The sequence below is a fragment of the Heptranchias perlo genome, chromosome 14 (assembly GCF_035084215.1).
Source record: "Heptranchias perlo isolate sHepPer1 chromosome 14, sHepPer1.hap1, whole genome shotgun sequence".
Lineage (NCBI taxonomy): Eukaryota > Metazoa > Chordata > Chondrichthyes > Hexanchiformes > Hexanchidae > Heptranchias > Heptranchias perlo.
In genome coordinates, this window is record NC_090338.1 from 64,370,635 (window position 1) to 64,500,126 (window position 129,492).

At 49.1% G+C, this 129,492-nt stretch overlaps 1 protein-coding gene and 1 long non-coding RNA gene across 2 annotated transcripts; one reads left to right on the plus strand and one right to left on the minus strand.

Annotated features, from left to right (window-relative positions):
• The first annotated feature begins 20,097 nt into the window (after positions 1-20,097).
• On the plus strand, positions 20,098-111,220 carry LOC137332184 (uncharacterized). The gene is made up of 2 exons (XR_010965614.1): positions 20,098-20,228; positions 110,787-111,220. It is a non-coding gene; the product is annotated as an uncharacterized lncRNA (long non-coding RNA).
• On the minus strand, positions 40,696-117,270 carry LOC137332183 (uncharacterized WD repeat-containing protein alr3466-like). The gene is made up of 17 exons (XM_067995883.1): positions 116,919-117,270; positions 111,811-111,989; positions 110,795-111,000; positions 106,900-107,037; positions 106,058-106,241; positions 97,362-97,452; positions 95,399-95,500; positions 93,918-94,008; positions 90,713-90,907; positions 88,652-88,793; positions 82,102-82,189; positions 66,865-66,959; positions 65,322-65,476; positions 53,847-54,030; positions 53,020-53,132; positions 50,431-50,524; positions 40,696-43,569 (listed from the first exon to the last, which is right to left on the minus strand). The coding sequence occupies exons 1-17, from the start codon at positions 117,019-117,021 to the stop codon at positions 43,498-43,500; spliced, it is 2,232 nt and encodes a 743-aa protein (XP_067851984.1). The 5' UTR covers positions 117,022-117,270; the 3' UTR covers positions 40,696-43,497.
• Between the last annotated feature and the right edge of the window lie 12,222 nt (positions 117,271-129,492).

Sequence of the window (129,492 nt, forward strand, 5' to 3'; positions counted from 1 at the left end):
TACCCAGCCTCTGACCTGCTCTTGTAGCCACAGTATTTATATGGCTGGTCCAGTTAAGTTTCTGGTCAATGGTGACCCCCAGGATGTTGATGGTGGGGGATTCAGCGATGGTAATGCCATTGAATGTCAAGGGGAGGTGGTTAGACTCTCTCTTGTTGGAGATGGTCATTACCTGGCACTTGTCTGGCGCGAATGTTACTTGCCACTTATGAGCCCAAGCCTGGATGTTGTCCAGGTCTTGCTACATGCAGGCTCGGACTGCTTCATTTTTTGAGGGGTTGTGTATGGAACTGAACACTGTGCAATCATCAGCGAACATCCCCATTTCTGACCTTATGATGGAAGGAAGGTCATTGATGAAGCAGCTGAAGATGGTTGGGCCTAGGACACTGCCCTGAGGAACTCCTGCAGCAATGCCAGATATGCGCCACCTTCTCCTGCAAGAAAGCGGGACGTGTGTCTGGGTGATGTGCCTGCCATGGTTAAATAGCTGCCAGTGTGTGTGGCCTGTGAGTTGTGGGTGGGCGGCTTGCAACCGTGGTAATGTGTAAGGGTGAGATGAAGCATCTGACTGGAAGAGTTGAATACTGATGGATAGAGTTTGTTGGTATGTGGGTGATAGGGAGTGTAGTGAGCGGAGAAGTGGATGCAGCTAATGGTGTAGTTGGTAGGAGATGCCACTTGACAGTTGACCTCACTCACCTTGACCACTCATGTCAAAGTATTGAATTTCTTCCTGCACTGCATCCATGTTCCTTTGCTGTGCGCCTGGCGTTGACTTTGTCCCCTGCTGCCTCCCACTGCCTTTCGGGTATATGTCTGGAGAGCCTCTTGCCCCCACCCCCTGCGGATATAAGATGTCCCTCCTTCTGTCTAATGCATCAGCAGAGAACCTTGGTGCATGCACTCTCGCAGGCCCGGTACAAATTCAGATCTGCAGATTGGTGAGGTCTCGCATGCAAATCGGAGGATGTGGGATTTAGTAGTGTGAAACCTTTATTCAATATTTTAACATAACTCATCAATTTGTAAACATGGGGACGGAGATGCATCTGTATTTTGCATATGGCATGACTGATCTCCGTTCAGACTCCGTGCAGACAGCAGACTGTTATTTTCAGCAAATAACAGGTACCAGCTATCTTTAAGAGATTTTTAAGAGACAGCCTGCCTTTAAGACATTGGAGCTCCCCCAGCTGGTGGAAAGTGCAAATTGCATTGAATCCTCGTGTCAACGCTGATTCGGAACGGTGCTTGAAGTTAAGTCCTCAGGCCTCACGAAAGTCTCATCCTGCCTGTGGAGAGGTCACTGGGCGTGGGGTAATAGCGGATCTTGCTACCCCCACCCAATAATAGGCCCTTTCCAATTTTTTTCTTCCTCCCACATGTCTCCAAGCTGAACCACATCAGTTAACCACAACTTTTTGGCTGCAGGATTGGAGTTAATTCCTAATCCAGCATTTCAAATTCTTACTGATACTGCAATTTTCTATCTTGTGAAGTAACTTAGTGTGAGGTACCTTATCAAAGGCTTTCTGAAAGTCCAGGTAGACATGTCTACCAGATTTCCCTCATCCACTACCCTATCAAAAAACTATCAAATTTGTACGGCATGACCTATTTTTTCAGAAGCTGTGTTGTGAATTTCTAATGGCTCCTTCCCTTTCCCAGTGATGATAAAGGGCATCTGTTATGATCCTTTTGAGTATATTCCCAATAATGGATGTAAGGCAGATCGGCCTGTAGATCCCCGCCTCTGATTTGTCCCCTTTTTTGAAAATAGGAAATACATGAACCAGCTTCTAGCCCAAGGGAACTAACGCTGACTCTATTGATTTATTGAGAAGGTATGAGCAAAAGGCTCACAGAGCAGGTGTCCCATCTCTTTAACCAGCCTTGGATGGATATTATCTGGCCCTAGTTGTGTTTGTTGTAACAGGCCAAAATCGTGATCAGAGAGGGGAGGGGAGGAGTCAACTAAGACAACAGCACCACCAGTGGTGGGAGGACTGAACCGCAGGTGCTAGTGTTACCTATTAAAAATAATAGAAGCAAGAATTAGCGTTCCACTTTAGCCATTACCTCTACACATTATCAATGTCACAAAAGCATCATAACAGGAAATAGACATGACAAGTAGAGATTCTGAAGAATTTTATATATAAATAAATGGGCAATACTTTATGGTTTTACCAATATGAAAATTTCATTTTATAGGGGAGTCCAAAGGTAGGGGCCATAAATATAAGATAGTCACTAATAAATTCAGGAGACACTTCTTTAGTCAGAGAGTAGTTACAATGTGGAACTTGCTACCACAAGGAGTAGTTGAGGTGAATAGCATTGATGCATTTAAGGGGAAGCTAGATAAATACATAAGGGAGAAAGGAATAGAAGGATATGCTGATAGGGTGAGATGAAGTAAGGTGGGAGGAGGTTCTTGTGGAAGCATAGACCTGTTGGGCAGAATGGCCTGTTTCTGTGCTGCAAATTCTATGTAATTTTAAATATTTCTATGTGATCTCCAATGGTCTGCCATTTACATATTTTATCCAACTCACACAATAGATCGTTAATGCGCCCTTAACAATCTCTTCAGATTTAACCACCACTCCAAGCTCGGTGTCATCTGTGAATTTGACCAGTTAGAATTGAGCTTCTGAATCCAACACTAATAAAAATAAGAAGCAGGCTATGGGTTCAAGCCCCACGGCACATGATACAGTCTAATACTTCAGAGCAGTATAGAGGGAGTACTGCACTGTCGGAGGTGCCGTCTTTTGAATGAGAAATTAGACCGAGGCCCCGTCTGCCTTCTCAGGTGGACGTGAAAGATCCCAGGGCACTGTTCGAAGAAGAGCAGGGGAGTTCTCCCAGTGTCTTAGCCAATACTTATCCCTCAACCAATATCTAAAACAGATGATCTGGTCATTTATTTCATTGTTGTTTGTGGGATCTTGCTGTGCATAAATTGGCTGCCGTGTTTCCCACATTCCAACAGTGACTACACTTCAAAAGTATTTCATTGGCTGTAAAGAACTTTGGGACATCCTATGGTCATTAAAGGTGCTATATAAATACAAGTCCTGTCTTTCTTTATGCTCGTCCTCAGTTTGAACCTCATTACCTTCCTTTAGGACCTCGTGGTCGATTTGACATCAATGGAAAGGAAAACTGGATGGGGTGTATATCAGGGGGGCCGATCCACTGCCGCCAATTTTCCACCCCCATTGAAAGTGAAAAAACTCACCACCCACCCACCCCCTCCCATCTTCCCTCCGCCTGCCACTTACCGTGGGAATATCTGACTGTAATATTCACCATCTCCTTTTTGTTCCCCCCTAATGGCCCTGTCAAAGTGGTTTCTTAGATTCGTCCCAGTGTTTCCCCTCACCTTTCACCTTTCCCCCTACAGGATCTGATAAGCTTTGTTTTTACTTCCTTGTTAATTTTTTTCTTCAGTTATCTCTTGGGAGACACTTAAAGGCAGCGTCACAGACCTAAGGAGTGTGGGATGTGAAGACACAATTGGCAATTGGTTGCCACGTGTACTTATTGCTTTGCTGTGAATACCAAATGCGCTGGTCCGTGGCATCTTAATTTACCACTGGCAACAAATTCATTCATCTAATTGGGACCTTCGCTGAAACAATTCAAATTTATTGCCTTACCGAATAGAAATGAGGCAGCTGACCTATGCAAATGAGGGTGATTGATAGTGTTTTGGCAGTTAGGACAGTACATGGGTGATCTAAGAGAAAGCTCTGTGCAGATCATTTTTCAATGAATGGAATTGCTTGTTTTCATGAAACAATGCATCAAGTTTAACTCTTAGTTGACCAGAATCTCACAATGCTGCACCAATTTTATCCAGAGAGTAAGCTGGATAGCCCGTTGGTTAGCCCCATGAGGCCCGAGCCATTTTGAGGCCCGAGCGTTGTTTTGGCGAGCTGCCGGTGCCCAACTGGGGCTCTGAGGCAGCATGCTGGTTAGGGAGGGTGGGAAATCGGCCAGCTCCTATACAGAGCTGGCTGACAGGGAGGGGTAGGGGGGGGAGACGATCCCGGTAGAAGGGGGGGAGGGGGGGAGGGGGGGCCATGCACAGGCTGGCAGCGAGCCAGAGGATTTTGTTTTGTGGGCCCGAGAGGAGTATGTCCCACAAAAATGTTAGGGCTTTTTAGAAGCCGCTCAACACCGTACAAATGGACGGAGTGTGTGTGGCACAAGCTCTGCACGCTTGTACCTCACTATTGCGATCGGAGGCCTTTGTACGTAATCAAATGCCAATTTGCATACTAAAAGTGCCCTCCTGCTTGAAACAGGCTGGCACTTCGGCCACCCTTCTCAGGCCCCTAGCCAAGATGATGGCGGCCAGAGTGCCAACAGAAGCCAGATGGTAGGTGACCCAAAGCCATTCTGAGGCTGCTACTGCCCATTTACGTCAGGGGGAGGAACTCAAAATTGGATCCAGTTAATCACAGTCTCCTTCCCCCCCAATGGACTACTCTCTCACACTTCCAACACAAATCGCTGTTTGCTTCCAGTGAATGCCAGCCCAGCTTAGCAAGTGTGGTCAGCATCCAACCCAGATGATCCTCCGAGAAAGGGTACAGTACAGAGTAAGTGATCACACTGGCTCCACTGCTTTTCAGCGTTCCCTTTTCCATCTGCAGCTTGCCATGGCTGTGTTCGGCCTATTAGCTCAGGCTTCTAATCCCAGAGCTGTCCCATGCTGCCTTTGTGCAATGGATTAACTGCTGTGCAGAGACAAGGATTGGAAGGTACCATTTGTAGGTCCTCTTAATGCCTTAGGAGGAATGGAGCTTGTCAATATGGCAACCCAATATGGGGAGTGGGGGGGGGGATTAGGGGTGTTAAAGGAACTACTGTTCCAAGCAACAAAGAGCTACTATTCATATATTGGGATACCGGATATTTTGTTCCCTTAATTCTGCTTTGAGTGATTTTTTCAAATTGCTCTCAACATTTCTAAATTCTGGAAAACAATGCAGGGCGGCAGGACTAATTGGATAGTTCTTTCCATGAGCTGGCACAGGCACGATGGGCTGAACGGCCTCCTTCTGTGCTGTATAATTCTATGATTCTATGATCCTCTCTCTATCCTGTCAGACTGTTATTCAGTCTGAGAATCCTTCCACTACTTCACACTGTTGTCCAAGGGAAGAGTATGAAGATACAAGAACAACACAATTGCCTCTATAGCTGCTTATATCAATGTGAGCCAATGGTCAGTGAGTATCAATGATCCCTTTGCGACAGGGATCCTCCTGTGATGGTGCAAATGAGCCATCCACACTGTTCCATTGCACTGACATACCCGGGATCGCTCTTGATAAAGAAAATCTATTTTTGCTGAACATCGTAAATAAGTGAATCTTGTCAGCCTTGACTCAGTTGTTAGCACCCTTGTATCTAAGTCTGAAAGTCATGGGTTCAAGTCCCACTTCAGAGCCTTGAGCACAGAATCTAAGCTGACACTTCAGTGCAGTACTGAGGGAGTGTTGCACTGTCGGAGGTCCTGGGCTCAATTTTGAATTGGTGGTGGGTTGGCAGCGGGGGGGTGAAGGTACACGTGGCAAACCCGAATAAACAAACTTTACCGTTTCCGACACGATCGCATCGTGATTGATGGTGATTAACGTGCTCTCTGGGTTTCACGCCCGACAGCGAGCCTGATTGACAGGCTGGCTGCCGTCAGGAGCTGCAACGCAAGGGGTTGGGGGAGAGAAAGAGGGGGAGTGAGACGAGAGCGGCACTAGAATGGAAGATCGGGCGGGGGGAGAGTGGAAGTTCAGGGGGGGGGAGGGGAAGATCAGGGGGGGGAAGGGAAGGTCGGGGGGGGGGAGGGGGAGATCGGGGGGGAGAGGAGAAGATCGGGGGAGAGGGAAAGACCAGGGTGAAGAGGTAGAGATCGGGGTGAAGAGGGAAAGACCGTGGAGGGGAGAAGGGAAGATTGGAGTGAAGAGGGGGACAGTGGGGTGAAGAGGGGGAGATCGGGGGGACATCAGGGGGGGTGAAGAGGGGGAGATCGGGGGGACATCAGGGGGGGTGAAGAGGGGGAGATCGGGGGGACATTGGGGGGTGAAGAGGGAGAGATCGGGGGGACATCGGGGGGTGAAGAGGGGGAGATCGGGGGGCATCGGGGGGTGAAGAGGGGGAGATCGGGGGGACATCGGGAAGGTTAAGAGGGGGAGACCGGGTGGACATTGGGAGGGTGAAGAGGGGGAGATCGGGGGGGGGGGGGACATTGGGAGGGTGAAGAGGGGGAGATTGGGGGGACATCAGGAGGGTGAAGAGAGGGAGATTGGGGGGACATCGGGAGGGTGAACAGGGGGAGATCGGGAGGACATCGGGTGGGTGAACAGGGGGAGATCGGGGTGACATCAGGAGAGTGAAGAGGGGGAGATTGGGGGGACATCGGGAGGGTGAAGAGGGGGAGATCGGGGGACATCAGGAGGGTAAAGAGGGAGAGATCGTGGGGACATCGGGAAGGTGAAGAGGGGGAGATCGGGGAGACATCGGGAGGGGGGTGAAGAGGGGGTGATCGGGAGGGTGAAGAGGGGGAGATCGGGGGGACATCGGGAGTGGGGTGAAGAGGGAGAGATCGGGGGGACATCGGGAGGGTGAAGAGGGGGAGATCGGGGGACATCGGGAGGGGGGTGAAGATGGAGAGATCTGGGCGACATCGGGAGGGTGAAGAGGGGGAGATCGGGGGGACATCGGGAGGGGGGTGAAGGGGGAGATCAGAGGGGACATCAGGAGGGTGAAGAGGGGGAGATTGGGGGGACATCGGGAGGGGGGTGAAGAGGGGGAGATCGGGGGGACATCAGGGGGGGTGAAGAGGGGGAGATCGGGGGGACATCGGGGGGGATGAAGAGGGGGAGATCGGGGGGACATCGGGGGGGATGAAGAGGGGGAGATCGGGGGGACATTGGGGGGTGAAGAGGGAGAGATCGGGGGGACATCGGGGGGTGAAGAGGGGGAGATCGGGGGGCATAGGGGGGTGAAGAGGGGGAGATCGGGGGGACATCGGGAAGGTTAAGAGGGGGAGACCGGGGGGACATTGGGAGGGTGAAGAGGGGGAGATCGGGGTGGGGGGACATTGGGAGGGTGAAGAGGGGGAGATTGGGGGGACATCAGGAGGGTGAAGAGAGGGAGATTGGGGGGACATCGGGAGGGTGAACAGGGGGAGATCGGGAGGACATCGGGTGGGTGAACAGGGGGAGATCGGGGTGACATCAGGAGAGTGAAGAGGGGGAGATTGGGGGGACATCGGGAGGGTGAAGAGGGGGAGATCGGGGGACATCAGGAGGGTAAAGAGGGAGAGATCGTGGGGATATCGGGAAGGTGAAGAGGGGGAGATCGGGGAGACATCGGGAGGGGGGTGAAGAGGGGGTGATCGGGAGGGTGAAGAGGGGGAGATCGGGGGGACATCGGGAGTGGGGTGAAGAGGGAGAGATCGGGGGGACATCGGGAGGGTGAAGAGGGGGAGATCGGGGGACATCGGGAGGGGGGTGAAGATGGAGAGATCTGGGCGACATCGGGAGGGTGAAGAGGGGGAGATCGGGGGGACATCGGGAGGGGGGTGAAGGGGGAGATCAGAGGGGACATCAGGAGGGTGAAGAGGGGGAGATTGGAGGGACATCGGGAGGGGGGTGAAGGAGGAGATCAGAGGGGACATCAGGAGGGTGAAGAGGGGGAGATTGGGGGGACATCGAGAGGAGGGTGAAGGGGGAGATCAGAGGGGACATCAGGAGGGTGAAGAGGGGGAGATTGGGGGGACATCGAGAGGAGGGTGAAGGGGGAGATCAGAGGGGACATCAGGAGGGTGAAGAGGGGGAGATCGGGGGGACATCGGGAGGGGGGTGAAGGGGGAGATCAGAGGGGACATCAGGAGGGTGAAGAGGGGGAGATTGGAGGGACATCGGGAGGGGGGTGAAGGAGGAGATCAGAGGGGACATCAGGAGGGTGAAGAGGGGGAGATTGGGGGGACATCGAGAGGAGGGTGAAGGGGGAGATCAGAGGGGACATCAGGAGGGTGAAGAGGGGGAGATCGGGGGGACATCGAGAGGAGGGTGAAGGGGGAGATCAGAGGGGACATCAGGAGGGTGAAGAGGGGGAGATCGGGGGGACATCGGGAGGGGGCTGAAGGGGGAGATCAGAGGGGACATCAGGAGGGTGAAGAGGGGGAGATTGGGGGGACATCGGGAAGAGGGTGAAGAGGGGGAGATCGGAGAGGGAGACATCGGACATCGGAGCAGCGTGGAAAGGTAGGTTGATTTGGTGTTTTAACGTCATGCAATGGTTTTTGATGTACTTTATTTTGTTTCTTTTTCCCTGATCCGGCGAATCAGAAGCTGTGGCCTAGCCACCCAGGTAAGTTAAAAATCGTTCTAAGTTTGTAATCTGTCACAGGTAAAGTTCCTTAAGTACCTCAGGTACATTTGACTCTTTAACTATCATCCCGCCGGTTTTAATTGCCGGTGAGACTTCCGGTTTTGGGCCGCCCGCACAGGGGGGTCCCTGGGAAACTCGGAAGTCGGCCGGTTGGAGCCAGCTTCGAACCCGAACGGGATTTCCCCGATTTTCGGAGCCCCCCCACCCCTGCCCCGCCACCAACTCACCTGCAATTTCCCCGTAAAATTGAGCCCCCTGCCTTTTGGATTAGATGTTAAAATGAGGCCTCATCTCACCTTGAGGCCAAAGATTCCACTATTTGAAGAAGAGCAGCAATTCTTTCTGTGTCCTTTCCAACATTCATCCACCAACTAACACCACTAAAACAGATTCATCATTATGGTTCCTGCGATCTTGTTGTGCACAAATTGGCTGCCATTTTGCCTGCAAAACACCAGTAACTACACTCTGGGATGTCCTGAAGACATGAAAGGTTCTATATAAATGTAAGTTCTTTCTTGTTCCATTAAACTGGAATTACAAACCATTTTTTAACCTGCCTGTTGTCTGACCTTGAAAGAGGAACAAGAAGCTTAAGTCTCGGTTTAACTGTGGCTGGTTAAGAGAGGCAGTTTATTTCCATCCTGTTTGTGGTTATGTATTAGTGGGGATGTTTGCTTGCTGTTATACACGTAGGATTGTCTAAGGGAAGTTTGTCTAGTGTTACTCATTGGAGCATACTTTATTTTGAAGTGATTACAAAACGGTGGGCAATTCCCTCACTCTGCATTTAATAATCTGGAGCAAGATCTGAAAGTTTCATTTTTATTTGCTAAAGAACTTTCACAGTTTGTTTTAACGATCAATCCCACACAAGTAGTTTTGAGACTATTTCTGGTCTCCGTCCATTTGAAATCCCTGTCAGAGTGAAAGGGATATCCTTACATCGGGCAGAATCAGCCCACTATCTAATGTGTGACTTTGCCCCAAACTATTTGTTACAGAGTGTGACCACTGGCTCAGTGGTCGAATTCCTGCCTCTGAGTTAAGAAGGATTAGGTTCAGGTCCCACTCCAGACAGCACCAGCTCTCAATACCTGGTTGATGCCCAGCGTGAGTACTTGTGTCTAGTGGGTGTAGGTGGCCCTCCCCCCATAATGTGCAGGGTAGGTGGGGTTCTTTAGCCTTGGATGCAGCCCACCTAGAAGAAGGCAGTCCAAAGATAAAAAAAACTGTGAGGAAAGCAACAGGAAACCATTTCAGCTCTCTTCACTAGTAAGTGGCTCAAGAATCTCATGTGTGAGTAGTGAGTTAGGAATCTGCCCTAAGGGCAGAGCACAATGGATGGACAGATGGATTTATTACCGAGTTTGCTCTTCACTTAACAACACACTTTTCTCCTCACATTTCCCGAAGGCTGCGCATTAGAGTTGCCAACCCTCGAGGATTGCCCTGGAGTCTCCCGGAATTAAAGACGAGTCTCCAGGACACTGCTGCGTGCAACCCAGGAGAAAAATCAAAGGGGCATTAAAAAAATTGTGTATTTTTCTCATTTTCTGTGAGTACTTTTGTTTATTAATTATAAAAATATCGGAAATGGGAAAAAGGCTGTTTGACTGACAGTCAAGAATCATCCAATCGGGTAACGTAGACTCTGTTTACTTTCCAATTGGACATGTCGGGCAGCCAATGGCGGGAGTGTGGGGGTGGGGCTATTGGAGGATTTGATCGGGTAGAAACGGAGAAAATATTTTGTCTGTCGTGGTTTTGAACAAGGGGACATAACCTTCAAATTAGAGCTAGGCCATTCAGGGGTGAAATCAGGAAGCACTTCTTTTACACAAAGGATAGTAGAAATCTGAAACTTTCTCCCCCAAAAGGCTGTGGATGGCAGGACAATTGCAGCTTTCAAGACTGAGATCAATAGATTTCTATTCGGTAATGGTGTTGTGGGATATGGGGCAGAGGCGAGTAAATGGAGTTGAGGTACAGATCAGCCATGATATTATTGAATGGTGGAACAGGCTCGAGGGGCTGAATGGCCTATTCCTGTTTCTAATGTTCCTACGTCCGTGGATAACTCCAGCAGAAAATCCTGCCCTCAGGCTCTTGCTGGTATTATTCTTGCCCACTTACATCCTCCTAAAAGCTCGGTCAAGTGGCCATTGTTACTGCATGAACCCATGCACCATTATGAGATAGTGGCAACCCTGACTGATGTTCCCTCTCGTTGGTCTGGGAGCAGTGATGTCGATTGTAGCACTCTTACCCTGGGTGGATAGGAGAATTAGCAAAGAATTCTTAGCAAGTCCAGTTATTGGGTGAAACCAGCAACTTCACATCTGCCAATCAATAAACTGGGACAATAACCATCTTTTCTTTGTTATTCATTCTTGGGATGTGGGCGTCGCTGGCAAGGCTGGTATTTATTGTCCATCCCCAGTTGCCCTTGCGAAGGTGGGCCTTCTTCTTCAACCGCTGTAGTCCATGTAGTGAAGGTTCTTCCACAATACTGTTAGGTAGGGTGTTCCAGGATTGGTTCTAGGTTCTAGGGTGACCCAGCGACAATGAAGGAACGTTGATATATGTCCAAGTCGGGATGGGAACTTGGCGGTGATGGTGTTCCCATGCACCTGCTGCCCTTTGTCCTTCTAGGTGTTGGAGGTCGTGGGTTTGAGAGGTGCTGCCGAAGAAACCTCAGTGAGTTGCTGCAGTGCATCTTGTAGATAGTACAGACTGCAGCCATGGTACGTTGAGGCTATCTGTTCATTTATTGATGTGGGGATCGATTGGCCTTTAGTTGAACTTGGCCTTTTGCCAAAACAAACATGTAAAGAGAGAAATCTCCTGCTTCCTTGCCAAGCGTACCATCTTGAAATGATGCCAGGCATGCGGTACGCTGCAGCTGCACATTCCGACCTCCCTGAAACATGACCAAGTCACCCTGGCAGTGCCTGGTACTGGAGGAGGGGGGCGGGGGGGAAATCCAATCGGATAACTGCAATTCCTACTGAACTCAGGGATTTATGAGAGTAAAGATTTGAAGATACGCTCAACAATGACCAGCCACTTAACAAAAAAATTCAGCTATTAAGCAGACCTGTGCAATCCATAAATCGGATGGTACGGTGCCGTCATGGTTACGCTACTGGACTAGTAATCCAGAGGAGGTGAGTTCAAATCCCCATCGTGGCAGTTTGAGAATTTGAATTCAGTTTAAAAAATCTGGAAATAAAAAGCTGGTAACAGTAAAAGTGACCATGAAGCTGTTAGATTGTTATAAAAATCCAACTGCCTCACGAATGTCCCTTTAGGGAAGGAAACCTGCCGTCCTCACCCGGTCTGGACTATATGTGATTCCAGTCCCACACCGACGTGGTTGACTTTTAACTTGCCCTCTGAAGTGGGCTAGCAAGCCAGTCAGTTGTATCAAACCGCTACACCACAGTTCAAGAAGAAAATCCACCACCGCCATCTTCTCAGGGCACCTCGGGATGGGTAATAAATGCCGGCCTTGCCAGCGACGCCCACATCTCAAGAATGAATAAAGAAAAAAAATTTACTATTCCTTTAACTGAAAAGGAACTCAAGCTATTCCAGTGCTGTTTGACATTTATCCCACTTGTAGTTTTCAACAGCGATAACCTGCTTCCCACATGCTTATTATGGGATGTCCTGGGCTAAGTTTCTTGGTTGTACGCTACGTGTGTGAGTATATGCTGAAACATCACTTTAATGGCATTGGCGTTCTGTGAAAGGAGACATCAAGGTCATTTTCCAATGGTAACTACCGTAAAACACCCAAGGGATGCTACAGATTGAAGGACCTGTATGTCCATGGGCTGGGTGACTCCATCGTGAGAATTTTAACTCCTGGGAGGAAAGCTGCGTTGGGGAGCTTGGTCCAGTTTAACGGCCGGACCTCATTAACATTCCACCAGACAACTGCCTGCCTGAAACGGAGGTCCAGAGGCAGCTCGCTGGCTTGAGGCCTAAGAAGATTGGGTGGGCCTGAGGGCGCCAGGTTGGCTATCAGGTAAGTTGGAGGGGGTGGGGGGAGTAAGGGAATTGTGGAAAGTTTTGCGAGCAAGAGTGGGGCGGCCCAAACTTTCTTTATGGAGCCCGGTGGAGCACTCCTGTACACTTGTGTCAATGTGTCAACGTTTGTCACCTCCAGACTTGACTATTCCAGTGCTCTCCTGGCCGACCTCGCACCTTCCACCCTCCATTAACTTCAGCTCATTCAAAACTCTGCTGCCCGTATCCTAACTCACACCAAGTCCTGTTCACCCATTACCCTAGTGCTCACTGACCTACATTGGCTCCCGGTCCAACAACACCTTGAATTTAAAATTCTCACCCTTGTGTTCAAATCCATCCATGGCCTGGCCCCTCCCTATCTCAGTAACCTACCCAGCCAAGGATATTAAAGTGGACAAATTGAAAGGGCTCATGAGACAATTGGATATGTGTTTGGAAAGAGACAGAATTGAGGGATAAAGTGAGAGGTTGGGTAGGTGGGGTTTAATTATGTGGTGAAAAGGTAAGTGGGATTGAGGGATCTGGTGAGATGGTGGGAAGATGGGGTTGATATGATGAGACAGTGGGTGGATGGGGCTGAGGAATACGGTGAGAAGGTAAGTGGGATTGAGGGATATGGTGAGAAGGGCCATAGGTCAAGTTGAGGGATATGGTGAGAAGGTGCATATGTGGGGTTGATATGGTGAGAAGGTGGGAAGGTGCTTTGAAGGATATGGTGAGAAGATAAATAGGTGGGGTTGAGGGGTATGGTGAAAAGGTGGGTAGATAGGGTGGAGGGGTATAGTAAGAAGGTGGGTAGGTGGGGTTGAGGGGTATAGTGAGAATGTGGGTCGGTGGGGTTGAGGGGTATAGTGAGAATGTGGGTCGGTGGGGTTGAGGGGTATAGTGAGAATGTGGGTCGGTGGGGTTGAGGGGTATAGTGAGAATGTGGGTAGGTGGGTTGAGGGGTATAGTGAGAATGAGGGTAGGTGGGTTGAGGGGTATAGTGAGAATGTGGGTAGGTAGGTTGAGGGGTATAGTGAGAATGAGGGTAGGTGGGTTGAGGGGTATAGTGAGAATGTGGGTAGGTGGGGTTGAGGGGTATAGTGAGAATGTGGGTAGGTGGGGTTGAGGGGTATAGTGAGAATGAGGGAAAAGTACGGACTTGGTTAGGAAGTTGGCTGAGCGAAAGGCGACAGAGAGTAGGGATAATGGTAGGTACTCACATTACTCACATTGGCAGGACGTGACTAGTGGAGTCCCGCAGGGATCTGTCTTGGGGCCTCAATTATTCACAATATTTATTAACGACTTAGATGAAGGCATAGAAAGTCTCATATCTAAGTTTGCCGATGACACAAAGATTGGTGGCATTGTAAGCAGTGTAGATGAAAACATAAAATTACAAAGTGATATTTATAGATTAGGTGAATGGGCAAAACTGTGCAAATGGAATTCAATGTAGGCAAATGTGGGGTCATCCACTTTGGATCAAAAAAGGATAGAACAGGGTACTTTCTAAATGGTAAAAAGTTAAAAACAGTGGATGTCCAAAGGGACTTAGGGGTACATGTACATAGATCATTGAAGTGTCATGAACAGGTGCTGAAAATAATCAATAAGGCTAACAGAATGCTGGCCTTTATATCTAGAGGACTAGAGTACAAGTGGGCAGAGGTTATTCTGCAGCTATACAAAACCCTGGTTAGACTGCACCTGGAGTAGTGTGAGTAGTTCTGGGCACCGCACCTTCGGAAGGACATATTGGCCTTGGAGGAAGTGCAGCGTAGGTTTACTAGAATGATACCAGGACTTCAAGGGTTAAGTTGTGGGGAGAGATTACACAAATTGGGGTTGTATTCTCCAGAGTTTCGAATGTTAAGGGGTGAACTGATCGAAGTTTATAAGATATTAAGGGGAACGGATAGGGTGGATAGAGAGAAACTATTTCCGCTGGTTGGGGATCCTAGGAGTAGGGGGCACAGTCTAAAGGAGTGAGATTAGAAAACATTTCTACACACAAAGGGTGGTAGAAGTTTGGAACTCTCTGCCACAAATGGCAATTGATACTAGCTCAATTGCTAAATTTAAATCTGAGATAGATAGCTTTTTGGCAACCAAAGGTATTAAGGGTTATGGGCCAAAGGCAGGTGATGGAGTTAGATCACAGATCAGCCATGATCTTATCAAATGGCAGAGCAGGCATGAGGGGCTGAATGGCCTACTCCTGTTGCTATGTTCCTAGAATGTGGGTGGGTGGAGTTGAGGAATATGGTGAGAATGTGGGTGGGGGGTTGAGGAATATGGTGAGAATGTGGGTGGGGGGAGTTGAGGAATATGGTGAGAATGTGGGTGGGGGGTTGAGGAATATGGTGAGAATGTGGGTGGGGGGTTGAGGAATATGGTGAGAATGTGGGTGGGGGGAGTTGAGGAATATGGTGAGAATGTGGGTGGGGGGTTGAGGAATATGGTGAGAATGTGGGTGGGGGGAGTTGAGGAATATGGTGAGAATGTGGGTGGGGGGTTGAGGAATATGGTGAGAATGTGGGTGGGGGGTTGAGGAATATGGTGAGAATGTGGGTGGGGGGTTGAGGAATATGGTGAGAATGTGGGTGGGGGGAGTTGAGGAATATGGTGAGAATGTGGGTGGGGGGTTGAGGAATATGGTGAGAACATGGGTGGGTGGGGGGGGTGAGGAATATGGTGAGAATGTGGGTGGGTGGGGGGGTTGAGGAATATGGTGAGAATGTGGGTGGGGGGAGTTGAGGAATATGGTGAGAATGTGGGTGGGGGGGTTGAGGAATATGGTGAGAATGTGGGTGGGGGGTTGAGGAATATGGTGAGAACATGGGTTGGGGGTTGAGGAATATGGTGAGAATGTGGGTTGGGGGTTGAGGAATATGGTGAGAATGTGGGTTGGGGGTTGAGGAATATGGTGAGAACATGGGTGGGTAGGGGGGGTGAGGAATATGGTGAGAATGTGGGTTGGGGGTTGAGGAATATGGTGAGAATGTGGGTTGGGGGTTGAGGAATATGGTGAGAACATGGGTGGGTGGGGGGGGTGAGGAATATGGTGAGAATGTGGGTTGGGGGTTGAGGAATATGGTGAGAACATGGGTGGGTGGGGGGGGGTGAGGAATATGGTGAGAATGTGGGTTGGGGGTTGAGGAATATGGTGAGAATGTGGGTTGGGGGTTGAGGAATATGGTGAGAACATGGGTGGGTGGGGGGGGGTGAGGAATATGGTGAGAATGTGGGTTGGGGGTTGAGGAATATGGTGAGAACATGGGTGGGTGGGGGGGGTGAGGAATATGTTGAGAACGTGGGTGGGTTTCTCTGTTCTGTTTCTCTCTCTACAGATTGCTGCCTGATCTGCTGAGTGTTTTCCAACATTTTCTGTTTTTATTATCAGATTTCCAGCATCCACAGCATTTTGCTTTAGTTAGACTGATGTCCGCCTGTTCAGGTGGGCGTTTAAAAGATTTATTTTTCCAGCTGTCCGCTTTGGCGAATCTGGTAGGTCGACTCTGGCGCTGCCTCTGACTTACCGAGATTAACATGGCTTGGCAGACGCCAGCACCAGAGCAATATCTTTCATTCACAGAGGCTGAATCTGAAGCCGGTCAGACCCTGGTAAGGGTTGAGCTCCCTGTGTATCTCCGTGACTCAACCACTGACAGCTCAAAGAAGCCTTTGATAACAAGCAATCAGTTGTTGCAGCGAGAAACACCCAATACTCCCGGGTCCCTGACTCTCGAAGCATTATGTGAATGCTCATTATTATTTGATCAGTCAGGGCCATCATTGTAATCTCTCCTGAAAAGCAGTGGGCTTTTACTAACAGTTTGAAATTGCAGAGTCCCACACGACTTTGTTTTACTAAGATCGGTATCAGGCGTTGGATGCAAAAAATATTAAGCTGATAATGAGGGCAATGTTGTCCTCGAATATTGCACACACACACACACAAGAGAAAGAGGCTGAAAAACATTTTCAAAAGCTTGTTTGCAGCCTCACTAACGCAAACCCCTTCGAGAAACACTTCAACCCACCTGCGGAGAGCGTGGAAGAAATCTGAAGTATGTGACCTCGGCTCAACTTGAAAAATAAATGATGGATGTTAGCTCCTATCTCCGGCGATCAAACCAGCTTTTCTTTGAAAAGCTTTAGAAACCTATGTGTAGAGCACCACCAAAATTTAAAAGGAGCAGGAGAGAAGGCAAACTTATCACCAAGCACTTGGTTACATGACGCCAAGCTTAGCTTTGGTTTTACAAGAGAGACTGAGGGAGATATCTGCATCCACAGCTTTAAGGTCCTGGGGAAGAATGGGTCAGGCAATCTGTCTCACTATGGTCAAGTTACTGGCAACGCTGCTCTGACACAATGATGGTGGCTCTTCTCCTTGAGTCACTGGTCGGGAATTTCCTCAGAGCTGCTCCCGCTCCGCCCCCATAACTTTGTCAGAAGTGCGAGGAAATTTCCAGTCACTATTTTTGAACTTTGTGGCACTTGTTTTTCAACTGAATGGCTCGCTGGATCACTTCAGACGTTATTAAGAGTCAAAGACATGGGGCTCGATTTTGCAATGGTGGCGGGTTGGCAGTGAGGGGGGGGGCGGGATGGAGGTGCGCGTGGCAAGCCCGCATGAGTAAAACTTACCGTTTCCGATGAGATCGCATGTTGATTGATGATAATTAACATCCTGTCCGGGTTTCGCGCCCAGCGGCCAGCCTGATTGACAGGCTGGCTGCCGTCAGGAGCTGCAACGCGAGATGGGGGTGGGGGGAAGAGAAAGAGAGAGAGCCAGATGTCATCTGGTGCTGGAACGGAAGACTGGCGGGGCGGGGGGGAGAATGGAAGATCTGGCGCTGGACTGGAATACTGGGGTGGGGGGTAGAGGGGAAGATCGGGGGGGGGGGAGAGGGGAAGATCAGGAGGGAAGAGGGGAAGATCGGGAGGGGGAGAGGGGAAGATCGGGAGGGGAGAGGGGAAGATCGGGAGGGAGGGGGAAGTTCGGGAGGGGAGAGGGGAAGATCGGGAGGGAGGGGGAAGATCGGGAGGGGAGAGGGGAAGATCGGGAGGGAGGGGGAAGATCGGGAGGGGAGAGGGGAAGATCGGGAGGGAGGGGGAAGATCGGGAGGGGAGAGGGGAAGATCGAGAGGGAGGGGGAAGATCGGGAGGGGAGAGGGGAAGATCGGGAGGGAGGGGGAAGATCGGGAGGGGAGAGAGGAAGATCGGGAGGGAGGGGGAAGATCGGGAGGGGAGAGGGGAAGATCGGGAGGGAGGGGGAAGATCAGGAGGGGAGAGAGGAAGATCGGGAGGGAGGGGGAAGATTGGGAGGGGAGAGGGGAAGATCGGGAGGGAGGGGGAAGATCGGGAGGGGAGAGGGGAAGATCGGGAGGGAGGGGGAAGTTCAAGAGGGGAGAGGGGAAGATCGGGAGGGAGGGGGAAGATCGGGAGGGGAGAGGGGAAGATCGGGAGGGGAGAGGGGAAGATCGGGAGGGAGGGGGAAGATCGGGAGGGGAGAGGGGAAGATCGGGAGGGGAGAGGGGAAGATCGGGAGGGAGGGGAGAGGGGAAGATCAGGAGGGGAGAGGGGAAGATCGGGAGGGAGGGGGAAGATCGGGAGGGAGGGGGAAGATCGGGAGGGGAGAGAGGAAGATCGGGAGGGAGGGGGAAGATCGGGAAGGAGGGGGAAGATCGGGAGGGGAGAGGGGAAGATCGGGAGGGAGGGGAGAGGGGAAGATCAGGAGGGGAGAGGGGAAGATCGGGAGGGAGGGGGAAGATCGGGAGGGAGGGGGAAGATCGGGAGGGGAGAGAGGAAGATCGAGAGGGAGGGGGAAGATCGGGAGGGAGGGGGAAGATCGGGAGGGGAGAGAGGAAGATCGTGAGGGAGGGGGAAGATCGGGAGGGGAGAGGGGAAGATCGGGAGGGGAGAGGGGAAGATCGGGAGGGAGGGGGAAGATCGGGGGGGGAGAGGGGAAGATCGGGATGGAGGGGGAAGATCGGGAGGGGAGAGGGGAAGATTGGGAGGGAGGGGGAAGATCGGGAGGGGAGAGGGGAAGATCGGGAGGGGAGAGGGGAAGATCGGGAGGGAGGGGGAAGATCGGGAGGGGAGAGGGGAAGATCAGGAGGGAGGGGGAAGATCGGGAGGGAGGGGGAAGATCGGGAGGGGAGAGGGGAAGATCGGGAGGGGAGAGGGGAAGATCGGGAGGGGAGAGAGGAAGATCGGGAGGGAGGGGAGAGGGGAAGATCAGGAGGGGAGAGGGGAAGATCGGGAGGGAGGGGGAAGATCGGGAGGGAGGGGGAAGATCGGGAGGGGAGAGAGGAAGATCGGGAGGGAGGGGGAAGATCGGGAGGGGAGAGGGGAAGATCGGGAGGGGAGAGGGGAAGATCGGGGTGGGGGGAAGAGGGGAAGATCGGGGGGGGGGGAGAGGAAGTTCGGGGGGGGGGAGAGGGGAAGAGGGGAAGATCGGGAGGGAGGGGGAAGATCGGGAGGGGAGAGGGGAAGATCGGGGGGGGAAGAGGGGTAGATCGGGGGAAGATCGGGAGGACATCTCGGGGGTGAAAAGGGGGAGATCGGAGAGGGAGACATTGGACATCGGAGCAGGGTGCAAAGGTAGGTTGATTTGGTGTTATCACTTCCGTCTATGGTTTTTTATTTAATTTATTTAGTTTCTTGTTCCCTGATCCGGACCTCCAGGTGTGATTCAGAGGTGGTAGGCAAGTCGCCCAGGTAAGTTAAAAATCGTTCTAATGACTTACTCTGTCACAGGTAAAGTGCCTTAAGTACCTCAATGAGGTGCATTTGGCTCTTTAAGTGTCATCCCACCGGCTTTAATTGCTGGCGAGACTTCTGTTTTCGTGTCACCTGCACGTGTACAGGCGGATCCCTGGGAAACTCGGAAGTCGGTGGGTTGGAGCCGGCATCCGGACCCAAACGGGAGTTCTGCGATTTTCGGAGCCCCCCTGCCCCCAACGCACCCGCAATTGCCTTCTAAAATCACCCCCATAGTGTGGGATTAGAGTCACCTGTAGGCCAGACTAGGTTAGGGTGGCAGGCTCCTTTCCCTGAAGGACATTAGTGAACCAGTTGGATTTTTATGTCAATCTGGATGTTTTCATGGTTATTTTTCTGGTGTCAGCCTTAAATTACTGTATTCATCAAATTTAATTTCACAACTTGTTGTGGTGGGATTTGAACTCATGACCTCTGGGTTGCTGGTCCATTACCACACTCAAGACATTACCCCCACCATCACCTCCTACAACAAAGCATACACTTCATACTGCATTGAAATCCATGGTGGGGCCTTTACCCACAAATTCCATGAATCAGGAGTTGCAAATGCCACTGACTGAATCAACCTGATATAAGTGTGTGGGATGACGTATTTGGAGCTTAGAAAGAACAAGAGAGGAAAGTTCAGAGAAACAGTGACCACTAGCTGTTTTCATTTCCAATGTTGTTCCTGCCCAATTGCAGTTGCAACACCCTTCCCTTCCTATTGACCAATGTCCATTTCTAAAACCTTTCCTCCTCCCCTTTCAACTAAAGTTAATGTCGAGCCTCCTTCCACATTCCAACCTATACATTACTCATGTTAAATTTCTTCATCACTCACTCCTACATTTCTCTGTCAGAATACCCCTCCTGTCTCGTTAAGAGTGAGCTCTCAAAGAATGAGCAGAAGAATTATGGAAACTTCCCAAACAGAACCATGGGTGATCACGTAGAAGGAAAATTAGTAGACCCTTGGGAGACTGAGGACTTCCACACTGATTTAAGTGAGTGGTGCTTTTTCTAGGTTCATATGTGAAAATACAAAAAACGATAGACAGGAAAAGACCAACTGGTCCATCGAGCCTGCCTCATGTGATGCCAAATGCATGTTATGCTTTGTTTTACAGTGAATTGACTGTGAATACAACCAACAACCCTGTTTGCTTTAGTTATAGCTTCAGGGCATTGGTCAGGAACCTTTAGAGAGTGATGTATTAAAACATCCAGATCTGTTTACTTCTCCACTGGCTTTAACTTCTGTTCCCTGTAGGGTGTAAGTATAATCGGCATTTGAACTTTTATTTTTATTCATTCATGGGATGTGGGCGTCATTGGCAAGGCCAGCATTTAATACCCATGCCTAATTGCCCTTGAGAAGGTGGTGGTGAGCTGCCTCCTTGAACCGTGCAGTCCGTGTGGTGAAGGTTCTCCCACAGTGCTGTTAGGAAGGGAGTTCCAGGATTTTGACCCAGCGATGATGAAGGAACGGCGATATATTTCCAAGTCAGGATGGTGTGTCACTTGGAGGGGAACGAGCAAGTGGTGTTGTTCCCACGTACCTGCTGCCCTTGTCCTTTTAGGTGGTAGAGGTTGCGGGTTTGGGAGGTGCTGTTGAAGAAGCCTTGGCAAGTTGCTGCAGTGCATCCTGTATATTGGACACACTGCAGCCACAGTGCGCCAGTAGTGAAGGGAGTGAATGTTTAGGGTGGTGGATGGGGTGCCAATCAAGCGGGCTGCTTTGTCCTGGATGGTGTTGAGCTTCTTGAGTGTTGTTGGAGCTGCACTCATCCAAGCAAGTGGAGAGTATACCATCACTCTCCTGACTTGTGCCTTGTAGATGGTGGAAAGGCTTTGGGGAGTCAGGAGGTGAGTCACTCGCCGCAGAATACCCAGCCTCTGACCTGCTCTTGTAGCTACAGTATTTGTGTGGCTGGTCCAGTTAAGTTTCTGGTCAATGGTGACCCCCAGGATGTTGATAGTGGGGGATTCAGCGATGGTAATGCTGTTGAATGTCAAGGGGAGGTGGTTGGACTCCCTCTTGTTGGAGATGGTCATTGCCTGGCACTTCTCTGGCGTGAATGTTACTTGCCACTTATCAGCCCAAGCCTGGATGTTGTCCAAGTCTTGCTGCAGGCGGGCATGGACTGCTTCATTATTTGAGGGGCTGCGAATGGAACTGAACACTGTGCAATCGTCAGCGAACATCCCCATTTCTGACCTTATGATGAAGGGAAGGTCATTGATGAAGCAGCTGAAGATGGTTGGGCCTAGGACATTGCCCTGAGAAACTCCTGCAGCAATGTCCTGGGGCTGAGATGATTGGCCTCCAACAACCATTACCATCTTCCTTTGTGTTAGGTATGACTCCAACCACTGGAGAGGTTCCCCCCTGATTCCCATTGACTTCAATTTTACTGAGGCTCTTTGGTGCCACACTCGGTCAAATGCTGCCTTGATGTCAAGGGCAGTCACTCTCACCTCACCTCTGGAATTCAGCACTTTTGTCCATGTTTGGACCAAGGCTGTAATGAGGTCTGGAGCCGAGTGGTCCTGGCGGAACCCAAACTGAGCATCGGTGAGCAGGATATTGGTGAGTAAGTGCCGCTTGATAGCACTGTCGACGACACCTTCCATCACTTTGCTGATGATTGAGAGTAGACTGATGGGGCGGTAACTGGCCGGATTGGATTTGTCCTGCTTTTTGTGGACAGGATATACCTGGGCAATTTTCCACATTGTCGGGTAGATGCCAGGGTTCTAGCTAGATGCGCGGCTAGTTCTGGAGCACAAGTCTTCAGCACTACGGCTGGGATGTTGTCAGGGCCCGTAGCCTTTGTTGTATCCTCTGCACTCAGCCATTTCTTGATAACGTGTGGAGTGAATCGAATTGGCTGAAGACTGGCTTCTGTGATGGTGGGGATATCAGGAGGAGGCTGAGATGGATCATATACCCGGCACTTCTGGCTGAAGATGGTTGCAAACGCTTCAGCCTTGTCTTTTGCACTCGTGCTGGACTCTGCCATCATTGAGCATGGGGATGTTCACAGAGCCTCCTCCTCCCGTTAGTTATTTAATTGTCCACCACCATTCACGACTAGATGTGGCAGGACTGCAGAGCTTTGATCTGATCCGTTGGTTGTGGAATCGCTTAGCTCTGTCTATAGCATGTTGCTTCCGCTGTTTAGCATGCATGTGGTCCTGTGTTATAGCTTCACCTGGTTGGCACCTCATTTTTAGGTACGCCTGGCACTGCTCCTGGAATGCTCCTCTACACTTCTCATTGAACCAGGGTTGATCCCCTGGCTTGTTGGTAATGGTAGAGTGAGGAATATGCCGGGCCATGAGGTTACAGATTGTGCTGGATTCCAATTCTGCTGCTGCTGATGGCCCACAGCGCCTCATGGATGCCCAGTTTTGAGCTGCCAGATCTGTTCTGAATCTATCCCATTTAGCACGGTGGTAATGCCACACAATACGTTGGATGGTGTCCTCAGTGTGAAGACAGGACTTCGTCTCCACAAGGACTGTGCGGTGGTCACTCCTACCAATACTGTCATGGAGAGATGCATCTGCGACAGGTAGATTGGTTTGGACGAGGTCAAGTAGGTTTTTCCCTCATGTTGGTATGCTCAGGGAAAAACTCTGATCCTGCCAGTCCTACTTGAAGCACAACAAGCCCATTGAAAAATATGCATCTGAGAGCTTTCTAGGTCAGGTGTTGTATCCTATAAAGAGCTTGAGGAGAAGCTACCCATTTTATTGTGTTACGTGCAAGGCCGTGTTGAGTGCCATCCATTGTATCATGCTATAAGTGATTATCCATACAGTGCCATCTCTAGGAACATAAGAACATTTGGAACAAGAGTAGGCCATTGAACCCCTCTAGCCTTCTTCGCCATTCAATGAGATCATGGCTGATATGCAACTCAACTCCATTTACCCTCATTAGCTCCATATACCTTGATAAAAGAAAGAAAGAACGGGCATTTCTATAGCGCCTTTCACAACCTCAGAACATCCCAAAGTGATTTACAGCCAATGAAGTACTTTTGAAATGTAGTCACTGTTGTATTATAGGAAATGCAAAAGCCAATTTGCACACAGCAAGTTCCCACAAACAGTTATGTGATAATGACCAGATAATATGTTATTTTTAGTGATGTTGATTGAGGGATAAACATTGGCCAGAACACTGGGGAGAACGCCCCTGCTCTTCTTCGAATAGTACCATGGGATCTTTTATATCCACCTGAGAGGGCAGGCTCAGTTTAACGACTCATCCAAAATATGACACCTCTGACAATGCAGCACTCCCTCAGTACTGCACTGGAGTATCAACCTAGATTTTGTGCCTTTACCTAACAAAAATTTATCAATCTCAGTCTTGAAAGCTCCAATTGTCCCCCAGCATCCTCAGCCTTTTGGGGTAGAGAATTTGAGATTTCTACTACCCTTTGTGTGAAAAATTGCTTCCTGATTTCCCACCTGAGTGGCCTGGCTCTAATTTTAAGATTATGTCCCCCTCGTTCTTGATTCCCCCATCAGAGGAAATTATTTCTCTATATCTACCATATCGAATCCTTTTAACATTTTAAACACCTCAATCAGATCATCCCTCAATCTTCTATAGTCAAGGGAATACAAGCCAAGTTTATGCAACCTGTTCTCATAATTTAACCCTCTAAGCCCTAATATCATCCTGGTGAATCTGTGCTGCATCCCTTCCAAGGCCAATATACCCTTCCTGAGGTGAGTGCGCAGTATATGCCGTACTCCAGGTGGGGTCTGACCAAGGCTCTATACAACTGAAGCATCACTTCCTCCCCTTTATATTGCAGCCTACTTGAGATAAAGGCCAACAGTCCATTAGCCTTTTTGATTGTTTTTGTACCTATCCACTAGCTTTAAATGATTTGCGTACTTGGACTCCCAAATCTCTTTGCTCCTCTACAGCTCCTAATTTCTCACCATTTAGAAAATATTCCGATTTATCTTTCTTAGGCCCAAAGTGGATGACCTCACACTTGCCCACATTGAACTCCATCTGCCATAGTTTTGCCCACACACTTAATCTGTCTATTTCCTTTGCAACGTCTTGCTCCCATCTGCACTCCTTACTGCCCTTCCTACGTTAGCGTCATCTGCAAACTTGGATATTAACTCTCTATTCCTTCATCCAAGTCATTAATAAATATGGTGCGAAGTTGAGGCCCCAGAACAGATCCCTGGGGAACACAGTTTGTCACATCCCGCCGATCAGAATACATACCTTTTATGACCACTCTCTGTCTCCTACCTCCCAACCAATTTCCAACCCAGGTCAAAAGGCTACCTCCAATTCGTGCTATATAATAAGTAGAGGTGTGTGGAGCTGTGAGGACAGAGTTGGTAACACAGAAGTAATGAGAAGAGCGGAATGATAGAGCATGTTACATTGGGATGGGCAGAGCATGCAGGCTGTATGGCCGACGATCAGTACCCTTGGAAGGTGTTGGTGAGGGACGCAGCTGGCCAAAGACACCTTCAAAGACAAGACAAAGATGGTGAGACTGTGCAAGAACACTCGAATAGAAAGGGTCCAACAACTGACTGACTGCATACATATGGGCTAGGCTGCCAAAAATTGATTAGGGGTCATTTTCAACTCTCGCCAAAAATGGGCGTGAAGTGGGCGGGGCATCTGTTGCACTCGCTCAAAGTCGTTGACGTGAGGCAGTCACCATTTTTAGGTGCATGCCTCAGTACCATAATAAGGACGTGTTGTCAGTGCTACTCATGCTTGTAATTGACAGCCTGCCCGTGGCGAGGGGGGGGGGCAGGAAATCTGCGGTGCTCCTGCATTTAAAGGCAGCTTGCACCACTTAAAGGGCAGGTGCATTTGATGAACCCTGCCTTAGGTATTGCTGGATTTATGAAGAAGGAGTGTTGCCAGGGCTCCCCTGCTTGTCAAATGGTGCTGTGGAGGTCCTGGTGGAGGAGGTAACCAGTAGGAAGGAGGTCCTCTTCCCCTCAGAGTGCCCATCAAATAGCCCAGCAACAGTGGGCAGGGGTTTCAGAACAAGTCAATGCCAGAAGCAGGACATAGCAGTAATGCCAGAAGAAATTCAATGACTTGACCAGAGCTGCTTAGGTAAGACTCTCTGCACAGTCTTGCACCACTCTATTGTAGCCCCAACATTAACAAGCCTTCCCTCCCCATTTCCCATCCCTTTTGTCCATCTATTGCAGCACTATTCAATGTTCCTCCTTCTGTTTCCACTTGCACACTCTGCACCTCCTATTGCCCACACATTTACTGGTGCCTCTGCCCCACACCTGCCTGCTTCTTCCTCTCACCATGTACACTATGCTAATCTGCCACGGACATCTTTACATTCTTCCAACTGGTCACACTCTTGTTGTAGCACAAGCTGGCGCACAACAAGAGGGAGACTCCCAGAACCAGAGGAGGGTCACCAGCTATGCAAGTCCGCTCATCAAAGGACCATTGATTGTGCTGGCAGAGGGAGGGCAGGGAATGTGGCCAATGGTGAGGCTGCAGGAAGCACCCCGCTAGGTGTTTGCCCATCGACCCCTCTTTCTCCCTTGAGACTGAACTCTCTCCCTCACATGCTGTGCATGACAACCTGGCAGTGCACAGAGCTGCCACTTGACTGTTACTGATTTCCCTTGCCACTAAGTGCTAACTTCTGTCTATCTCTCTTCTTTCAAGGTCCATCAATAATCCCTGGCCCAGCTGTAGCAAAAATGACGCTAGCCCTCCAGAAGATTCAGCATCACTCTCCGTAACCCTTGCTGCTCATATCCTAACTCGCACCAAGCCCCGTTCACCCATCACCCCTGTGCTCGCTGACTTACATTGGCTCCCATTCCGGCAACGCCTCGATTTAAAAATTCTCATCCTTGTTTTCAAATCCTTCCATGGCCTCGCTCCTCCCTTTCTCTGTAACCTCCTCCAGCCCTACAACCCTCCGAGATCTCTGTGCTCCTCCAATTCTGTCCCATTGCGCATCCCCGATTTTCTTTGCTCCACCATTGGCGGCCGTGCCTTCAGTTGCCTAGGCCCTAAGCTCTGGAATTCCCTCCCCAAACCTCTCCACCTCTCTCTCCTCCTTTAAGACGCTCCTTGAAACCGATCTCTTTGACCAGACTTTTGGTCACCTGTCCTGATATCTCCTCATGTGGCTCAGTGTCAAATTTTATTTGATAATCGCTCCTGTGAAGCGCCTTGGGACATTTTACTATGTTAAAGACGTTATGTACATGCAAGTTGTCAGCTCAGAAATAAGCACCTTGAGTACACTAAGGGCCTGAGTTATAGTGGTCTGCATTGGGCCAATCACCAGGTCACCACTTTCCGGCGGGCGAGCTCGTGTCCTAACTCTGCCATAGCGGGCACAGACGAGGACTTCCAGAGCCCAGCCTTTAAAAGACGATTGGCAGTTGGACACTGGCAGTCGCCCTGTGTATTGGACTGCCTGTTGCCGTACCGTGTCACACAATGCAGTGGAGTCCACTTCTAACTTGGAGTCTTCACACATGCAATCGAAGCATGAGTTAGATGCAGATTACAGTTCCCTCCATACTACCCCAACAATGTCCCTCAGCCACAACCCCAACTACACTACAATCATAGAATCATACAGCACAGAAGGAGGCCATTCGGCCCATCGTACCTGTGGTGGCTGTTTGGAAGAACTATCCAATTAGTCCCACTGCCCTGTTCTTTCTCCTTAGCCTTGCAAATTTTTCCTTTTCACGTATTTATCCCTTTCAAATTCCCTTTCAAAAGATATTATTGAATCTGCTTCCACCACCCTTTCAGGCAGTGAATTCCAGATCATAACAACTCGCTGCGTAAAAAAATTCTCCTCATCTCCCCTTTGGTTCTTTTGCTATTTATCTTAAATCTGTGTCCTTTGGTTCCCGAGCCTCCTGCCAGTGGAAACACTTTCTCCCCATTTTCTCTATCAAAACCCTCTCATAATTTTGAACACCTATATTAAATCTCCCCTTAACCTTCTCTGCTCTACGGAGAACATTCCCAGCTTCTCTAATCTCCCCATTCCCAGCTTCTCTAATCTCCCCACATACCTTAAGTCCCTCATCCCTGGTACCATTTTGGTGGATCTCCTCTCCACCCTCTCCAGGGGTTCATCTAGTGTGACCATTTCTTCATTTCCCATACCAGGGCCTCATGCCAATCAGGAGGGGGTTAGCAACTGGGTTGGGACTGCCCAAACTCATTTCACGTAGGCATCTTACAGTCAAGTGAGAGAGGAAGCTCTTGTTCCTTCAGTCGGGGCTGGATTTGCACCTAGGCCCTGGAAGTGAAAAGACAAAATTGTAAATGGCACAGCTCCCCCAGTACAAATCCTCGGTTCTGAGTTGGACGCAAAGTGATGTTTGAGAAGCTGCACCTTCATTGTTGTGGTTTGTATTGCAAACACAAAATGGTCGTAGTTGAATCATTTCTTGTCCTTTCTTAAAGGCTTGATTGTCGGAAGACATTTAAATTCTCTGTAAGCCCTTTGTACGATGAAAAAGACTCATCGCAGCTGTAAGAAACACTATTGTACAGAGGCTCTCAGCTGCTATGACTTGTGTTTTTGCACTGCTGCTGTACAGTTCATGGCCAATTACCTTCCAACGAACTGGCAATGGTTCAATAGCTTATTGCTACACATAACAGGAGATGGCATGTGTCACCCAAGCTCTGCTGTAGAGCTGCTCTTTGAGAATGGTATTGGAACAGATAGACTCTCAGATTTGTCATGCTGTCATTGTTAAGGAGATGATTCTCCACGAGAGAAACAGGAGTGACAAATCCCCCCATGACAATCTGTGTTGAATCTCCATGGCAACTGAGAATATTACGTTAAGTCCCTGACAGAAGTGAGGACATCATAAGAACGCAAATAGGTATGGAATGAGGGGAGACTATTTGCACTGTTGTGGATTCTCTCCAAGCGTAAGGGTGGAATCCGTCTTGGGTGGCATCACTAAATGGGCGGTATGGCATCAGCCGCCTGTTATATGTCCTGCCTGATTCTCATTTCTATTGAAGTCAACGGCTTCGAATTTCCTCAGAGCTGCTCCCCTGCCCTACATAAATGGGGTTTTCCACCATCCCTCCGACGAAGTTATGGCAGCGGGGCTCCAAGGATGTTCACGGCCTTTGTCCCAACAGACTAAAGCAATCATTCCCCTCAGGAATCATTTCCTTGACTCTCGTCAAGGTTTGGGGCCTTTCAAAAGGCTTCAACGGGACTCATGCTAACTTTCAGCTGGAATGAGTTGCACCGAGGCCTACCAAGTGTCTAATGGGTGGAATTTCCGAGGAAGCCAGGGAACTTGCCGTTGCTCAGCCCCTGGACATGAGTGGAGGGGGGGGGGGGCAGGTGGAAGATAGGAACATAGAAATAGGAACATAGGAATACAGGAAGAGAAGTAGGCCATTCAGCCCCTCTCCATTCAATTAGACCATGGCTGATCTGTATCTTAACTCCACCTACCCACCTTGGTTTCATAATCCTTAATACCTTTGCCTAACAAAAATCTATCATTCTCAGAAATGAAATTTTCAATTGACCCCCAGCCTCAACAGCATTTTGGGGGAGAGAGTTCCAGATTTCCACTCCCTTTGTGTGAAGATGTGGTTCCTGATATCATCATTGAACAGCCTGGTTCTATTTTTAAGGTTATGCGCTCTTGTGCTGGACTCCCCCACCAGAGGAAATAGTCTCTCTCTATCTACCTTATCAAATCAGACTGGCAAAAGGAGGGAAGTGGTATTCCACAGTGATCGGTGATGGGACCACTGTTGTTCACCATTTACATTAACGATTTGGACTCAGGAATCGGAAGTACAATTCCAAAAATTTGCGAACGACACCAAGTTGGGGGTATAGTTAATACAGAGGAGGACTGTGACAAAATACAGTAAGATATGAATAAACTTGCAGAATGGGCATGTAATTAGAAAATTAATTTCAATATAGGTGTGAGGTGGTACATTTTGGGAAGAAGAATAAAGGGGCCACATACTCCTCGGAAAATAAGAGTCTAAATGGGGGTAGAGGAGCAGAGGGATCTGGGGGTACAGATACAAAAGTCACTAAAAGTAGCGATGCAGATTAATAAGGCCATAAAAAAGCAAACCAAGCACTGGGGTTCATTTCTAGAGGGATAGAATTGAAAAACAGAGAAGTTGTTAAACTTGTGTAGAACCTTGGTTAGACCACACTTGGAGTACTGTGAACAGTTCCGGTCTCCATATTATAAAAAGGATAAAGAAGCACTGGAGAAGGTGCAAAAATGATTTATTATGATGATACCAGAACTGAGAGGTTATATCTATTGGGAAAAATTGAACAGGCTGGGGCTCTTTTCTCTAGAAAAGAGAAGACTGAGGGGTGACCTGATAGAGGTCTTTAAGATTATGAAAGGGTTTGATAGGGTAGACGTAGAGAAGATGTTTCCACTTGTCAGGGAGACCAGAACTAGGGGCCATAAATATAAGATAGTCACTAATAAATCCAATCGGGAATTCTGGAGAAACTTCTTTACCCGGAGAATGGTTAGAATGCGGAACTCGCTACCTCAAGGAGTAGTTGAGGCAACTGGCATGGATGCATTTAGGGGAAGCTAGATAAACACATGATGGAGAAAGGGATAGAAAAATGTGCTGATAGGGTTAGATGAAGTTGGGAGGGAGGAGGCTCGTGTGGAGCATAAATGCCGGCATGGACCTGTTGGGCCGAATGGCCTATTTCTGTGCTGTACATTCTCTGTAATTGTATGTAAAAAAATCAGCTAATCGTCTTAAACACCTCAATTAACCCCCCCACCCCCCTGATCTTCTATACTCAAGGGAATACAAGCCTAGTCTACGCAATCTGTCCTCACAATTTAAACCCTTTAGCCTCGGTATCATTCTGGTGAATCTCCACTGCATCCCCTCCAAGGCCAAAGTATCCTTCCTGAGGTGCGGTGCCCAGAACTGACCACAGTACTCCAGATGGAGTCTAACCAGAGCTTTATATAACTGTAACACAACTTTCAACCCTTTGTATTCCAGCCCCCTTGAGATAAAAGCCAACATTCCATTAGACTTTTACATTTTTTTTTGTACCTGAGCACTAGCGTTAAGTGCTTTCTGTACATGGACCCCTAAATCTCTCTGCTCCTCCACAGTTCCTAGCTTCTCACCATTTAGAAAATCCTCTGATTTATCTTTCTTAGGTCCAAAATGGATGACCTCACACTTCCTCACATTGAACTCCATCTGCCACAGTTTTGCCCACTCACTTAACCTATAGTGTCCCTTTGCAACTTTCTGCTCCCGTCTACACTATTTACTGTGCCACCTAACTTAATGTCGTAGCAAAATTAGATATACAGCTCTCTGTTCCTTCATCCAAGTTATTGATAAATATAGTAAAAAGCTTCGGCCCCAGCACAGATCCCTGGGGGCACCATGGGGTCATTTTAACCCCCAAGAACGAGTGGGTTGTGGGTGGGTGGGCAGTAAAAATAGTGGATTTTTGGAGCAGGATCGCATTCCGCCTCCAACCTGCCCACTTCCAGGTTTGACCCAGGCACCTTGGATGTGGCGCACGACAGACACCCGGAAGTTCCGTTCCCACTTAAAGTCAGCGGGCTGATACTTAAAGGGACAATGTACCTTATTGTGATAATTGAGGTACTTAATTTTTTTGTGTATTACAAAAGTAAAACAACTTTAACCTTATCTGTTCGGGTTTCCCATCGTTTCTGATTCACATCAGGTGAAAGCAGGTGGGAAGGGCCTGATCCATGAGGTGACTGTCTTTATTGCACTACTTGTGGGCCCGGAGGAGCAGGAGTGTTTTATCCAGGCCCAACAAGCTCACCTGCCGTGACATGACCTCACGATTGGCCGATCCCCCCCACCCACCAATGCTGGACCTCCGTCCCCCCAATGCTGGGCCCCTCGATCTTATTCAAAGCCCACACGATGTCGTCTGCGTCCCCCACCCCTCCCCCCCCCCCCGCACACCTCCGATTTCTTCCACGGCCCACGATCTATCTCCCCTCTCTCCCCCTCTCTGATTCGCCTATCCTTCCCGTCAGTCAACCAGCCTGTCAGTCAGGCTTCCTGGCAAATGGGAAACCCGGAAACACAAATACTTACCTTCAGTTGAGTTGCGATTGTAGATTGCGATGTACTCATTTGGCTTCTGGGTTCTCCACGCGAATATCTAGGGACGAGCTGAGTTTCTGGCTCCCAGCTAAAATCATGTCCCATTAGTCACGTACTACCAATTGGAGTACACACCCATTATCCCTATTCTCTGTCTCCTACCTCATAACCAATTCCCTACCCATGTCAAATGGTCACCTCCAATTCCATGCGCTCCCATTTCTGCTAACAGTCTCTTATATGGAACCTTATTGAATGCCTCCTGTAAGTCCATATAAATAACATCCATAGACACTCCCTTATCTACCACGTTAGTGACCTCCACAAAAATGCAACTAGATTAGTTAGACATGACTTACCCTTTACAATCCATGCTGGCTCTCTCTGATCAGCTCATATTTGTCCAAATGCTCAGTCACTCTGTCCCGAATAACAGATTCTAGTAACTTCCCCAAAACAGACATTAGACAATTAGCTCTATAATTTCTTAGTTTATCTCTCTTACCCTCCTTAAATAATGGAGTGACATTGACAATTTTCAAATCCAAAGGGACAATTCCCGAATCGAGAGTTTTGGAAGATCATGACTAAAGCTCCTGCAATTTCCTCACCTTCTTTGTTTAATTCCCTGGGGTGGAAACCATCAGGTCCTGGAGATTTGTCATTCTTCAGTCTCATTATTTTCTCCATTTCCATTTTTTTTACTTATATTAAATCTAGTAAATTCCTCCACTTAATTAAGTTTTACTTTTCCTCGTATCTCTGGTGACCTAATAGAGTTCACAACTGGAAAAATGACCACTTTAGGCAGAATGTGAAGGCCTTAGAGAGGGTGCAGAAGAGATTTACTAGAATGGTTCCAGGGATGAGGGACTTCAGTTACGTGAATAGACTGGAGAAGCTGGGGTTGTTCTCCTTAGATTAGAGAAGGTTAAGAGAAGATTTGATAGAAGTGTTCAAAATCATGAAGGGTTTAGATAAAGTAAATAAAGAGAAACTGTTCCCATTGGCAGAAGGGTGGAGAACCAGAGAACATAGATTTTAGATGATTGGCAAAAGAACCAAAGGCGACATGAGGACAAACTTTTTTACGCAGCGAGTAGTTATGATCTGGAATGCGTTGCCTGAAAGGGTGGAGGAAACAGATTCAATCATGATTTTCAAATAGGAATTGAATAAATACTTGAAGGGAAAAAATTTGCAGGGCTATGGGGAAAGAGCGGGAGAATGGGGCTCACTGGATTGCTCTTACAAAGAGCCGGTACCGGCTCGATGGGCCAAATGGCCTCCTTCTGTGCTGTAACCATTCTATGGTTCTATGATATTTACAAGTATATTAAGAGAAAGAGGATGGCTAAGAGTAATGTTGGCCTCTTAAGGACCGGGGTAGATGATATTGTAATTGAAATGTAGGAAATTACAGACTTGTTAAATATTTACTTGTATCAGTCTTCACAGTAGAGGAAGAGGATTAGTTAAACACAATTTGCCTTTAACAAATCCATGCTGGCTTTCCTTTATTAATCCACACTTGTCCAAGTGACTATTAATTTTGTCCCGGATTATTGTTTCTTAAAGTTTCCCCACCACCGAGGTTAAACTGATTGGCCTGTAGTTGTCGGGTTTATCCTTACACCCTTTTTTGAACTAGGGTGTAACATTTGCAATTCTCCAGTCCTCTGGCACCACCCCCATATCTAAGGAGGATTGGAAGATTATAGCCAGCATCTCTGCAATTTCCACCCTTACTTCCCTCAGCAACTTAGATTGCATCCCATCTGGACCAGGTGACTTATCTACTTTAAGTACAGCCAGACTTTCTAGTACCTCCTCTTTATCAATTTTTTAGCCCATCAAGTGTCTTAATTACCTCCTCTTTCACTGACTTTGACACTTCCTTGGTAAAGACAGATGCAAAGTACTCATTTAGTACCTCGGCCATGCCTTCTGCCTCCATGCGTAGATCTCATTTTTGGTCCCTAATTGGCCCCACCCCTCCTCTTACTACCGGTTTACTGTTTACATGCCTGCAGAAGACTTTTGGATTCCCTTTGGATTCCCCGCCAGTCTATTCTCATACACTTTCTTTGTCCCTTTTATATCCTTTTTCACTTCTCCTCTGTACTTTCTATATTCAGCCTAGTTGTCCTACCTTTCCCCCTCATGGGAATGTACCTAGACTGTACCCGAACCATCTCCTCTTTAAAAGCTGCCCATTGTTCGATTACAGTTTTGCCTGACAGTCGTTGATTCCAATTTACCCAGACCAGATCCATTCTCAACCCACTGAAATTGGCCCTCCTCCAATTAAGTATTTTTACTCTAGATTGCTCCTTGTCATTTTCCATAACTAATCTAAACCTTGTTCTTGATATTCCTCACAAGTTTTTTTCTCATATTCCCTTTATGCTGCTCTTACTACTTTATAGAGTCATAGAGTCATAGAGTTATACAGCACGGATAGAGGCCCTTCGGCCCATCGTGTCCGCGCCGGCCATCAGCCCTGTCTACTCTAATCCCATATTCCAGCATTTGGTCCGTAGCCTTGTATGCTATGGCATTTCAAGTGCTCATCCAAATGCTTCTTGAATGTTGTGAGGGTTCCTGCCTCCACAACCCTTTCAGGCAGTGAGTTCCAGACTCCAACCACCCTCTGGGTGAAAAAGTTCTTTCTCAAATCCCCTCTAAACCTCCCGCCTTTTACCTTGAATCTATGTCCCCTTGTTATAGAACCCTCAACGAAGGGAAAAAGCTCCTTAGTATCCATCCTATCTGTGCCCCTCATAATTTTGTACACCTCAATCATGTCCCCCCTCAGCCTCCTCTGCTCCAAGGAAAACAAACCCAATCTTCCCAGTCTCTCTTCATAGCTGAAGCGCTCCAGCCCTGGTAACATCCTGGTGAATCTCCTCTGCACCCTCTCCAAAGCGATCACATCCTTCCTGTAGTGTGGCGACCAGAACTGCACACAGTACTCCAGCTGTGGCCTAACCAGTGTTTTATACAGCTCCATCATAACCTCCTTGCTCTTATATTCTATGCCTCGGCTAATAAAGGCAAGTATCCCATATGCCTTCTTTACCACCTTATCTACCTGTTCCGCCGCCTTCAGGGATCTGTGAACTTGCACACCAAGATCCCTCTGACCCTCTGTCTTGCCTAGGGTCCTCCCATTCATTGTGTATTCCCTTGCCTTGTTAGTCCCTCCAAAGTGCATCACCTCGCACTTTTCCGGGTTAAATTCCATTTGCCACTGTTCCGCCCATCTGACCAACCCATCTATATCGTCCTGCAGACTGAGGCTATCCTCCTCGCTATTTACCACCCTACCAATTTTTGTATCATCAGCGAACTTACTGATCATACCTTTTACATTCATATCCAAGTCATTAATGTAGACCACAAACAGCAAGGGACCCAGCACCGATCCCTGTGGTACCCCACTGGCCACAGGCTTCCAGTCACAAAAACAACCTTCGACCATCACCCTCTGCCTTCTGCCACTAAGCCAGTTTTGTATCCAAAGTGCCAAGGCACCCTGGATTCCATGGGCTCGTACCTTCTTGACCAGTCTCATGTGGGGGACTTTATCGAAGGCCTTACTGAAATCCATGTATACCACATCCACTGCGTTACCCTCATCCACACGCCTAGTCACCCCCTCAAAAAATTCAATCAAATTAGTCAGACATGATCTTCCCTTGACAAAGCCATGTTGACTATCCCTGATTAATCCTTGCTTCTCCAAGTGGAGACTAATTTTGTCCTTCAGAATTTTTTCCAATAATTTTCCTACCACTGATGTTAGGCTCACTGGCCTGTAGTTCCCCGGTTTTTCCCTACTCCCCTTCTTGAATAATGGTACTACATTAGCGGTTCTCCAGTCCTCTGGCACATCCCCTGTGGCCAGAGAGGTTCTGAATATATGTGTCAGAGCCCCCGCAATCTCCTCCTTTGCCTCCCACAGTAGCCTGGGATACATTTCGTCCGGGCCTGGGGATTTATCCATTTTTAGGCCTGCTAAAACCGCCAATACCTCCTCCTGCTCGATGTTAATATGTTCGAGTATATCACAGTCCCCCTGCCGTATTTCTATGTCTACATCGTCCTTCTCCATAGTGAAAACAGATGCAAAAAATTCATTTAGAACCCCTCCTACATCTGCCGGCTCCACACACAGATTGCCATTTTTGTCCCGAATGGGCCCTATTTTTTCCCAAGTCATCCTCTTACCCTTAAAATACTTATAAAACATCTTAGGATTTTCCTTTATTTTGCTCGCCAGTGTTATTTCATGGCCCCTCCTTGATCTCCTAATTTCTTTTTTAAGTATCCCCCTGCACTTTTTGTACTCCTCTAGGGCTTCCTCCGTCTTTAGCCTTTTGTATCTGCCAAAAGCCCTCCTTTTTTTCCTAATCCATTCTCGTATATCCCCTGACATCCAAGGTTCCCTGGAGTTCTTGGAACCACCCTTGACCTTTACGGGAACATGTTGCCATTGTATGGTCCCAATCTCCCTTCTGAAAGACTCCCATTGCTCCAATGCGGATTTTCCTACAAGCAGCTGATCCCAGTCCATTTTGGCCAGATCCTGCCTTATCCTATTAAAATCGGCCTTCCCCCAATTTAGAACCTTTATTTCCGGCCCCTCCCTGTCCTTTTCCATGACCACCTTAAATCTCAATGAATTATGGTCACTCTCACCAAAGTGCTCACCTACGAGCACTTCTTCCACTTGGCCGGCCACATTCCCTAGAATTAGGTCCAGTACCGCCCCCTCTCTTGTAGGACTTTCTACATGCTGGCTCAAAAAGCTCTCCTGGATGCACGTTAAGAATTTTGTACCCTCTAAGCCTTTTACACTCTGAGTATCCCAGTTAATATTGGGGAAGTTGAAATCCCCCACTATTATTACCCTATTATTTGCACAATTTTCTGAGATTTGCCTACATATCTGTTCCTCGATCTCCCCCTGACTGTTTGGGGGCCTATAGTACACTCCCATCAAAGTGCTTGCCCCCTTTTTGTTTTTAAGCTCCACCCATATGGCCTCATTTGAGGAACCTGCTAATATATAATCCCTCCTTATGGCAGTAATTGATTCTTTAATTAATATTGCGACACCCCCTCCTCTTATACCTCCCCCTCTGTCTCGCCTGAAGATTCTGTACCCCGGAATATTGAGCTTCCAGTCTTGCCCCTCCCTCAACCATGTCTCTGTGACAGCAACAATATCATACTCCCATGTGTTTATCAACACCTTCAGTTGATCCACCTTATTCACAAGACTCCTTGCATTAAAATAGATGCCATCCAGCCTTGCCCTCACATATTTGCCCTGTCTTCCAAGCTGACTTGTTTTTTTCTCTATATTTGGCTGCACATCACCCCCTATTGTAGCTCCACTCTGTATCCCATCCCCCTGCCAAGTTAGTTTAAACCCCCCCCAACAGTGCTAGCAAACCTCCCCGCAAGGATATTTGTCCCGCTCTGGTTCAGGTATCCCTTTATTGTTCTTTATGTCTCTCCCAGTCTGTGGAATCTCAACTGTCCATTGCATTTGTATAAGCCCTTTCTTTTAGCTTTATATTATCTCTCACTTCCCTTGTTGACCAAGGTTGTTTAATTACACAAGTAGAGCTTTTGTCCTTTAGGGATACGTACAGGTCTTGCATTGGACCAAATATTTCCTTTTACAGCTCCCACTGTTCAGATGTACTTATACCCGTTAACAGTTTTGCCCAGTTTACTGATCAGCTCATGACACCCTCTCTCCTGAATTTAAAGGGGCATGCACCCCAAATTCCTGCTGACCCCTTTTCCTGGGCAGTACACTTGCTTTCACACCCTCTCCGTCCCAGGGAATTTCTCGACCCGCGCCTTTTGCATCTTTCTCGTTCCAAAACATTAAACTGTCCAAGTTTAATTTTATCTTCTTTGAACTTGTCCTGAAACCCCCTAAACAAGAAAATACAGATCTGTGGCCTAAGTCCCCACAGACTTTGAGTCCTTCCATTGTCAGTAGGGGATTTTTTTTTTGAATGCATAAAAGAAAACATTTAAAACTTCAGAATAAAATGTCAGTTTGAGGGTTATTCTTTTAAATTTATAAAATTCCCTTTCTCTAACAGCACTTGTCAATCTGCAGTTACAGAAGGGCTGCAGCTCAGAGTGCAATACAGGTACCAGAGACCAGCGTAAAAAATAGAATGCCTTTAAAAATGCTAAAAAAAAATTATTGAAAAAAGAAATCCCCTCCTGGTCGACAGGTTTAGGGGAGACCCCCAAGTGCATGTTCCAATTCCTTATTTGCCACTGGGGCTTTTACTGCTCACAAATTCATTTCTTTTTCTGTTGAAATTTAATTTTAATTGAAGACACTCCAATCACGGGGGATTTGGTGTTTAATTTGTTTTTTTTTGTCTGTGTGGGAGGGGATGAAGAACCTACTGTTCCACACATGTTCCTATGAGAAAGAAAGAAAGAACTTGCATTTATATAGCACCTCTCACAACTTCAGGACTTTCACAGTCTCAAATCTCTTTACGGTCAATGAAGTCCTTTTGAAGTACAGTCACTGTTGTAATGTAGGAAACACAGCATCTAATTTGCACATAGTAAGCTCCCACAAACAACAATGTGATAATGACCAGATAATCTATTTTATCAATGTTGGTTGAGGGATAAACATTAGCCAGGACACCTCCCTGCTCTTCTTCAAATAGTACCACAGGATCTTTTATATCCACCTGAGAGAACAGATGGGGTCTTGGTTTAGTGTTGCACCTGAGAGACAGTACCTTCAACAGCGCAGCACTCCAGTGGAGAGTCAGCTTGGATTACATGCTCAAGTCTCTGGAGTGGGGCTTAGAACTAGAAACCTTCTGACTCAGAGGCGAAAGTGCTACCACTGAGCCAAAGCTGACATGGTGTCAGGAGCAGATGGTGTAATCTGGAGTTGTCAGAACTGTGAATGTCCGACATATAGCATGACCAAAATGTATACAGCATTAAACATGACACCCAAATTAAATGCGCAGTTAGCATCGGTGAAGTAAAGCTTATATATTGGCTGTTTGTGCTTATATATTGGCTATATGTGTGTTGAATCTTTGGAATATTGTTGTACAACTATCGGGAAAGATTGAACAGGCTGGGGCTCATTTCTCTAGAAAAGAGAAGGCTGAGGGGTGACCTGATAGAGGTCTTCAAAATTAGGAAGGGGTTCGATTGGCTAGGCATAGAGAAGATGTTTCCACTTGTGGACGATTCTAAAACTAGGGGCCATAAATATAAGATAACCACTAATAAATCCTATAGGGAATTCAGAAGAAACCTCTTCACTCAGAGAGTGACGAGAATGTGGAACTCGCTACCAGATGGAGGTGATTAGCATAGATGCATTTAAGGGGAAGCTAGATAAGTATACAAGGGAGAAACGAATGGAAGATTATGTTGATCGGGTGGGAGGAAGTAAGGTGGGAGGAGACTCATGTAGCATAGACCTGTTGGACTGAAGAGTCTGTTTCTGTGCTGTAAAATGCTATGTAATTCTATGTTGTGTGGTGTGGCTGTGAATGAATAGTTTAAAATCTAAAGCAACAGGAAACAAAGAGAGCTTCATTCTTGCTTTCGAGCAGTAGGTGAAATGAAGGGCGTGGATTCTGAGTACACACTGGTTGCAGGGAGACAGCTCCCTCTATCTTTACTGCAATGTTCTCATTTCTATTGTTTTTCTTACACTAATGCAGATTCACTCGGACTGTTAAAGAGCTCTGTTTTCTGATCAGCAAACTCCACATACTATACATTCCTCTGCCCCCACATTTAGGCAAGTATTTCAAATGGGAGCTTCTGAAACCAAATGAAGCTACGCGTTTAAAATAAACAGGCTTAATATTGCCATTAAAATAGGAGGAGAAAGAATTTCATGCGAGCGGATTGGTAAGTTAATATCGCACAGCATCATTTCAAGATATTTTTGCCAAAGTTTCACTCAAGCTAATCGGGTTCCTTTAGACTCCCAGTTCTGTTGATGCTCATCGTTCTTTCTTCACACTGATGCAATTTCCAACCTCCTCCCTCCGCAGTTTTCCTTCCATTTCTCCCCTTCCTCTCCTGAGCCATGCAGGGTACAGGCCATCTGAACCAATGGCCCACCTGCACGTTGGCCATTGTTGGCGACTGAGGCTGGACAGTGCCAACGGGCACTTTAACCTTTATGGGGCATCAAGGCCTAGCCCGACTGCCCTCACCTTACATCTACACGTGCACACTTTCCAGAAGAGTCACTGGAAAGTGATCAGGAGGGGGAACCTTGGCTGATTTACCCCCTCCCTAGCCCAGGGGCAATCAGGCACCTCAACTGCAGCCCCAGCTCAGACTGGCTTCAACCGCCTTGGCGATCACTTAGAGAGAACCATGACGCAAGACTTCACTGAACTTATTGGTGCCATTAGGACTATTGTCATGCCGATCAGTTACCAGGGCCAGGCAGCATGGGCATGGCTGGAATGGGAATGGATGATGTGTGCGATCTCTCAAGACTCCAACACTTTTGGACCCTTGCACCAGTGCCCTCAGGTGCTTGGACATGGAGTGGAAGGTATGGAGGCCCAGGCTGCTCTTCCAGAAATGGTGCTGCATGTAGGAGGTCAAATTCTGGAACTCAACTGCCAGGAGGAGATGGCCATCTCAATCCTAACTCCCCAAAGCCTCTCCACCACCTACCAGGCACGAGTCAGGAATGTGATGGAATACTCTCCGCTTGCCTGGATGGGTGCAGCTGCAACGGCACCCAAGAAGCTCGACACCATCCAGGACAAAGCAGCCTGATTGATCAGCACCTCATCCACCAATTAGGGGTCCACTCCCTCCACCACCAGCGTACTGTGGTTTCAGTGTGTACTACCTACAGGATGCGTTGCAGCAAGTTGGCGAACTGCTTCAGCAGCACCTCCCAAACCCTGGACCTCCACCACCTAGAAGGACAAGGGCAATAGGTGCATGGGAACCCCATCACCTCCAAGTTCCCCTCCACCTCACACACCATCCCAACTTGGACATATATCGCCATTCCTTCATCATCACTGGGTCAAAATCCTGGAACTCCCTACCTAACGGCATGGTGGGAGAACCTTCACCACTCGGACTGCAGCGGTTCAAGAAGGCGGCCCACCACCACCTTCTCAAGGGCAATTAGGGATGGGCAATAAATGCTGGCCTTGCAAGTGACTCCCACATCCCGAGAATGATTTTTTTTTAATTCCAAGAGACTCGTGTGCACATAAACAGAAACCAGTCACCTCAAATACTCCTGCCACTCCTGCCCGTGGATAAAGCAGAAATCTAGAATGAAGAGCATCCCTCGTTGCCCTGAGAGCAGGTCGACAGTGTCTACGCGGTTTATCAGGGGTTTCCGCTCATCTTCCAGCTGATGCTACGGGAGGGAGGAGAAGGAGGGGCAACCGAGAGAACCCTGAGGAAATTCCCGGTGCATAAATCCTATGGTACTCTCATTGGCTGAGGCAACGAGCGGCTGATTGATACAGAATGCGGGATATGCCATCACTATCAACCTGCAACTTTCAACTTAATCATCCAAATATACCACGTAAGAAAAAGCCGGCGTGAGGTGCTAGTTGCCATTTCATTCATTTCACCGACTATATTGCACTTATATTTCTGGTCGGCCATTCCTTATATGGAGAGGATGGACATTTTTGGCAAACGAAGTTGCAAATTTCACCTTTCGCACTTCTGAATGAAAAGGTTCCCTTGAGCTAAATGAATGAATAGGCCTCAGCTCGGCCATTATGCTAGTTGACATTTGTTGTTATAATGTAACACTTTTAATGACTCGGAGGCATATTTCAGAAACTGTACAGTGGATTATATTTGCCAGAACATATTGCACCTTGCTGTTCCTATGGTTTAAAGGAGGGCCTCAAGGAGAATTGCGTACAGTACACAGTTACCTCAGGCTCCATCATGGTGGTCCAGCTCTGGTTGGCAATGTCAATGGTGATGCACCTATCATAAGGAGTAAAGAATATCTCGATAGGATGAGATGAAGTAAGGTGAGAGGAGCCTCATGTGGAGGATGAACATCGGCATAGACCAGTTGGGCCGAGGGACCTGTTGCTGCGCTGTAAATTCAGTGTGACTCTATGGGGGAATTCTAACCCCCAAGGACAGGTGGGTGGGGAGCAGGTGGGTTTATAATTTAAACATTTTCAAACTCGACCCTAACTTGCCTCTATCACGCCCACTTCCAGTTTTAATGGAGGCGGGTCAGGGGGGCGCTGGGTGACCAATCCACTCTCAGGAGGCGGGTCGGTCACTGAAATGTTTTCAACAGGCTGCGTGCCTCCATTTTAACTCAGTTTTTATTTTTAATGTCCGGGGGCTGGGATTCCCAGCCTGTGGGAATCTGACAGGTAAAATGAGACCAGAAGGGCCGGATCCATGAGGTGAGTGCCTTTATTGCACTGCTTGTGGGCCCGGAGGAGCAGGAGTGTTTCCCCTGGCCCCCCAAGCTAACCGTCACTCGATCGGACCCCCGCAATTGGCCGACCCACTACTCCACTATGTCCAATTCGTCCCAACACCCCCTCCCCCTGCGATATCAGACATCCGCTCCCTGGCTGTTTTCCAGCCCGACAGACAGTCAGCCTGTCAATTTGGCTGGCTGTCAGACGGGAAACCAGTTGGAAAAATTTAAAAGACGTTCTGCCGTTAAATTTGGCAAGACGAGCAGGAAACCCTTACTTCTGGGTTTCCCGTCCGAAAATCCTTCCCCCGCTCTCTTCCCAGCTCCAAGTTAATATCGGGGCCTATGTAATTTCCTGAACTTGCCACGACTGGATTTTTTCTGACCTGCCCCACAGATCTTCCAAATGCTGGTTCATCTGTGTTTGCCGCTCATAGTCAATGTGCTAACTTTCTGTTTTTTTTTGGCAGTAACAGTTAGTTTAAGGGGCTTTCGCTGCTACTTTTCCCGGCTGAATGCCTGTTGTGGGATTTGAGAATCTGGCATTACCATTGCCATCTCCGGTTTGGCCAGATTTCAGTACTAGCAGTAAAAGGGGGCAAAAAAATAAGCAAAAAACTTTCCCAGCACAAAATGATTCCCATGGAACAACACTAACAGGAATTACTCCAGAAAAAAAGGGGGAATGAAGAGACGTTTTCCAAAAGCATACAATATGTCCGCTGATCACTAGCTCATGACTTGCATCATCATTTTTACTCTTCTCAGCCTTGGCGACAGTCCACAGTACAGGCCTTGGGCCTTCATCCAGGTTGGTCACAATTTTTAAAAATTCATTCTTGGGATATGGGCATCGCGAGCAAGGCCCATCCCTAGCTGCCCTTGAGAAGGTGGTGGTGGGCCTTCTTCTTGAACCGCTGCAGTCCGTGTGGTAAAGGTGCTCCCAATAGTGCTGTCAGGTAGGGAGTTCCAGGATTTTGACCCGGTGACAATGAAGGAACGGCGATATATTTCCAAATCGGGATGGTGTGCAACTTGGAGGGGAACGTGCAGGTGGTGTTGTTCCCATGTACCTGCTGCCCTTGTCCTTCTAGGTGGTAGAGGTCGCGGGTTTGGGAGGTACTATCGAAGAATCCTTGGCGAGTTGCTGCAGTGCATCTTGTAGACAGTACACGCTGCAGCCACGGTGAGCCGGTGATGGGTATTTAAAGTGGTGGATGAGCTGCCAATCAAGCAGACTGCTTTGTCCTGGATGGTGTTGAGCTTCTTGAATGTTGTTGGAGCTGCAACAACAAGTGGAGAGTATTCCATCACATTGCCAACTTGTGCCTTGTAGGTGGTGCAGAGGCTTTGGGGAGTCAGGAGGTGAGCCACTCACCACAGAATACCCAGCCTCTGACCTGCTCTAGTAGCCACGGCATTGATTTGATTACAATTACAAAACACAGCTAATAGATAACTGGTAGTAAACTGTCCCATGTCTCATTTGATAAGAACAAGTTCAAATTCAATTCGAAGTGTTGAGTCACCAGGGTGCTTAATGTCCGACTGACATTTCCTCTCAGCTTGTTGCATTGCTTGCATTTTCCCTCATTTCTTAGGTTTTGGGAGGTAATTTGATGTAAGCATTCCAGACACGTAGAGTATGATCCCAGGATGCAGTAATGTACTGAAAAAAGAGCACACCAGTGTTTAATAGTCAATAGGAGGGGAGATTTAATAGAGATGTTGAAAATCACGTGGTGTTTTGAAAGAGTAAATAAGGAGAATCTGTTTCTACTGGTGTGAGGGTCAGTAACCAGAGGACACAGATTTAAGGTAATTGGCAAAAGAGCCAGAGGGGAGATGAGGAGAATTTTTTTAACGCAGCAAGTTGTTCTGATCTGGAATGCACTGCCTGAAAATGTATCACTTCACACTTCTATGCATTAAATTTTATCTGCCATGTGTCTGCCCATTTCACCAGTCTGTCTGTGTCCTCCAGAAGTCTGCTATTATCCTCCTCATTGTTTACTACATTTCCAAGCTTTGTGTCATCCGCAAACTTTGAAATTATACCCCGTATACCCGAGTCCAGGTCATTGTTATATATCAAAAAGAGCAGTGGTCCTAATACTGACCCCAGGGGAACCCACTGTATCTTTCCCTCCAGTCTGATAAACAACTTTCACCACTACTCTCTGTTTTCTGTCTCTCAGCCAATTCTGTATCCATGCTGCCACTGTCCCTTTAATCCCATGGGCTTCAATTTTGCTAACAAGTCTATCATGTGGTACTTTATCAAACGTCTTATGAAAATCCATATACACAACATCAACTTCACTACCCTCATCAATCCTCTCCGTTATTTCATCGAAGAACTCAATCTTAAATTAGTCATGATGTGGAGATGCCGGTGATGGACTGGGGTTGACAATTGTAAACAATTTTACAACACCAAGTTATAGTCCAGCAATTTTATTTTAAATTCACAAGCTTTCGGAGGCTTCCTCCTTCCTCAGGTGAACGATGTCGAAATGAAATCCTCGAAATGAAATCGCATTTATAATTCACAGAACAATGCTTGGTGAGCACAGACAGTTTTTTCAACTGCCCGTTGCCAAGGCAATCAGTGTGCAGACAGACAGGTGTTACCTGCAAGGTCTCAGAATATACAAATCACCAAAAAAAAACAACAAACAAAAAAAAAACAGAGATAGAGAGGTAGAAACATAGAAAAGACAGCAACTGACCCGTTATATTAAAAACAGATAACATTTGTTCGCTGGTGGGGTAACGTGTAGCGTGACATGAACCCAAGATCCCGGTTGAGGCCGTCCTCATGGGTGCGGAACTTGGCTATCAATTTCTGCTCGACGATTTTGCGTTGTCGTGTGTCTCGAAGGCCGCCTTGGAGTACGCTTACCCGAAGGTCGGTGGATGAATGTCCATGACTGCTGAAGTGTTCCCCGACTGGGAGGGAACCCTCCTGTTTGGCGATTGTTGCGCGGTGTCCGTTCATCCGTTGTCGCAGCGTCTGCATGGTCTCGCCAATGTACCATGCTCTGGGGCATCCTTTCCTGCAACGTATGAGGTAGACAACGTTGGCCGAGTCACAGGAGTATGAACCATGCACCTGGTGGGTGGTGTCCTCTCGTGTGATGGTGGTATCTGTGTCAATGATCTGGCATGTCTTGCAGAGGTTACCGTGGCAGGGTTGTGTGGTGTCGTGGACGCTGTTCTCTTGAAAGCTAGGTAATTTGCTGCGAACGATGGTCTGTTTGAGGTTGGGTGGCTGTTTAAAGGCGAGTAGTGGAGGTGTGGGGATGGCCATAGCGAGGTGTTCGTCGTCATTGATGACATGTTGAAGGCTGCGGAGAACATGGCGTAGTTTCTCCGCTCCGGGGAAGTACTGGACGATAAAGGGTACTCTGTTGGTTGCGTCCCGTGTTAGTCTCCTGAGGAGGTCTATGTGATTTTTTGCTGTGGCCCGTCGGAACTGTCGATCGATGAGTCGAGCGTCATATCCCGTTCTTACTAGGGCGTCTTTCAGCGTCTGTAGGTGTCCATCGCGTTCCTCCTCGTCTGAGCAGACCCTGTGTATTCGCAGGGCCTGTCCATAGGGGATGGCCTCTTTGACGTGGTTAGGGTGGAAGCTGGAAAAGTGGAGCATCATGAGGTTGTCTGTGGGCTTGCGGTAGAGTGAGGTGCTGAGGTGCCCGTCTTTGATGGAGATTCGTGTGTCCAAGAAAGAAACTGATTCTGAGGAGTAGTCCATGGTGAGCTTGATGGTGGGATGGAACTTGTTGATGTTGTCGTGTAGTCTCTTTAGTGATTCCTTGCCGTGGGTCCATAGAAAGAAAATGTCGTCGATGTATCTGGTGTATAGTGTTGGTTGGAGGTCTTGTGCAGTGAAGAAGTCCTGCTCGAACTTGTGCATGAAAATGTTGGCGTATTGGGGTGCGAATTTGGTCCCCATGGCTGTTCCATGTGTTTGGGTAAAGAACTGGTTATCGAAGGTGAAGACATTGTGATCCAGGATGAAGCGGATGAGTTGTAGGATGGCGTCTGGAGATTGGCTGTTGTTGGTGTTGAGTATTGATGCTGTCGCAGCGATGCCGTCATCGTGGGGGATACTGGTGTAGAGTGCCGAGACGTCCATCGTGGTGAGAAGTGTTCCTGGTTCAACTGGTCCGTGGGTACTGAGTTTTTGTAGGAAGTCTGTAGTGTCGCGACAGAAGCTGGGGGTTCCCTGTACGATGGGTTTCAGGATGCCCTCGATGTATCCAGAGAGGTTCTCACACAGGGTTCCGTTGCCTGATACGATAGGACGTCCGGGTGTGTTGGCTTTGTGTATCTTTGGGAGCCAGTAGAAGTCTCCCACGCGGGGAGTACGTGGGATGAGAGTGCGTAGGATGTTTTGAAGGTCTGGATCGAAGGTCTTGATCAGTTTGTTGAGCTGGTGGGTGTGTTCTTTGGTCGGATCTGTGGGTAACCGTCTGTAGTGTTCCTGGTTGTCCAGTTGTTGGTATGCTTCTTTGCAATAGTCCGTTCTGTTCTGTATGACTATGGCTCCTCCTTTGTCCGCTGGTTTGATGACGATGTTGCGGTTGGTCTTGAGAGCATTGATGGCGTTGCGTTGTGCTCGGGTGACATTCTGGACTGTCTTCTGAGTGCGGCTGATGAATCTGGCATTGACGCATTTCCTGACAGCTTCAGCATACATGTCCAGCTGAGGGCAGCGACCCTCCAGAGGAGTCCAGTTTGACTCTTTCCTCTTCGGTTGCTGTACCGCGGATCCCTCTGTCTGCTGTTCCGGATCTTATCTGTTTTTAATATAACGGGTCAGTTGCTGTCTTTTCTATGTTTCTACCTCTCTATCTCTGCTTTTTTTTTGTTTGTTGTTTTTTTTGGTGATTTGTATATTCTGAGACCTTGCAGGTAACACCTGTCTGTCTGCACACTGATTGCCTTGGCAACGGGCAGTTGAAAAAACTGTCTGTGCTCACCAAGCATTGTTCTGTGAATTATAAATGCGATTTCATTTCGAGGATTTCATTTCGACATCGTTCACCTGAGGAAGGAGGAAGCCTCCGAAAGCTTGTGAATTTAAAATAAAATTGCTGGACTATAACTTGGTGTTGTAAAATTGTTTACAATTAAATTAGTCAGACATAATTTGCCTTTAACAAATCTGCGCTGGCTTTCATTTCTTAACCCATATTCTTCCAAGTGATAATTAATTTTGTTTCGGCTAATTGTCTCTAGAAATTTCCCCACCAGCGATGTTAGGCTGACTGGCCGGTAGTTGCTTGGTTTATCTCTCTCCGCTTTTTTGAACACCTCTATTAAATTTTCCCGTAACTTTACCTGGGAGTGTTTGTTGGGACAGTGTAGAGGGTGTTTTACTCTTAGATTTCATTGAGTCCATAGCACAGAAACAGGCCATGTGGCCTAGCTGGCCTATGACAGCGTTTATGCTCCACTTGTGCCTCCTCCCTCCCTACTTCATCCAATCCTATCAGTATCCCACACATTCCTTTCTCCCTCATGTGCTTATCTAGACGTCCCTTAAATGCATCTATGCTATTTGCCTCAACTACTTGTGGTAGTGCATTCCACATTCTTACCACTCTTTGGGTAAAGAAGTTTCTCCTGAATTCCCTATTAGATTTATTAGTAACTCTCTTATATTGATCATTGATGACCTCTAGATACTCTGGGGGGAGGGGGGGAGGGGGGGAAATAGGATCAGGCCTATTATTGGGCAGGGGTAGCGCGATCCGCTATTACCCTGCTCCCAATGGCCCCTGCGCAGGCAGGTTGAGACTTTCAAATCAGCATTAAACAAGGATTCAATGCAATTTGCACTTTCCACCAACAGGGGGTGCTCCAATCTCTTAAAGGCAGGATGCCTCTTAAAAATCTCCTAAAGGTAGCTGGTACCTATTATTTGCTGAAAATAACAACCTGCTGTCTGCACGGAGTCTGAACGGAGATCGGACATCGCACATGCAAAACACAGATGCAGCTCCCGTCCCTATGTTTACAAATTGATGAGGTATGTTAAAACATTGAATAAAGGTTGTGCACTACAAAATCCCACATCCTCCAATCTGCACACCAGACCTCACCAATCTGCCAATCTGAGTTTGTACCAGGCCTGCGAGAGTGCATACACCATGTTCTCTGCTGATGCACTAGAGGCCTTGGTGCAAGAGGTGAACAGAAGGAGGGACATCCTATATCTGCAGGGGGTGGGATGGGGGGCAAGAGGCCCTCCAGAAATATAATCAAAAGGCTGGGGGAGGCAGCGGGGGACGAAGTCAATCCCAGGCGCACAGCATCATGAACATGGATGCAGTGCAGGAAGAAGTTCAATGCTATGACATGAGTGGTCAAGGTGAGTGAGGTCAACCGTCAAGTGGCGTCTCCTACCAACTGCACCACACACTACACCCCCATCACCCACATACCAACAAACTCTTTCCATCGGTACTCAACTCTTCCAATCAGATGCTTCCTTTCATCTTTACACATTACCACTGTTTCAAGCCGCCCACCCACAACTCACAGGCCACACACACTGGCAGCTATTCAACTGTGACAGGCACATCACCCAGACACACGTGCCGCTTTCTTGCAGGAGAAGGTGGCGCACATCAGGACACAGCAAGTGGCAGTGGCATTTAGCCCCTCGAGCCTGTTCCACCATTCAATGAGATCATGGTGGACCTGTGACCTAACTCCATATACCCGCCTTAGCCCCATATCCCTTAATACCCTTGATTCACAGAAATCTATCAATCTTAGATTTAGAATTCACAACTGAGCTAGCATCAACTGCCATCTGTAGAAGAGCGTTCCAAACGTCTCCCACCCTTTGCGTGTAGAAGCATTTCCTAACTTCACTCCTGCACGTCCTGGCTCTAAATGTTAGGCTATGTCCCCACGTCCTAGTATTCATTAAAGGAGACCTCCAAAAACAGTTACAAATGCCTCGGCAGCCAGAAACAATAATCCAGCCACTAACCTGTAAATCCTGAATGGTCCCTTTAAATAGCGCTGGTGGGAGTCCTGTAGACACTCTAAGGCACGTTCAGATGGTCATGGTTAAAATTGTGCATTGAGTTCAGCGTTAAGTCCCAAAATGGTGTCTATCGCTTTAAATCAGCGTTGCACACTGATTGTATTAATTTTCTCCTTACGTTACATGCTTCCAGAATTCGGTATTTGCGCATGCGCTAACTCCTATAACAAGATTGCGACCGGCAAACGTCACACTGGAAACGTGCGGTGCAGCCAAGGCACTATCTTGGATGTTGGAGAGACCGTGAGGCACTGAAACAACGGGCGCTACACAGCCCAATTTAGTGCCCTCTGTATCTAACCCGTGCTGTACCTGCCCTGGGAGTGTTTGATGGGACAGTGTAGAGGGAACTTTACTCTGTATCTAACCCGTGCTGTACCTGCCCTGGGAGTGTTTGATGGGACAGTGTAGAGGGAGCTTTACTCTGTATCTAACCTGTGCTGTACCTGCCCTGGGAGTGTTTGATGGGACAGTGTAGAGGGAACTTTACTCTGTATCTAACCCGTGCTGTACCTGCCCTGGGAGTGTTTGATGGGACAGTGTAGAGGGAGCTTTACTCTGTATCTAACCCGTGCTGTACCTGCCCTGGGAGTGTTTGATGGGACAGTGTAGAGGGAGCTTTACTCTGTATCTAACCCGTGCTGTACCTGCCCTGGGAGTGTTTGATGGGACAGTGTAGAGGGAACTTTACTCTGTATCTAACCCGTGCTGTACCTGCCCTGGGAGTGTTTGATGGGACAGTGTAGAGGGAGCTTTACTCTGTATCTAACCCGTGCTGTACTTGCCCTGGGAGTGTTTGATGGGACAGTGTAGAGGGAACTTTACTCTGTATCTAACCCGTGCTGTACTTGCCCTGGGAGTGTTTGATGGGACAGTATAGAGGGAACTTTACTCTGTATCTAACCCATTCTGTACCTGCCCTGGGAGTATCTGATGGGACAGTGTAGAGGGAGCTTTACTCTGTATCTAACCCATTCTATACCTGCCCTGGGAGTATCTGATGGGACAGTGTAGAGGGAGCTTTACTCTGTATCTAACCCGTGCTGTACCTGACCTGGGAGTGTTTGATGGGACAGTATAGAGGGTGCTTTACTCTGTATCTAACCCATTCTGTACCTGCCCTGGGAGTATCTGATGGGACAGTGTAGAGGGAGCTTTACTCTGTATCTAACCCGTGCTGTACCTGCCCTGGGAGTGTTTGATGGGACAGTGTAGAGGGAGCTTTACTCTGTGTCTAACCCGTGCTGTACCTGCCCTGGGAGTGTTTGATGGGACAGTGTAGAGGGAGCTTTACTCTGTATCTAACCCGTGCTGTACCTGCCCTGGGAGTGTTTGATGGGACAATGGATGCCTGAAATGGAAAAGTGTGTCATTCCCCAACTTACCCTTCGCTGCCGAGCAGAAAAGGCACAAAAAGAGCCATAGGAGGGGAAAGTATTGGTCCTGATAGGGCCTGGTTACCTGGGTTCTCTCTGGGACGTGGATGATGGAGCGAATTGAATCAGTGTGTCCGACGTTTCTCTGCACTTGTACAAATGATTCAGGGTCATAAACTCTGAGAAAAGATTCATAAAGATAATTAAACAGAGCTGAAGAGGTACTGCAAGAAATCAAGAGGGCTGCCTTCAGCAAGCTTGGTTGAAACTCAATAATCTAGAAGAAGAGATGCTCTGCCTGTGTCTTTAGGTCCACACATGGCCCTCAACTCTGAACCAACAAACTGATTTACTTCACATTAAGTGTATAAATGAACAGAAAGTAGTTTTCCTGTGAGATTGAACCTATTCCCCACTGCTCCTCCTATCATTAATCATAAGAAGATATGCAGCCTTCCCCTAATAGGGCTGAACATGCTTTACAAATAAGCTTTCCCTAAACTTGATAGCACTACCCTTACTCTTACAGGCTTCATAGACTCTCTCACTGGCTGGAGAGAACACTAGAGCTCTCTACCTCTTTCACTGTTTCAGACTCAAAAATGCTTTAGACTGACCTGTCAGGAGAGATAGTGAGAAAACGGCTGAACTCTGACCCCGTCTGAGATCTCCGCACTGAAAATTGGCTCACTGAGCTGACAATCAAACCAAACACTTTGAGTGAGGAACCTTCCTGCAATGACATCTACATTGTCTGTTAGCTAAGACCCTTCCCCCACTCCGCTGATTAAACTGAATGAAGACCATCTAACATTAAAGGTACCAACTGCTCTGGGATATGTTCAAATGGGTTCTCATTGTCTCAGAAGGGATGTGATAGGTGTGAGTTTTCATCTGGTATTCCAACAAATTTGTCCTAAATAACATGCCAGATAGCTTGTGTGCCTCTGGGAATTATGATCTGGGAATTAACCCTTTGTGAACTGAATGTAAATTCGTAGTAATATTCTACAAATTAAAACAGAAAGGCATCAACCAAAAACAGGAAAAAATCTCAAAAGTGTTAAAAGGCAGAAAGCTGCAGGCTGGGAGAGGAGAGTGAACAATTGGTGTCCCACCAAGATCTGTGCTGGGGCCTCAACTATTCACTATATTTACTAATGACTTAGATAAAACAATAGAGAGCCATATATACAAGTTTGGCAAAGACACAAAGATTAGTGGCATAGTAAGTAGTGTGGACGGGAGGATAAAATTAAAAGGAGACATTGATAGATTAAGTGTGTGGGCGAAACTGTGGCAGATGGATTTCAATGCAAGGTGTGAGGTTTAATTTTGGACCAAAAAAGGATAAATCTGAGTATTTTTAAATGGTGAAAAGCTAGGAACAGAGGAGGTCCAAAGAGATTTAAGGGTCCATGTATATAGATCACTAAAATGTAATGGTCAGGTAGAAAAAATAAACAAAAAGGCTAATGGAATGTTAGCCTTTATATCTAGAGGGCTAGAATATAAAGGGGAGCAAGTTTTACTTCAGCTACACAAAGCCCTGGTCAGACTACACCTGAAGTACAGCGTACAGTTCTGGGCACCACACCTTAGGATATAATGGCCTTGGAAGGAGTGCAGCGCAGATTCACCAGAATGTTAACAGGGCTCCAAGAGTTAGATTATGAGGAGAGATTACATAAACTAGGTTTATAAAAGGTTAAGGGCTGACTTGATTGAGGTTTTGAGAATTTTGAAAGGAATTCATGGGGTAGATAGAAAGAAACTTTTTCCGCTGATGGGAGAGTCTAGGACAAGGGGACATAACCTTAAAATTAGAGCCAGGCCATTCGAGGGAGAAGCTTTGTATCGTCAGCAAACTTGGACACATTACACTTGGTCCCTTCATCTAAGTCATTGATATAGATTGTAAATAGCTGAGGCCCAAGCACCAATTCTTGCGGCACCCCACTAGTCTCAGCCTCCCAACCTGAAAATGACCTGTTTATTCCTACTCTCTGTTTCCTGTCTGTTAGCCAATCCTCTATCCATGCTAATATATTATCCCCAACCACATGAGCTCTTATCTTGTGTAACAACCTTTTGTGTGGCACCTTATCAAATGCCTTTTGAAAATCCAAACATACTCCATCCACTTGTTCCACTCTATCTACCCTGCTAGTTCCTCAAAAAACTCTAATAGATTTGTCAAACACGATATCCCTTTCATAAAGCCATGTTGACGCTGTCTAACCATATTGTGATTTTCTTACTGTCCTGTTACCACTTCCTTAATAATGGATTCCAGCATTTTACTGATGACTGATGTCAGGATGACTGGCCTGTCATTCCCTGTTTTCTCTCTCCCTCCTTTCTTGAATAGCGGTGTTACATTTACTACCTTCCAATCCACAGGGACCGTTCTAGAATCTAGGGAATTTTGGAAGATCAAAACCAATGCATCCACTATCTCTGCAGCCACCTCTATTAAAATTCTAGGATGTAGGTCATCAGGTCCAGTGGGTTTGTCAGCATTGTCGGGGATCTTGACTATCCATTGCGAACCACACAGCTTTAAAACAGGCAGTGAGTTTGACGTACTAACCAATGAAACTGTCAAATTGAAATGCTACTATAACGTGTCCTGTAAAGTTGTTAATAACAGTGCTTGTCTGCCAAGTCTTACCTCATGATTTCCTGAATCCCAGCTACAATGCAGCCATTAACCTGATCAATGCAGAGGCAATTAACTGCTCCGTGTGTGACCAGGGTTTGCTCACATTGCGTTCCATCTTCGCTCTGTTACAAATAAACAGTCCCGTAACTGTTGAGAAATATTCACATCACTCAGTGTCCTTTAACTGTTCACGCAGGGCATTTACAGTGCTGCCCCAGTTTTGAAGACCATCATTTCACATATAGCCCACAGTAGATTGAAGAAGGGGTGCTCCATATATGCCCATATCTGCTCATGCTCAGGGTGTCAGCCTTGACTCAGTGGGTAGCACTTTCACCTCTGAGTCAGAAGGTCATGGGATCGAGCCCCACTCCAAAGACCTGAGCACATAATTTAGTCTGGAACTCCAGTGCAGTACTGAGGGAGTGCTGCTCTGTTGGACATGCCGTCGTTCGGATGAGACATTAAACTGAGGCCCCGTCTGCCCTTTCAGTTGGATGTAAAAGATCCCATGGCCCTATTTGAAGATGAGCAGAGGAGTTCTCCCTGTCTCATGGCCAACATGTATCCCTCAATGGACGTCAACTAAAACCGATTATCTGGCCATTTATCTCAATGCTGTTAGTGGGACCTTGCTATGCGCAATTTGGCTGCTGCATTTCCCTCTGTAACAACATTTCAAAAATACTTCATTGGCTGTAAAGCACTTTGCGACATCCTCAGGTCGTGAAAAGCACTATATAAATGCAAGGTCTTTCTTTAATCTCTATCAGGCCAACTCCAGAACCCATTATTGTGCGCAGCCTTGCACGTGACATTCCTCGTGAGACACTTACCCAGATCCGAATAGTCCCATCCTCTGACCCACTGAGCCACTTATTCAGGAGGGAATGCCACAAGATGGAAGTGATGTCGGCCTCGTGACCTTGCAGCACGCTCACGAGCTTCATCTCACTTGCGACGGGACTGAAATGGCGAATGTAGACCATCCCATCGCTCGAGGAGTAGGCAAATTCATTCCTAAACCAACAGCAAGGCAATTGTGGGTGAATCATGTTTCCAACAGCCAACATGTCGTTTATTCATCGGTATCAGTTGAAGCAATAAGAGATGACAAAATCAGGGTAGCTTCTTTTGTGAGTTAGCCTATGGTATAAATTATTTGATGAAGGTGGATAATCACTGGAGTCTGGGAGGACCCAACCTACCAAACTATTAGGTGGGCTACTGAATTTTAAACTTTAGATCTGAATTGCTATCCATTTTTGTACAATGGTTATGGAGTTTATTATTATTTATTCTCGGGATGTGTACATCATTGGCAAGGCCAGCATTTATTGCCCATCCCTGGTTGCCCTTGAGAAGGTGGTGGTGGGCCTCCTTCTTGAACCGCTGCAGTCCGTGCGGTGAAGGTTCTCCCACAATGTCGTTATTCTTTGTAGTGGTTTGATACAATTGAGAAGCTTGCTAGGCCACTTCAGAGGGAAGTTAGGGGTCATCCACTTTGGTGTGGGACTGGAGTGGAACCAGACCATGCATGGTCGAAGCATAACCTGGAATACTGACACTGGGGGTTGAAGAATAGAAATACTGCTCAGTGCTAACATCGGTGTATATTTTCTGACCAATGCTGTTCCGTAAGAGCACTGAACCTACTTGTACTAAATCCTCCTGTGCTGTCATTAGCCTGTTTATTTTAGGCCTGTCATGCGAACTGTATTACCTGATAATCAATTGTTTGCCAATAACACAACCTTTAATTTGGAGCCCATAACAACCAGAGGTACATTTACTATTGTGTATGTTGTGGGATTCCAGCAGCAGTGAAACAATGGACAGGTTTTCTTGGCTCTTGTTTCAAGTTGTTTTTTGGCCTCTGGGATGTCTCCATTTCTTTTCCTGTTTTTCTTTTCTTGCATAAATCTAATTTTCTTCAATTCCCTCCGTTATTGACACTGTCCCCTTTGTGTCTCTGGCACTGAGACTCTTCGCTTTGCATCATCGTCACTGACCCCTTTGTTTCTCTCTGGGAGGGGGATGGTGAACTGAACAAGGAGAGGGAGTGGGCGAGGGGATACAGAGCTGAACGAGTAGAGGGAGTGGGGGAGGGGATGGAGAATTGAATGAGTAGAGGGAGTGGGGGAGGGGATGGAGAATTGAATGAGTAGAGGGAGTGGCGGAGGGGATGGAGAGTTGAATGAGTAGAGGGAGTGGGGGAGGGGATGGAGAATTGAATGAGTAGAGGGAGTGGCGGAGGGGATGGAGAGTTGAATGAATATGGGGAGTGGGGGAGGAGATGGAGAGTTGAATGAGTAGAGGGAGTGGGGGAGGGGATGGTGAACTGAACAAGTAGAGGGGGTGGGGGAGGGGATATAGAGCTGAACGAGTAGAGGGAGTGGGGGAGGGGATGGAGAGTTGAATGAGTAGAGGGAGTGGGGGAGGGGATGGAGAATTGAATGAGTAGAGGGAGTGGGGGAGGGGATGGAGAATTGAATGAGTAGAGGGAGTGGCGGAGGGGATGGAGAGTTGAATGAATATGGGGAGTGGGGGAGGAGATGGAGAGTTGAATGAGTAGAGGGAGTGGGGGAGGGGATGGAGAGAAGAACGAGTAGAGGGAGTGGGGGAGGGGATGGAGAGTTGGATCAGTAGAGGGAATGGGGGAGGGGATGGAGAGAAGAACGAGTAAAGGGGGTGTGGGAGGGGATGGAGAGTTGAATGAGTGGAGGGAGTGGGGGAGGGGATGGAGAGTTGAATGAGTGGAGGGAGTGGGGGAGGGGATGGAGAGAAGAACGAGTAGAGGGAGCGGGGAGGGGATGGAGAGTTGAAGGAGTAGAGGGAGTGGGGGAGGGGATGGAGAGTTGAAGGAGTAGAGGGAGTGGGGGAGGGGATGGAGATTTGAAGGAGGAGAGGGAGTGGGGGAGGGGATGGAGAGAAGAACGAGTGAAGGGAATGAGGGAGGGGATGGAGAGTTGAACGTGTATGGGGAGTGGGGGAGGGGTTGGAGAGAAGAATGAGTAGAGGGAGTGGGGGAGGGGATGGAGCGCTGAATGAAGAGAGGGAGTGGGGGAGGGGATGGAGATTTGAAGGAGTAGAGGGGGTGGGGGAGGGGATGGAGAGTTGAACGAGTAGAGGGAGTGGGGGAGGGGATGGAGAGTTGAACGAGTGGAGGGAGTGGGGGAGGAGGTGGAGAGTTGAACGAGTGGAGGGAGTGGGGGAGGGGATGGAGAGTTGTATGAGTAGAGGGAGTGGGGGAGGGGATGGAGAGTTGAATGAGTAGAGGGAGTAGGGGAAGGGTTGGAGAGTTGAACGAGTAGAGGGAGTGGGGGACGGGATGGAGAGTTGAATGAGTGGAGGGAGTGGGGGAGGGGATGGAGAGTCGAATGAGTGGAGGGAGTGGGGGAGGGGATGGAGAGTTGAACGAGTGGAGGGAGTGGGGGAGGGGATGGAGAGTTGAATGAGTAGAGGGAGTGGGGGAGGGGATGGAGAGTTGAACGAGTGGAGGGAGTGGGGGAGGGGATGGAGAGTTGAATGAGTAGAGGGAGTGGGGGAGGGGATGGAGAGTTGAATGAGTGGACGGAGTGGGGGAGGGGATGGAGAGTTGAATGAGTGGACGGAGTGGGGGAGGGGATGGAGAGTTGAATGAGTGGACGGAGTGGGGGAGGGGATGGAGAGTTGCACGAGCAGAGGGAGTGGGGAAGGGATGGAGAGTTGAAGGAGTAGAGGGAGTGGGGGAGGGGATGAAGAGTTGGATGAGTGGAGGGAGTGGGGGAGGGGATGGAGAGTTGAACGAGTGGTGGGAGTAGGGGTGGGGATGGAGAGTTGAATGAGTGGAGGGAGTGGGGGAGGGGATGAAGAGTTGGATGAGTGGAGGGAGTGGGGGAGGGGATGGAGAGACGAACGAGTAGAGGGAGTGGGGGAGGGGATGGAGAGTTGAATGAGTGGACGGAGTGGGGGAGGGGATGGAGAGTTGAATGAGTGGAGGGAGTGGGGGAGGGGATGGAGAGTTGAACGAGTGGAGGGAGTGGGGGAGGGGGTGGAGAGTTGAACGAGTGGAGGGAGTGGGGGAGGGGATGGAGAGTTGAATGAGTAGAGGGAGTGGGGGAGGGGATGGAGAGTTGAATGAGTGGACGGAGTGGGGGAGGGGATGGAGAGGTGAACGAGTGGAGGGAGTGGGGGAGGAGGTGGAGAGTTGAACGAGTGGACGGAGTGGGGGAGGGGATGGAGAGTTGCACGAGTAGAGGGAGTGGGGAAGGGATGGAGAGTTGAAGGAGTGGAGGGAGTAGGGGTGGGGATGGAGAGTTGAATGAGTGGAGGGAGTGGGGGAGGGGATGAAGAGTGGAATGAGTGGAGGGAGTGGGGGAGGGGATGGAGAGACGAACGAGTGGAGGGAGTGGGGGAGGGGATGGAGAGTTGAACGAGTGGAGGGAGTGGGGGAGGGGATGAAGAGTTGAACGAGTGGAGGGAGTTGGGAAGGGGATGGAGAGTTGAACGAGTAGAGGGAGTGGGGGAGGTGGTGGAGAGTTGAACGAGTGGAGGGAGTGGGGGAGGGGATGGAGAGTTGAAGGAGTAGAGGGAGTGGGGGAGGGGATGCAGAGTTGAACGTGTAGAGGGAATGGGGGAGGGGATGCAGAGTTGAATGAGTGGAGGGAATGGGGGAGGGGATGGAGAGTTGAACGAGTGGAGGGAGTGGGGGAGGGGGTGGAGAGTTGAATGAGTAGAGGGAGTGGGGTAGGGGATGGAGAGTTGAACGAGTAGAGGGAATGGGGGAGGGGATGGAGAGTTGAATGAGTGGAGGGAGTGGGGGAGGAGATGGAGAGTTGAACGAGTGGTGGGAGTGGGGGAGGGGGTGGAGAGTTGGATGAGTGGAGGGAGTGGGGGAGGGGATGGAGAGACGAACGAGTAGAGGGAGTGGGGGAGGGGATGGAGAGTTGAATGAGTGGACGGAGTGGGGGAGGGGATGGAGAGTTGAATGAGTGGAGGGAGTGGGGGAGGGGATGGAGAGTTGAACGAGTGGAGGGAGTGGGGGAGGGGATGGAGAGTTGAACGAGTGGAGGGAGTGGGGGAGGGGATGGAGAGTTGAATGAGTGGAGGGAGTGGGGGAGGGGGTGGAGAGTTGAACGAGTGGAGGGAGTGGGGGAGGGGATGGAGAGTTGAACGAGTAGAGGGAGTTGGGAAGGGGATGGAGAGTTGAACGAGTAGAGGGAGTGGGGGAGGTGGTGGAGAGTTGAACGAGTGGAGGGAATGGGGGAGGGGATGGAGAGTTGAACGAGTGGAGGGAGTGGGGGAGGGGTGGAGAGTTGAACGAGTAGAGGGAATGGGGGAGGGGATGCAGAGTTGAATGAGTGGAGGGAGTGGGGGAGGGGATGGAGAGTTGAACGAGTGGAGGGAGTGGGGGAGGGGTGGAGAGTTGAAGGAGTAGAGGGAGTGGGGTAGGGGATGGAGAGTTGAACGAGTAGAGGGAATGGGGGAGGGGATGGAGAGTTGAATGAGTGGAGGGAGTGGGGGAGGGGATGGAGAGTTGAACGAGTGGTGGGAGTGGGGGAGGGGATGAAGAGTTGGATGAGTGGAGGGAGTGGGGGAGGGGATGGAGAGACGAACGAGTAGAGGGAGTGGGGGAGGGGATGGAGAGTTGAATGAGTAGACGGAGTGGGGGAGGGGATGGAGAGTTGAATGAGTGGAGGGAGTGGGGGAGGGGATGGAGAGTTGAACGAGTGGAGGGAGTGGGGGAGGGGGTGGAGAGTTGAACGAGTGGAGGGAGTGGGGGAGGGGATGGAGAGTTGAATGAGTAGAGGGAGTGGGGGAGGGGATGGAGAGTTGAATGAGTGGACGGAGTGGGGGAGGGGATGGAGAGGTGAACGAGTGGAGGGAGTGGGGGAGAGGATGGAGAGTTGAACGAGTGGACGGAGTGGGGGAGGGGATGGAGAGTTGCACGAGTAGAGGGAGTGGGGAAGGGGATGGAGAGTTGAAGGAGTGGACGGAGTGGGGGAGGGGATGAAGAGTGGAATGAGTGGAGGGAGTGGGGGAGGGGATGGAGAGTTGAACGAGTGGAGGGAGTGGGGGAGGGGATGAAGAGTTGAACGAGTGGAGGGAGTGGGGGAGGGGATGAAGAGTTGAACGAGTGGAGGGAGTGGGGGAGGGGATCGAGAGTTGAACGAGTGGAGGGAGTGGGGAAGGGGATGGAGAGGTGAACGAGTGGAGGGAGTGGGGGAGGGATGGAGAGTTGAACGAGTGGAGGGAGTGGGGAAGGGGATGGAGAGTTGAACGAGTAGAGGGAGTGGGGGAGGTGGTGGAGAGTTGAACGAGTGGAGGGAGTGGGGGAGGGGATGCAGAGTTGAACGTGTAGAGGGAATGGGGGAGGGGATGAAGAGTTGAATGAGTGGAGGGAGTGGGGGAGGGGATGGAGAGTTGAACGAGTGGAGTGAGTGGGGGAGGGGGTGGAGAGTTGAAGGAGTAGAGGGAGTGGGGTAGGGGATGGAGAGTTGAACAAGTAGAGGGAATGGGGGAGGGGATGGAGAGTTGAATGAGTGGAGGGAGTGGGGGAGGGGATGGAGAGTTGGATCAGTAGAGGGAGTGGGGGAGGGGATGGAGAGTTGAATGAGTGGAGGGAGTGGGGGAGGGGATGGAGAGTTGAATGAGTGGAGGGAGTGGGTGAGGGGATGGAGAGTTGAATGAGTAGAGGGAGTGGGAGAGTGGGTGGAGAGTTGAACGAGTGGAGGGAGTGGGGGAGGGGGTGGAGAGTTGAATGAGTGGAGGGAGTGGGGGAGGGGATGGAGAGTTGAATGAGTGGAGGGAGTGGGTGAGGGGATGGAGAGTTGAATGAGTAGAGGGAGTGGGAGAGTGGGTGGAGAGTTGAACGAGTGGAGGGAGTGGGGGAGGGGGTGGAGAGTTGAATGAGTGGAGGGAGTGGGGGAGGGGATGGAGAGTTGAATGAGTGGTGGGAGTGGGGGAGGGGATGGAGAGTTGAACGAGTGGAGAGAGTGGGGGAGGGGGTGGAGAGTTGAATGAGTGGAGAGAGTGGGGGAGGGGGTGGAGAGTTGAATGAGTGGAGGGAGTGGGGGAGGGGATGGAGAGTTGAATGAGTGGAGAGAGTGGGGGAGGGGGTGGAGAGTTGAATGAGTGGAGAGAGTGGGGGAGGGGGTGGAGAGTTGAATGAGTGGAGGGAGTGGGGGAGGGGGTGGAGAGTTGAATGAGTGGAGAGAGTGGGGGCGGGGGTGGAGAGTTGAATGAGTGGAGGGAGTGGGGGAGTGGATGGTGAGTTGAACGAGTAGAGGGAGTGGGGAAGGGGGTGGAGAGTTGAATGAATGGTGGGAGTGGGGGTGGGGGTGGACAGTTGAACGAGTAGAGGGAGTGGGGGAGGGGGTGGAGAGTTGAATGAGTAGAGGGAGTGGGGGAGGGGGTGGAGAGTTGAATGAGTGGTGGGAGTGGGGGAGGGGATGCAGAGTTGAATGAGTAGAGGGAGTGGGGGAGGGGGTGGAGAGTTGAACGAGTGGAGGGAGTGGGGGAGGGGGTGGAGAGTTGAATGAGTAGAGGGAGTGGGGGAGGGGATGGAGAGTTGAATGAGTAGAGGGAGTGGGGGAGGGGGTGGAGAGTTGAATGAGTAGAGGGAGTGGGAGAGTGGGTGGAGAGTTGAACGAGTGGAGGGAGTGGGGGAGGGGATGGAGAGTTGAATGAGTAGAGGGAGTGGGGGAGGGGGTGGAGAGTTGAATGAGTAGAGGGAGTGGGGGAGGGGATGGAGAGTTGAATGAGTGGTGGGAGTGGGGGAGGGGGTGGAGAGTTGAATGAGTAGAGGGAGTGGGGGAGGGGGTGGAGAGTTGAATGAGTCGTGGGAGTGGGGGAGGGGGTGGAGAGTTGAATGAGTGGAGAGAGTGGGGGAGGGGGTGGAGAGTTGAACGAGTGGAGGGAGTGGGGGAGTGGGTGGAGAGTTGAATGAGTAGAGGGAGTGGGAGAGTGGGTGGAGAGTTGAACGAGTGGAGGGAGTGGGGGAGGGGATGGAGAGTTGAATGAGTAGAGGGAGTGGGGGAGGGGGTGGAGAGTTGAATGAGTAGAGGGAGTGGGGGAGGGGATGGAGAGTTGAATGAGTGGTGGGAGTGGGGGAGGGGGTGGAGAGTTGAATGAGTAGAGGGAGTGGGGGAGGGGGTGGAGAGTTGAATGAGTCGTGGGAGTGGGGGAGGGGGTGGAGAGTTGAATGAGTAGAGGGAGTGGGGGAGGGGGTGGAGAGTTGAATGAGTGGAGGGAGTGGGGGAGGGGATGCAGAGTTGAATGAGTAGAGGGAGTGGGGGAGGGGATGGAGAGTTGAATGAGTGGAGGGAGTGGGGGAGGGGATGGAGAGTTGAACGAGTAGAGGGAGTGGGGGAGGGGATGGAGAGTTGAACGAGTGGAGGGAGTGGGGGAGGGGATGGAGAGTTGAACGAGTAGAGGGAGTGGGGGAGGGGGTGTAGAGTTGAATGAGTGGAGGGAGTGGGGGAGGGGGTAGAGAGTTGAATGAGTGGAGAGAGTGGGGGAGGGGGTGGAGAGTTGAATGAGTGGAGAGAGTGGGGGAGGGGGTGGAGAGTTGAATGAGTGGAGTGAGTGGGGGAGGGGGTGGAGAGTTGAATGAGTGGAGGGAGTGGAGGAGGGGGTGGAGAGTTGAATGAGTGGGGGGAGTGGATGGAGAGTTGAACGAGTAGAGGGAGTGGGGGAGGGGATGGAGAGTTGAATGAGTGGTGGGAGTGGGGGAGGGGGTGGAGAGTTGAATGAGTGGAGGGAGTGGGGGAGGGGATGCAGAGTTGAATGAGTAGAGGGAGTGGGGGAGGGGGTGTAGAGTTGAATGAGTGGAGGGAGTGGGGGAGGGGGTGGAGAGTTGAATGAGTGGAGAGAGTGGGGGAGGGGGTGGAGAGTTGAATGAGTGGAGAGAGTGGGGGAGGGGGTGGAGAGTTGAATGAGTGGAGAGAGTGGGGGAGGGGGTGGAGAGTTGAATGAGTGGAGAGAGTGGGGGAGGGGGTGGAGAGTTGAATGAGTGGAGAGAGTGGGGGAGGGGGTGGAGAGTTGAATGAGTGGAGAGAGTGGGGGAGGGGGTGGAGAGTTGAATGAGTGGAGGGAGTGGGGGAGGGGGTGGAGAGTTGAATGAGTGGAGAGAGTGGGGGAGGGGATGGAGAGTTGAATGAGTGGAGGGAGTGGGGGAGGGGGTGGAGAGTTGAATGAGTGGAGGGAGTGGGGGAGGGGGTGGAGAGTTGAATGAGTAGAGGGAGTGGGGGAGGGGGTGGAGAGTTGAACGAGTGGAGGGAGTGGGGGAGGGGGTGGAGAGTTGAACGAGTGGAGGGAGTGGGGGAGGGGGTGGAGAGTTGAACGAGTGGAGGGAGTGGGGGAGGGGATGGAGAGTTGAATGAGTGGTGGGAGTGGGGGAGGGGGTGAAGAGTTGAATGAGTAGAGGGAGTGGGGGAGGGGATGAAGAGTTGAATGAGTAGAGGGAGTGGGGGAGGGGGTGGAGAGTTGAATGAGTGGAGGGAGTGGGGGAGGGGGTGGAGAGTTGAATGAGTGGAGGGAGTGGGGGAGGGGGTGGAGAGTTGAACGAGTAGAGAGAGTGGGGGTGGGGGTGGAGAGTTGAACGAGTAGAGGGAGTGGGGGAGGGGGTGGAGAGTTGAACGAGTGGAGGGAGTGGGGGAGGGGGTGGAGAGTTGAACGAGTGGAGGGAGTGGGGGAGGGGATGGAGAGTTGAATGAGTGGTGGGAGTGGGGGAGGGGGTGAAGAGTTGAATGAGTAGAGGGAGTGGGGGAGGGGATGAAGAGTTGAATGAGTAGAGGGAGTGGGGGAGGGGGTGGAGAGTTGAATGAGTGGAGGGAGTGGGGGAGGGGGTGGAGAGTTGAATGAGTGGAGGGAGTGGGGGAGGGGGTGGAGAGTTGAACGAGTAGAGGGAGTGGGGGAGGGGGTGGAGAGTTGAACGAGTGGTGGGAGTGGGGGAGGGGGTGGAGAGTTGAATGAGTAGAGGGAGTGGGGGAGGGGGTGGAGAGTTGAACGAGTAGAGGGAGTGGGGGAGGGGGTGGAGAGTTGAACGAGTGGTGGGAGTGGGGGAGGGGGTGAAGAGTTGAATGAGTAGAGGGAGTGGGAGAGTGGATGGAGATTTGAACGAGTGGTGGGAGTGGGGGAGGGGATGGAGAGTTGAACGAGTGGAGAGAGTGGGAGAGGGGGTGGAGAGTTGAACGAGTAGAGGGAGTGGGGGAGGGGGTGGAGAGTTGAACGAGTGGTGGGAGTGGGGGAGGGGGTGGAGAGTTGAACGAGTGGTGGGAGTGGGGGAGGGGGTGGAGAGTTGAACGAGTGTTGGGAGTGGGGGAGGGGGTGGAGAGTTGAACGAGTGGTGGGAGTGGGGGAGGGGTTGGAGAGTTGAACGAGTGGTGGGAGTGGGGGAGGGGGTGGAGAGTTGAACGAGTGGTGGGAGTGGGGGAGGGGGTGGAGAGTTGAATGAGTGGAGAGAGTGGGGGAGGGGGTGGAGAGTTGAATGAGTGGAGAGAGTGGGGGAGGGGGTGGAGAGTTGAATGAGTGGAGAGAGTGGGGGAGGGGGTGGAGAGTTGAATGAGTGGAGAGAGTGGGGGAGGGGGTGGAGAGTTGAATGAGTGGAGGGAGTGGGGGAGGGGGTGGAGAGTTGAATGAGTGGAGAGAGTGGGGGAGGGGATGGAGAGTTGAATGAGTGGAGGGAGTGGGGGAGGGGGTGGAGAGTTGAATGAGTGGAGGGAGTGGGGGAGGGGGTGGAGAGTTGAATGAGTAGAGGGAGTGGGGGAGGGGGTGGAGAGTTGAACGAGTGGAGGGAGTGGGGGAGGGGGTGGAGAGTTGAACGAGTGGAGGGAGTGGGGGAGGGGGTGGAGAGTTGAACGAGTGGAGGGAGTGGGGGAGGGGATGGAGAGTTGAATGAGTGGTGGGAGTGGGGGAGGGGGTGAAGAGTTGAATGAGTAGAGGGAGTGGGGGAGGGGATGAAGAGTTGAATGAGTAGAGGGAGTGGGGGAGGGGGTGGAGAGTTGAATGAGTGGAGGGAGTGGGGGAGGGGGTGGAGAGTTGAATGAGTGGAGGGAGTGGGGGAGGGGGTGGAGAGTTGAACGAGTAGAGGGAGTGGGGGAGGGGGTGGAGAGTTGAACGAGTGGAGGGAGTGGGGGAGGGGGTGGAGAGTTGAACGAGTGGAGGGAGTGGGGGAGGGGGTGGAGAGTTGAACGAGTGGAGGGAGTGGGGGAGGGGATGGAGAGTTGAATGAGTGGTGGGAGTGGGGGAGGGGGTGAAGAGTTGAATGAGTAGAGGGAGTGGGGGAGGGGATGAAGAGTTGAATGAGTAGAGGGAGTGGGGGAGGGGGTGGAGAGTTGAATGAGTGGAGGGAGTGGGGGAGGGGGTGGAGAGTTGAATGAGTGGAGGGAGTGGGGGAGGGGGTGGAGAGTTGAACGAGTAGAGGGAGTGGGGGAGGGGGTGGAGAGTTGAACGAGTGGTGGGAGTGGGGGAGGGGGTGGAGAGTTGAATGAGTAGAGGGAGTGGGGGAGGGGGTGGAGAGTTGAACGAGTAGAGGGAGTGGGGGAGGGGGTGGAGAGTTGAACGAGTGGTGGGAGTGGGGGAGGGGGTGAAGAGTTGAATGAGTAGAGGGAGTGGGAGAGTGGATGGAGATTTGAACGAGTGGTGGGAGTGGGGGAGGGGATGGAGAGTTGAACGAGTGGAGAGAGTGGGAGAGGGGGTGGAGAGTTGAACGAGTAGAGGGAGTGGGGGAGGGGGTGGAGAGTTGAACGAGTGGTGGGAGTGGGGGAGGGGGTGGAGAGTTGAACGAGTGGTGGGAGTGGGGGAGGGGGTGGAGAGTTGAACGAGTGTTGGGAGTGGGGGAGGGGGTGGAGAGTTGAACGAGTGGTGGGAGTGGGGGAGGGGTTGGAGAGTTGAACGAGTGGTGGGAGTGGGGGAGGGGTTGGAGAGTTGAACGAGTGGTGGGAGTGGGGGAGGGGGTGGAGAGTTGAACGAGTGGTGGGAGTGGGGGAGGGGTGGAGAGTTGAACGAGTGGTGGGAGTGGGGGAGGGGTTGGACTACGTTCAATGGGCTGAAGAGCTGAAAGGCACAGAGAGCTCTCGAGAGGATCGGAAACTTGGAGCAGAGGCAGATACATATTAGTTGATAAACTTTCTTGCCTCGTTCAAAATGTCGACCCTTTGGTGATCAAATTCCTGTTGGTACATTGGTTTATTTGTTTGCTTCACATTCCAGTGTGCACGAATTGATTGTCAAATCAGTTAAAAGTGCACTGAAGGATTTCCTGTCGACCTGTGTTCAGAAAACTATCTACGGACTAATGAAGAGTTTTTGCTCTGGCCACAACTCACCTCTTTGGGCTGTAGGCAAGTTCTAAAATGGCGCCATCACAGGCCAGCTCTTGTCCGTCGATGCTCTCGCCTGGTGCAGTGTTGGAGAATGTGTCGTACAACACACCCGCCTGCAGATCCCACACACACAGACTCCTGTCCCACCCCCCAGAGATCTGACAAAACATTAAACAAATAAAAAATAATAAAGACAGTAAACATTGACATCTGCAACAAGGCAAACTTCTAGTTTAGTTTTCATGCAGGATTCAGTGTCAAGCTCCCAGGGTATAGAGTAAAGCTCACTCTGCACTGTCAGTGGAGTCGAGTCAGTAACCAAGCTCACACTTTCTGTGGAAAAGGAAACCAGAACAAAGACTCACTAGTTATGAGATCAGTTACTCTGGTTCAGTCAAAGCTGCAAAATCAGTTGCTGATTAAAAAGAGATAGCTGCGTGGGAAGCTTTGGCCAGGCTCAGATGAAGAAGTTAGTTTGCTTAAGTCAAGCAAGTTGACTTATTGTTGTGAGGAAGCGTAGAGTGTTCATTATTTTTCTGTTATTGCACAAATTGTACCGATTGAATTGTGAGCCTGATCATAAATGTTGCTCTTTACATTCACTTGCTGTGCAATTACGCAGCTTAACGATTTGTAACCAGCCTGGTCTTACCAAGTATTATCTTGCTCCGTCTTCAAAGGGTTTGGAGAGGCTCATGGGGACACATGCGAAAGGCACACATATCTGGTTCAGATCACAAGGGAGTACTATTGTTAAATTCCCTGGGTTACGCTATTGTGTCAGTAGATATTGGACAATGTGAGTCAGCTCTGGGACGTGAGATCCACTTACAGGGCGTGACTGATGACGTTGAACCTGATAAGGTACGTCGAGCGGATTTGAATTTGTAACACTCTTCCTGAGATTTGAGATCATGCAGTCCCAAGTCAGACATCACACGGGTTAGAGGGGGAATAAAGCTCTCGCTCCTCAAGCTCATCACAGTGCCCCATCAGTACAGTGCGTCAGTGTGATATTTTCTATTTTGTTACACCAGTCGTCCTGAGATTGCCAATTTAATGCCAACTGCTACATAAATAGAGACAGTTTTGTGCTGGAGGTCCATGCTGGATTGAGACTGCCTCAACTCATTTCCCTTAGGGCCCTCACATCCAGCAGACAGAGGAGGTTTCAATCCAATTAATCTGAGCTGGTTTTTAATCCAAGGCCCAGAGCTCACAGGTCAGCATCTAACCCACTGCACGACCCAGTCCCTGCTTTTGGGGTTTCTGAGGAGCTGAATATTTGTATATTTGTAATATTTAATGTAAGATGTATTAAAACACTCTCTCTCTAAAGTCCTGGGGCCTTTACATCCAGACCACAGAGGACCTTTCATCTTTTAACAGGAGGGAGACGCAATGTGAAGCCTGTCCCTTATTGACGCTACAATCTTCTATTTCATAAATTGCTGTACTTTGAATTTCTGTGCATTTTGCAAACAATCGTTTGATTTTATCATTGGTCTTGGTTTCATGTCGGAGGAGCTGCAGGGAGTGAACTCACCAGGTAGTCAGTGCTGTAGCCCCAATCTCTCCCAACCACAGCAATTCCTCCCACAGGCTGAACATGGTAAGCCAACACCTTCTTACAGACAAACCCTACAGTAGAAAAAGACTGCAGTTAGTGTGGGAGTGGGAGAGTGTTTGTGTATTTGAGTGTGTGTAGGAGTGTGTGTGTATATGTGAAGGAGTGTGTGCTTGTGTTTGCATAGGAGTGTGTGCTTGAGTGTGTAGGAGTGTGTGCTTGAGTGTGTACATAGGAGTGTGTGCTTGTGTGCGTGTAGTAGTGTGTGCATGTGTGTGTGTAGGAGTGTGTGCTTGTGTGTGTAGGAGTGTGTGCTTGTGTGTGTAGGAGTGTTTGCTTGTGTGTGTGTAGGAGTGTGTGCTTGTGTGTGTGTAGGAGTGTGTGCTTGTGTGTGTGTAGGAGTGTGTGCTTGTGTGTGTGCAGGAGTGTGTGCTTGTGTGTGTGTAGGAGTGTGTGCTTGTGTGTGTGTAGGAGTGTGTGCTTGTGTTTGTGTAGGAGTGTGTGCTTGTGTGTGTGTAGGAGTGTGTGCTTGTGCGTGTGTAGGAGTGTGTGCTTGTGTGTGTGTAGGAGTGTGTGCTTGTGTGTGTGTAGGAGTGTGTGCTTGTGTGTGTGTAGGAGTGTGTGCTTGTGTGCGTGTAGGAGTGTGTGCTTGTGTGTGTGTAGGAGTGTGTGCTTGTGTGTGTGTAGGAGTGTGTGCTTGTGCGTGTGTAGGAGTGTGTGCTTGTGTGTGTGTAGGAGTGTGTGCTTGTGTGTGTGTAGGAGTGTGTGCTTGTGTGTGTGTAGGAGTGTGTGCTTGTGTGCGTGTAGGAGTGTGTGCTTGTGTGTGTGTAGGAGTGTGTGCTTGTGTGTGTGTAGGAGTGTGTGCTTGTGTGTGTGTAGGAGTGTGTGCTTCTGTGCGTGTAGGAGTGTGTGCTTGTGTGCGTGTAGGAGTGTGTGCTTGTGTGTGTGTAGGAGTGTGTGCTTGTGTGGGTGTAGGAGTGTGTGCTTGTGTGTGTGTGGAGGAGTGTGTGCTTGTGTGTGTGTAGGAGTGTGTGCTTGTGTGTGTGTAGGAGTGTGTGCTTCTGTGCGTGTAGGAGTGTGTGCTTGTGTGTGTGTAGGAGTGTGTGCTTGTGTGTGTGTGGAGGAGTGTGTGCTTGTGTGTGTGTAGGAGTGTGTGCTTGTGTGTGTGTAGGAGTGTGTGCTTGTGTGTGTGTGTAGGAGTGTGTGCTTGCGTGTGTGTGGAGGAGTGTGTGCTTGTGTGTGTGTAGGAGTGTGTGCTTGTGTGTGTGTAGGAGTGTGTGCTTCTGTGCGTGTAGGAGTGTGTGCTTGTGTGCGTGTAGGAGTGTGTGCTTGTGTGTGTGTAGGAGTGTGTGCTTGTGTGGGTGTAGGAGTGTGTGCTTGTGTGTGTGTAGGAGTGTGTGCTTGTGTGTGTGTAGGAGTGTGTGCTTGTGTGCGTGTAGGAGTGTGTGCTTGTGTGCGTGTAGGAGTGTGTGCTTGTGTGTATATAGGAGTGTGTGCTTGTGTGCGTGTAGGAGTGTGTGCTTGTGTGTGTGTAGGAGTGTGTGCTTGTGTGCGTGTAGGAGTGTGTGCTTGTGTGTGTGTAGGAGTGTGTGTGCTTGTGTGTAGGAGTGTGTGCTTGTGTGTGTGTAGGAGTGTGTGCTTGTGTGTGTGTAGGAGTGTGTGCTTGTGAGTGTAGGAGTGTGTGCTTGTGTGTGTGTAGGAGTGTGTGCTTGTGTGTGTGTAGGAGTGTGTGCTTGTGTGTGTGTAGGAGTGTGTGCTTGTGTGTGTGTAGGAGTGTGTGCTTGTGTATGTGTAGGAGTGTGTGCTTGTGTGTGTGTAGGAGTGTGTGCTTGTGTGTGTGTAGGAGTGTGTGCTTGTGTGCGTGTAGGAGTGTGTGCTTGTGTGTGTGTAGGAGTGTGTGCTTGTGTGTGTGTAGGAGTGTGTGCTTGTGTGTGTGTAGGAGTGTGTGCTTGTGTGCGTGTAGGAGTGTGTGCTTGTGTGCGTGCAGGAGTGTGTGCTTGTGTGTGTGTAGGAGTGTGTGCTTGTGTGTGTGTAGGAGTGTGTGTGCTTGTGTGTAGGAGTGTGTGCTTGTGTGTGTGTAGGAGTGTGTGCTTGTGTGTGTGTAGGAGTGTGTGCTTGTGTGTGTGTAGGAGTGTGTGCTTGTGTGTGTGTAGGAGTGTGTGCTTGTGAGTGTAGGAGTGTGTGCTTGTGTGTGTGTAGGAGTGTGTGCTTGTGTGTGTGTAGGAGTGTGTGCTTGTGTATGTGTAGGAGTGTGTGCTTGTGTGTGTGTAGGAGTGTGTGCTTGTGTGTGTGTAGGAGTGTGTGCTTGAGTGTGTGTCGGAGTGTGTGCTTGTGTGTGTAGGAGTGTGTGCTTGTGTGCGTGTAGGAGTGTGTGCTTGTGTATGTGTAGGAGTGTGTGCTTGTGTGTGTGTAGGAGTGTGTGCTTGTGTGTGTGTAGGAGTGTGTGCTTGTGTGTGTGTAGGAGTGTGTGCTTGTGTGTGTGTAGGAGTGTGTGCTTGTGTGTGTGTAGGAGTGTGTGCTTGTGTGTGTGTAGGAGTTTGTGCTTGTGTGTGTGTAGGAGTGTGTGCTTGTGTGTGTAGGAGTGTGTGCTTGTGTGCGTGTAGGAGTGTGTGCTTGTGTGTGTGTAGGAGTGTGTGCTTGTGTGCGTGTAGGAGTGTGTGCTTGTGTGTGTGTAGGAGTGTGTGCTTGTGTGTGTGTAGGAGTGTGTGCTTGTGTGCGTGTAGGAGTGTGTGCTTGTGTGTGTGTAGGAGTGTGTGCTTGTGTGTGTGTAGGAGTGTGTGCTTGTGAGTGTAGGAGTGTGTGCTTGTGTGCGTGTAGGAGTGTGTGCTTGTGTGTGTGTAGGAGTGTGTGCTTGTGTGTGTGTAGGAGTGTGTGCTTGTGTGTGTGTAGGAGTGTGTGCTTGTGAGTGTAGGAGTGTGTGCTTGTGTGCGTGTAGGAGTGTGTGCTTGTGTGTGTGTAGGAGTGTGTGCTTGTGTGCGTGTAGGAGTGTGTGCTTGTGTGTGTGTAGGAGTGTGTGCTTGTGTGTGTGTAGGAGTGTGTGCTTGTGTGTGTGTAGGAGTGTGTGCTTGTGAGTGTGGGAGTGTGTGCTTGTGTGCGTGTAGGAGTGTGTGCTTGTGTGTGTGTAGGAGTGTGTGCTTGTGTGTGTGTAGGAGTGTGTGCTTGTGTGCGTGTAGGAGTGTGTGCTTGTGTGTGTGTAGGAGTGTGTGCTTGTGTGCGTGTAGGAGTGTGTGCTTGTGTGTATATAGGAGTGTGTGCTTGTGTGCGTGTAGGAGTGTGTGCTTGTGTGTGTGTAGGAGTGTGTGCTTGTGTGTGTGTAGGAGTGTATGTTTGTGTGTATATAGGAGTGTGTGCTTGTGTGCGTGTAGGAGTGTGTGCTTGTGTGTGTGTAGGAGTGTGTGCTTGTGTGTGTGTAGGAGTGTGTGCTTGTGTGTATATAGGAGTGTGTGCTTGTGTGCGTGTAGGAGTGTGTGCTTGTGTGTGTGTAGGAGTGTGTGCTTGTGTGTATATAGGAGTGTGTGCTTGTGTGTGTGTAGGAGTGTGTGCTTGTGTATGTGTAGGAGTGTGTGCTTGTGTGTGTGTAGGAGTGTGTGAATGTGCGTGTGTAGGAGTGTGTGCTTGTGTATGTGTAGGAGTGTGTGCTTGTGTATGTGTAGGAGTGTGTGCTTGTTTGTGTGTAGGAGTGTGTGCTTTGTGTGTGTGCTTGTGTGTGTGTAGGAGTGTGTGCTTGTGTGTGTGTAGGAGTGTGTGCTTGTGTATGTGTAGGAGTGTGTGCTTGTGTGTGCTTTGTGTGTGTGCTTGTGTGTGTGTAGGAGTGTGTGCTTGTGAGTGTGGGAGTGTGTGCTTGTGTGCGTGTAGGAGTGTGTGCTTGTGTGTGTGTAGGAGTGTGTGCTTGTGTGCGTGTAGGAGTGTGTGCTTGTGTGCGTGTAGGAGTGTGTGCTTGTGTGTGTGTAGGAGTGTGTGCTTGTGTGCGTGTAGGAGTGTGTGCTTGTGTGCGTGTAGGAGTGTGTGCTTGTGTGTGTGTAGGAGTGTGTGTGCTTGTGTGTCGGAGTGTGTGCTTGTGTGTGTGTAGGAGTGTGTGCTTGTGTGTGTGTAGGAGTGTGTGCTTGTGTGTGTGAAGGAGTGTGTGCTTGTGTGTGTGTAGGAGTGTGTGCTTGTGAGTGTAGGAGTGTGTGCTTGTGTGTGTAGGAGTGTGTGCTTGTGTGTGTGTAGGAGTGTGTGCTTGTGTATGTGTAGGATTGTGTGCTTGTGTATGTGTAGGAGTGTGTGCTTGTGTGTGTGTAGGAGTGTGTGCTTGTGTGTGTGTAGGAGTGTGTGCTTGTGTGTGTAGGAGTGTGTGCTTGTGTGCGTGTAGGAGTGTGTGCTTGTGTATGTGTAGGAGTGTGTGCTTGTGTGTGTGTAGGAGTGTGTGCTTGTGTATGTGTAGGAGTGTGTGCTTGTGTGTGTGTAGGAGTGTGTGCTTGTGTGTGTGTAGGAGTGTGTGCTTGTGTGTGTTGAGTGTGTGCTTGTGTGCGTGTAGGAGTGTGTGCTTGTGTGTGTGTAGGAGTGTGTGCTTGTGTGTGTGTAGGAGTGTGTGCTTGTGTGTGTGTAGGAGTGTGTGCTTGTGTGCGTGTAGGAGTGTGTGCTTGTGTGCGTGTAGGAGTGTGTGCTTGTGTGTGTGTAGGAGTGTGTGCTTGTGTGTGTGTAGGAGTGTGTGCTTGTGAGTGTAGGAGTGTGTGCTTGTGTGCGTGTAGGAGTGTGTGCTTGTGTGTGTGTAGGAGTGTGTGCTTGTGTGTGTGTAGGAGTGTGTGCTTGTGAGTGTAGGAGTGTGTGCTTGTGTGCGTGTAGGAGTGTGTGCTTGTGTGTGTGTAGGAGTGTGTGCTTGTGTGTGTGTAGGAGTGTGTGCTTGTGTGCGTGTAGGAGTGTGTGCTTGTGTGTGTGTAGGAGTGTGTGCTTGTGTGTGTGTAGGAGTGTGTGCTTGTGTGTGTGTAGGAGTGTGTGCTTGTGAGTGTGGGAGTGTGTGCTTGTGTGCGTGTAGGAGTGTGTGCTTGTGTGCGTGTAGGAGTGTGTGCTTGTGTGTGTGTAGGAGTGTGTGCTTGTGTGTGTGTAGGAGTGTGTGCTTGTGTGCGTGTAGGAGTGTGTGCTTGTGTGTGTGTAGGAGTGTGTGCTTGTGTGCGGGTAGGAGTGTGTGCTTGTGTGTGTGTAGGAGTGTGTGCTTGTGTGTGTGTAGGAGTGTGTGCTTGTGTGTATATAGGAGTGTGTGCTTGTGTGCGTGTAGGAGTGTGTGCTTGTGTGTGTGTAGGAGTGTGTGCTTGTGTGTGTGTAGGAGTGTGTGCTTGTGTGTATATAGGAGTGTGTGCTTGTGTGCGTGTAGGAGTGTGTGCTTGTGTGTGTGTAGGAGTGTGTGCTTGTGTGTATATAGGAGTGTGTGCTTGTGTGTGTGTAGGAGTGTGTGCTTGTGTATGTGTAGGAGTGTGTGCTTGTGTGCGTGTAGGAGTGTGTGCTTGTGTGTGTGTAGGAGTGTGTGCTTGTGCGTGTGTAGGAGTGTGTGCTTGTGTATTTGTAGGAGTGTGTGCTTGTGTATGTGTAGGAGTGTGTGCTTGTGTGTGTGTAGGAGTGTGTGCTTTGTGTTTGTGCTTGTGTGTGTGTAGGAGTGTGTGCTTGTGTGTGTGTAGGAGTGTGTGCTTGTGTATGTGTAGGAGTGTGTGCTTGTGTGTGCTTTGTGTGTGTGCTTGTGTGTGTGTAGGAGTGTGTGCTTGTGTGTGTGTAGGAGTGTGTGCTTGTGTATGTGTAGGAGTGTGTGCTTGTGTGTGTGTAGGAGTGTGTGCTTGTGTGTGTGTAGGAGTGTGTGCTTGTGAGTGTAGGAGTGTGTGCTTGTGTGCGTGTAGGAGTGTGTGCTTGTGTGTGTGTAGGAGTGTGTGCTTGTGTGCGTGTAGGAGTGTGTGCTTGTGTGTGTGTAGGAGTGTGTGCTTGTGTGTGTGTAGGAGTGTGTGCTTGTGTGTGTGTAGGAGTGTGTGCTTGTGAGTGTGGGAGTGTGTGCTTGTGTGCGTGTAGGAGTGTGTGCTTGTGTGTGTGTAGGAGTGTGTGCTTGTGTGTGTGTAGGAGTGTGTGCTTGTGTGCGTGTAGGAGTGTGTGCTTGTGTGCGTGTAGGAGTGTGTGCTTGTGTGTATATAGGAGTGTGTGCTTGTGTGCGTGTAGGAGTGTGTGCTTGTGTGTGTGTAGGAGTGTGTGCTTGTGTGTGTGTAGGAGTGTGTGCTTGTGTGTATATAGGAGTGTGTGCTTGTGTGCGTGTAGGAGTGTGTGCTTGTGTATGTGTAGGAGTGTGTGCTTGTGTGTGTGTAGGAGTGTGTGCTTTGTGTTTGTGCTTGTGTGTGTGTAGGAGTGTGTGCTTGTGTGTGTGTAGGAGTGTGTGCTTGTGTATGTGTAGGAGTGTGTGCTTGTGTGTGCTTTGTGTGTGTGCTTGTGTGTGTGTAGGAGTGTGTGCTTGTGTGTGTGTAGGAGTGTGTGCTTGTGTATGTGTAGGAGTGTGTGCTTGTGTGTGTGTAGGAGTGTGTGCTTGTGAGTGTAGGAGTGTGTGCTTGTGTGCGTGTAGGAGTGTGTGCTTGTGTGTGTGTAGGAGTGTGTGCTTGTGTGCGTGTAGGAGTGTGTGCTTGTGTGTGTGTAGGAGTGTGTGCTTGTGTGTGTGTAGGAGTGTGTGCTTGTGTGTGTGTAGGAGTGTGTGCTTGTGAGTGTGGGAGTGTGTGCTTGTGTGCGTGTAGGAGTGTGTGCTTGTGTGTGTGTAGGAGTGTGTGCTTGTGTGTGTGTAGGAGTGTGTGCTTGTGTGCGTGTAGGAGTGTGTGCTTGTGTGCGTGTAGGAGTGTGTGCTTGTGTGTATATAGGAGTGTGTGCTTGTGTGCGTGTAGGAGTGTGTGCTTGTGTGTGTGTAGGAGTGTGTGCTTGTGTGTGTGTAGGAGTGTGTGCTTGTGTGTATATAGGAGTGTGTGCTTGTGTGCGTGTAGGAGTGTGTGCTTGTGTGTGTGTAGGAGTGTGTGCTTGTGTGTGTGTAGGAGTGTGTGCTTGTGTGCATATAGGAGTGTGTGCTTGTGTGTGTGTAGGAGTGTGTGCTTGTGTGTGTGTAGGAGTGTGTGCTTGTGTGTATATAGGAGTGTGTGCTTGTGTGCATGTAGGAGTGTGTGCTTGTGTGTGTGTAGGAGTGTGTGCTTGTGTGTATATAGGAGTGTGTGCTTGTGTGTGTGTAGGAGTGTGTGCTTGTGTATGTGTAGGAGTGTGTGCTTGTGTGCGTGTAGGAGTGTGTGCTTGTGTGTGTGTAGGAGTGTGTGCTTGTGCGTGTGTAGGAGTGTGTGTTTGTGTATTTGTCGGAGTGTGTGCTTGTGTATGTGTAGGAGTGTGTGCTTGTGTGTGTGTAGGAGTGTGTGCTTTGTGTTTGTGCTTGTGTGTGTGTAGGAGTGTGTGCTTGTGTGTGTGTAGGAGTGTGTGCTTGTGTATGTGTAGGAGTGTGTGCTTGTGTGTGTGTAGGAGTGTGTGCTTGTGTGTGTGTAGGAGTGTGTGCTTGTGTGCGTGTAGGAGTGTGTGCTTGTGTGTATATAGGAGTGTGTGCTTGTGTGCGTGTAGGAGTGTGTGCTTGTGTGTGTGTAGGAGTGTGTGCTTGTGTGCGTGTAGGAGTGTGTGCTTGTGTGCGTGTAGGAGTGTGTACTTGTGTGTGTGTAGGAGTGTGTGTGCTTGTGTGTCGGAGTGTGTGCTTGTGTGTGTGTAGGAGTGTGTGCTTGTGTGTGTGTAGGAGTTTGTGCTTGTGTGTGTGTAGGAGTGTGTGCTTTTGTGTGTGTAGGAGTGTGTGCTTGTGTGTGTGCAGGAGTGTGTGCTTGTGTGCGTGTAGGAGTGTGTGCTTGTGTGTGTGTAGGAGTGTGTGCTTGTGAGTGTAGGAGTGTGTGCTTGTGTGCGTGTAGGAGTGTGTGCTTGTGTGTGTGTAGGAGTGTGTGCTTGTGTGTGTGTCGGAGTGTGTGCTTGTGTGTGTGTAGGAGTGTATGCTTGTGAGTGTAGGAGTGTGTGCTTGTGTGCGTGTAGGAGTGTGTGCTTGTGTGTGTGTGTAGGAGTGTGTGCTTGTGTGTGTGTAGGAGTGTGTGCTTGTGTGCGTGTAGGAGTGTGTGCTTGTGTGTGTGTAGGAGTGTGTGCTTGTGTGTGTGTAGGAGTGTGTGCTTGTGTGTGTGTAGGAGTGTGTGCTTGTGAGTGTGGGAGTGTGTGCTTGTGTGCGTGTAGGAGTGTGTGCTTGTGTGTGTGTAGGAGTGTGTGCTTGTGTGTGTGTAGGAGTGTGTGCTTGTGTGCGTGTAGGAGTGTGTGCTTGTGTGTGTGTAGGAGTGTGTGCTTGTGTGCGTGTAGGAGTGTGTGCTTGTGTGTATATAGGAGTGTGTGCTTGTGTGCGTGTAGGAGTGTGTGCTTGTGTGTGTGTAGGAGTGTGTGCTTGTGTGTGTGTAGGAGTGTATGCTTGTGTATGTGTAGGAGTGTGTGCTTGTGTATGTGTAGGAGTGTGTGCTTTGTGTGTGTGCTTGTGTGTGTGTAGGAGTGTGTGCTTGTGTGTGTGTAGGAGTGTGTGCTTGTGTATGTGTAGGAGTGTGTGCTTGTGTGTGCTTTGTGTGTGTGCTTTTGTGTGTGTAGGAGTGTGTGCTTGTGTGTGTGTAGGAGTGTGTGCTTGTGTATGTGTAGGAGTGTGTGCTTGTGTGTGTGTAGGAGTGTGTGCTTGTGTGTGTGTAGGAGTGTGTGCTTGTGTGCGTGTAGGAGTGTGTGCTTGTGTGTGTGTAGGAGTGTGTGCTTGTGTGTGTGTAGGAGTGTGTGCTTGTGTGCGTGTAGGAGTGTGTGCTTGTGTGCGTGTAGGAGTGTGTGCTTGTGTGTGTATAGGAGTGTGTGCTTGTGTGCGTGTAGGAGTGTGTGCTTGTGTGCGTGTAGGAGTGTGTGCTTGTGTGCGTGTAGGAGTGTGTGCTTGTGTGTGTGTAGGAGTGTGTGTGCTTGTGTGTAGGAGTGTGTGCTTGTGTGTGTGTAGGAGTGTGTGCTTGTGTGTGTGTAGGAGTGTGTGCTTGTGTGTGTGTAGGAGTGTGTGCTTGTGTGTGTGTAGGAGTGTGTGCTTGTGTATGTGTAGGAGTGTGTGCTTGTGTGTGTGTAGGAGTGTGTGCTTGTGTGTGTGTAGGAGTGTGTGCTTGTGTGTGTGTAGGAGTGTGTGCTTGTGTGTGTAGGAGTGTGTGCTTGTGTGCGTGTAGGAGTGTGTGCTTGTGTATGTGTAGGAGTGTGTGCTTGTGTGTGTGTAGGTGTGTGTGCTTGTGTATGTGTAGGAGTGTGTGCTTGTGTGTGTGTAGGAGTGTGTGCTTGTGTGTGTGTAGGAGTGTGTGCTTGTGTGTGTGTAGGAGTGTGTGCTTGTGTGTGTAGGAGTGTGTGCTTGTGTGCGTGTAGGAGTGTGTGCTTGTGTGTGTGTAGGAGTGTGTGCTTGTGTGTGTGTAGGAGTGTGTGCTTGTGAGTGTAGGAGTGTGTGCTTGTGTGCGTGTAGGAGTGTGTGCTTGTGTGTGTGTAGGAGTGTGTGCTTGTGTGTGTGTAGGAGTGTGTGCTTGTGTATGTGTAGGAGTGTGTGCTTGTGTGTGTGTAGGAGTGTGTGCTTGTGTGTGTGTAGGAGTGTGTGCTTGTGTGTGTGTAGGAGTGTGTGCTTGTGAGTGTAGGAGTGTGTGCTTGTGTGCGTGTAGGAGTGTGTGCTTGTGTGTGTGTAGGAGTGTGTGCTTGTGTGTGTGTAGGAGTGTGTGCTTGTGAGTGTAGGAGTGTGTGCTTGTGTGCGTGTAGGAGTGTGTGCTTGTGTGTGTGTAGGAGTGTGTGCTTGTGTGTGTGTAGGAGTGTGTGCTTATGTGCGTGTAGGAGTGTGTGCTTGTGTGTGTGTAGGAGTGTGTGCTTGTGTGTGTGTAGGAGTGTGTGCTTGTGTGTGTGTAGGAGTGTGTGCTTGTGAGTGTGTGAGTGTGTGCTTGTGTGCGTGTAGGAGTGTGTGCTTGTGTGTGTGTAGGAGTGTGTGCTTGTGTGTGTGTAGGAGTGTGTGCTTGTGTGCGTGTAGGAGTGTGTGCTTGTGTGTGTGTAGGAGTGTGTGCTTGTGTGCGTGTAGGAGTGTGTGCTTGTGTGTATATAGGAGTGTGTGCTTGTGTGCGTGTAGGAGTGTGTGCTTGTGTGTGTGTAGGAGTATGTGCTTGTGTGTGTGTAGGAGTGTGTACTTGTGTGTATATAGGAGTGTGTGCTTGTGTGCGTGTAGGAGTGTGTGCTTGTGTGTGTGTAGGAGTGTGTGCTTGTGTGTGTGTAGGAGTGTGTGCTTGCGTGTATATAGGAGTGTGTGCTTGTGTGTGTGTAGGAGTGTGTGCTTGTGTGTGTGTAGGAGTGTGTGCTTGTGTGTATATAGGAGTGTGTGCTTGTGTGTGTGTAGGAGTGTGTGCTTGTGTATGTGTAGGAGTGTGTGCTTGTGTGCGTGTAGGAGTGTGTGCTTGTGTGTGTGTAGGAGTGTGTGCTTGTGCGTGTGTAGGAGTGTGTGCTTTTGTATGTGTAGGAGTGTGTGCTTGTGTATGTGTAGGAGTGTGTGCTTGTGTGTGTGTAGGAGTGTGTGCTTTGTGTGTGTGCTTGTGTGTGTGTAGGAGTGTGTGCTTGTGTGTGTGTAGGAGTGTGTGCTTGTGTATGTGTAGGAGTGTGTGCTTGTGTGTGTGTAGGAGTGTGTGCTTGTGTGTGTGTAGGAGTGTGTGCTTGTGTGTGTGTAGGAGTGTGTGCTTGTGTATGTGTAGGAGTGTGTGCTTGTGTATGTGTAGGAGTGTGTGCTAGTGTGTGTGTAGGAGTGTGTGCTTGTGTATGTGTAGGAGTGTGTGCTTGTGTATGTGTAGGAGTGTGTGCTTGTGTGCGTGTAGGAGTGTGTGCTTGTGTGTGTGTAGGAGTGTGTGCTTGTGCGTGTGTAGGAGTGTGTGCTTGTGTGTGTGTAGGAGTGTGTGCTTGTGTATGTGTAGGAGTGTGTGCTTGTGTGTGTGTAGGAGTGTGTGCTTGTGTGCGTGTAGGAGTGTGTGCTTGTGTGCGTGTAGGAGTGTGTGCTTTGTGTGTAGGATTGTGTGCTTGTGTGTGTGTAGGAGTGTGTGCTTGTGTATGTGTAGGAGTGTGTGCTTGTGTGTGTGTAGGAGTGTGTGCTTGTGTGCGTGTAGGAGTGTGTGCTTTGTGTGTAGGATTGTGTGCTTGTGTGTGTGTAGGAGTGTGTGCTTGTGTATGTGTAGGAGTGTGTGCTTGTGTGTGTGTAGGAGTGTGTGCTTGTGTGTGTGTAGGAGTGTGTGCTTGTGTGCGTGTAGGAGTGTGTGCTTGTGTGCGTGTAGGAGTGTGTGCTTGTGTGCGTGTAGGAGTGTGTGCTTGTGTGCGTGTAGGAGTGTGTGCTTGTGTGTGTGTAGGAGTGTGTGCTTGTGTGTGTGTAGGAGTGTGTGCTTGTGTGTGTGTAGGAGTGTGTGCTTGTGTGTGTGTAGGAGTGTGTGCTTGTGAGTGTAGGAGTGTGTGCTTGTGTGCGTGTAGGAGTGTGTGCTTGTGTGTGTGTAGGAGTGTGTGCTTGTGTGTGTGTAGGAGTGTGTGCTTGTGTGTGTGTAGGAGTGTGTGCTTGTGTGTGTGTAGGAGTGTGTGCTTGTGTGTGTGTAGGAGTGTGTGCTTGTGAGTGTGGGAGTGTGTGCTTGTGTGCGTGTAGGAGTGTGTGCTTGTGTGTGTGTAGGAGTGTGTGCTTGTGTGTGTGTAGGAGTGTGTGCTTGTGTGCGTGTAGGAGTGTGTGCTTGTGTGTGTGTAGGAGTGTGTGCTTGTGTGCGTGTAGGAGTGTGTGCTTGTGTGTATATAGGAGTGTGTGCTTGTGTGCGTGTAGGAGTGTGTGCTTGTGTGTGTGTAGGAGTATGTGCTTGTGTGTGTGTAGGAGTGTGTACTTGTGTGTATATAGGAGTGTGTGCTTGTGTGCGTGTAGGAGTGTGTGCTTGTGTGTGTGTAGGAGTGTGTGCTTGTGTGTGTGTAGGAGTGTGTGCTTGCGTGTATATAGGAGTGTGTGCTTGTGTGCGTGTAGGAGTGTGTGCTTGTGTGTGTGTAGGAGTGTGTGCTTGTGTGTATATAGGAGTGTGTGCTTGTGTGTGTGTAGGAGTGTGTGCTTGTGTATGTGTAGGAGTGTGTGCTTGTGTGCGTGTAGGAGTGTGTGCTTGTGTGTGTGTAGGAGTGTGTGCTTGTGCGTGTGTAGGAGTGTGTGCTTGTGTATGTGTAGGAGTGTGTGCTTGTGTATGTGTAGGAGTGTGTGCTTGTGTGTGTGTAGGAGTGTGTGCTTTGTGTGTGTGCTTGTGTGTGTGTAGGAGTGTGTGCTTGTGTGTGTGTAGGAGTGTGTGCTTGTGTGTGTGTAGGAGTGTGTGCTTGTGTGTGTGTAGGAGTGTGTGCTTGTGTATGTGTAGGAGTGTGTGCTTGTGTATGTGTAGGAGTGTGTGCTAGTGTGTGTGTAGGAGTGTGTGCTTGTGTATGTGTAGGAGTGTGTGCTTGTGTATGTGTAGGAGTGTGTGCTTGTGTGCGTGTAGGAGTGTGTGCTTGTGTGTGTGTAGGAGTGTGTGCTTGTGCGTGTGTAGGAGTGTGTGCTTGTGTGTGTGTAGGAGTGTGTGCTTGTGTATGTGTAGGAGTGTGTGCTTGTGTGTGTGTAGGAGTGTGTGCTTGTGTGCGTGTAGGAGTGTGTGCTTGTGTGCGTGTAGGAGTGTGTGCTTTGTGTGTAGGATTGTGTGCTTGTGTGTGTGTAGGAGTGTGTGCTTGTGTATGTGTAGGAGTGTGTGCTTGTGTGTGTGTAGGAGTGTGTGCTTGTGTGCGTGTAGGAGTGTGTGCTTTGTGTGTAGGATTGTGTGCTTGTGTGTGTGTAGGAGTGTGTGCTTGTGTATGTGTAGGAGTGTGTGCTTGTGTGTGTGTAGGAGTGTGTGCTTGTGTGTGTGTAGGAGTGTGTGCTTGTGTGCGTGTAGGAGTGTGTGCTTGTGTGCGTGTAGGAGTGTGTGCTTGTGTGCGTGTAGGAGTGTGTGCTTGTGTGCGTGTAGGAGTGTGTGCTTGTGTGCGTGTAGGAGTGTGTGCTTGTGTGTGTGTAGGAGTGTGTGCTTGTGTGTGTGTAGGAGTGTGTGCTTGTGTGTGTGTAGGAGTGTGTGCTTGTGTGTGTGTAGGAGTGTGTGCTTGTGTGTGTGTAGGAGTGTGTGCTTGTGTGTGTGTAGGAGTGTGTGCTTGTGTGTGTGTAGGAGTGTGTGCTTGTGTGTGTGTAGGAGTGTGTGCTTGCGTGTGTGTAGGAGTGTGTGCTTGTGTATGTGTAGGAGTGTGTGCTTGTGTGTGTGTAGGAGTGTGTGCTTGCGTGTGTGTAGGAGTGTGTGCTTGTGTGTGTGTAGGAGTGTGTGCTTGCGTGTGTGTAGGAGTGTGTGCTTGTGTGTGTGTAGGAGTGTGTGCTTGTGTGTGTGTAGGGTCAAGCTGTAGCATCAACAAAAACAAATTGTATCGGCGGGGGGGGTCAAATGTGATGTGTGGGCAGTCTCTCTAAAACGCCGATTGTTTGTGCAAAACATAACTATGAGGGAGGAGGGGCGGGGTGGGTGAACCAATCACCTTGCTTTCAGCAGTGACCCCTGCTGGAATGTGCACGTGCGTGAATGGCATGAGGACGGGGCCAGGAACCTGTGAGGCGCCTTAGGACGTTTTACAATGTTAAAGGCGCTATAAAATGCAAGTTGTTGTTGCTGTTCTTGTTCATGAATGGTCATTCCCCCATATGACATCACCTCAGCAGTGCCTCCTGCTGGTTAATCATTGACAGCAGTTGTGATACCGATACCGATTGCCCACTCTCTTGGCTGAACCAGGCAGGGAGTGCTCGCCAAGGAAAAGAGAATAGGGAGAATAAACTCTACAGCAAATCGGTTTCCTTGATCCATCTCACAACAGTCGGGACCAAATTGCCTTCTCTCTTACCACCAAAACACAGCTTGCATTTATATAGCACCTTTAATATAGTAAAACGTCCCAAGGCACTCTCGAGGGGCATATCAAACAAAATTTGACACAAGCTACGTAAAGACATATTAGGACAAGTGACCAAAAGCTTGGTCAAAGAGGCAGGTTTTAAGGAGTGTCTTAAAGGAGGAGAGAGAGGTCGAGAGAAGGAATTCCAGGGCTTAGGGGCTAGGCAGCTGAACGCTCACCTTCATGTTCAAATCCCTCCATGGCCTCACCCCCCCTATATCCCTGTAACCTTCAATTCTGGCCTCTGGTTTCTGAAACCAGCACCTTTTTGTTCCATAGGTGCTGCTCAACTTCCAGTACTTCGGCCAAGCGGCCATTATGAACGTGCGAGTGTTGACTGCCAGTAGCCGTAATCTATTCCATCATTTAGGGCATCACGGCGGAGCTTAACCCTGTGCTCATCCAAAGTCACATGCACGCCTCCAGCATGGGTCACTGTAGCAATAACCCAAATGGGGCTTCCCCAAATCCAACTCAGGGCCTCTGACGTCCAAATGTACGACCTTTACTGCCGCCTTGGTTGACATCAACAAACTCAGCCCAGACCAGGGATTGAACATGGGACTTTTCTGTTCCATACGGCTCAGCTACTCATTAGGTTGATTCCTGGATAAGAGGGTTATCCGATGAGGAGAGATTGAGTAGAATGGGCCTATACTGTCTTGGAGTTTAGAAGAATGAGAGGTGATCTCATTGACACATAAGATTCTGAGGGGGCTTGACAGGGTAGATGCTGAGAGGTTGTTTCCCCTGGCTGGAGAGTTTAGAACTAGGGAGCACAGTCTCAGGATAAGGGGTCAGCCATTTAGTACTGAGATGAGGAGAAATTTCTTCACTCAGAGGGTTGTGAACCTTTGGAATTCTCTACCCCAGAGGGCTGTGGATGCTGAAGCATTGAGTATATTCAAGATGGAGATTGCTAGACTTTTGGACTCTGAGAGAATCAAGGGATATGGTGATTGGGCGGGAAAGTGGAGCTGAGGTTGAAGATCAGCCATGATCTGATTGAATGGTGGAGCAGGCTCGAGGGGCCGTATGGCCTACTCCTGCTCCTATTTCTTATGTTCTTATTAGGTAAACCGTCTTGGTCATCAGCTGGAGCCTAACCAGTACCTTCGGTCATCTGGCCAGAACTCATTCTGAGTGTCGGCTTGTTGGTTTTTTGTACGTGCTGCAATAACTAGATCTGGTCTGTCTTTCAACCATTTCCTTTACCTGAGACACGATTGGTGACTGAGCCGTTCTCCTCTTCAAGTGTTGGGTATTGATTGTCAGCGGTTTGCTCCAACAAGATTTCGAATCTCTAGGGAAAGGCCAAAGAGAAATCGTTCTTCCAATTGCACGAGGTGAATTTCATTTTGTGTCTCAGACACTACTTAAGCTCTCTCCTTTGACTTCTTATCAGACTAACCCTGCAATCCCAGTGCGAAGCTGCCCGAAGTCACTATGATGTTGTAGCCCTTTCTCCAACTGGGCTTCCTTCCGCTGCATGTCTCCGCTGCGAGTCTGGGATTGGTGTGGTCACCCTTACATTCTACATTAAGATAGAATAGGAAAGGCAACCGTTTAGAGCCTTCCCGCCATTGTAAACCGAGGGGCTGCAATCAGGGAAAAAACCCCCTCGGGCAGAATGTAAAATTCAAATTGCTGTAATGTACCTGTAATGAATCTGAAATGGACCAGAAATGAATCTGTAAGCAATAATCTGTGTTGAGTCTGATGCAATGAGACACCCTAGAGTGTCATGAACTGTAATTATGTCCAATGTGTTCATTGTACTGCACTTGACGTAACCTGCAAATTGTATAATCTGTATTGTGTACGTTTGGAATGTGATATGACAACTGGATTGTATGTATTGCTGCAAATTTTATGAATAAAGTATATTTTTTGAAAAAAAAAATTAAGATAGAATAGGGGTTAAATTCAGGTGCGTCCATTTTTGGGCACCCCCCCACCCCGTGCTGGGTGAACACCCCGCACACAAATGGTGAGGTCCGAAGAGCTCCGGATATTGAGCCTCGGATCTCATTACAATGAGGGCGGCACTGCGGGTGGGAGGAGTCAGCGCATGCTGGGTGCTGCAAGTGTTCGGTTTGTGGTAAGTGGTTGGGCTCGGGATCGAGGCCTTGGAGTCGGGGAGGGATTGGGGCTTTGAGAGGCCTGGAGGACGGAGTTGGGGGGGGGGAGCGCGAGGGATTGGAGGTCGGGGGTCCTGGATCTCATGGCCGGGAATGCCGGCGATCGGCCTGGTTGTTGTGGTAAGTAATTATCTTTTTGTTATGTAGGCAAAGTCTAGGGTTGGTTTTCCCTGAGTACGATGGCGCTGGCCACCTCAGTCAAACCAATGTCGCAGCAGGGATCTGAAACAGGCGTTAGGCCCCTTATTTGCATATGTAAATGATCTAACACCTGCTTCAGGCATAAGTAAAGGACACCTCCTGTTTATCCTTACGCAATATGGCGGGTGCACGTGCGCTACCTGCCCGCCATTTTGGAACCCCACGAGTCTGTGCAGCGCCTGAAAAACGGGCACCGCGCAGCCCAATTTAACCCCCTTTAGCTGTTGGATACCAAAGCCCCGATTTAAACCTGGGGGGTGGGGGGGGGGGGACGACTATTCGGGCCGAGCAGCTGGCTCGTCCCGACTGGCCAGCGTGAGGACCGAGGGCCGTTTTAACTCCTGAGCCTCATTCACATGGACCAGGCCCGACTCCCGCCCGAACCCAGCGGGAATAAAGTGAGGCCTACAGGCGGGAGCAGGACGAGCGCAGCAGGAGGTCGCTGCTGGGGACCCAAGGGAACAGTCGGCAGCAGTGAGGTAGCAGTGAGGGATCGAAGGGTGGGCGGGGTGGGGGGGTGTGGGTGGTGGAGGTGGAGGAGGCTTGGTCACGATCGCATTCGGTGGAGGGGGAGAAGCCTGGGGCGATGGAGGCCCACGTTTTCCTTGTGGGGCCTGGAGGAGCACTCTTACCTGGGTTCCCCCACTACCCAGAGACACTCACTCGGGAGGAATTAGTTAGAGAGTCAAAAGGGTTTCCACTGGGTGAGACACGAGGACCTGGGAGTGGTAGAAAGGGAGAGGCCAGAAGGTGGAGAAATTCTCACCTTCAGCAGAGAAGCCGGGGGACCCAGATCTCAGGGGCCCAATCTTCAACAGAAGAATGACTTGGGAGCAACAATCCCATGTGCGGGCAGTGGAGATGGTGTCCATGCATGTGGTTGTGATGATGGACAGGTGGGAGGAGTCTACTGCACGCACCTGTAACACAATGGATGTTCTCAGTACATGCAAAACACCCTGGAGAGAGGGACAGTCCAGGAGACATTGTAGCATATGTTTGCAAAGCATACCATTGATTGCGGACTTGCTGTTGCAGGCTCCATTTAAACACTTCTGTGCATGGCAATGTGAGTTTTCCCAGTGGTTTGAAGTTAAGGTGGTGCATTATTGTTTCTAGGGGTTCCCTGTGAGTAGATCAGCTTTCCTGTCACCCAGGTAATGAGACCAAGAGTGGTTGAGAGGTAAGGAGGCGAACCATGCCTGTATCATTGCTACAGGATGTGCTTGGGGAACAGTGATTTCACTTACCTTGGCCAACCTTGTGAGGTTCTTACACCTCTTCCTGCACTGTATGGCAGCTCATGGGATGGTGAAACATGCAATATTTGCCTTCTTTCAGATGAGATGGTAAACCGAGGCCCTGTCTGCCCTCTCAGGTGGATGTAAAAGATCCCAGGCACTATTTGAAGCAGAGCAAGGGAGTTCTCCCCAGTGTCCTTGCCAATATTTAACCCTCAACCAACATTAAAACAGATTATCTGGGCATTATCACATTGCTGTTTGTGGGACCTTGCTGTGCACAAATTAACTGTGTTTCCAACATTTGAACAGTGATTACCAAAAAAAAAGTCCTTCATTAACTGTAAGTGCTTTGGGATGTCCTGAGGGAGGGGGAGGATCCTGTCGTTATGGTCCATGTTGGGACCACATAGTTTAGAGTAGGCAAGAGGTCCTGTTCAGAGAGTACCAGGAACTAGGAGCTAAAATAAAAAACAGGACCTCAAGGGCTATAATCGCTGGATTATTACCCGAGCCACATACAAATTGGCATAGGGATACGCAGATTAGGGAGGTGAACATGTGGCTGAAGGATTGGTGTGGGAAAGAGGGGTTCCATTTCATGGGACACTGGCACCAGTACTGGGACAGGAAGGAGCTGTACGTTGGGACAGGCTCCACCTGAATCAGGCTGGGACCAGTGTCCTAGCGGAATGGATAAATAGGGCGGTCGCAAGGACCTTAAACTAGTAAATGGGGGGGAGAGTTCAGGTGGAAAAGGTAGTATAAATAATAATTCTAAAACAAACGAAAAGGAAGAGAGTAAAGTGATAGTCAGAAATTATGCTTTAGGCACTACAGGTAAAGGGAAAACCAAAAGATGTAAAGTAATTAAATCAGGAGAGAAATAAGAAATGTGTGAGAAAAACAACATTCGAGCAGAAGGACAGGTTAGGGTGTGTGGCCCAAATCATAGAAGTTACAACATGGAAACAGGCCCTTCGGCCCAACATGTCCATGTCGCCCAGTTTATACCACTAAGCTAGTCCCAATTGCCTGCACTTGGCCCATATCCCTCTATACCCATCTTACCCATGTAACTGTCCAAATGCTTTTTAAAAGACAAAATTGTACCCGCCTCTACTACTGCCTCTGGCAGCTCGTTCCAGACACTCACCACCCTTTGAGTGAAAAAATTGCCCCTCTGGACCCTTTTGTATCTCTCCCCTCTCACCTTAAATCTATGCCCCCTCGTTATCGACTCCCCTACCTTTGGGAAAAGATTTTGACTATCGACCTTATCTATGCCCCTCATTATTTTATAGACTTCTATAAGATCACCCCTTAACCTCCTACTCTCCAGGGAAAAAAGTCCCAGTCTGTCTAACCTCTCCCTATAAGTCAAACCATCAAGTCCCGGTAGCATCCTAGTAAATCTTTTCTGCACTCTTTCTAGTTTAATAATATCCTTTCTATAATAGGGTGACCAGAACTGTACACAGTACTCCAAGTGTGGCCTCACCAATGCCCTGTACAACTTCAACAAGACATCCCAACTCCTGCATTCAATGTTCTGACCAATGAAACCAAGCATGCCGAATGCCTTCTTCACCACCCTATCCACCTGTGACTCCACTTTCAAGGAGCTATGAATCTGTACTCCCAGATCTCTTTGTTCTATAACTCTCCCCAACGCCCTACCATTAACGGAGTAGGTCCTGGCCCGATTCGATCTACCAAAATGCATCACCTCACATTTATCTAAATTAAACTCCATCTGCCATTCATCGGCCCACTGGCCCAATTTATCAAGATCCCGTTGCAATCCTAGATAACCTTCTTCACTGTCCACAATGCCACCAATCTTGGTGTCATCTGCAAACTTACTAACCATGCCTCCTAAATTCTCATCCAAATCATTAATATAAATAACAAATAACAGCGGACCCAGCACCGATCCCTGAGGCACACCGCTGGACACAGGCATCCAGTTTGAAAAACAACCCTCTACAACCACCCTCTGTCTTCTGTCGTCAAGCCAATTTTGTATCCAATTGGCTACCTCACCTTGGATCCCGTGAGATTTAACCTTATGTAACAACCCAAATAAGCGTTCTTTATACAAACGCATGGGGTATAAGGAACAAATTGAATGAATTACCGGGCGCAAATTCAATTTAGAGGGTATGACATGGTAGCCAGTACAGAGACATGGCTGCAAGATGGTCAGGACTGGGAACTGAATATATCAGGTTATAAGGTCTACAGGATGGATAGGGAAACTGGTAGACGGGGAGGAGTAGCCTTAGTGATTAAGGATGAAATTACTTCAATGATAAGAGAGGACATAATGAGAGGTAAGCAGGCAGTGGAGACTTTATGGGTAGAATTAAGAAATAGAAAAGGATTTAAGACTGTAGTGGGAGTTGTGTATAGGCCCCCTGGTAGCTGTGAAGTGGCAGAATGTATAATTGCAGAGATTAGGCAGTATGTAGCAAAGGCAGAGTGGTTTTAATGGGGGATTTTAACTTTCATGTTGATTGAGAAAAGCAGACGAGCTCATGTCAGAAAGATAACAAATTTCTTGAGTGTGTTCAGGACAGCGTTCTGCAACAATATGTCCTGGAACCAACAAGGGGCAGGCCACATTAGATTTAATAATGAGTAATGAGCCAGATTTAGTTAACAGCCTAACGGTGCGTGAACATTTATCCAATAGCTATCATAATATGATCGAGTTCAATGTTTTTACGTTGTGTTTGAAAGGGAGAATCCGGTAACAGCTACTAAGATTCTAAATTTAGGTAAGGCCGACTTCAATGGGATGAGACAGAGACTGTCCGCTGTAAACTGGGCAAATCTGTTAATGGGTAAAACGACAGAAGATCAGTGGGAGGTGTTCAAAAAAGAATTTAATATGATACAGAACCAGGACTGGACTCCAAGAGTTAAATTATGAGGAGAGATTACACAAACTAGGATAATAAATAAGAACAGAAAATGCTGGAAAAGTTTAGCAAGTCAGGCAGCATCTGTGGAGAAAGAAACAGAGTTAACATTTCAGGTCAAAGACATTTCGTCAGAACTGGTCTTTGACTGGAAACATTAGCTCTGTTGCTTCACAGATGCTGCCTGACTTGCTGAGCTTTTCCAGCATGTTCTGTTTTTATTTCAGATTTCCAGCATCTGCAGTATTTTGCTTTTGATTTACACAAACTAGGGTTGTATTCCTTGGAATTTAGAAGACTAAGATGTGATTTGATTGAAGTTTTCAAGATATTGAGGGGAACTGATAGGCTAGAAAGACAGAAACTATTTCTGGCTGGGGAGTCTAGGACTAGGGGACATAGCCTAAAAATTAGAGCCAGGACTTTGAGTGAAGTCAGGAAACACTTCTACACACAAAGGGTGGTGGAAGTTTGGAACTCTCTTCCGCAAATGGCAGTTGATGCTAGCTCATTTGTTAATTTTAAATTTGAGATTGATAGATTTTTATTAACCAAAGGTATTAAGGGATATGGGGCTAAGGCGGGTATATGGAGTTAGGTCACAGATCAGCCATGATCTCACAACCTCGGGGGGCTAAATGGCCTCCTCCTGTTCCCATGTTCCTATGAGTTTGTGAAAAGCACTATATAAACGCAAGTTCTTTCTTTCTTACTTTCTGCTCCTTCCATAGTGTCTGCACCAGCCTCTTAAGGGGCTTCCTGCCCTCACTCTCAGGAGCCCGTCTCTTCTAGACCTTATTTCTGCTTGAAGGACATTCACCGAAGCATCAGTAAATTCTGGGAGCCTTTCCCTGCTGCTGACGGCCCTTCCCAAGGCTTTGTTCACTGCTGCACTGTTCTGCTGCTCCCTGACAGAAAACATGAGCCCCATTAATCAGTGGTAGCACTTTAAATGCTGAAGCACTGAAGTTCCCTCCCTTGCAATGGTAGTAAACCAAAAGGCAGTGGTTCTACTGCTACCAACACCACGAATGCATAATTAGACACATCTTAGGAAACTTGACCGTGGTAACGATGGTGTCACATGGGCAGACAGAAGTCCCACTCTAATGCTAGCACACCAATTGGAGTAAAGCTCAGCCCCAAAAATTCCAATTGGTCAATGAACCCTCATCAGAACTGAAGTCATGATTGTACCGACTGCCCTCTTTGGGTATAGCAAAAGATGGCAACCCATCTCTGGGTGCTCTCTCACCCTTGTCTTATCGTGGTCTCGTGTCCTTTTTGAAGGCATCATCTTGAGGATACTAGAAAGGGAGTCATCAAAGCCCCAAAGGTAAATATTGCCATCATCAGCAGCAAGGACCAGCAAATCCAACTCTTCCACAAACACCGACCTGCAACCCAAAAAATTCACACTGAGACGTCAGGCTGCCATGAGCATTCACAAATACACCCACCCAAGCAAGTCAGCCCACCACACTGCCCTCTTTACTTGGCTGCATTTTGTTTTGCCCCCATTCTGTCACCCTGTGGTCTCACTCACAAAAAAAAAGGCTATTTGGAAGTATCAGCTTCACTCAGCTGGTGGCACTCTTGTTTCGAGAACTCTGCGTTCCCTCGATTCTGGCCTCTAGTGCATCTCCCACTTCCTTCACCCCACCATTGGCGGCTGTGCCTTCAGCTGCGAATTCCCTCTGTAAACCTTTCCGCCTCTCCACCTCTCTCTCCTCCGTTAAGACGCTCCTTAGGCCAAGCTTTTGGTTATCTGTCCTAATATTTCTTTATGTGGCTCGGTGTCAATTTTTGTCTGATTATGCTCCTGTTAAGCGCCGTGGGACGTTACACTAAGTTAAGGCACTATATAAATGCAAGTTGTTGTTCCTCATTTGGAAGGTTGTCCCATTATGGGCCTGGGTATATGATCTAGGTTGACTCCTCAGTGCAGTACAGAGGGAGTGCTGCACTGGCGGAGGTGCCGTCTTTCAGAGCAGATGTTAACCAAGGCCTGTTGCTTGGTCAGGTGAATGCAAAACATCCCCCATGGCACTATTTGAAGAAGAGCAGGGGAGTTCTCCTGTTGACCTGAACCATATTCTTTCCTCAACCAAATTAACTGGTCATTCATCTCAACTGCAGTTTGTGGGAGCTTGCTGTGTGCAATGTTGGCTGTGACATTTGCCTCCATTATAACAGTGACTACACTTCAAAAGTAAATCACCCCTGGGACATGCTGAGGACAGGAGAGGCACTGTATCAATGCAAGTTCTTTCTTAGCTTATCTTTCTTAGCTCTTTTAAATGACTTGAAGGTTTTAATCTTCACTCCTTTAGCCAATCATCTATTCTGCATTTTGTAGCTCTGTGAAGAACTTGCTCCTTGGACTCAGGTTTGTAGGGTAGACAAGGAAGTGACGATGGGCATGTCCACATCCTCTACCAATTCCCCTATCACATTCAAGGCAAAGTATGGACAATACACAAAGGTGCTTGTTGTCCATATAAAGAACTTGCATATAGCACCTTCATGTCCTCAGGATGCCCTAAAGCACATCGCAGTCAATGAAGTAGTTTTTGAAGTGTAGACACTGTTGTAATGTAGGGAACGTGGCAGCCAATTTGCATACAGCAGTAGAACCCCTCTTTCCCACACCACCCCTTCAGCCACATGTTCACTTCCCTAATCTGGATATCCCTACGCCAATTTGCACATGGCTCAGGTAATAATTCAGAGATTATAACCTTTGACGTCCTGTTTTTTATTTTAGCCCCTAGCTCCTGGTACTCTCTGAACAGGACCTCTTGCCTACTCTATCCTATGTGGTCCCAACATGGACTACAACAACTAGATCCTTCCCTCCCTCAGGGCATCCCAAAGCAGTTACAGCTAATGAAGTACTTTTTTATTGCGTGGTCAATGTTGTAATGTGGGAAACATGGCAGTCAATTTGTGCACAGCAAGGTCCCACAAGCATCAATGCAATAAATGACCAGATAATCTGAATTAGTGATGTTGGTTGAGGGATAAATACTGGCCAGGACACCGGGGAGAACTCCTGGGCTCTTCTTTGAAATAGTGCCGTGGGATCTTTTACGTTTGCCTGAGAAGGCAGAAAGGGCCTTGGTTTAACATCTCATCCGAAAGGCAGCACCTCCGACCGTGCAGCACTCCCTCAGCGCTGCACTTGAATGTCAGCCTGGATTGTGTACTCAAGTTGCTGAAGTGGGACTTAAACCCACGACCTTCTGACTCAGAGGCGAGAGTGTTACTGACTGAGCCGAGGCTGACACCTACAGAGAGAATAGAATGCCTTTACCTGGTAAAGCTAGGTGGTCGGGTGGGTTTATGCGATGCTGTGACTCCGGATGATTCCTTTTCCCCACTCGGTGCCACGTCTGCAAGACGGAGGGCAGACTTGGCTTTACGCCGACTGGCGACCCTCGCCGCTTTGGTGTTGCTACACCCGTCCTTTACTTTGGACTGTGTTTCAAACATATTAAACAATTCGTGACTAAAGGGGAGGAAATAAAACACCACAGCAGCAGGTTAGTGACAATGTGAAGCGTACTGAAGATTAAGAGGTAAATGAAGAGGAGTTTCGCAAGTAACTTGTGGGGGACAAGCTTAGGAAGCTTAAAAAGGGTAGTAGGCAGAAGGCTGGAAATTATAGACCAGTTAGCCTAACATCTGTGGTGGGTAAAATTTTGGAGTCTATTATTAAGGAGACAGTAGCGGAACATTTGGATAAACAGAATTTAATAGGACAAAGTCAGCATGGCTTTACGAAGGGGAAGTCATGTCTGACAAATTTGCTTGAGTTCTTTGAGGACATAACGTACAGGGTGGATAAAGGGGAACCAGTGGACGTAGTGTATTTAGACTTCCAGAAGGCATTCGACAAGGTGCCGCATAAAAGATTATTGCTCAAGATAAAGAATCACTGGATTGGGGGTAATATTCTGGCATGGGTGGAGGATTGGTTATCTAACAGGAAGCAGAGAGTTGGGATAAATGGTTCATTCTCGGACTGGCAACCAGTAGCCAGTGGTGTTCCGCAGGGGTCGGTGCTGGGTCCCCAACTCTTTACAATCTATATTAACGATTTGGAGGAGGGGACCGAGTGTAACATATCAAAGTTTGCAGGCGATACAAAGATGGGAGGGAAAGTGGAGAGTGAGGAGGACATAAAAAACCAACAAGGGGATATAGACAGGCTGGGTGAGTGGGCGGAGATTTGGCAGATGCAATACAATATTGGAAAATGTGAGGTTATGCACTTTGGCAGGAAAAATCAGAGAGCAAGTTATTATCTTAATGGCAAGAAACTGGAAAGTACTGCAGTACAAAGGGATCTGGGGGTCCTAGTGCAAGAAAATCAAAAAGTTAGTATACAGGTGCAGCAGTTGATCAAGAAGGCCAATGGAATGTTGGCTTTTACTGCTAGGGGGATAGAATATAAAAACAGGGAGGTATTGCTGCAGTTATATAAGGTATTGGTGAGACCGCACCTGGAATACTGCATACAGTTTTGGTCTCCATACTTAAGAAAAGACATACTTGCTCTCGAGGCAGTACAAAGAAGGTTCACTCGGTTAATCCCGGGGATGAGGGGGCGGACATATGAGGAGAGGTTGAGTAGATTGGGACTCTACTCATTGGAGTTCAGAAGAATGAGAGGCGATCTTATTGAAACATATAAGATTGTGAAGGGGCTTGATCGGGTGGATGCAGTAAGGATGTTCCCAAGGATGGGTGAAACTAGAACTAGGGGGCATAATCTTAGAATAAGGGGCTGCTCTTTCAAAACTGAGATGAGGAGAAACTTCTTCACTCAGAGGGTAGTAGGTCTGTGGAATTTGCTGCCCCAGGAAGCTGTGGAAGCTACATCATTAAATAAATTTAAAACAGAAATCGACAGTTTCCTAGAAGTAAAGGGAATTAGGGGTTACGGGGAGTGGGCAGGAAATTGGACATGAATTTAGATTTGAGGTTAGGATCAGATCAGCCATGATCTTATTGAATGGTGGAGCAGGCTCGAGGGGCCGATTGGCCTACTCCTGCTCCTATTTCTTATGTTCTTATGTTCTTAAGAAAACTGCTCCAATAAACCACGTAAGGAATGGCATAACACAAGGAGTCCCAGAACATCGGAGGTCTGGTGTCAAGGGATTGTTAGACTCAGGTACGTACCTGCAATCTCTAACAAAGGGTTCAGAGTGACATTGTGCTAGATTATAACGAATAGGCTCTAGTCTCCTCTGCTGTTTTAACACAAAGGATCAAATCATTTATTTTAAACAGGGGCACAAACCAGCTTTATATGAACGGATTCACGTCCTTTTTGAAATAGTGGGCACTGGAATTTAAAAAAAACACGCGAAAGCATTAATTATTAGTATCGCACGGAATGATTTCAACTGTACCTTAATCCTTCAGACTTTGGCATTCCTTCAGTTTGTGAGTCTGGGAGCTAATTGAGGGGTGATCTAATCCGGGTATTTAAAATGATAAAGGTATTCATTAGAGTAGATATGGAGAAATTATTTTCTCTGGTGGAGGAATGCAGAAAGAGGGGGCATAATCTTAAAATTAGAGCTAGGCTGTTCAGGAGTGAAATCAGGAAGCACTTCTTCACACAAAGGGTGGTGGAAATTTGGAACTCTCTGCCCCCAGAGGGCTGTGGATTCTGGGTCAATTGGAGCTTTCAAGGTTGAAATCGATAGATTTTTGTTGGGTAAGGGTTATTAAGGGAAATGGAGCAAAGGCAGTTAAATGGAGCTGATGTAGAGATCAGCCATGATTGAATTGAGTGGTGTAACAGGCTCGAAAGGCTGAATGGCCTACTCCTGTTCCTAATGTTCCTATTACATTTAAATTGAAAAATTGGCTTGATTCTGGAGGGATAGCTCTGTCAACCGGCATTCTCGGTCTCAGGAAAACGCGGGCGTTGATCACCTGATGTGATGGGTGGAGCTGCAGTTGTCCACAACACCTCTTGGGTTAGGACAGTGAAAATTGGCCAGTGCTCCCGCTCGACCTCAATCCAGCGACTGGTGCTGAAAGAGTGGGCTTCAGGGACAGGATCATAGGAATTGATAGACGAGAAAAGACCAAGGCTCATCCAGTTCGACTTCTACTACCCTGGTAGTCGCAGGATACAATGATAATGGAATTGTTGACTAATCATAGCAATCGATCTCTATCAATTAGTCCACAACAGACTCAGACATGACACGAGGAAAACCCCCAGTGGTAGGTCCAAAGTCACCTGTTCCTCCCAAACATGCTTCACTCAAATTACTCATATACTGTATCCCAAAATGTTATTTTCTGAAAGAAATCTAACTAATTTGCATCTTCGTTGTGGTGCCCTCCTCCATCATCAGGTGGCCTCACTGTCAGGGCTTACAGCTGAATCTTGCCCAGTTGGGCAAAGTATTTGAGGGGGTCCCCCAGAAAACCCCTTTAGAAGGAGTAATTGGCACAAAAAAAGAGAAGCATGCTTCAGCGTGAACTCTGACCTGTACAGGAAGTAAGAGGACTGTTGTCTTTCCCATTTTAGAATCGTCCCATCACTCTGTCCACTGAAGAGGAGTATCGGCTCTTTGTGGGCTGGGGAGGAAAGGGCACACAGTATAATTAAAACAGTCATTTAATTAATTAGAATCCACTTAACAAGGCATCCTTCTGCCTCAGTGGGTAAACGTCCCACCCAGTGTCATACTCAGTCAAACAGCCCAGGAAGCTCCTAGTGAGTTGGCCTCCGCTGGCAGTCAGCGTGTTACAACTGAAAGGAAGAAGAACAAACTTGCATTTATGTAGCAACTTTCACATCCTCAGGGCCCCCTAAGCACTTATAGCCAATCAAATAATTTTGAAGTGTAATCACTGTTATAATGTAGGGAAACGCAGCAGCCAATTTGTGCACAGCAAGGTCCCACGAACAGCAATGTGATAATGAACAGTTAATCTGTTTTTAGTGATGGTGGCTGATGGTTGAATATTGGCCAGGACAATGGGAGAACTCCCTGCTCCTCTTCGAATGGAGGGAAGGAAATTGGCAAAACAGGACCATAGTTTAACATCTTATCCAAAAGACGGCTCCTCCAACAATGTAGCACTCCCTCAGTAATGCAGTAAAGTTGCAGCCTAGGTTATGTGCTCAATAGCCTTCAATGTCCTTCTGCTAAGGAGTGGAAAGATCAGCCAGTGTGTCCTCTTGTGACCACTATCCACGGACCTCTGCTGGCATGTGCATGCGTAGTCAGGTAATTGCAGTAATGGACTCAGATAACAATGGCCTCCATGGCCAAATAGCCTGATGATACTCACTATCTAGTCTCATGCATGACCAATGGCCACTTGGGCAAAGCCCTGAGGTCTGCCTGTCTATCCTACCATAAAAGTATGCCTGTCGTGAACTTAGATTCACTGCCCAGCCATGAAGCAGCTGGTGGGAAATGGAAAGATGTCACATTGATAATGGAAGGGGGAGCTCTTCTGAGGTTGGAGCTGAGGCACGTTGCTGGGTCAGGATAGAGCAAGCTTTATTCTGCATCTGACGCTGCTGGCTCTGATCCAGGAGTGTTGGATGTTTACACTGGGTGGTTATAATGGCAAAGTGCTCCATTCCCAACAGGGAAATCCCTCATTTTTATTGGGACACATCAAAATTCCAAACATTCTAGATGGAATTGTAAGGGTGTAAGGACCTTGGATAAAAAAATAATTTGCAGGTGGATCTAGATGCACTGGAGAATCGGCCTCTGTTAGAGAGGTGTCTTTTAATACAGACCAATATAGCGTGTTGCACTTGGGTAGGGACAACCCCAAACATGTGTACGACATGAACTCTCTCGGCCCCATTAATACTGGTCTAATCCCCGGTAACTGATCCATCAACCCCATCACCCTTTGGGAGCCCGTTTACTAAATATGGACTTAAAGTATGAAACTCGTGAGTGAACAGATTGGGTTAGCCTCGCTGATGTGCTGTACTCACTGTAAGTCAGGCACTCCACGGGCTGCCTGCTTCCTAACACTGTGATGCAGCCCATCTCGTTGTATTTCCACACCGTCACGACTCTCTGCTGCCTGCTGGAACCTGCCATGGAAAGAAGTGCAAGGAATTAGAGAGCCACTTCCCAGTTTCTTTTCCTTCTTCCTCGTCTCCTCTCCCGCAAGTGTTGACTTATCCCGGGATACAGTACCATGGTGGGGTGGGAGGGGGCGGCAAAGACAGCCCTCCAGTACCTCATCCAAGCGGCCATTCTTTACATGTGTTGTCCAGACAGTCAGTGTCTGGGGAGCATCACCAGCCGAGCCTGAGCCGCATCCTGTCATCTCCTGATATTCACACAGGCCCACTTTCTGGCAGCGGCCTCCCACAGAGACTGGGAACAGCGACCCTGCTTGATTTTTCTCCTCCCAAACCCTGATGCACTGAGGCTAATTGTAGCCCCACAGACTGGCGAGTGAACCTGGGGCCTTTGTGATCTGCACTGGTCAGGACCGCATAGACGGAGAATATACCAAGCACGACAGTGGAGCAGGGAGGCAATGTATTTCATCTATTTCTTAATCACACATTTTTTGTGAAGAGAGCCTTTTGTTTTTGGACCAAAATGTTGGCGAGATGGCTTGAATCAATGGTAGCACTTTTATCTCTGGGTCTAAAGATTGTGGTTTCAAGCTCCACTGCAGAGACTTGAGCACATAATCCAGGCTGAGATTCCAGTGCAGTACCGAGGGGGCGCTGCACTGTCGGAGTTGCCGTCTTTCAGATGAGACGTTAAACCAAGTCCCGTCTGCCCTCAGGTGGATGTAAAAGATCCTATGGCACTTTTGGAAGAAGAGCAGGGGTGTTCTCCCCCGTGCCCTGACCAATATATATCCCTCAGCCAACATCTGGTCATTTATCACATTGCTGCTTGTGGGACCTTGCTGTACGCAAATTGGCTGCTGTGGTTTCTGACTGCACTTCAAATATAATTCAATGGTGGGAGTCACTTTGGGACGTCCTGAGGATGTGAAAGGTGCTGTATAAATACATATTGTTCGTCTTGCTTTTTTCTTGAAGGTGATGGATGTTAGTGCAGGGGAGAATTTTAACCCACCTTGTCTGGCATTCAGTCTTCCCGCCCCATTCCCGCTGGCTACCATTTTAACTGCTCACTGCGGTTCGGTTCTGAGGCGTCCACCGGAAGCAGACCGGAGCCTCATAAATTTATGCAGATCAGAGTCTTGTTACATCCATGGGACCTCAGTTCCATTTTAACTCGGGCCTGAGCAAGGAGGCCACTGCAGTTTTCCCACCAGGTGACGGCAGGTCAGAAGCCGTCGGAAGGATGGAGAGGCCCGGAAAGTCAAGTGGAAATCTTTCCTTTGTGAGGCCAGGAGGAGCAGCAGTGCTCTTCCCAGCCCCACAAGGAGAGTCACGGCTGCCCTAGCCCCGGGACGCCCCCCACTCCCGTCCTCTCCAGCGAGACCCTCCCGAAACCCCCTCATCGTTACTTACCTTCTTAACAGAGAGCCTTCCTTTGGTGTCGGGACCTCCACTCCCGCCCGCCGGCCAGCTGCCGCTTTCCTGCCAGTTTCAGGGTTGGCAGCTGACCGGGGGCACGCAGAAGAGGCCGGGAGTTAAAATAGCACCCCGGGCCTGAAATCTGGGCATGCAAGTGGGTTTGCAATCATCCATGCACCTGGGCCTGAAACTCGCTGGAAGTTAAGACAACGCCTTAGTCTCAACACCAAGCACCGCAGGTAGAGAGGGGAGGAAGCTTCACCCAGCTATACCTGACGTGCTAACACTGCAAAAGTTCAATTTCAGACTCCATCCCCTTGACGAGCACGAAATACTAAAGAAGACATCTTTTACTGTCTTCTGAAGAACTGGAATGTGCTTATTGAGTTAAAAGCATTGCTGGCAAAACCATTGGTGAAAGTGTGGTGACGTAACTCCTTACCAATCACGTGATTGGTCTCTGGGATACAGACCAGTTGATGCAGCGGTTGTCCAATCTCATGTGTTTGGAAAGTTTCGATAGACTCGGAAACCTGGAAAAGGAAATTGGGACAACAGTCAGGCGTCGAGCTTTCCAGGGGACAGGAGTGTTACAGCAATAGGACCTGGGTTAATGTTTAGCTGAGCAGAGAGGTTAAAGGTCTCTTTGATGGGTGCCATGAGTGAAATGAACTTGGCAAGTGTCACTGAAAGTCCCAAATGATCTTACCCCACAGCAGGCAACAAGAGTATTGGAGAACCGCAACGAAAAAGGACAAGAGAGAGAAAATGAACATAAAGTGCAAGAGTAACTGAGTTGGAAAATAAGACAGTAGTAAGGGCTGATACGGACGGAGAATTTTAGAGTCAATAGCAAGAGTAAATTTTCCGGTTACATTCTCCTGCTGCATTAAGCAGGTGACTGATGCCATCTTTGTTGGAGCAGATGCTTTCATCCCTGGGAGAATCAGAACGAGCAAGATAGTGCTCTGATAATTGCACAGTTTGCAGGATCCCCCCAGGTCCAGGGCCTCATCGACCACACACACATCGCTCTGCTGTCTCCTTCATGAATCGCAAGGGCTTCCACTCCATTAATGTGCAACTGGAGTGTGATGACCAGCAGCGCGTCATGTAGGTCTGTGCCTGCTATCCTGGCAGCTGCATTTAGATTGACACATTTATACTGTGCAAATCCTCTATCCCCCCTGCCCCCCAATCTTTACCCCTGCACACCAAGTGAAAGGCTAGCTGCTCAGAGACGAGGGCTATCCCCTGCACACTCGGCTCACGACTCTTCTCATTAACCCGCACTCGGTGGCTGAACTGTGCTACAATCAGACCCATTGGTCAACTAGACCCCTCATCGAGCAGACCTTTGAAGTCCTCAATCAACGAGTCCGCTGCCTGAACAGGTCGATTGCCTTCCAGCAATAAAGCACAAAAAGGAGTGTCTGATGGGACAGTGTAGAGGGAGCTTTACTCTGTATCTAACCCTGTACCTGCCCCGGGAGTGTTTGATGGGACAGTGTAGAGGGAACTTTACTCTGTATCTAACCCGTGCTGTACCTGCCCTGGGAGTGTTTGATGGGACAGTGTAGAGGGAGCTTTACTCTGTATCTAACCCGTGCTGTACCTGCCCTGGGAGTGTTTGATGGGACAGTGTAGAGGGAGCTTTACTCTGTATCTAACCCGTGCTGTACCTGCCCTGGGAGTATCTGATGGGACAGTGTAGAGGGAACTTTACTCAGTATCTAACCCGTGCTGTACCTGCCCTGGGAGTGTTTGATGGGACAGTGTAGAGGGAACTTTACTCTGTATCTAACCCGTGCTGTACCTGCCCTGGGAGTGTTTGATGGGACAGTGTAGAGGGAGCTTTACTCTGTATCTAACCTGTGCTGTACCTGCCCTGGGAGTGTTTGATGGGACAGTGTAGAGGGAGCTTTACTCTGTATCTAACCCGTGCTGTACCTGCCCTGGGAGTGTTTGATGGGACGGTGTGGAGGGAACTTTACTCTGTATCTAACCCATGCTGTACCTGCCCTGGGAGTGTTTGATGGGACAGTGTAGAGGGAACTTTACTCTGTATCTAACCCGTGCTGTACCTGCCCTGGGAGTGTTTGATGGGACGGTGTGGAGGGAACTTTACTCTGTATCTAACCCGTGCTGTACCTGCCCTGGGAGTGTTTGATGGGACAGTGTAGAGGGAACTTTACTCTGTATCTAACCCGTGCTGTACCTGCCCTGGGAGTATCTGATGGGACAGTGTAGAGGGAACTTTACTCTGTATCTAACCCGTGCTGTACCTGCCCTGGGAGTGTTTGATGGGACAGTGTAGAGGGAACTTTACTCTGTATCTAACCCGTGCTGTACCTGCCCTGGGAGTGTTTGATGGGACAGTGTAGAGGGCGCTTTACTCTGTATCTAACCTGTGCTGTACCTGCCCTGGGAGTGTTTGATGGGACGGTGTGGAGGGCGCTTTACTCTGTATCTAACCCGTGCTGTACCTGCCCTGGGAGTGTTTGATGGGACGGTGTGGAGGGCGCTTTACTCTGTATCTAACCCGTGCTGTACCTGCCCTGGGAGTGTTTGATGGGACAGTGTAGAGGGAACTTTACTCTGTATCTAACCTGTGCTGTACCTGCCCTGGGAGTGTTTGATGGGACGGTGTGGAGGGCGCTTTACTCTGTATCTAACCCGTGCTGTACCTGCCCTGGGAGTGTTTGATGGGACAGTGTAGAGGGAACTTTACTCTGTATCTAACCCGTGCTGTACCTGCCCTGGGATTATCTGATGGGACAGTGTAGAGGGAACTTTACTCTGTATCTAACCCGTGCTGTACCTGCCCTGGGAGTGTTTGATGGGACAGTGTAGAGGGCGCTTTACTCTGTATCTAACCTGTGCTGTACCTGCCCTGGGAGTGTTTGATGGGACGGTGTGGAGGGCGCTTTACTCTGTATCTAACCCGTGCTGTACCTGCCCTCGGTGTGTTTGATGGGACGGTGTGGAGGGCGCTTTACTCTGTATCTAACCTGTGCTGTACCTGCCCTCGGTGTGTTTGATGGGACGGTGTGGAGGGCGCTTTACTCTGTATCTAACCCGTGCTGTACCTGCCCTGGGAGTGTTTGATGGGACGGTGTGGAGGGAGCTTTACTCTGTATCTAACCCGTGCTGTACCTGCCTTGGGAGTGTTTGATGGGACAGTGTAGAGGGAACTTTACTCAGTATCTAACCCGTGCTGTACCTGCCCTGGGAGTGTTTGATGGGACAGTGTAGAGGGAACTTTACTCAGTATCTAACCCGTGCTGTACCTGCCCTCGGTGTGTTTGATGGGACAGTGTAGAGGGAACTTTACTCTGTATCTAACCCGTGCTGTACCTGCCCTGGGAGTGTTTGATGGGACGGTGTGGAGGGCGCTTTACTCTGTATCTAACCCGTGCTGTACCTGCCTTGGGAGTGTTTGATGGGACAGTGTAGAGGGAACTTTACTCAGTATCTAACCCGTGCTGTACCTGCCCTGGGAGTGTTTGATGGGACAGTGTAGAGGGAACTTTACTCAGTATCTAACCCGTGCTGTACCTGCCCTCGGTGTGTTTGATGGGACAGTGTAGAGGGAACTTTACTCTGTATCTAACCCGTGCTGTACCTGCCCTGGGAGTGTTTGATGGGACAGTGTAGAGGGAACTTTACTCTGTATCTAACCCGTGCTGTACTTGCCCTGGGAGTGTTTGATGGGATAGTGTAGAGGGAGCTTTACTGTGTATCTAATCCGTTCTGTACCTTCCCTGGGAATGTTTGATGGGACAGTGTAGAGATGGAGCTTTACTCTATATGTAACCCTGCTGTTCCTGGTCTGCTAGTATTTGATGGGACAGTGTCCAGCCTTTGCTGTATCTGGTCTGGGAGTGCTCGATGCAGCATTGCACTGTTGATATCCTGTTTGTGCGCTGCAAATTATATATGTGTCAGCATTATGTGATGGCTGGATTGCATGTGGCTGTGATTTCTTCTGTGGTCAAAGAGCTTGGTAACAATCACTGAATAGAATCTTATATAGAAAGACTGGGTGGGTGAGATGACGATATCAATGGTTTTTGGAGAGAGATAAGAAAGGAAGTCTTGAATTTATATACCACCTTATCACACCTCTCAGAAACATACCTATTTCACATACAGTGAATTACTTTTGAAGTGCAATCAATGTTGCTATGTAACCAGGCACAGCAGGATCCCACAAACAGCAATGAGAGATGAATGACCAGGTAATCTGTTTTTAGTGATGTTGGTTGAGGGATGAATGTCGACCAGGACACCGGGGAGAACTCCCCTGCTCTTTTTTTAAATAGTGCCATGGGATCTTTTATGTCTAATGGAAGAGACAGACGGGGCCTCGGTTTAACGTCTCATTCAAAGGACAATACCTCCAGCAGTGCAGCCCTCCCTCAGTACAATGCCAGAGTGTTCTGCCTGGATGGTGTCCTCCAGTTCTGGTGCAGAATCTTTTGATCCACTGGTGAGAGCGTTACCAAATGAGTCAATGAAGGGGAGAGGAGAGAACTGAGGGCTGATATATAATTTACCTGGCTACCATGAGGCGCTGTGGGCCATCAGCAGCAGCAGAATTGTATTCCACCACAATCTGTAACCTCATGGCCCGGCATATTCCTCACTTGACCATTACCAACAAGCCAGGGGATCAACCCTGGTACAATGAAAAGTGTAGACGAGCATGCCAGGAGTAGTACCAGGCATACCGAAAAATGAGGTGCCAGCCTGGTGAAGCTACAACTCAGGACTACATGCGTGCTAAACAGTGGAAGCAACATGCTATAGACAGAGCTAAGCGATTCCACAACCAACGGATCAGATCAAAGCTCTGCAGTCCTGCCACATCCAGTCGTGAATGGTGGTGGACAATTAAATAACTAACGGGAGGAGGAGGCTCTGCAAACGTCCCCATCCTCAATGATGGCGGAGTCCAGCACGTGAGTGCAAAAGACAAGGCTGAAGCTTTTGCAACCATCTTCAGCCAGAAGTGCTAAGTGAATGATCCATCTCTGCCTCCTCCCGATATCATAAGAACATAAGAACATAAGAAATAGGAGCAGGAGTAGGCCAATCGGCCCCTCGAGCCTGCTCTGCCATTCAATAAGATCATGGCTGATCTGATCCTCACCTCAAATCTAAATTCATGTCCAATTTCCTGCCCGCTCCCCGTAACCCCTAATTCCCTTTACTTCCAGGAAACTGTCTATTTCTGTTTTAAATTTATTTAATGATGCAGCTTCCACAGCTTCCTGGGGCAGCAAATTCCACAGACCTACTACCCTCCGAGTGAAGAAGTTTCTCCTCATCTCAGTTTTGAAAGAGCAGCCCCTTATTCTAAGATTATGCCCCCTAGTACTAGTTTCACCCATCCTTGGGAACATCCTTACCGCATCCACCCAATCAAGCCCCTTCACAATCTTATATGTTTCAATAAGATCGCCTCTCATTCTTCTGAACTCCAATGAGTAGAGTCCCCATCTACTCAACCTCTCCTCATATGTCCACCCCCTCATCCCCGGGATTAACTGAGTGAACCTTCCTTGTACTGCCTCGAGAGCAAGTATGTCTTTTCTTAAGTATCCCCACCATCACAGAAGCCAGTCTTCAGCCAATTCGATTCACTCCACGTGATATCAAGAAACGGCTGAGTGCACTGGATACTGCAAAGGCTATGGGTCCCGACAACATCCCAGCTGTAGTGCTGAAGACTTGTGCTCCAGAACTAGCTGCGCCTCCAGCCAAGCTGTTCCAGTACAGCTGCAACACTGGCATCCACCCGACAATGTGGAAAATTGCCCAGATATGTCCTGTCCACAAAAAGCAGGACAAATCCAATCCGGCCAATTACTGCCCCATCAGTCTACTCTCAATCATCAGCAAAGTGATGGAAGGTGTCGTCGACAGTGCTATCAAGCGGCACTTACTCACCAATAACCTGCTCACCGATGCTCAGTTTGGGTTCCGCCAGGACCACTCGGCTCCAGACCTCATTACAGCCTTGGTCCAAACATGGAAAAAAGAGCTGAATTCCAGAGGTGAGGTGAGAGTGACTGCCCTTGACATCAAGGCAGCATTTGACCGAGTGTGGCGCCAAGGAGCCCTAGTAAAATTGAAATCAATGGGAATCAGGGGGAAAACATTCCAGTGGCTGGAGTCATACTTAGCACAAAGGAAGATGGTAGTGGTTGTTGGAGGCCAATCATCTTAGCCCCAGGACATTGCTGCAGGAGTTACTCAGGGCAGTGTCCTAGGCCCAACCATCTTCAGCTGCTTCATCAATGACCTTCCCTCCATCATAAGGTCAGAAATGGGGATGTTCACTGATGATTGCACTGTGTTCAGTTCCATTCGCAACCCCTCAAATAATGAAACAGTCCGAGCCCGCATGCAGCAAGACCTGGACAACATCCAGGCAATGACCATCTCCAACAAGAGAGATTCTAACCACCTCCCCTTGACATTCAACGGCATTACCATCGCCGAATCCCCCACCATCAACATCCTGGAGGTTACTATTGACCAGAAACTTAACTGGACCAGCCATATAAATACTGTGGCTACAAGAGCAGGTCAGAGGCTGGGTATTCTGCGGCGAGTGATTTACCTCCTGACTCCCCAAAGCCTTTCTACCATCTACAAGGCACAAGTCAGGAATGTGATGGAATACTCTCCACTTGCCTGGATGAGTGCAGCTCCAACAACACTCAAGAAGTTCAACACCATCCAGGACAAAGCAACCCGCTTGATTGGCACCCCATCCACCACCCTAAAGATTCATTCCCTTCACCACCAGCGCACCGTGGCTGCAGTGTGTACCATCCACAGGATGCACTGCAGCAACTCGCCAAGGCTTCTTTGACAACACCTCCCAAACCCGCGACCTCTACCACCTAGAAGGACAAGATCAGCAGGTACATGGGAACAACACCACCTGCACGTTCCCCTCCAAGTCACACACCATCCCAACTTAGAAATATATCCCCGTTCCTTTATCGTTGCTGAGTCAAAATCCTGGAACTCCCTTCCTAACAGCACTGTGGGAGAACCGTCACCACACGGACTGCAGCGGTTCAAGAAGGCGGCTCACTACCACCTTCTCAAGGGCAATTAGGGATGGGCAATAAATGCCGGCCTCGCCAGTGACGCCCACATCCCAAGAACGAATTTAAAAAAACATGATTTATATGACCTCAGCTGCGGACAGAGTTGAATAATCCAATGTTTACCACCAGGGGGAGTGCGAGAGCAGCTTGGAAAGGATTCTCTCCAATGTTCACTCCTCTGGCCTCTACTTCGAGCTTCCCAATGGCAGCACAGCTGTAATCATGGATTTAGCGGAGTTAGGGAATCACAGGAGTGAAGCACAAACCTCCACCCATGTGGCTGCTTGGCCGCAGTGCACCACCTCTCTAGCGGGTCCTTTCTCTTCTCTGTATTGTGTCCAATCCTGGGCACCACACTTTAGGAAGGATGTCAAGGCCTTGGAGAGGGTGCAGAGGAGATTTACTAGAATGGTACCAGGGATGAGGGACTTCAGTTGTGTGGAGAGACTGGAGAAGCTGGGGTTGTTGTCCTTAAAGCAGAGAAAGGGAGATTTAATAAAGGTGTTCAAAATTATGAGGGGTTTTGATCGGGTAGTTAGGGAGAAATTGTTTCCACTGGCAGGAGGGTCGGTAACCAGCGGATACAGACTTAAAATAATTGGCAAAAAATCCAGGAGGGGATGAGGAGAAATTTTTTTTCTACAGCTAGTTGTTATGATCTGAAATGCACTGCCTGAAAAAGAGAACATTTGGCTGTGGGGAAAGAGCGACTAATTAGATAACTCTTTCAAAGAGATACGATGAGCCAAATGGCCTCCTTCTGTGCTCTATGATTCCTCCTCAAGGGGCAAAATTCATCTCGGGGTTGGGGAAGCACAAAATGGGCGATGAATCGATCTATTTAACAGCCCAAGAGTTAAAATGATTTTATATCAAAATTGATAATAATAATGGTCATAGGAGAGCTGTGAACAGTGGAAGAGTTTCTTTAGAGACACAGTAGGTTAGTCATGATGTGGAGATGCCGGTGATGGACTGGGGTTGACAATTGTAAACAATTTTACAACACCAAGTTATAGTCCAACAATTTTATTTTAAATTCACAAGCTTTCGGAGGCTTCCTCCTTTGTCAGGTGACGAAGGAGGAAGCCTCCGAAAGCTTGTGAATTTAAAATAAAATTGCTGGACTATAACTTGGTGTTGTAAAATTGTTTACAACAGTAGGTTAGGGCACTGGTTGGGATGGCACTAACCTGTACAGGCTGGTAGGTTCCAGTTTGTGCTGTTAGGGTGACAGTGGGGCAATTAGGCTCAAACCCCAGCCTAGGAAGGGCATAACCAGGCGGACTCCCCCCTGCTTATTACTATCTAGTGCCACTTTGAAATGTCAGCTTGGCTGAGTGGAGTTGTGAGTTCAAATCTCACTCCAGAGACTTGAGCACATAATCTAGGCTGACTCTCCGGTGCAGTACTGAGGGAGTGCTGCACTGTCGGAGGTGCCGTCCTTTGGATGAGACGTTAAATTGAGGCCCTGTCTGCCTGTAAAAGATCCCAAGGCACTATTTCGAAGAGCAGCAGGGGAGTTCTCCCTGGTATCTTGGCCAATATTTATCCCTCAACCAACACCAAGGAAAACAGACTGTGGTTTGTGGGACCTTGCTGTGCACACATTGGCTGTTGTGTTTTCCTGCATAACAAGTGTCAAAAGTACTTCATTGGCTATGAAGCACTTTGGGACATCCTGAGGATGTGAAAGGTGCTCTATAAATGCAATTTTTTTTCTTTCATCCTGCTAGAAAATGTATGTGTGTGGATACCGGGGGGAGACAGATGGGTCTTGGCTGTGATGCCGTACACAGTTGAATAACCTGCCAACGTTCACTAACTAGACCATATGAGAGAGGCATTGGAGGGTCCCTGATACCCCAGCAAGAGTCTGCCCCTTTAGGGGAGGAGGAGGAGGAGGGAAAAAGTGGTAAACAAAATCAACAGTGCTAGCCCCATCAGTCGGAAATTTTCTACAAGTCCCGGAATTATTCCGACGAGGAAAGGAATTGGATGCACTCACCATCTCTCCGGAGCTTGGATCAAAGATGGAAGGGGACAGAATGCCATTGCAGATCCAAACAGTGTTCACGCAGGGCACAAAGCAGAGGCTGCTTATATACCCTGCAAAGTGAGGAAGCTTCTGGATTAGCTGTCCATCCTGGGACCAGACTTTCACACTTTTATCGAAGGAGCCAGTCACCAGCCTGTATTGGATTTGGAGAGAGGGCTCATTAAAGTGAGTCAAACGCTAATATCTCTGTGGACAAACATGGCAACATTGTAAAGTCAGTCCATATAATGCCACCCCTTTTACCATACACATAATCCAATGAAAATCTTCACCTCACACACTTCCCTTCTTCCTACAATTTTTTTTAATATCATTCTGGGGATGTGGGCAAAGCCGGCATTTATCGCCCATCCCTAGTTGCCCTTGAGAAGGTGGCGGTGAGCATCTTCCTTGAACTGCTGCAGTCCGTGTGGTGAAAGTATTCCCACGATGATGTTAGGTCAGGAGTTCCAGGATTTTGACCCAGCGACAACGAAGTATTAAAAAGGATTTGAAAGAGGAAACCATCGTCGTCAGTCGACGATCGTCAGAGCCCCTACAAGCGTCCTCCATACCTCTTCATGCAGCATACATGATAGTAATTCCTCTATGGGGGGGTTTTCTGTCTCCCGAACTGGTTGAGTATTGAGCACTGCACGCCGATTTTTCGGCCTTTACCACAAAACGGGCACTGCGAGGCCGAATTTCTAGGCCCAAATCTTTTGTTTTGCAACATATCTGTTACCAAAGCATTAGCAATCAGGAGGTACACCCTGCCGTGTCAGGCAGTGAGGCTCTACAGTGCCCCTTACCTTGTGCTCTCGTGTTCCCGGACGACCATCAGATTCGTGATTCCCGCATCGTGAGCACTGGGGTTACAGTAGACAACCTGCAGGGTTTTGCTGTTTGGATACGAGCTGGTGTTATAAATGATGAGTTTCTTGTCGTACCTTTACAAACAAGAAGAGTGGAAACGTTTGTCAGTCCGAGGGGCTAAGGAATCTTTATTTGAGACAATTTCCCCACCCTCGGTGCCTCGGTCACCCTCCCTCAGCTTCCTTTAGCTCTATGGGGAAGGTGGGGGTATATAGGACGAGGAGTACGCTACTCAGCCCCTCGGGCCTGCTGTGCCATTCAATTAGATCATGGCTGATCTGCACCTCCACTCTACCCGCTCTTGCTCTATATCACTTGGTACCCTTACCTAACAAAAAAATCTATCAATCTCGGCCTTGAAAGCTCCAATTGACCCCCAGCATCCACAGCCTTTTGGGGGACAGAGTTCCAGATTTCTGTTTGTGTGAAAAAGTGCTTCCTGATTTCGATCCTGAATGGCCTAGCTCTAATTTTAAGATTATGCCCCGCTGTTCTTGATTCCCCAACCAGAGGAAATAATTTCTCCATATTTACACTATCGAATCCTTTTAATATTTCAACAATTCGATTAGATCACCCCTAATGAGAAAAGCTGCGATTTAAATTCAAGTTCTTTCTTTTGATCGAGTGCTCTGTAAGGATGTTTAATGTGTTATGTATTAACTTCCTTTTCCTGCTATTTTAACAGTAGTGTTGACCCGAAACAGACCCATTTCACTCTGATTATCTCGAAATATCTTTACACTTCTGCCCACACTACCGGATGGTAGAATTTCCTCTTCCTGTGCACACTTGCGTTTCTGAATCGACTGCATCTGACCAGGGTGTTGCTCGGTGAAATGATGTACTTCCAATCGCAAAAAGCCCTGTTGGTCATTTAATATTTGAACAAAGCTTCGCTTCAAAACATAATGCTGTTAATCCACTGGAGGAACAGTCTCCTGAATTAGTCGGAAGCCATTTTACATTACAGGAGAGGATCCCAACAGTGGAGCAACACTGTGGTGGGAATTCCGTTACCTCCATGTCACACCCCCTCTTGACTTGGACATATACCACCGTTCCTTCATCCTGGAATTTCCTACCCAACGCCATCATGGGAGCACCATGATGACCAGGACTGCAGCATTTCAAGGGCCCACCACCACCACCTCCTCAGGCAATCTAAGGATCATAGTATCATAGTAGGTACAGTACAGGAGGAGGCCATTCAGCCCATCGTGCCTGTGTCGACTCTTTGAAAGAGCTATCCAATTAGTCCCATTCGCCTGCTCTTTCCCCATAGCCCTATAAATTTTCTCCCTTCAAGTATTTATCCCACTCCCTTTTGAAAGTTACTATTGAATCTGCTTCCACCACCCTTTCAGGCAGTGCATTCCAGATCATAACAACTCGCTGCGTAAAAAAACATTTCCCCATGTCGCCTCCGGTTCTTTTGCCGATCGCCTTAAATCTGTGTCCTCTGGTTACTGACCCTTCTGCCAATGGAAACAGTTTCTCCTTATTTACTCCATCAAAACTGTTCATGATTTTGAACACCTCTATCAAATCTCCCCTTAACCTTCTCTGTTCCAAGGAGAACAACCCCAGCTTCTCCAGTCTCTCCACATAACTGAAGCCCTTCATCCCTGGTACCATTCTAATAAATCTCTTCTGCACCCTTTCTAAAGCCTTGACATCCTTCCTAAAATGTGGATGGGCAATAAAAGCGGGCTTTGTCAGTGACTACGCTCCAGTGAAGCACCTTGGGGTGTTTTACTACGTTAAAGGCGCTATATAAATGCAAGTTGTTGTTATGGTTAAACAAATTTGGGGAGTCCCTAGGCCTTGGTTCTTATCAACCTGTGCTTATGGTCTCTGGGCTTGGATAAATGGCAAGTCTCACTGTGAGGAGAGAGGGGATACTTCATACCAGGCAAATGCAGACTCTGCTTATATATATTTCTCAGTATTTTGACTTGGAGACTCTTAAACAAGATGATGGATTTCAGAAACTCATAACACTAATTGCCTTGATCTATCCTTAAGAACATAAGAAATAGGAGCAGGAGTAGGCCATATGGCCCCTCCAGCCTGCTCCGCCATTCGATAAGATAAGACCATAAGAGATAGGAGCAGGAGTAGGCCATTCAGCCCCTCGAGCCTGCTCCGCCATCTAATGAGATCATGGCTGATCTGATTTTTACTTCAACTCCACTTTCCCGCCCTTTCCTTTGACTCCCTTGCTGACCAAAAATATGTCTAACTCAGCCTTGAATGTATTCAATGATTCAGCTTCCACAGCTTTTTGGGGTAAAGAATTCCAAAGATTCACGACCCTCTGAGAGAAGAAATTCCTCCTCATTTCCATCTTAAACGGGTGACCCCTTACTCTGAGACTATGCCCCCTAGTTTTAGATTCCCCCATGAGGGGTAACATCCTCTCAGCATCTACCCTATCGAGTCCCCTCAGAATCTTGTATGTTTCAATAAGATCTCATGACTGATCTTTCCCACCCGATCCCCATATCCCTTGATTCCCTTAGAGTCCAAAAATCTATCAATCTCAGCCTTGAATATACTAAACGACTGAGCATCCACAGCCCTCTGGGGCAGAGAATTACAAAGATTCACAACCCTCTAAGTGAAGAAATTTCTCCTTATCTCAGTCCTAAATGGTCAACCTCTTATCCTGAGACTATGCTCCCTGGTTCTAGACTCTTCAGCCAGAGGAAACAACCTCTCAGCATCTACCCTGTTAAGCCCCCTCAGAATCTTATGTGTTTCAATGAGATCACCTCTCATTCTTCTAAACTCCAGGGAATATAGGCCCATTCCACTCAATCTCTCCTCACAGGACAACCCTCTCATCCCAGGAATCAATCTAGTGAACCTTTGTTGTACCGCCTCTAAGGCAAGTATATCCTTCCTTAGGTAAGGAGATCAAAACTGTACACGGTACTCCAGGTGAGGTCTCACCAAAGCCCTGTACAACTGTAGCAAGACTTCCTCACTCTTGTACTCCAACCCCATTGCAATTAAGGCCAATATACCATTTGCCTTCCTTATTGCTTGCTGTACCTATATGTTAACTTTCTGTGTTTCTTGTACATGGACACCCAAATCCACATGAATACCGACATTTAATAGTTTCTCACCATTTAAAAAATATTTTTTTTTCTATTCTTCCTACCAAAGTGAATAACCTCACATTTCCCCACATTATACTCCATCTGCCACTTCTGGCCCACTCACTTAACCTGTCTATATCCCTTTGCAGACTCTTTGTGTCCTCCTCACAGATTACTTTCCCAACTAGCTTTGTATTGTCAGCAAACTTGGATACATTACACTTGGTCACCTCATCTAAATCATTAATACAGATTGTAAATAGCTGAGGCCCCGGCACTGATCCTTGCGGCACTCCACTAGTTACAGCCTGCTAACCTGAAAATGACCGTTTATTCCAACTCTCGGTTTTCTGTTCGCTAATCAATCCTCTATCCATGCTAATATGTTACCCCCAACCCCATGAGCCCTTATCTTGTGTAACAACCTCTCGTGTGGCAACTTATCACATGCCTTTTGAAAATCGAAATTTACTACATCCATTGGTTCCCCCTTATGTACCCTGCTAGTTACACCCTCGAAAAACTCTAATAGATTTATCAAACACGATAAACCATGTTGACTCTGCCTAATCATATCATGATTTTCTAAGTGCCCTGTTACCGTGTCCTTAATAATGGATTCCAGCATTTTCCTGATGACTGATGTCAGGCTAACTGGCCTAACTGTTTTCTCTTTCTCTCCTTTCCTGATACTGTAAATCCTTGTTTTACAGGTACTTACCCAGCAGAATATATCCGTGTATCAAGGCAGACAACGGACGACACAATGTCCTTATGTGTGCGATCAGTGAAGCTCTTCCCCAAATCTAACACATGACCAGAATCTTTCTTGTCATCCAAAGCAAAAACCCTGAGCTGGTCTTTGAATCCGCAGATGAGTTGATGCCTCCGGTGATTGATTGCCATGCAAAATACAGCAGCGTTTAACTGCAAATGAAAGACCGAGTGAACAGAAGCATGGAATGCATTTCTAATCTACTCATTCATTTGCTGTTTTTGGGATCTTGCTGTGCACAAATGTGTCTGTTCATTTGCTTACATAGCAACAGTGACTACACTTTAAATGTAATCCAATGGTTGTAAAGCGCTTTGGGACATCCTGTGGACATAAAAGGTGCTAAATAAATGCAAGTTCTTTCTTTCTTAATCCAGTAGACGTGCATCAATCAATTTATTTATTACTAGTCATTTAGATGTTAGCTGTGGCTCAGTGGTAGCACTCTCTCCTCTGAGTCAGAAGGTCATGGGTTCAAACTGTGCTCCAGGGATTTGAGCACAAAATCCAGGCTGACGCTCCAGTGCAGTACTAAGGAAGTGCTGCATTGTTGGAGGTACCGTCTTTTGGGTGAGACATTAAACCGAGGTCCCGGTTGCCCTCTTGGGTGGATCTAAAAGATCCCAGAGCATTATTTCAAAGATGAGCAGGGGGAGTTCTCCTGGTGGCCTGGCTGATATTTATCTCTCAACCAACATCACTGAAACAGATTTTCTGGTCATTATTTCATGTTGTTTGTGGGAACTTGCTGTGCACAAATTGGCTGCCGTGTTTCCTACATTACAACAGTGACTATATTTCAAAAGCTTTCCTCCCTATTCTTAACTTCCTTAGCTTTAATAGTGGCCTCTGGAATTTGCTACTCCTTACGAGGTCAACTTGACAATTTGGAATAAAATCGTAACAACAACAAAAAAAAAGGTCCAAAGATGAAAGTGGAAGCCGCAGAATACAACTCTTACCTTAATCCGGTCAAACACAGTGGCTCCAACAGTCCACACCACGATAGTCCCATCATTCGATGCTGAGAAAAGGAGCTTGGGTTCAACCCAGTACAACAACTGTGTGACCATACCAGTGTGCTCAAAGACTGAAAAGGTCAGTTGTCCAGTCTCCAAATCCCACCATTTAATAACACCATCTGAACAAAGGCAAAAGAGGAAGTGTTCTTTGAATAAACATTGCACAATGATTACACTCCATATTAAGTGTTTCTTTTCCAGAGTTTTACATAGGAACAGGAATAGGCCACTCAGCCTCTCGAGCCTCTTCTGCCTTTCAATTGGATCATGGCTGATCTGTGCCTCAACTCCATTTACCCGTCTCAGCTCCATATTCCTTGATCCCTTACCTAAGAAAAATCTATCGATCTCAGACTTGGAAATTCCAATTGTCCCAGCATCCACAGCCTTTTGAGGGAGAGAATTCCAGATTTCGACTACCCTTTGCTTGAAAAAATGCTTCCTGATTTCCTTCCTGAATGGTCTAGCGCTAATTTTAATATTATGTCCCGATTTTTCGGTCAATAGAAATACAAATCGGGAGAGATGCAAAACGGGCTGCCAATTCACTATCACCCGTTGTACACTATCACATAAGATCCACCCAAATAAGTCTACGACTGACATAGTTGTGCACATCGGGAACAGCAGTGTTCCATGGTTGAAGTTGATGAAGATAATTGGGGTAGGATGGCCAGGGCCTACACATGGACTACTCTACCTCGCCCAGGACCGCCATTGGGTTCGGGTGCCCGTCCTTGTAACATCAGGTGTGGGCGGCAGTATAATCCCCATCTTCGTTCTCATATCACCCTCCCTGTGGCTCTGTGGGAAGGCATTGGGCAGCCGACGACGGGGTACTTGGTGGATTGGTCTCAATGGATTGTTTAGGATGCCTTTCTATTTTCCTCTCCCCCTTCCATAATGATTATTCTGCTGCTGGCCATTTGCTTTTCTTACCCTCGATTGTTAGCTCGCTCTGCCTGAAGCAGGATGGAATAATCTGCTGGGAAAACAAACGGTTACGACACGATAGTCTTTCCGTAAACACTGTGACTAAAGTCCTGAGCTGTAAGAAGCCACATTAAATTGACCTTGTTTGATTGAAATGAGAGGAGATATCAGTGTTTACGCTCAGATCTCAATAGGTTGCTTATCTCACCTGGGTTACTGCCAGCCCATTGTACACACTTGTTAAAAAGTTCTCCTCATTCTTTGCCCATCACCTATGCGGATGTTATTGTACAGCTGTGGTTAGTATTGGGGCAGTGGGGGGGTGGGGAGAATGGGGGGGGGGGGGGTTGTGGAGGGGGTGTGAGGGGAATTTTATATTTCTCTTTTTATCGTCTTCCTTCCCCTGAAATTCTCCAGCTTAAGTCTTCATTTACTACACATGACCCATTGTGATTATCAGCAGCATGGGGCTTTCCTTGATATTCCACATTATTCCTGCAGCCGGTGAATCCTTAGGGGGGCTCAGTTTCATCGGAACTTCTTCGCATTTGAGCCGAGGCAGCGAAGGAGTGGACTTCCTGAGTGCTCGGTGCGAGTCCTTAACATGGTGGTGATAAAGTCCTGCCAGCGCTACTTTAGGACAGGTGTGAACCAGGATAGTCTAGTTCAAGTGCTCACACCACATCTGTCCCTAAGTGTAGATGAGCTAATCGATCGCTGGTTGGAGTAAAACCGAGTCCATTCCTGTCCTCATTGTGCCTTCACACACTTGCGTTCTCTGATAAGTATCAGCAGTTGATTCTCCTCCCTCTTAAACCTGAGGTTACTGAGGCCAGCTGTAGCATCTAACTGCTACCCCGGCTGAGATCAATAAGGCAAACCGAAGAAATTCATGCAAACAATGGATTAAATAACGTCAAACTTAAGATGAGGACAACAGCTTCACATGATAAGGGGACAAGGGGACATAACCTTAAAATCAAGGCCAGGCCATTCAGGAGAGAAGTTAGGAAACAGCGAGTGAGATAGTAAACAGTGAGTGAGATAGTAAACAGTGGGTGAGATAGTGAACAGTGAGTGAGATAGTAAACAGTGAGTGAGATGGTAAACAGTGAGTGAGATGGTAAACAGTGGGTGAGATAGTAAACAGTGAGTCAGATATTAAACAGTGGGTGAGATGGTAAACAGTGAGTGAGATGGTAAACAGTGGGTGAGAGAGTAAACAGTGGGTGAGAGAGTAAACAGTGAGTGAGATGGTAAATAGTGAGTGAGAGAGTAAACAGTGGGTGAGAGAGTAAACAGTGAGTGAGATGGTAAACAGTGGGTGAGAGAGTAAACAGTGGGTGAGAGAGTAAACAGTGAGTGAGATGGTAAACAGTGGGTGAGAGAGTAAACAGTGGGTGAGAGAGAAAACAGTGAGTGAGATGGTAAACAGTGAGTGAGAGAGTAAACAGTGGGTGAGATGGTAAACAGTGAGTGAGATGGTAAACAGTGGGTGAAAGAGTAAACAGTGGGTGAGATGGTAAACAGTGGGGGAGTTGGTGAACAGTGGGTGAGATGGTAAACAGTGGGTGAGATGGTAAACAGTGGGTGAGATGGTGAACAGTGGGTGAGATGGTAAACAGTGGGTGAGATGGTGAACAGTGGGTGAGATGGTAAACAGTGGGTGAGATGGTGAACAGTGGGTGAGATGGTAAACAGTGGGTGAGATGGTGAACAGTGGGTGAGATGGTAAACAGTGGGTGAGATGGTGAACAGTGGGTGAGATGGTAAACAGTGGGTGAGATGGTGAACAGTGGGTGAGATGGTAAACAGTGAGTGAGAGAGTAAACAGTGGGTGAGAGAGTAAACAGTGGGTGAGAGAGTAAACAGTGGGTGAGATGGTAAACAGTGGGTGAGATGATAAACAGTGGGTGAGAGAGTAAACAATGGGTGAGAGAGTAAACAGTGGGTGAGATGGTAAACAGTGAGTGAGATGATAAACAGTGAGGGAGATGGTAAACAGTGGGTGAAATATTAAACAGTGAGTGAGATAATAAACAGTGGGTGAGATAGCAAACAGTGAGTGAGATGATAAACAGTGGGTGAGATAGCAAACAGTGAGTGAGATGATAAACAGTGGGTGAGATAGCAAACAGTGGGTGAGATGATAAACAGTGGGTGAGAGAGTAAACAGTGGGTGAGAGAGTAAACAATGGGTGAGAGAGTAAACAGTGGGTGAAATAGTAAACAGTGGGTGAAATAGTAAACAGTGAGTGAGATAATAAACAGTGGGTGAAATAGTAAACAGTGGGTGAAATATTAAACAGTGGGTGTGATAGTAAACAGTGGTCGGGATAATAAACAGTGAGTGAGATGGTAAACAGTGAGTGAGATGATAAACAGTGAGGGAGATGGTAAACAGTGGGTGAAATATTAAACAGTGAGTGAGATAATAAACAGTGGGTGAGATAGCAAACAGTGAGTGAGATGATAAACAGTGGGTGAGATAGCAAACAGTGAGTGAGATGATAAACAGTGGGTGAGATAGCAAACAGTGGGTGAGATGATAAACAGTGGGTGAGAGAGTAAACAGTGGGTGAGAGAGTAAACAATGGGTGAGAGAGTAAACAGTGGGTGAAATAGTAAACAGTGGGTGAAATAGTAAACAGTGAGTGAGATAATAAACAGTGGGTGAAATAGTAAACAGTGGGTGAAATATTAAACAGTGGGTGTGATAGTAAACAGTGGTCGGGATAATAAACAGTGAGTGAGATGGTAAACAGTGAGTGAGATGATAAACAGTGAGGGAGATGGTAAACAGTGGGTGAAATATTAAACAGTGAGTGAGATAATAAACAGTGGGTGAGATGGTAAACAGTGAGTGAGAGAGTAAACAGTGGGTGAAATAGTAAACAGTGGGTGAGATAGTGAACAGTGAGTGAGATGATAAACAGTGGGTGAGATAGCAAACAGTGAGTGAGATGATAAACAGTGGGTGAGATAGCAAACAGTGGGTGAGATGATAAACAGTGGGTGAGAGAGTAAACAGTGGGTGAGAGAGTAAACAATGGGTGAGAGAGTAAACAGTGGGTGAAATAGTAAACAGTGGGTGAAATAGTAAACAGTGAGTGAGATAATAAACAGTGGGTGTGATAGTAAACAGTGGGTGAAATAGTAAACAGTGGGTGAAATATTAAACAGTGGGTGTGATAGTAAACAGTGGTCGGGATAATAAACAGTGAGTGAGATGGTAAACAGTGAGTGAAATATTAAACAGTGAGTGAGATAATAAACAGTGGGTGAGATAATAAACAGTGGGTGAGATGGTAAACAGTGAGTGAGAGAGTAAACAGTGGGTGAGATAATAAACAGTGAGTGAGATGATAAACAGTGGGTGAGAGAGTAAACAGTGAGTGAGATGATAAACAGTGGGTGAGATAGTAAACAGTGAGTGAGATGATAAACAGTGGGTGAGATAGTAAACAGTGAGTGAGATGATAAACAGTGGGTGAAATATTAAACAGTGGGTGAGATAGTAAACAGTGGTCGGGATAATAAACAGTGAGTGAGATGGTAAACATTGGGTGCGATAGTGTCTCAGCTCAATCCCAGAAATACTGTTGTAATTTACTACTAGTGGCGATATAATGAGGAATAATCTATGAAAATATTCTAACTGTCTGCTTGGCCCAATGCATCAATGGATAGCACTCTTGCCTCTGAGTCGGAGGGTCATGGTTTCTAGGTTGTTGCTTCAGTGCATTATTGAGGGAGTGCTGTACTGATGGAGGTGCTGAGTTCTGGATGAGACTTTAAACTGAGGCCGCATCTGCGTGTACAAGATCCCATGCCAGTTGGTGTTCTGCCTAATATCCCTCAACCAAAATCATTAAAATGGACTAACTGGTCTCTCAGTGACCTTGTCGTGTGCAAGTTAATTGTCATGCTTGTCTATATTACAACAGAGATTACACTTCAAAAGTTTAATCATTGGCTGTGAAGCACTTTGGGACGTCCTAAGGTCACGAAAGGCTCTGTATAAATGCAAGTTCTTTTTTTCTTATACTACAATCTGCGAAACAAGTGATTTTAAATATTGATATTTACAGCAGTAACCTGCTTAGCACTCTTACCGTCAAAGCCAGTCAGGAACTCTCTTCGAGCCAAGTGATACCCCAGAGCACTCACTGAACGGTTGTGGCAGTCTGGGAGTGTCAGATGCTTCTGCATGGACATCTTGAATTGGATGTACAGAGGGACGCACGGCGAGGAATCAAGAGAGACGGATAATCTGTGTTATGTCCCTGGTTTGGGTCCTTGATCAACAGCATCTTAGAACTCTTCTGCCCCAGCTTAGACTAACAAGAGACATTGCGGGAAAATCCTCTTTAATGTCACTTCATCTCTTAGCCAAGCTCAGACACACATACAGTAGAGAGTGCTGCATCTCCCTCTGTGGAGCTGGTCTCACTCTAACCCACTCCTCTGTGTCAGACAATGGGATAAGTGGCCAACAGCCCCGACTCCGCAGGGCACCAACACAGCTGCATAGTTTAAAAACTTCCTGCTCTGCAACCATGGAAACGAGACGCCAAGTCAGGTGACTCAATGTCAATAACATGGGCCTCAGGCCAGGTTTTAGTGCTTAAGAGAAAGGATCCTTTGTAAAATAAACTTTGAAATGGAGACTAATGCAACACAATGGTGAGTAATATGAAAGTGAGAAATAAAATCATTATCACAGGCTCTTAACTCCGAATTCATACTTACCAACATTGCAAACCTATCGTTCATATAAATACAAATAACAATAAAGCATCGGAAGCTATGTTTCTCATGAAAGAGTTATAAAATGCACCAGTCCATCTGTTCCAGTACAGCTACAACACTGGCATCTACCTGACAATGTGGAAAATTGCCCAGGTATGTCCTGTCCACAAAAAGCAGGACAAATCCAATCTGGCCAGTTACCGCCGCATCAGTCTACTCTCAATCATCAGCAAAGTGATGGAAGGTGTCGTCGACAGTGCTATCAAGCGGCACTTACTCACCAATAACCTGCTCACCGATGCTCAGTTTGGATTCCGCCAGGACCACTCGGCTCCAAACCTCATTGGTCCAAACATGCACAAAAGAGCTGAATTCCAGAGGTGAGGTGAGAGTGACTGCCCTTGACATCAAGGCAGTATTTAACCAAGTGTGGCACCAAGGAGCCCTAGTAAAATTGAAGTCAATGGGAATTAAGGGGAAAACTCTCCAATGGCTGGAGTCATACCTAGCACAAAGGAACATGGTAGTGGTTGTTGGAGGCCAATCATCTCAGCCCCAGGACATTGCTGCAGGAGTTCCTCAGGGCAGTGTCCTAGGCCCAACCATCTTCAGCAGCTTCATCAATGACCTTCCCTCCATCATAAGGTCAGAAATGGGGATGTTCACTGATGATTGCACAGTGTTCAGTTCCATTCGCAACCCCTCAAAAAATGAAGCAGTCCGAGCCTACATGCAGCAAGACCTGGACAACATCCAGGTCGCGGGTTTGGGAGGTGCTGTTGAAAAAGCCTTGGTGAGTTGCTGCAGTGCATCCTGTGGATGGTACACACTGCAGCCACAGTGCGCCGGTGGTGAAGGGAGTGAATGGTTAGGGTGGTGGATGGGGTGCCAACCAAGCGGGCTGCTTTGTCCTGGATGGTGTCAAGCTTCTTGAGTGTTGTTGGAGCTGCACTCAACCAGGCAAGTGGAGAGTATTCCATCACATTTCTGACTTGTGCCTTGTAGACGGTGGAAAGGATATGGGGAGTCAGGTGGTGAGTCACTTGCCACAGAATACCCGCAACCTCTAGCACCTAGAATGACAAGAGCAGCAGGCGCATGGGAACAACACCACCTGCACGTTCCCCTCCAAGTCACACACCATCCTGACTTGGAAATATATCGCCGTTCCTTCATCGTCACTGGGTCAAAATCCTGGAACTCCCTTCCTAACAGCACTGTGGGAGAACCTTCGCCACACAGACTACAGCGGTTCAAGAAGGCGGCTCACCACCACCTTCTCAAGGGCAATTAGGAATGGGCAATAAATGCCGGCCTCATCAGCGACGCCCACATCCCATGAACGAATAAAAAAAATTATAATTTCCCATCAAAATTTGCAAATTGAGGCATTTTAATCCAAATAAAATTTAAAACAAATAGAAACATTCACTTTGAGCTCCACACATGAAGCTGCTCCCTTCAGGGTGGGTATGAGATGGTCTCGATAGTGACTGTAAGACTTTGTTACTCCAGTTATGTATTCTAGCAGTAAGCTGCTGCTAGAATAATCGGGCATATTTCATTACTTTTTTTGGTCATAAAATTAAACATTTAGATCCCCTCCCCTCCTCCTCCCTCAAGCCACCCCCCGCCCCCGATCCCGCCGCAGCTGCTGTTCCCTCGGGTTAAGGTAGAAAGACGACGGGAAGGGTTCTTGGGTCCTAATCAGAATGACATTCACCATGAACCAGGACCACCGGGATCAGCCTCCCGGCTTCACCATGAACCAGGATCCCCAGGATCGGCCTCCCGGCTTGACCATGAACCAGGACCACCGGGATCAGCCTCCCGGCTTCACCATGAACCAGGACCCTGAGGATCAGCCTCCCGGCTTCACCATGAACCAGGATCCCCAGGATCGGCCTCCCGGCTTCACCATGAACCAGGATCCCCGGGATCAGCCTCCCGGCTTCACCATGAACCAGGATCCCCGGGATCAGCCTTCCGGCTTCACCATGAACCAGGATCCCGAGACTCAGCCTTCCGGCTTCACCATGAACCAGGATCCCGAGACTCAGCCTTCCGGCTTCACCATGAACCAGGATCCCCGAGATCAGCCTCCCGGCTTCACCATGAACCAGGTTCCCGAGACTCAGCCTCCCGGCTTCACCATGAACCAGGATCCCGAGACTCAGCCTTCCGGCTTCACCATGAACCAGGATCCTGAGACTCAGCCTTCCGGCTTCACCATGAACCAGGATCCCCAGGATCAGCCTCCCGGCTTCACCATGAACCAGGATCCTGAGGATCAGCCTTCCGGCTTCACCATGAACCAGGATCCCCGGGATCAGCCTCCCGGCTTCACCATGAACCAGGATCCCGAGACTCAGCCTTCCGGCTTCACCATGAACCAGGATCCCCGGGATCAGCCTCCCGGCTTCACCATGAACCAGGATCCTGAGGATCAGCCTTCCGGCTTCACCATGAACCAGGATCCCGAGACTCAGCCTCCCGGCTTCACCATGAACCAGGATCCTGAGGATCAGCCTCCCGGCTTCACCATGAACCAGGATCCACGGGATCAGCCTTCCGGCTTCACCATGAACCAGGATCCACGGGATCAGCCTTCCGGCTTCACCATGAACCAGGATCCCCGGGATCAGCCTCCCGGCTTCACCATGAACCAGGATCCCGAGACTCAGCCTTCCGGATTCACCATGAACCAGGATCCCCGGGATCAGCCTCCCGGCTTCACCATGAACCAGGACCCCCAGGATCAGCCTCCCGGCTTCACCAGGAACCAGGATCCCCGGGATCAGCCTCCCGATTTCACCATGAACCAGGATCCCGAGACTCAGCCTTCCGGCTTCACCATGTACCAGGATCCCGAGACTCAGCCTCCCGGCTTCACCATGAACCAGGATCCCGAGACTCAGCCTTCTGGCTTCACCATGAACCAGGATCCCCGGGATCAGCCTTCCGGCTTCACCATGAACCAGGATCCCCGGGATCAGCCTCCCGGCTTCACCATGAACCAGGATCCCGAGACTCAGCCTTCCGGATTCACCATGAACCAGGATCCCCGGGATCAGCCTCCCGGCTTCACCATGAACCAGGATCCCGAGACTCAGCCTTCCGGATTCACCATGAACCAGGATCCCCGGGATCAGCCTCCCGGCTTCACCATGAACCAGGATCCCGAGACTCAGCCTTCCGGCTTCACCAGGAACCAGGATCCCCGGGATCAGCCTCCCGATTTCACCATGAACCAGGATCCCGAGACTCAGCCTTCCGGCTTCACCATGTACCAGGATCCCGAGACTCAGCCTCCCGGCTTCACCATGAACCAGGATCCCCGGGATCAGCCTTCCGGCTTCACCATAAACCAGGATTCCGAGACTCAGCCTTCCGGCTTCACCATGAACCAGGATCCCCGGGATCAGCCTTCCGGCTTCACCATGAACCAGGATCCCGAGACTCAGCCTTCCGGCTTCACCATGAACCAGGATCCCCGGGATCAGCTTTCCGGCTTCACCATGAACCAGGATCCCGAGACTCAGCCTTCCGGCTTCACCATGAACCAGGATCCCCGGGATCAGCCTTCCGGCTTCACCATGAACCAGGATCCCGAGACTCAGCCTTCCGGCTTCACCATGAACCAGGATCCCGAGACTCAGCCTTCCGGCTTCACCATGAACCAGGATCCCCGGGATCAGCCTTCCGGCTTCACCATGAACCAGGATCCCGAGACTCAGCCTTCCGGCTTCACCATGAACCGGGATCCCCGGGATCAGCCTCCCGGCTTCACCATAAACCAGGATTCTGAGACTCAGCCTTCCGGCTTCACCATGAACCAGGATCCCCGGGATCAGCCTTCCGGCATCACCATGAACCAGGATCCCGAGACGCAGCCTTCCGGCTTCACCATGAACCAGGATCCCCGGGATCAGCCTTCCGGCTTCACCATGAACCAGGATCCCGAGTCTCAGCCTCCCGGCTTCACCATGAACCAGGATCCCCGGGATCAGCCTTCCGGCTTCACCATGAACCAGGATCCCGAGATTCAGCCTTCCGGCTTCACCATGAACCAGGATCCCGAGACTCAGCCTTCCGGCTTCACCATGAACCAGTATCCTGAGGATCAGCCTCCCGGCTTCACCATGAACCAGGATCGCGAGGATCAGCCTTCCGGCTTCACCATGAACCAGGACCCTGAGGATCAGCCTTCCGGCTTCACCATGAACCAGGATCCCCGGGATCAGCCTTCCGGCTTCACCATGAACCAGGATCCCGAGACGCAGCCTTCCGGCTTCACCATGAACCAGGATCCCCGGGATCAGCCTTCCGGCTTCACCATGAACCAGGATCCCGAGTCTCAGCCTCCCGGCTTCACCATGAACCAGGATCCCCGGGATCAGCCTTCCGGCTTCACCATGAACCAGGATCCCGAGATTCAGCCTTCCGGCTTCACCATGAACCAGGATCCCGAGACTCAGCCTTCCGGCTTCACCATGAACCAGTATCCTGAGGATCAGCCTCCCGGCTTCACCATGAACCAGGATCCCGAGGATCAGCCTTCCGGCTTCACCATGAACCAGGACCCTGAGGATCAGCCTTCCGGCTTCACCATGAACCAGGATCCCGAGACTCAGCCTTCCGGCTTCACCATGAACCAGGATCCCGAGGATCAGCCTCCCGGCTTCACCATGAACCAGGATCCCGAGACTCAGCCTTCCGGCTTCACCATGAACCAGGATCCTGAGGATCAGCCTCCCGGCTTCACCATGAACCAGGATCCCGAGACTCAGCCTCCCGGCTTCACCATGAACCAGGATCCTGAGGATCAGCCTTCCGGCTTCACCATGAACCAGGATCCCGAGACTCAGCCTCCCGGCTTCCCCATGAACCAGGATCCCGAGGATCAGCCTCCCGGCTTCCCCATGAACCAGGATCCTGAGGATCAGCCTCCCGGCTTCACCATGAACCAGGATCCTGAGGATCAGCCTTCCGGCTTCACCATGAACCAGGACCCCCGGGATCAGCCTCCCGGCTTCACCATGAACCAGGATCCTGAGACTCAGCCTCCCGGCTTCACCATGAACCAGGATCCTGAGGATCAGCCTTCCGGCATCACCATGAACCAGGATCCCGAGACTCAGCCTCCCGGCTTCCCCATGAACCAGGATCCCGAGGATCAGCCTCCCGGCTTCACCATGAACCAGGATCCCGAGGATCAGCCTCCCGGCTTCACCATGAACCAGGATCCTGAGGATCAGCCTTCCGGCTTCCCCATGAACCAGGATCCTGAGGATCAGCCTTCCGGCTTCACCATGAACCAGGATCCTGAGGATCAGCCTCCCGGCTTCACCATGAACCAGGATCCCGAGGATCAGCCTTCCGGCTTCACCATGAACCAAGATCCCAAGGATCAGCCTTCCAGCTTCACCATGAACCAAGATCCCGAGGATCAGCCTCCCGGCTTCACCATGAACCAAGATCCCAAGGATCAGCCTCCCGGCTTCCCCATGAACCAGGTAAAATACGGGTCACTGCGAAACACATCAGACCTTCATACGGGTGCTGCAACCGCCTGCTCCATAAATGGAAGATGAAGGATAGCCCGATGTGTGAGACTCCAAACCATGGAGCATCTTGCGAACCTTTGCCCAATAAGATACTGCCCTGGAGGAATAGCTTTTATTCACCCCTTCTCACCAGAGCCCATGGAGTGGACGACCAACTTGAACGTCGACATTTAATGCTGCTTTTCAAGCTGCCATATGAAAGAAACAACATCGGTATCAAGTGGTCGCCTGGCACTCCGCAAACAATCCCCAAACCCCTGCACCCCTTCCCCCGCGCTCCCGCCCCCTGCCACTGCCTCCAATTTTCTCCCTACCGCTTTTGAAGGGTTTTTCTTGATGTGCAATGAGGATCAGTGGGCTGTTCAACAGTGTGGGGCATCACAGCTGATCCTGCCTCACACAGGGGGTTAATATTCTATTTCGGCGAGGGAGCCCAAAACCGGCGATAGTGGATCAGTCGCCTGTTATAAACCCCGCCCCATTTGTCTTCAATAGAAAGGACCATGGTAAAGGTTTATAACGGGCGGCTGATCCGCGAGTTGAATTTTAAACACATAATGTCCACAAAGGTACACTCTCCAGCACCGTTGGTGATTGCTAGGGTAAAATGCTTGTGTACCTGACCCTGTTTGCACTCTCTGCAGTTTTCCAATAATGGGAGAGAGGTTTATCAGCACAGCATGTTTGCTCTGCACACTCTCTTCGCTGCACACACCTCCTCCCATAACGTCACTGCACTGTTCTCCCTGTGCTGTAAATCAAGATGCAGCTAATGCCCCCCCCTCCACCCTTGCCATTCAACATCTACAAGACCTTCCATCGGGTTCTGCCTCTGTGAAGATGCTCTTTGAGTCGACAGAAGAAGCAGCGCAGGTAACTAATAAAATGAGCAAATGTGCATTCTCCAGGTAGAGAATGTCGCCGTTGTTGTATAAATGCGATGCCCTGAATCATTTGAGCATGTGAGCAGTGTTTTGTGGCAGTCGTGGCTCAGTTGGTAGTGCTCTCGCCTCTGAGTCAGAAAGTTGTGCGTTCAAATCTCTCTCCAGAGACTTGATCACATAATCTAGGCTGACACTTCAGTAAGGGAATGCTGCACTGTTGGAGTGCACTGTTGTTCGGATGAGAACAAGGTTAAAAGAAGGCTCCGTCTGCTCTCTCAGGTGGGTGTAAAAGATCTCATGGCACGATTCGAAGAAGAGCAGTGAGTTCTTCCTGGTGTCCTGGCCAATATTTATCCCTCAACCAACACCACATTGCTGTTTGTGGGACCTTGCTGTGTGCAAATTGGCTGTTACATTACAGCTGTGTACAACACTGCTAAAATATTCCATTGGCTGTAAAGCTCTTTAGGATATCTTGAGGTTGTGAAAGACGCCATATAAATACAAGTCTTTTCTTATCTCCTGACAGTCGGACTCAAAAGATTTGTTTGGCCAGCATCGTTTTGGCTGAGTGTTATGAATTGGGCCTTTTTATCACTTTTGTTTGCACAGTCCTGTTAAGAAAAAAATATCGGCAGTAATTTACTCCTTCACCGCTTTGGGCAGTAAACCTGCGGAGAGGGTCGTACGCCTGTTACAGAACCTGTTTGAATTTTCATCATGAATATCGGGCGGATTCTATACCAGCTGGGTGACCCGCTTGGCTCGATTACTGCCCTATATTGTTAGGTAAGGGTATCAAGGGATATTATCCCCCAATGCCCGAGCTCCCCTTGTGGGCTCCATTTTTCAAAGCAATGCCAAGTGTGGAGCAGAGCTCCACAGACCGCAGTGGTCGATTTTGACTATTAGACGACCGACCGGGGGAGTGCCCCGGCCAATCACCCGTACCCGCAGCAAAGAGGCGGCCGCCATTTTGAGGCACGACCTCATTGACATTGGACCGGCAAGCTGTGACGAGGCGCCAAGCAGGCATGCTGGATTGAGGCCTCCCAATATCAGGCCGCCCTTGGCCACCAGCGATGTCAGTGCTGGGCAGGCCCAGGGTCTCAGGGCGGCAGCGGCCCAGATTATTTTCGATGGGCCCGGGAGCTGCACTCCTGCTCCTTGGGTCCCACAGAAATGATTGTAAACTTACCTTTGGCAGGCCTCTTCGGATCCATTGCCCGTGGAATTGGTCGGAGTGTGCAAGGCGCATGTTCTGATCAAATCCAACCCAAAATGGCAATCGAGGACCCCAATATGCTTATTAACAGGGGCTTAGTGTCTGAGACAGGCTTCAGGCGCCCGGCATAGGCCCCCTTCAAAATGTCAATGGCCTCTTCGCCGCTGTTAACGGGGCGGGAAATCTACCGACCCCATTTTGAAGCCATTACCGCCCCTTTTAACGCCAGGCAAGGAGACAGAAATGCAAGGTGACCCCCACCAACGTACCAGGCTCCATCCCCAGTCTGCACTGATTTAGCTCATCTGAGCTGGGGAGCCACAATTGGCCTCAGTGTCCCGCAGCCAGGGGAAGGGAAAAATCAGCCCAGTGTGGCTTGCAGTTCAATTTAGACCCTATAGTCTGAATAGAAGGCGTCCACTTGTGCAATGGATGCTGGGATAAATTACCCTCCATAACTGCTCTTGCTGGAAAGCAAAAGGGAGCAGTTGGAAATCCCAGCGACGTACAGGATATGAAGAGAAACACAAAAGGAAATCAGAGAGAGAATAAATCCTGCAGTGTCAGTGCTGCTTTTACAGTAATGCAAATAGAAGCCACGTTTTCACTTGCTATTCACATTGCTGCAATAGTCTCCATAAGATCCTCCTTAAAACCTACCTCTTTGACCAAGCTTTTAGTCACCCCTCGTCACATCTCCTTCTTTGACTCGGTGACAATTTCCACTCCTGTGAAATGGCCTTGGGACATTTGTCTTCCGTTAAAAGGCACCATATGAATGCAAGTTGTTGTGGTCAAGGCAAACGTTCTAAATACTGATACAAAAAGGCAGACAATCAATTCAACAGTGTGCGGATGGATTTTATTACAAAGTTGGTAAGAGGGTAAAATGCTTGATGACCCACACGGATCATCTCAATCAGACTGTGGAATGATATTAGGAACGACGGTAGGATTGATTGCCATCTCGAGCTGCCTTGACAGGTGCTATTTAGACTCTGGTAGACTGGCGTCCTTGGCCCAGCTCCCAGTGTTCGCGCTGCAATGTCCATTTTTTTTTATTCCGGTGGCAGGCTCGGTTTATCAAGGGTTTGCTGTAGGGACGAGAGAGTCTGATTCAGCCGCGGAAACACCGGGGGGCAAACTACTGACGCCGGTCTCCCACGGTCCGCGTTGAACGAGCCCCCCACCTGTGTGACAGGAGCTTTGGAGAAGCAGGGATCAGACTGGCCCAGGTGGTGCAACACATTCCTGCACCACTGGTCTAGGAGTGGTTTTGGTTTTTCACTGAGTCGGCCCAATTAGAAAAAAAAAGGCTTTAATTTTATACCAGCAGCTGTGTGGTCAGGAGTTACCATGCTTTTAAATTCCAGCTGTTTTTACATCGCAGCCCAACTCTTGAGTTAGGTAGGGTGTTCCAGGGTTTTGACCCAGTGACGATGAAGGAACGGCGATATATGTCCAAGTCGTGGTGGTGTGTGACTTGATGGGGATATTTATCGGCCCCGGTAAGACCAGCAGTGGCCAGAGAGCCATCACTGGTCTAAGAATATTTGTTAGGGTTATGTGGTGACCCAGGAGCCGGTGCTATGGAGGTTGGGAACTGGTACTGCTGTAGCTGGAGGACTTGAGAACATGTGCTATGGGAATCGCAAGACCCAGGAGCCAGCACTATGAGAGCCGGGGCATCTGGGACTTAATGGTATGGGAGTTGGGGTGACCTGGGACCAGGTGGTATAGGAGCTGGGAGACCTGGGATCTACTGGAATAGGAACTAGGAAACCTTGGATCTGGTGGTACAGGAGCTAGGAGATCTGGGATCTGGTATTACAGGAGCCAGGAGTCCTAGGATCTGGGGGTATGGGAGCCAGGAGACCTGGGATCTGGCAGTGCAGGAGCTGGGAGACCTGGAATCTGGCAGAATGAGAGCTGAGACACCCGGGATCTGGTATTATGGGAGCTGGGAGACATGGGATCTGGCGGTACAGGAGCTGGGAGACCTGGGATCTACTGGTATTGGAGCTGGGAGACCTGGGATCTGGCAGTAAGGTTGCTGGGAGACCTAGGATCTGGCGGTAAGGGAGCTGGGAGACCTGGGATCTGGCAGTAAGGGAGCTGGGAGACCTGGGATCTGGCGGTAAGGAAGCTGGGAGACCTGGGATCTGGCGGTAAGGGAGCTGGGAGACCTGGGATCTGGCGGTAAGGGAGCTGGGAGACCTGGGATCTGGCGGTAAGGGAGCTAGGAGACCTGGGATCTGGCGGTAAGGGAGCTGGGAGACCTGGGATCTGGCGGTAAGGGAGCTGGGAGACCTGGGATCTGGCGGTAAGGGAGCTGGGAGACCTGGGATCTGGCGGTAAGGGAGCTGGGAGACCTGGGATCTACTGCCAAAGGAGATAGGAACCTCGGATCTGGTGGTACAGGAGCCGGGAGACCTGGGATCTGGCAGTGCAGGAGCTGAGAGACCTGGGATCTGGCGGAATGAGAGCTGAGAGACCTGGGATCTGGTGTAATGGGAGCTGGGAGACCTGGGATCTGTCGGTACAAGAGCTGGGAGACCTGGGCTCTGGGGGTATGGGAGCCAGGAGACCTGGGATCTGGCAGTGCAGGAGCTGGGAGACCTGGAATCTGGCAGAATGAGAGCTGAGACACCCGGGATCTGGTATTATGGGAGCTGGGAGACATGGGATCTGGCGGTACAGGAGCTGGGAGACCTGGGATCTACTGGTATTGGAGCTGGGAGACCTGGGATCTGGCAGTAAGGTTGCTGGGAGACCTGGGATCTGGCGGTAAGGGAGCTGGGAGACCTGGGATCTGTCGGTACAAGAGCTGGGAGACCTGGGCTCTGGGGGAAAGGGAGCTGGGAGACCTGGGCTCTGGCGGTAAGGGAGCTGGGAGACCTGGGATCTGGCGGTACAAGAGCTGGGAGACCTGGGCTCTGGCGGTAAGGGAGCTGGGAGACCTGGGATCTGGCGGTAAGGGAGCTAGGAGACCTGGGATCTGGCGGTAAGGGAGCTGGGAGACCTGGGATCTGGCGGTAAGGGAGCTGGGAGACCTGGGATCTGGCGGTAAGGGAGCTGGGAGACCTGGGATCTGGCGGTAAGGGAGCTGGGAGACCTGGGATCTACTGCCAAAGGAGATAGGAACCTCGGATCTGGTGGTACAGGAGCCGGGAGACCTGGGATCTGGCAGTGCAGGAGCTGAGAGACCTGGGATCTGGCGGAATGAGAGCTGAGAGACCTGGGATCTGGTGTAATGGGAGCTGGGAGACCTGGGATCTGTCGGTACAAGAGCTGGGAGACCTGGGCTCTGGCGGAAAGGGAGCTGGGAGACCTGGGCTCTGGCGGTAAGGGAGCTGGGAGACCTGGGATCTGGCGGTACAAGAGCTGGGAGACCTGGGCTCTGGCGGTACAAGAGCTGGCAGACCTGGGCTCTGGCGGTACAAGAGCTGGCAGACCTGGGCTCTGGCGGTAAGGGAGCTGGTAGACCTGGGCTCTGGCGGTAAAAGAGCTGGCAGACCTGGGCTCTGGCGGTAAGGGAGCTGGCAGACCTGGGCTCTGGTGGATAGGGAGCTGGGAGACCTGGGCTCTGGCAGTACAAGAGCTGGCAGACCTGGGCTCTGGCGGTAAGGGAGCTGGTAGACCTGGGCTCTGGCGGTAAAAGAGCTGGCAGACCTGGGCTCTGGCGGTAAGGGAGCTGGCAGACCTGGGCTCTGGTGGAAAGGGAGCTGGGAGACCTGGGCTCTGGCGGTACAAGAGCTGGCAGACCTGGGCTCTGGCGGTAAGGGAGCTGGCAGACCTGGGATCTGGCGGTAAGGGAGCTGGCAGACCTGGGATCTGGTGGTACAGGAGCCGGGAGATCTGGGAATCAATGCTACAACAGCCAGCCGGCCAAGAGCAGCACAAGAGTTGAGTGTGGTTAAGGAAAGAAGTGTATTTGTCTAAACAGTGGAAAATATTTAAGGTTCCTAATTTATTCTGTCATCTGTAGACGCTGGCTTTAAATAAACACAATTTCTTCCAGAACTGGTTCCCTAGTTACACAGATAATGGCGGGACTCAGATTATTAGCACTGCTGTTTGACGTGGGGTTAGATCATTGTCATAGAAACCAAACCAAGTAAACATTGAATGACCTAAAATTGGTCTGGGTGTTGACCATAAACAACGTTTGTCGTAACTCGTGTTACCTTCATACTGAGAGCTACGATAGACTATTTTAATAGTTAGACAATATATTTACACACGATATCACCCCTTAACT

Excerpts from the sequence above, each read along its gene's own strand:
- LOC137332183 (XM_067995883.1), bottom strand. The coding sequence starts at position 117,021 with ATGTCCATGCAGAAGCATCTGACACTCCCAGACTGCCACAACCGTTCA. Across the intron at positions 97,453-106,057 it reads ATCCAAGCTCCGGAGAGATG|GTTTCCGAGTCTATCGAAAC; the intron begins GTGAGTGCATCC and ends TTCCTTTTCCAG. Across the intron at positions 90,908-93,917 it reads TCCTCTTACTTCCTGTACAG|TCACGAATTGTTTAATATGT; the intron begins GTCAGAGTTCAC and ends CCTCCCCTTTAG.